Genomic DNA, 144,179 nt, shown 5'->3' with positions numbered 1-144,179 from the left:
TCGATCCGATGGAATATCACAAATCTAACATGGGAAACCCAACATATAGGGTTTAGTTGGCTAAAGTAGCTTCTCCTACCCTAAATTCATATACGATATGTCGAAAAATAATTCTAGTTTACGAGATAGGACTATTTAAAGGTTTTGACGATCCTAATCACTTTTGCCTCCAATCGGGCCTTCTCTGGTCCAACTTGGCCATGAAAGTGTCCGCGACCTGCTCTAAATCAAGGGTTTTAATGTTTCTAGAGATAATATGGAAAGATTGTTGGGTTGAGGTAAGGATCACTTTCCCGTGGGGGAGATTGGCAATCTTACATGTTTTGCATGGAAAACTTTTAGGGAAAATGTCCTTTTACCTATATTGTCTTTATCTCTAAGTTACAGAATGGTATAAAAGGTAATGATTGTCGTTTCTCTTTGGAATCTACAGGGGTGTTCTCTTGTGCTAGTCATACTAGCACTAGTGCATGAAATCCCATCCAAACTTTGCCATTAAACATGCTCTGGATGAAAGTAGTACTAGGATGGGTGACCTCCTAAAAAGTCATTGTGTTGCATTCCTTCCTTATGCAAGGAAGACAAAGAGGAAAGAGAGGAGGTTTCTTTTAAGGGGAGAGTTTTCTCCAATAATGTATTCTCATGCGTTAGTGAGGTGAAGAGAATAGGTGGATTTTCTTAGTGCATGATAAGAAGAGCCAAAAATATTTATTATTTTGTTCATTGTAGGTAAGCAATAATTTTCTTGTATGTCGCACTCCCCTTCGCTAGCAATGATTTTTCAGTGCTTTACTATGGAGTCACAATGTTACGAGCCATATAATTCTTATCTTCTTCTATTCATTTTATGTATGCTAAATGCATCAAGATATTTTATATCGTCCTCGCATTATACACTACATAGCCGAGGCGGTCCCAAAAGTGGGAGCCCCATACATATTCCAATTTGACAGTGGAAAGTTTATAGTTTCTACTACAACTATAGTCAAATGGGCCACTCTTGTGCTAAAAGACCTGAAGAGTGCATAAATTGAAAATGTTAAAGGAACTTATGTACATAACTTTCTCTAAGATAGGGAAATAGGGAAAATGACTTCATATGAATGGATAAATCTTGTCCATCCAATGCACCACCTAGGGGTGTCAATGGGCCAGGCTCGGGCCTACTAAAATTAGAATTTGGAATAGGCCTAGCCCAATGGCCCTGCCCGAAACAGTTCAAAATTCAGGCCGACGCTAACCCTAGCCCGGCCTGTTTGCAGCCCTAGAATCACCCACTATGCCAAAATTGCAATTTTGTGATTGCAAAAAATGCTTGCTTTAACGAAAACCCTACACATTGTGGCGGATTATGTTTGCTTTTACGACGGATCATGTCCGTCGTAAATTGACTTTTCTACACAAACTTTTATTTTGTGCATTATGGTGGAAATTTGTGTCTTATTGTAGTCTAAGAAGTGTTTTTAAATTGTATTTATTTGTATCTAAGATTATTATTTTTTGTATCAATTGATTAAATGCAGCGATTTTTATTTTTTATTTTTGTTTTTGTTTTTATATCAATTGATGGAAATTATTATTACTTTTTTTTCTTTAAAACTGATATTTAAATGCTTTGCAATATCACATGAAAAATCCCACTATACATCCTTCGTATTTTATTAAAAATCGAGATTTTAGGAAATGAAGTTTGATAATAAAAAAAAAACCAAGAGATTAAAAACATTGAGATTTTGATGTATAATTAACATTTGAAAGAGAAAATTGAGAAGTTAAAAAATAAAAATTATCATTTTGAAAAAAAAAAAAAATAGTTGAGAAGTTTAGAAAAACAATTAACAATGTTTGAGAAAAATTGAGATTTTGAAAAAAAAAAAAGAAAGAAAGTGATTTAAAAAAAATCTAGATTCTAAAAAAAATTAAGAACTTTGCATAAAGTTCATAATTTTGGAAAAAAAAAAAAATCGATTTTGAAAAAGAAAAATTGAAAGATTAAAAAAAAAATTGTGAAAAATTTGACAACTTTGAAAAAAAAAAATTCAAAAAGAAATTGAGATTTTGTATTTTGAAAAGTTTGATGAAAAAAAGTGAAATTTTGATAAAAAAAAAAAAAAAAGTATTTGTATAAAGAATTAACAAGTTCAAAAAAAAAAAACATTTTAAAAAGGAAAATGTAGAAGTTCAAAAGAATAGAAATTTTGATTTTTAAAAAATTAGATTAAAAAATTGAGATTTTGAAAAAACAAAATTGACATTTTGAAAAGGAAAATTGAGAAGTTAAAACAAAATTGTGATTTTGAAACAAAAAATTCAAAATGTTCGAGAAAAATTGAGATTTTGAAAAAAAAAAATGGTGATTTAAAAAACACCGAGATGTTGACAAAAAATTTGTCATTTGAAAAAGAAAATTGAAAAGTTGAAAAAAACAAAAATTGGTTTATTTCAAAAATAAAATAAAATTTAGCATCTTGAAATTTTTGAGAAGTTCGAATAAATTGTTAAGTTTGAAAAAAACAAAAAAGGTTTTGGAAAATAATTGAGATTGAAAAAAAAAAATAGAACTTATATTTTGAAAAAAAATTGAAAAGTTTGATAACAAAAATGAGATTTTGTTAAAAAAAATTTTAAAAAGAAAAAAAAGAGATTAAAAAATGGACATTTTGACAGAAAATTGACATGTTGAAAAAGAAAATTAAGTAAAAAAATTTGACAACGATTAAAAATGAGATTTAAAAAACACTGAGATTTTGACAAAAATTTAACATTTTGAAAAAGAAAATTGATAAGTTTAAAAAATAATTGGGATTTTGAAAAAACCAAAAAAAAAAAGTTTAAAAGTTTGGAAAAAAATCACAATGTTTGAGAAATTTTGTGATTTTGAAAAACAAAGTTATAAAGTTTGAAAAAAAAAAAAAGAAAAAAAAAAAGAAGAAATGTTTGAGAAAAATTGAGATTTACAACAAAAAACTAAGATGTCAAAAAATAGACATTATAGCCCAAGTATAGTAGAAGTTTAACTACAAAAATAACTTATAATGATGAGATAGATAAAATTTTATGATCAGGCCATCCTAAAGTTGATTTGAACAGCCAGATATGTTTGGAATGTTCTAATTAGGATAGAGAACAAAATTGAGCCCAATCTAACATGAAACCAATCTGATCCATCCAAAACACTTTAAATGGATATATTAGTTTGTCTAGATATAAACGGATTTCATGAACAAATGAACAGGATTGATATACATAAAATATATCAATTTGGCTCACACAGTTATTTACCATTATTTCTATTACACTACAAAATCGTAGAATTGGAATGGTTGGGACTTTTGGTTTAAAAACGGATTTAAGTCGTTCCTAATTTGGAACGGTTATAAACTGTTTTAAATTTTGTTGTTGTTTTAACCCGAGCCAGACGGATATCATTCAACTTTAGGCGAAGTTGGCATTGGGTCATTTGTTGCATGGCATCACTACTTTACTGAGTTCACCGATTAGGGTCCATTGTGCTGTCTACTGGAGTTAGACAATTCACCTTTATATTATGATTTTGATGTGTGTGTGTGTGTGTGTGTGTGTGTGTGTGTATTATGAGTTTTTACAATCCACGCATTTGAATGTTTATTGCTGGATAGGTCCGAGTTAGTTCTGTTCAAGTCACTTGGGAATCTGCACTCTTGGAAAGGTCTTACTCTCATTTCTCTTATACAATCACCCTTTTTCTGGAGATGTAAAAATCTGACCTGATCCACTTCTTTCATTGCATGTGCTAACTGCAAAACCTGTTCTCCCACTTACCACTGACTACCAATAACATAATATATGTACCTTACTCTGCCACACATTTGTACTTTTCATGTTAATACACTGTGTTGTAAAATCCCAAATGAGAGGATGGTTGAACCACCACAAAATTGGTAGAGGTCTGGTATAATACGTAAATGAGTTCTTTTTATTTATCAAACAAAATTGGAAGCTTTCACTCTCATTCCTCTGTTGCATTTCAGATGTAAGTCATTTATGGTGGGAGTTACAATTACAGCCCTTGGTATCTATTGGACTGCCAGACTGATTGGCCATGAACATGGTAAGGTGGGCCCACAACTTCCCAACCTTAATGTTTGTTCTTTATCTGGTTTTCTCTTCTTGTTTTATCACTTTATTTATGCTATTGTTCTCCAGCATTTGTGCTATTTTCTCTGCATGTATCCCAAGTCAGATGTTACATTTACACATTTGTGAATCTGAATGGTAATTACAGAATAGAAAAGCGAGTAAAAAAACTTTTTACGGGTGATATCCGAAGCATGACATCTGCCCCTCCATCATCCTCATCCCCATTTAAAATGAGCTAGGGTGAACATACAGGTTAGGATATCAGGTCAATGGCCTGGATCAACTAATTATGGGCCCCACTTGTAGAGTAAGAACATCAGGATACCATTCACTGCCAGAAACTTTTTTTTAATTTTTGGGCTAATGAAAAAAGGAAATTGGTGCAGAGTATGAGGAAACCAAAGCTATTCTGGATATCAGCAGCAGTGCCATTAACTTCTGTAGTCCTCTCCACCCTTGTAGTCTTCATATTCAAAGCTCATAATCATGGCATTCAAAATGTAAGTTAGAGTAAATATCCATTTTCTGTCTTCTTCTTCTTTTTTTCTTTTTTCTTTTTTTACTTCTAATTTTTTAATTTTTTAAAATTTTTTTGTTATAGTTGGATGAATAAACAGATAGGGCATTTACCAGAAGGTCGAAACCCTCCATCAGCAAACATGCTTTATTTCCATGCCCCATACTTGGGTCTTGCTGTTAAGATGAAGCATTAGCTTGCGGTCCAGTTAGAAAAGAAAGAGGTGAATACTCAACCAGCTTGGTCTTTTTAATTTTTTGTGTTTTTGTTTAAAAGGGACTAGATTTCAATCCAAGGGCTCTTATCTCTTTGGCCACTTCAGCTTGAGAATAAAGATGGTCCCAGGAGATTCAGCTGGAACAGTAACTGCATTCTATGAAAGTAAAATTAACATGGTTAAAAAGATTAAAATCAGGATTAGTAGGGTTGTTTAGTAACTGATGTGGACCATTTTTTATATATATATTTTTTTATACAGCTTTCTTCTCAAAACTCAGAGCATGATGAGATAGATTTTGAGTTCTTGGCTTCTTTCTTGTTGGTTGCAATCTAATCCAGCCAAGTTCCTGCAACTTTGGCATGGCTGTGAAGGCATCATCAGGTTGGGCCTGGCCCATGACTCGTAAACTACAGGGCTGCATGGTAATTAGATTGACTATCCGTGTAAAAGAAAAAGAAAAAATAAAAATAAAAATGTTCCCCTATAACTTTAACCTCCGGACCAAATCAAGTTGACTCCTCTAATCTTTTGAGAACTATATAGTTATAGAAACTTCTTTTTGTAGTTGATCCACTAACTATGGAAGCATACATAGGTTGCAAGCTGGGGTGCATACTTGTTGAAAAGGAATGTACTAGCGATGTCCTTTGCACCGAAGGCAATCATGTGGCTCAGGTTCAGTTCGCTTTGGAAAGAGGTGTGCCTGCAGTTATTGGCGTGCTTGGAAAGATACAGCTCTTGTACCCATCTAGAGCCTTTGATATGGCTCACTGTTCACAGTGCCTAATCCCATGGCTATTAAACGGTGAGGACTAATTACCCACAACTGTTTGATTTTGCACTGACTACAAGTAAATCAGGCAATGCAGGGTCTAAATTAAAAGAAGTACTTTTAATCTAGTTAGTTGGCATCTTTGGATGTGATCTCGCGTTTTGTGTTATTAACAGACTCTTACAGCATGGAAGAGGAGTAGCTTGGAAGACCATCACCGCCACAGTGGGCAGTCTAAGCTTTGTGCCAGAGGCCATTGGAGGCCTGCAGAAGACACCAAGCTCAAGGAACACGTTGCTCTTTATGGCCCTCAGAACTGGACTCTTATAGCAGAGAAGCTGGAAGGAAGATCAGGTAACTGGGCAGTCTTTAAGGATTTTATTTTATTTTATTATTTAAAAAAAAAAAAAAAAAATTAATGTAAGTTTCATGGTTTGAACATTGATGTCTAAAACTCTAATATTTTTCTTCTCGTCTTATATTTGAAGGTAAGAGCTGTAGATTGAGGTGGTTTAACCAGTTAGATCCCAGGATCAACAGAAGAGCTTTTAGTGAAGAAGAAGAAGACAGGCTAACAGTTATAGGAGGAAGCTGAGTCAAGCTGTTCAGAGAAGGTTGGAAGAGGCTAACAGCTTTGCCTGCAAAGATACAGCCATAAGAACAGAACCCATTTGCCTCAATCTCTCCAGTTTCAGCAACCCATCTTTCTTTCTTTTTTTTTTCAATGGTGGGCGTCATCATCCCCACAACTTTTTTTTTTGTCTAATTTTCCTGCAACACATGATTTTTTCTTTTCGTTCTTTTTCTTTTCTTTTCTTTTCTTCTTCTTCTTCTGCTGGTTTTTTTTTTTTTTTGAAATGGCAGCAGCAGTTTTATCAGAAACCAAGCTAAAGAGTGCTACTATCTCCTCTTTACTACACCCAACTTGAGAAGCATAGGCATGACAAATGAAGCTTATAAGATAAGAATATGAATTTGGTTATAATGGAGGAAATTGAGCTTTTAAGTGAAAGGAAAATGATTGCGTAAAAAAGATATGGAGGATGTTTAGAAGAAAAGCTAAGCAGAAAAAGAAAGAAAGAAAGAAAAAACCGCCAGGATGATACTGGTAGGCTGCGTGATTGGAGATTGACAGATTGTGACTTCTAGAGGATGGAGGGGATTGGATTGGTGGTGCTGCATGAATGAAGTAGAGATACCATGAAAAGAATCCTAAGTACACGGTTGTTGTTTTGGGTATTGAATTAATAAGAATGAATATAAAGGTTTTTTATTCACAGTCTTCTCAAATCTCTCTAGAAAGATTCTTGAAATCTTCTCAAGCTTATCTAGAGAGATCCTAATCCTCCCAAGCCTATCTGAAAGACAAGGATACTTCATAGTACATCAAAATTACAAGAATACCCTTGCAGAAAGTACAATATTTCTTAATAACAACTATTGTTCGTTCACTTTGATTATAGATTGGTGGTTTCACTGAATTCAAGCCCTGTTTCTGAGCATCTTTAAGCCTATAATCATTTTATAATTTTTCTTCCTTGAATTTGTTTCCTGATTAAAGTCATCTTTGTTCTAGGGTGGCACTACAATTCATACAAGAGATGCAATGCAAGAGACAGAAGAATTTCTATGCAAGTAGAGACAGATCATTACCAGTCTTTGGTGTTGGAGCTTCTTTTGTTGATGAGAGTGCTATTTCTGACGTCCCCAACCTTCTCTTAAAGTTGACAAAGCAATTAAAGAAATTAAATTGATAGTGTCGAGTTTAGCTCCCCCGGCCAAAGAGTTACATACTCACCCATTGAAAGCATCTGTTCTCTGGATTCCATTGAAAGGAGAAGCAGATTGAATGAGTTATTACATACTTTTGATGATGTCACTGGGAAAGAAGACCTTTTGCAGCATCTCCGTATGCCTTGTTTACAGAAGGTTCTGTTTTACTAGATCATTTTATTTTATTGGACAAGGAAAGGTGGTTAGAGTTTTCTCAATTTTCTGTTGTTTTTATTTGATGCAGATTGCTTTTGAAAATGGATATAGTAAACTGGTGTTAGGGACATGCACATCAAGGATTGCTTGCCATGTTATTTCAGCAACTGTGAAGGTTTTTCATGTTATAGACTTAATTAAGCAAATGATCAGGTAGCTGCTCTCTCTTTGTTAGATTAAAACTTCTCCTGATAATGTATGTTTTCTGAATCTTCTGACACCATTGAACAAATTCAAACACAAAGCAACTCAACAACTGAAAATTTAGTACTAAAATGTATAGTAGAAGGACATGGTTTACAGCAACTGGCTGCAGATAAATTATGAAATATCAAAAATTGATGGGGAGAATACTTATGATTCAAAAGAATAGCCTTGCTTCCAATAAAGAAGAGATTTATTAAATTAAGAATAATATATATATATATATATATATATATAAAGGAGATTTCTTATAAAAAATTAAAAAAAAAAAAAAAAAAAAAAAAAAAAAAAAAAAATAAGCCCAAAAGCAGATGATGGTCATTAGCTTATGTGCAAAGCAATCCCTGCACAGATAATAGGACGTTGAAGGATTATTCACTTGGGCGGAGATTCAAATCTACTAGCCAGTCTGCTTGGACTTTTGGATAACTGCACCCGTCAAACTCTAACAAGATAATATGTTTGACTTGCTCCTTAATGTGTTTCCTGATTATGAGAAAGCTTAGATGATTAAAGGCGACCCGTTGCTTGATTAACTTCTTAATATGTTTGTTCTCTTAAACTTGCAGATGGATACCAATGCTGCTTGGTTGAAATGATGTGTGGATAAAGAATGATGGAGATGGCTAGTTGGTCAAGTTAGGAGTGGACGACATGGAGGATATTTTTATTTATTTTTCATGTGTTCAGACTATTGTAAACTTATGGTTGTAAATATTATATATAGTTTTATTATAAAGTTAGTACAATATTTGTTTAATATTAATTTTTAATTGTACCCAATATTCTTTGAGTTTCAAATATATATATATATATATATATATATATATATATATATAGGTTCCAATCGAAAAAAAGAAAAATTTATTGACAAAAGCCAGTGGTTATATACTTTTATCGGCCATTCCTAAATAAGGGTGGGTTCAAAACCGTTACTACACGAGGAAAAAATATCGTTTGGAAACATTAAGAGCAGTTTAAAACCGTTCCTAAAATTTTGTTTCTAAAATCTGAAATGGTCCCCAAAACTGTTTTCAGCCGTTCATATTTTTTTGCGACGCCTCATTTAGGAATGGTTTAAAAGTGTTCCTAAAGGACGATTTTGTAGTTTTAGCATGGCCCTCGTGATTTGGAGCTTTGCAATTTTTGGGATCACTTCCTAAAATAAGATGGTAAAACATGTGGACGGTGTGGCTTTACAAAAATTACATCAAGGTGGGCTCTACACAGTTATGTAACACCCACTTAAGGAGAGTGGATTAGGTGTGGCCCTGACCTCTCCCAACATAGTGTGGTCTTGACTGTGGGGCCCACCTTGATGATGTGTTGTATATCCATGCCATCCATCTGTTTCTTCAACCCATTTTTGGGCAGGGTATTAAAAATTATGAAGATTTAAATCTTAGATGGACCACACCACCGAAAAGATTGGTAATATAGTGCCTCACCATTAAAATTTATAAAGAGCCCGTCGTAAGGTTTTAGTAGTGTTTATTTGCAATCCAACTTGTTGATAATGTAAAGATATGGATGAAGGGAAATTACAAAGATCAAGTTGATCCAAAACTTTTGTGGCCTTTAAAAGGTTTTTAATGGTTATTCATCATTATTTTGATTGATATGGCCCACCTAAGATTTGGATCTTCTTATGATTTGGAATCACATCCTAAAATATGATGGAAAAACATTTGGACGGTGTCGATAAATAGAAAATATATCAAGGTGGGCCCTACACGGTTAGGGTAACACCCACAGAGTTACCTAAATAGGAAATGGTACTATAATGTCCAACTCATGGGAACTTCTTGTGAGGTCAAGCTATGTGGGCCCCACCATGATGTGCATAGAACATCAACACCGTGCATTTGACATTCCCTTTAGATTATGGGATATCCCAAAAATCAGACATACACGAAACTCATGTGGACCATAGCATCTAAAACTATGTTAAGACATCCCTAAAACATATAAAAGCACTTGGTCAGGCCCACATGAGTTTTGGATGCGGCTGAAACTTGGTCTGACCCCTCATCCAAGTGTGACACACATAATGAATGGGCCGGGTCCAATAAATGATTATGATTGTTTTAATGGGAGGGTAACCCCTCTCAACTATAGTATGTTGTGTGGCCTACCCAAGTCATGGATTGGCTTTATTTTTAAAACCGTGGCCCACCCAAGTAATTTTCACGAATGCAAATAGATACAACAATTTAAAGTTGTATTCAGATACAACAATTATTAGTTACATTCCTTGGATCAATTGAACAGTTTGCACTTTGCAATTTAATGACTCATTACATGGGCTAATAGTTTGTAGTCTCCCTTATGTAAATGTAGCTACTAATGGCTTGATGTATGTGTTGTACCCGGGCAACACAGTACTGTGTGTTACGCCCACCTTGATATATGTGTTGTATATCCACTGCCCATCAAATTTTCCACCTCATTTTAGGGAATGGTCACAAAAAAGAAGTAGATTCAAATCTCACGGTACCACACAGTAGGGATTGAATAGCTGCCATTATAAATTTCCTGTGGGCCACAAGTTTTCTATCAAGCTGACATTTGTGTTTTCCCTTCATCCAAGTATAGATGCAACATTCTCTGTAATGCCCTGCTGCTCACTGGACACCAGATGAGAGGGCACCCCTCTACCAAAATTAGTAAATGAGTTCTCCAACTACTTAGTGTTACTTGTGGAACCTATGCTAATGTTGTGTGACAGTTTGATGTAGTAAGGTACATTTGTAGTTTGTTTTGAAAACTTTAAACTATATTGCTTGTTGCATGAAACTTGTAGTGGAATGGGTTCCAGCTGCCGACCTTGAAGTCACGACTGCAAAAGAGGTATATTGACATTGACTTCAAGCCATACATTTCTGTCCATGCTCTCTTCTTTCTCTTGAAATTACAATGCGCGCATTCAACTTTCCACTTGCAGTCGCCTGATGTTTATAAGGCTGCATGGAATCTGTTGAAGGTGAGCCTATTTCTGGAGGACTTGCAGAATCATTCTTGCTTGGGGTTTCTCAGTGGCACCTATTTTCATTCCTCAAGTATGGGTGTGTTATACAGCTCTCTGGTAGTCTTTAATATATATATATATATATATATATATATATATATCAGGGTACAGATGGTGTTCTAGTTCCAGGGGGTTTTAGAGATAAGAGGGGTGCAAGGAAAAATTCTCGCTGCGAAATATGCTCGAGAAAATAGAATGCTATTTTTTGGCATTTGTCTAGGGCTGCAAATTGCTTTCATTGAGTATGCACGACTTGTTCTTGGGCTGCACGATGCAGACAGTACAGAGTTCAATCCAAACACAAAAAACCCTATGTTGTTTTTATACCAGAGGTGGCTTTGTTTTTTACGCTCGCCTTTTTTCCTTTCATATTTGTGTATGTGGATCTTTCTAATTACCAAATTATATATATATATATATATATATATATATATATATATATATATATATATATATATATATAAAAACTCGAGAGTCATATATACAGGTTCAAAAACTCATATGGGAGCCACCATGCTTCTCGAATTAAGGAGAACATACTATCAGGAGCTTGAACTCTTCAGTCTTGAGTCGAAGATGAGAGATTCTTCTCCGTAGTTTGAGAATGCATGTATCATATTTTTGAGAATTGAACTTGAACATCAATGCAAAATACAATGTAGATTTTGGAAAATATTTGCATTTCACTAATGAGAATGTGGTGTGGTCAATAGCCATTATTTCTTGTAGCGTGGTCCATCTGAAATTTTTATCTTCTTTATTTTTGGGATCTAAGATAGAAAAATTGATGGACTGCGTGGATATAGAATGCATAGATAGAGGTGGGCCCTACAGTTAGGGTCCCACCCAAATTGTTAGTTCCGGGTCGCAGCCAACTGCGCTCTAAGCAATGTACATATGGGGATTTTGGTCATGATGACCCCACATTGTGACATGATCATTGTAGGAGCCCTTGCGGACCAAAGTTAAGGATTTGTAGTCCTGATTTCACTTTTTTATTTTTTGGAGGACAAAAATATTTCTCTAACACAACTGCACATTGTACCATGGGCTCTTGTCTTAAAAAATGGAAAGCATTTCAAAAAGCTACATAGGCCCCACTAAAAAATGAAATTCGGTCCACCCCTTAGACCAATTCGAATCATTAATTTTAATCGGACAATTGTGAACTCAAAGTAGGCTTCTTCTTCTTCTTCTTCTTCTTTTTTTTTTTTTTTTTTTCAGCTTTCTATTTGAAGTTCTCTATGGTTCACAACTACACCAATGTTCTATATTAATTCTGAATTATTTTCTGTTGTTTGGTCCATCTATGATGAGTTTTGCCTTCAAACTTTGGCCGACGACATGAAATTAAAACCACTTATATGTGAAAGGGATGGATTTGCTTCAAGACAACCTAGTGGGCCCCACAACAACCTTGGAGCACCTTTTTCATCTTTTTGAAGATGAAAATGTGCATTTGCGACAGCTGCTCCTCGAATGGCATTACTTGTCTCGAAAGGAGATAAGGAGTTTGGAAGTGGTATTTTCAGTCCCAGAAAAAACAAGAAAAATGTTCGCTTCTTGATCGATTTAATCCGTTCATGTTATTCTGGGCTCCCCGGGTCATTGAAGGGCATTGATTTCAATTTCATCTGAGATCATTCTTGCCAATAAAAGAGATAATGATGATCTTTGCTTTTGGATTTATTTCCTCTAGTGTGGTCCGCCCTTGATGTCTTCTTCCCTCATTTTTAGGGTCATGCCCTAAAATTCTTTCCCCAACTAAAAGTCATACCAGATTTCAAAGGAGATGCACCATGAATCCCAAAGAAATGGTCCAAAAAGATACATGGACTCCAAAAATGCCAATTTTGGTGGCATTTGAATTTATTTATGATAGTTATGTTGGAGAGGGGGGAACACCAACCATGAAGGTAGTTAAGATTGTTGTGTCACCCCATGGGAGTCACTTTGGTGAGCATCCAACATCATTTCGTTTGTTCCATTGAGTTTTTTGTAGCTTGTTCAATTTATATTTTCACGAGAAAGGGTGTACTCTCCCATGACAATTGTCCCTTCCATGGGTCTCATCTTCATAATATCCTTCCTTAGGCAATATCAACAGAAAGGTGGGTGTAATATCTATTGTACATGTTTCTTATCAACTAAAATTAATCCATTCCAATGGGGATCTCATCAGAGAAGCAAAATAGAGATCCATATGAACTAAGTTCAACGATTATCTTGAAAAAAATGCACAACGGAGATAAATACATGGACTGGAAATGACGGATATTCACTGAGAACCTCCGTTATTAACTATGGATATCTGTATTCATAATTGTCTACTAATATTCATTGTGGATCGTTGATATTCGCCTTAAACCACTGATATACACTATGGATCGCTGATATTCAACTTTGACTGTCGATATTCGCTATGCTCCGCTAATATTGGCTATGGATCACCGATATGCACAGTAAACATCAGCGATCCAACACCAATATTAGCGAAACACAGTGAATATTGGTGGTCCAAGCTGAATATTAGCAATCCACGGTGTATAAGAGCAGTTCCCTGTTAATATCAGTGATCCATAGTGAAATTTTTAAGTGAATATTGGTGATCCACCGTGGTGATCCTAGTGGAAATACAAAACTTTATATCCTTCAAAATAACAACTGATATCTATTTTAGGTTGTTCTGTTGTTATTTTAAGTCTACTAACATGCTGATATCAGTGATCCATAGTAAATTCCATTGATATTCACTATGGACTACGAATACTAACAGTGGCCTGCTGATATAATCTGCAGTCCACAGTGAATATCAATGTTTGCTGTTAATATTCGCAATCCACAATGTCCACATTGAATATCAGCGGTTCGCTATTAATATCCGCAGTCCACAGTGAATAACACTGGTTTGTAGTCAATATTCATGATCCATGTGGTCCAACTATTCGTACAACAAAAAAGGGGACCCCCACACTCTCCTCTCTTTCACAAACTCCCACCATTCATGTTATGGGGAAAAATGGACTGACTTATAAAAGCAGGTCAGGTCGAGACCTGACATGTCCCGATAGCTAAAAGAGGCAAGAAACCTGACACATGTTTAAGGAGAAAGGTCGAGAAGACCAAGGTTGTCCCAAAGGTTAGCATGAGCAAGGTCGTCCCAAAGGTCGGCACGACACAGAATGGATTCTCCGGGGAAGACAATGAAGAAATTAAAGGCTACAAAAATTAAACATTATAAAGACATTCTATAACACCCCAGGTTTTCAGGGGCCATGTAGGAACTCGGCTCCCGAATTCCCAGGTGTCATGGGTACCCTAATGGGCTTCAGATTTTAATTACACTTGGATGATCTCATAAATAATGGAGAGTTTACAAGGGCATGAAGCATAAGCATGTCATAAAGTAGCATCAAGTGCCGCTAAATATAAAAATATCCAAACCACAAATCCAAAATCATCTAAATAGGGAACTATTCCCACTCATACATGACCCAAAGTAACTAGAGCCCTGTTTCATACCCCGCGGTAGCCCGAATTCAGACTAGAAGGATCCGCCGAAAGTCTGGAAGCAAGGAAGCTCCTCTACCTCATCCATGCTCACCCCGCTTAGCTCGTTGAGCTCCGCCTCACCTGCATCTAATGACGTGTTTAGTTGGTATTTTAAAACACCATCCCAGATTGGGAATGAGTAGCTAACTTAGTGGGTGCCATTAGCCATAAGTTACATCAAATAACAATTTCATGATAAATTTAATGAAAAGCATAAATTCACACATTTCTAACTAATTTTGTTAAATCTGTATGCTTGAATTATGGTATGATGCATAACTTCACCCATAACACTCCCTCGAGCGACTTCATCTCACGGTCGCGCATGACCAACACTCCCTCATTGCGACCTTATCGTCAAATCCTATCTAATGCGATGCATGAATAATGTTAGCCGAGTATTTAGCTAATTCCGTACATCCAGCAGATTGGAAAAACTGGTACACCCTGACAATATTAATGCCCTCATCCATTTGCAAGGCCAAGACCCCTTAACGTGTGAGGCCAAGACCCTACGATCCTTGATCCCATCAGAGTCCCCACCCCCGATTGCAAGCACGTGGGGAGTACTGGGAAGCGAGATCGCTCGCGGTCACTACGGGGAGGCTCGTCACCCCAGCATAGGCCGACAGCTCGTACATAATGTCTCATTCCACCATGCCTGGGCTCACGAGACTGTGGATCAATTTCTAGCTGTTGTCAATGGGCGTCAGTGGGCGAGGGGTGTTCCAGGTTCCAAACAGGCGTGAGCAAACATAGTTAACAAACATGGTTGATCAGTTGGTGGACCCAACCGCCCAAATTTAGGCGAGCACATATCGCATGACATTGGGTGAAAGCAACTCATATAGTCCCACTACTGTCATACATACCAATTTGCCCAAATTGGTCAATCTAGTCTCAGGACGGCCCAACTGACGGGGCTACCCTCATCATTTATAGGTTCTTGACCAACCCAGACAAAAGGGCTTCAATTCTTAACATATAAAGATAGTCATGATTTCTTATCAAATATTCATAGAATATAACACACACACAGTCAAGACATTATTTTCAAAATATCAAAATGAATGCAAACTACCCCTAGCAGCAAAAATTAGACATGCATGTACATGGAATTGGATTTTTTTTTCTAAGAGACAAAAATTTCATATCTCGTTCACAATGCAAGAAATGCAGACATGCAAAAGTATATAAAATCATGCTAGAAATTAAATGTAAGGGTGAACATGCAGCAAAATTCCTAGGCCTAAACACCATTTCAGATTGATTAAACATCAATTTATCTTTGCATGCATGTTAGGCATACACATTAGACAGGTTCCTAGATAAAATCTCCTAAAATCTACACATACATATCAATCTAGCATCCAAAATCATTAAATTCATCCTAGAATTGGTAATTTGTCACCTAAGGATAATAGTCCGCACCTTTTTAATGATTTGCCTGACTCAAAGTGCTCCTATGATTATGGTTAGAGGGAAAATTCACCAAAGCCTAAATAATCATACGAACCATTGTAAGGATTAGAAAACCTAACCTAATATACTAGATTAGAAAGTATAATCTATTTCTTACCTCCAATTACCGCCGAGAGAACTCCACAAAGGATCTATTAGTAGTAAGGTGGCTATAAAGGGGGATGTGAGGGTGAAGGTACACATATCATCATACTTCCAAGCTCTCCCTCTCTCTTTCTCCTATGTTTTCTTCTCTTTCTCTCTTTCTCTCTTTCATTCTTCTAGGGTAAATACGTATGAGGAGAGGGGTGCCCAGATGAAGCCCTTATATGGGGCCAAATTTGGTGTAAATGGCCCCAAGGGCTAGGTTTTTACTATACTAGCCCTATAGGAGGGTCTTTCTAACCTCTAGGGCCTATTATGGGTTGTACATATTGATATACACCATAAGATAGTTAGCTTTAATGATGATCTACGTATGGACATGATTGGCCCACCATTTGGATGCGTCAATCGACAGATATGATTAGAAGTCTATTCAACGGTCACCGATGGTCGATCGGGGCCGTGGCTATACTGATATGAGTAGGGAATATCCTTACTTTATGTGTGAAGTTTGGTTGTTAACCGACGGTCTAAAATTCTTAACTTCGCATAAGAGCAGATGACCCAATTCACTTAAGTTTCAGTTTCTTCCTTTATGGTATTTGCACTTCTCATGCACTCGTCCTTCGGCTCAAGTTGAGCAGTTTTGGATATTGGCCAAGTCCAACTCCCGCGATGGACATTGAGCCCAGTAAGACGGACATTATTTTATAATTTTGGAACTAGTGGCCCACTAATGAGCGGTCCAATGCTTGTTCGGAAAATCGGGGCATTTTTTAAATGAATTAGGTATTAAGATTTCTCGTGGGCAATGATTAGAGTTTGGATTAATTATGTTCATAGAGTGACCTATTTATAACTAATGAAAGTGGAGATTTGGTCATAATTACTCTAAACCATCGGTTTTAGACTAAAAGAGTAATGGGGTTGATTTGGTCTATTAGTAAAGATCCGAGCCTTATCTGACTCGGCTTCGGTTAGATCTTTAATTTAGTTATAATTGTCTTAATTAGTTAGTGATGGGTTGGTTAAATTTGGGCCCTACGTGAGTAAATCATGGGGCTAAACTTGATGTTCAAGTGATCGGGTGAATTCGTTGGCTTCCTATGGCTGATTAATCGGACTTGTGCAGTTATTTACTGGTACCACCCGTGTATAAACTAATATTGAGTGCTAATGGTCAGTAAGTGATAATATAAGTTAATTACATAAAAAAATTCAAGGATTTTTTAAAAATCCAAAACAGTGAAAATCTAAGACGTTACAATCTACCCCTCCCCCCCTTAAAAATAATTCGGTCCCCGAAATTGCCTAAGGGCAATAAATAAAGATTTTATTATTTCATTTGCTTAAGTTTTATTGATTTCAAGTTTTTATGCATGGTAGGGTGTATACTATCTATGCTAGTCTGGCTCATTTTAGTCTAACCCCCTAAAAACTTTTTCACCCTGATGGTTTACTACAATTTATTTATTTATCTATTTATTTTTAAAATATTTACATTCATGACAATGATTTCCCTCTATTTAGAGTAAAAATATTTGTTTTCAATATTCGACCAACACAGAGAGACGATTGTAGTGGGCTTGAACTCGATACATCGATCATCTACCTGACCAGGGTAGAAAGCTCATTGTATCCCTTCTTCGTTCTGGTGGATCTTGGTCTTCTGCTTGGTTAAAGCAGTGAGTCCATTGGTAGTCGCCCAGGATTGAGAATTGGGTCAAGCTGCGAATGTTTCGTAGGTGTATACTTCCGTAATTTCGTAGTCCGATCAACCTAAATGTTTAAGGAAAAATCATACATCATTAAAAAGTTAAAATCTCATATTCATAAAGTTGCCATTGGGGTCTTGTACAAAGAGAGTTTTCATCTTAATTAATGTCCAAATTAGTGATTAATAAATCTTTCACTATGCCTATGGTCAAACAATTATCCTAAAAAGGTTTCTAATGGACTAAGATTGTATCCTTATGTTATTGTCTCGATCCTATGGCTAGTGGGTTATAAGCAAACCGTGCTTCGGTTTTGTTAATTTCGAGAGAGAATAAAGAATTAAAAGTTCTACGATCTTTCCTTCAAACCTTTGAAATATCTTATAACTTTCATGATGGGATGGGTGAGAGGTGATGTGTACTTGATAAGTACTTGACATGATGGGATTGATTGATTGATTGATGCGATAAGTCGTAGAGATTCTCTCAGAATTTGCATGCGCGGCATTTTTCTCGCACCGAACGTGGACCTACATCTCCTGACCAGGGTATCGGCTTGGCGCGCGAGTCGCGGCATCAAAACTGCGGCAATGGCGCGGTCACTAGGGTACAAGTCTCGGGTTGAGTCAACTCGAGTTGACGGCATGTGATTCAGGGTTGCTCACAAATACCGATTAAGGATCAAAAGTTGCCGGAATTCGATCGGGAAGACCGCGAAAGTATACGGGACGGTAGGATCTAAGATACAGGGCTTACAGCTCTCCCCTCCTAATAAAAGTTTCATCCTCGAAATTTACACAATCATCGCAACTTAGAATAACTCATGAGGGATAAGAAACATAATCATCATTATATAACATCAAAGATCATATAAAAAATACAACACATAATCAATCATCAAAGAGATGGGGATAGCACTCTCGAATCTCAGCCTCGCGCTCCCAAGAAGCCTCCTCGACAGAATGGTGACCCCACTGAACCTTCACTAATGGAATGACCTTAGTCCGTAGGACCTGCTCCTTCCTATCAAGGATACGAACTGGCTGCTCAATATAGGAAGCATCCTCACGAACCTCTAACGGCTGTTAATCAATAACAGGAACAACATCTGACCTACACTTTCTCAACATGGAGACATGAAAAACGTTATGGACGCCAGACAACTGAGATGGCAATGCAAGCCGATAAGACACAGTGCCAATGCACCTAGTAATCTCAAAAGGTCCTATGAATCTCGGGACAAGCTTGCCCTTCGCTCCAAATCAAAATACGCCCTTCATGGGCGAGACCTTGAGATACACATGGTCCCCTACATCAAACTCCAAGGGACGACGCTGGCGATCAACAAAACTCTTCTGTCGGCTCTGAGCTATGTGCATTCTCTACCTGATGATATTAATAGACTCTGACGTCTCCTGCACAAGCTCGAGACCTAGGAAACGACGCTCTCCAACCTCGGTCCAACAACTCGGTGATCTGCATGGTCTGTCATATAGTGCCTCAAAAGGAGCCATGTCGATGGTCGCCTGATAGCTGTTATTGTATGAGAACTCAGCAATCGCAGATGCTCATCCCAACTACTCTCGAAATCAATCGCGCAGGCCCAAAGCATATCCTCAAGGATCTGGTTAACCCTCTCGGTCTGGCCATTAGTATGCGGATGGTACATAATGCTGAGCTGCAAATCAGTCCCCACCGCTCTCTGGAAGCGCCCCCAAAACTAAGACGTGAACCTCGGGTCTCAGTCAGAAACGATCGAGACTGGAACACCATGCAGTCTCACAATATCCTCGATGAATAATCTCGCAAGCAGGTCCAAAGGCCAAGTCACACGAATCGCAATAAAATATGGCGACTTCGTCAGACGATCCACAACAACCCAGATGGCGTCATAACCGCGCTAAGTCCTCAGCAAGCCCATAATGAAATCTGTCGACACGTGCTCCCACTTCCACATCGGGACACTCAACGGCTGCAATAAACCAAGGGGTCTCTGATGATCGGCCTTGACAAGCTAGCACGTGTCACACTCAGTCACAAAACTGGCGATCTAGCGCTTCATCCCCGACCAAAAATACTGTCGCCTCATGTCACGGTACATCTTCGTCGAGCGAGGATGGATAGAAAACTATGATCGATGCGCCTCGGTCATAAGATCTCTGCGTAACTCAGGAATATTCAGGACATATAATCAGCCTCTGAAGTGAAATCTACCATCTGTACCAATCTGTCAATCTGACTGACTCTTAGATGCCACCTCAGCCATATAACTCTGCAACGACTCATTAGCCTGCTGAGCCTCGATCACCCTTACGACAAGAGAGGGTTGAATCGACAGGCTCAATAACTGCACGATAGAAGACTGCTGGCCGAACTCAAAATCATATTCTGTTATATCTTCAAGCATTCGTCACTCCTGAATCATCATATGCACCAGCAGGATGCATGGCTGACGGCTGAGGGCATCTGTCACCACGTTCGCCTTACCCGGATGGTACTTAAGATCGAAATCATAGTCCTTTAGGAGCTCCATCTAACGCCTCTGTCTCATGTTCAACTCAGACTGCGAGAAGAGGTACTTCAAGCTCTTGTGGTTGGAGAAGAGCTCGAACCTGACCCCATAGAGATAGTGTCTCCACACCTTCAGTGCGAAAACAACTTCAGCTAGATCTAGATCATGCGTGGGGTAGTTCAGCTCATAGACCTTGAGTTAACGAGATGCGAAGGCCACTGGTCTCCCGTACTGCATCAGGACAACACCCAAACTAATATGTGAGGCATCGGTGAATACAATAAATCCATCAATCCCAGAGGGAAGAGTGAAGATAGGAGCGGACGTGAGGCGGTCCTTCAACTCCATAAATGCTTGCTCGTAGGCGTCACTCCAAATAAACTCTGCGCCCTTCCGAGTCAACCTGGTCAGTGGGGCTGTAATACGAGAGAAACTCTCAATGAAACGCCTGTAATAGCCTGCCAAGCCAAGGAAACTACAGAACTAACCGATCCAAGAATAAACCCCTCAAATCATACAAAAATCCTAGCTTTGATCTCCCTTTACTCACAAAAGCCTTAAGCATATGTTCCTTACCCTAATCCCCGATAACGAACCCTTAAATATGATTAAAATTGAAATAGAAAACAAGACTTACAATTCCGCAAAACTGTGTAAGTTAGTTGATGAAAGTTTCGATTAGATCGAATGCCATCGATGACCCATCGATAGGATCGAAGCCATCTTCAATCAAATCGATTTGGACCCAAATACTGTTCAGCGAATAAAGGCCAAAAAATGAGATTTTCTTAATGGTATTGAGTTGGCTGTCGATGGGATCGGGTGGTCTGTCAACGCCATCAACAGACCCAATTACAAATAAATTAATGACATCTGACAACATGGGAGCAGATACTTGTTCTTGATCGTGACATTGTTGAGCTCGCGGTAGTCTACGCAGAGCTTCAACGAACCATCCTTCTTCTTCACGAAGAGTACCGGCGCTCCCCACGGCGAACTGCTCAGACGAATAAAACCCAACGCGCAACTCGTCCAACTACTTCTGCAGTTCCCGTAACTCTAACGGTGCCATACAGTACGGTGAAATGGCCAAGCTATATGTCCTAGAGGGGGGTGAATAGGACTATGCCAAATTAAAAATAAATACAGCGGAATATGAAATAAAGAATAGATAGCAATCACAAAATAGGAATGGAAAGCAACCTAAAATAGAGAAATAGAAACACATTGTTCTAAGGACAACCTTACACCAAAAACCAAAGTTTATGGTAGGACAACCTTATTTCTAGAACAAATAGAGGAACAGAAGCACAACGTAATAAAGAGATAGCAAAAATATAATATTGTAATGTAAATCTAAATTATTACAACATTCCCCACTATGCTTGAAATGTAAAATTTACAACATTCACATCCACACATACATTCCACAATTCTGAATGATAAAAGATAGGAAATATAAATCACACATCCACAACACAAAGAATTATAGTGGTTTGCCTGTGTGTTCACCAACTGTTAAACAACAGCCACACAGAATGCTACTCTACTCCTAATATCCTCACACAGGAGATATTAGTGTTCACAATCAAATAGGTTTTCACAGGTTCACCCAAAACCTTTACAATTGTGTCTTTTTCAAAGGGCTTACACAATTCAAAAACCCTCACTTCTGAGTTTTCTAGCTCTCCTCAGATAACCAACAACTTTGAGATTTTTCTGGCTTAACCTCAAACAAAACCAAACAATGTAAATAACATAAATTGTAAAATATCTGATTTTCTCCTTCGTTGTAGCAGCCCAAAAGAACCAAGTCGGAGTAGAGATTTAAATGTCAAAGTTCAATGTCCAATACTCACTTTATAATGGTTTTAGGTTCTAATAGATTTTAAATTAAAACAAAAGGGCTAGCTCTAATTGATTTTGATTCCAGAAAAAGGAAAACAACAATTCCTTTTTTCAGATTAGATTGGAATGCAAGTAACAAAATCAATTAAGAAAACTAAAGAAAGAGAATATTAAATATGCACACTTAGCTTATATGGAGCACCGACTTATCTCTCAGAAAACCGACTTAATTTAACTTAAAGTTCATGTTTTGTTCTGAGATTCGTGCTTTATTTATAACTGAGCAAATCACACCTTCGACTGGTCTAAGGACCTCTACGACTGATCGTAGAACCAACAGATATTTGAAAAATTCAGGCGCGATAATTGGCAGTTTTACGACTGGTCGTAGGTGGTCTACAACTGGTCGTGGGTCTCCTACGACTGGTTGTAGATTCACATGACTAGTCGAAGCAGGTCAATTTTCAGCGTTGTACATTGAGTGGTAGCTCTACGACAGATCAAAGATGCAGTCAACACTGTTCCTACAACTGGTCGAACAGTCCCCAGGACTAGCCGAAGCCTAACAGAAAATTTCTAATTTTTGTAACAAACTTACGACTAATCTAGGAATTTCTTAGACAGGTCGAAGCAGTGTTAGGACTAGTCGAACAAAGTCCAAGACTAGTCTTAGAACAGACCAAACACACTTATAGAAAACATATGAATTATGTATCCAAAATGACCTACTCTAAAGGTCAACCTAAGGTCAGTCATACCTCAGGAGTGAAGTAAGGACATTGAACATAGGAGACATGTGACCTTTAAAGTCTTGATGGAGCTCAAACTTGAAAGCTTCTTGAGATCTTGAGGTAGAACTTGAATGCATCTTGAGATCTTGATAACAATCTCACTTTCTTGAGTCTTGACTTGTGAACAGTGATTGTTAATCAAAATTGATCTTGAGTATAGCATTGTTCTTCATATATGCAAGCTTCATAGTAGTGTCTTTGGCACCATAAATTTGACAATACACAGGGCTATAAACTATGGTGTGGTACTCGGCAAGCCAATCCATGCCTAAGATGACGTCGAAATCTGACATCGGTAGCACGTACAAGTCGGCGGGCAAGAAAATCTCTCCCACTAGCACAGCGCAAGACGAACAGAAGCGGCCTAATAATGTAGTCTTCCCCAAGGGTGTCGATATGGTCAACCCCCCTCAAGCAGACTCTGTCGGCAATTCAGTCGAATGGCAGAATCTCTCGGATACAAACGAGTGTGAAGTAGCAGAATCAAATAAAACCCAAGCGATGCATGCAGAGACTGAAAGTATACCCTCAACGACTCCTCCAGATGACTGAGGATCCTGCTGAGCCACATAGAATCTAACTTGAGCCAGCTAGGGAGGTGCCTGTCCCCTCTGAACGTGTTGCTATTGCTGTTGTGGCTAAGGCGGTCGAAGTTGCTGCCTCTGCTGCTGCGATCTCAGAGGCTGGTGCTGCTACTGAGGTGGCCTCGGTGGTGGAGGTTGTTGCCGTTGCTGCGATGGGGGTCTCTGCTGTAGCTGTGGTGGAGGCTATTGTGGACCTCTCTGCTACTGCTGCTGGGGGCGAGGACACTCCCATACACGGTGCCCCGTCGCACGGCACCCAAAACAGGTGCCGGTGAACTGCCTCGGAGGTGGTGTTGGAGGTGGTGCTGGCGCTCGAAAGGCTGGACGACCTGTGCGCCTTTGCTGTTGTGGTCGACGCTGTTGGAGTCAACAGAAGGAGCCTACCTCTTTCGGTCTCTCCTCTTACCGCGATCAGACTGAGAACCGGCCCACTCAGCCTCAAAAATCTGAGCCTTCCGTACCATCCCCTCGAAAGTCGAAAGCTTATGCCCAATAACACGGCTTCGAAGGCCGTAACTCAAGCCGTCCTCGAAATGGTGGGCTCTCCGCTCCTCATCATTTACCAAATATGGTGCAAATCTAGACAGTGCTATAAAACGAGTCGCATACTGAGCCACTGTCATATCACCCTGCACCAAGGCCTCGAACTCCAACACCCGCTTTCGTCGGATGTGATCAGGAAAATACTGTCGGTCAAATTGATCCACAAAATCCTCCCAGATCCACACAAAATCGGCGCCTGCTGCTCGGGAGACTGATGTCCACTAGTGCTCAGCCTCACCATGGAGGAAAAATATTGCTAATTGGACTCGCCGCTCAGTCGTGCACCCCATCGTATCAAATATCTTCTCCACATCGGTGCGCCATCTTTCAGCTGTCGTCGGGTCTGGCTCGCCCTGGAAACTCGAAGGATCGAGCCGTTGAAACTCTCGAAGGAGGGCACTCGCGCCCTCTTGCTCTGCCTAGGCTGGTGAAATAAAGGAGTGTCTGCTCTGCCCCTGAACTGTGTCCGTCACAGCCTGCAACATCTGCTTAACTGGGAGGCACCCATAGATATGGTCGGATCTGCACCGGTCTCTGGTGGAGGAGCAGCATCCTTAGGATGGGCGGTAGGAACCTCTAGTGGTGGAGTGAGGATCGTAAGTGGTAGGGCGGGAGCCGCGGGTGGTGGAGCGGGAGGCTCAAGTGGTGGTACGGGAGTCGATCGGGTCACTCTCCTGTACGGCATGTCCTACAGGAAAGAGCGAAGGCACCTATCAACTTTAAAAACTCTCGAAGGCATGCTCGTTAAGGGCCAATAACGGAAGATCGCTAAGCTATCTGAACTTCGGGACTTAGTCATTTTAAACTCATAGTAGATATGTAGTTCTTGGTTATTCCTGAGTTATGCTCTGATGGCGTGTGGCATAGGGTTACTCGCAAATGCCGGTTAAGGGTCGAAGGTTGTCGAAATTCGATCGGAAAGACCGCGAAAGTATACGGGATGGTACAATCTAGGATACGGAGCTTACAAGACCCATGTGTAGGGCCCACTTATTGTGTATTCAAGGCCCATTGGTTGTGGCCAATTGTGATGTATTTGAGGCCCATAGGCGAGGCCCGATGTGATGTATGTGTGGCCGTTACATTACATATGAATCCCTTATGTGGGCCACTCCTTAGGAGCAATGTTGGTTAGATGTCCACATTGATAGGCAATGATGGTTAGATGTCTTCATTGTGACCTTCCCTTAGGCCTTGTTAAGTCCATTCTTACCGATTTCGATTGTCGTGACCAATTACCGATTCTGATTGACGTGACCAATTTACCAATTCTGATTATCGATCGATTCTGATTGTCGTGACCGATTGTCGATTTCGATTTCAATTGACGTGACAGATTTGTCAATTCTGGTTATCGATCGATTTCGATTGTCATGACCGATTGTCGATTCCGATTGACGTGACCGATTTGTCGATTCTGATTATTGATCGATTCTGATTGTCATAACCGATTGCCGATTCCGATTGACGTGACTGATTTGTCGATTCTGATTATCAATCGATTCTGATTGTCATGACCGATTGCCAATTCCGATTGACGTTATCGATTGATTCCGATTGTCGTGACCGATTGCTGATTCTAATTGATGTGACTGATTTACCGATTCTAATTATCAATTGATTTCGATTGTTATGACTAATTGTCATTTCTGATTGACGTGACCGATTTGCTGATTTCAATTATCGATCGATTCTGATTATCGTGGCCGATTGCTGATTAGCGATCGAGGCCGATTATTATGACTAATTGCCGATTTCAGTTGACATGACCGATTTGTCGATTCCGATTATCGATCGATTCCGCTAATCAAGGCTGATTCTGATTGTCGAGGCCAATTCTAATTGTCGATACAAATTTTGATTATCAAGGCCGAATATCAGGGCCAAATTCGATTGTCAATTCCGATTGTATAGGCCGATTCCGATTGTCGAGGCCGATTATCGAGGCCGATTCTGATTTGTCGAGGCTGATTGTATAGGCCAATTTCGATTGTCGAGGTTGAGTATCAAAGTCGATTCTGATTTGTCTAAGCCGATTGTATAGGCTGATTTCGATTGTCGAGACCGAGTGTCGAGGCCGATTCCGAGTGTCGATTCTGATTATTGAGGCCAATTTCGTTTGTCGAGGCTGATTTTGATTGTCAAGGCGTATGTGATGAGGCCCATTGTGATGCATTTGAGGGCCAGGTGATGGAGTCCATTGTGATATATGTTAGGCCCATGTGAAAGAACCATCATGATGTGTATTAAGCTCTTGAGTGAGGCCCATGGTGTTGTATATCAGGCCCTTTGTGAGGCCATAGGTCCACTATATATTAAGCTCTATGTGGGCCACTCCTTGGGGGTAATGTTGGTTAAATGTCCACATGGTCAAGGCCAATTGTTGATGCTGATTGTCGATGTCGATTGTCGATGCCAGTTATTAATACCGATTATGAGTATGTGACAACATAGCATCACGATACATGCCCATATGCATCATATGCATGTTTATTATGAGATGTGGTTGACCATTACATATGACATTAGGCATGCTATTATGAGACTCCCTGATAGGCGTAGATTGTCTCATAAGAGTACACGGTATGCGCAGGATTGATGCATGACTGGATTGTATGACTCATGTATCTTGCATTGTGTATTGTGATTACTGTACGCCCTAGAGACATCAGGGTCGTAGCCTCTACAGGCATTTCGTGAATGACCAGATGGGATACCAAAAATCTGTTCTACATGGGCTGGTGGTGCGCAACTAATTACTATGTACCTTCGCATGGCCAGGATTTCAATTGGGCACGCTACTAACCCGAGATCAGGAGTTTACCACGTTAAGTTTGACTATCCAAATTTAAGTACGAGACTAGTTTGGATAGAAGCCCCTTGTGATGGACCCCATAGCCTGCGATACTACGTACTATCATCCCAACTTCACACTCTAGCTTGGTCATTTCATCCGCATCGCATATTGTATTGCATCCTCAGCACATAGTATTTGGCTTACTATCTTCGCATTGCATAGCTGATCTACATTGCTTCCTCAGTATATGATATTGGTTATTATATTTATACATCGCATAGCTTGGATAAGGCTGATGGTATTTATGGGTCTGTCAACATGTTTTCGCATTATTCTGATATTGTATGGTTTATGGCCCTGTCAGTATTTCTGCTTACTCTGATTACTCTGATATTGCTTACTTGGCACTTACCTTGTGCACATACTTTCACCACCCACTAAGCTTTCTATAAGCTTATGCACGATAGATGCATGCAGGTGGTGTTAGGTTGGAGCAGCATTGAGCTTGGAGCATGCAGCGAACTTATGGAGCTTTGATTTTTGACATATGTATTTCCCTTTCAACACTGTATTCAACTGTTTATATTAGTAGATATATGATGATGATGTTGCCTTTATGAATTGGGTATACTTATGGTTATGCTTATTACAAGATAAATGTACATTGAAAAATCCTCCTTGTAGGATCTCAACATCGGAATCTGGCGTATATGCACTGGGAGCCGAGAATAGGGTACTACGGAGGTTATCGGTACCGGATTCGGTGATCGAGGTTCTTGTGAGTCCGATCTCCGGGTTTGGGGTGTGACACCATATTACAGAAAAACAGTGGGTTTGAACGTCCACCATTAAACCCTTGGGCTTCAAAGTTTGGACCAGTACGATATTTGTTTTTCCTCTAAATCCAGGTCCTTGTGACCTTATGAATAGGCTGGATGGGAAATAAACCCTATGATGGGGCCCACTGGAATTTAACCATGGAAATCATTATCAACACGGTTAAATATGGTATGGTCCAGTTGATCTTTTGATATGGTTCATTTTTATACAATATTGTACATTGATATCTAAAAATAAATGAATTGTGCTCGGCCCATTCGCCTTGGCCCATTTAAATTCGGCCCATTTGATTAGGCCCGATGTGATATATGAGGCTCATTGTTGAGGCCCACCTTGATGTGATGTATGAGACCCGTTGTCGAGGCCCACCTTGATGTGATGTATGAGGCCCGTTGTTGAGGCCCACCTTGATGTGTATAGGGCTCATTTGATGTATCTGAGGCCCATGGGTCAAGGCCCAATGGGATGTATATAAGGTCCATTGCAATGTGTGATTCCACCATGGTTTATGTAATGATGTTTATAATAGGCCATGCCTTGGGAGCAACGATGGTTTGATGTCCACATTGTAAGAATAATGTTGGTTAAATGTCGAGCCCATTGATAGGCCCATACTTGTTATATGTAGGTTGTCTAGGTCCATCTTCGTTGGAAGGATAGTTCATCACCATATAACATGCTTAGTATAACTCTATGATTCATGTCCATATGCATCATATGTATGCTTGATATGAGGAATGTTTGATCATAGCATAAACCGTTGGGCTGAGACATTTACGGGACTCCTTATGAGACGGAGTGCCTCACATGATCTCGTGGTACGCATAGGATTACTGTATGACTAGTCGATGTGACTCTGCATCTCGCATATATGTGACATGATCATTGTATGCCATTGCGACATCAGGGTCGTGACCTCCACAAGCACATCGTGGATGGCCGGATTGGATACTGGAAATATTGGCTTTACATTGTGGGCAAGTAAGATGTCCTTGGGTGAAAATCTCATAACCTTTTTGGTACCAAGAGATGCTCTAACGTCTAGACCGAGTGGATACACGAGCGCCCGAGTGCCGAATACCAGTAGGCCGCGTCTTCCACTATGTTGTGGTCAGTTGGAAGGGGGTATAGCCTTATCCGCCCAAGTGAGGGGGTTATAAACTATGTTGAGTTTGACCAGCTCGCAAATGAGTCCGCTATCGATGAGCCGGGTAGGTATTGGCAGACTACTAGTCAGGCGGATAGTGTGGTCTATTTCGCTCGCTGGGCTATGCGGCTAGGGAGGCGGCAGTCAGTGTGGAGTGTACTAGACCCCAATGATATCTCAGAGAGAAACTGTACTAATATATGTACTTGATGAGGACTGGCATGCTTATATTGCATCTCGCAGATGACATTTAGCTAGGTAAGCCTCGCATCGCATGGCCTTGGTATAGCCGATAGCATTCATACCTTGCATCGCATAGCCTTAGTATGGCTCATAGTATTCATGGACTTACCAGTATATTTTCGCATTACTTTGATACTGCATACTTGGCATTTGCCCTGCACACACACTTACACCACCCTCTAAGCTTTTGTAAGCTTATGCACGACCGTTGCATGTAGGTGACGTTGGATCGCAGCAGTGCTGAGGCAGGAGCGCGCATCAGATTATTTTGGAGCATTTTTTATCACCTTGTATTTCCCTTTCCGCATTGTACTTAAAGTTTTTGATATAGTGGATATGTGATGATGTTGTTTTGTGACTTGGTAATGCTTGTGGTTATGCTCCATTAAAATAATTTTATACTAAAAATCCTCCTTGTAGGATCTCAAGATCAGAATCTGACATGTGAGTACTGAGGATGAGAATGGGGCACTATAAAGGCTGTCGACGCCGGATTCGGCGATTGTGAATTTTGTGAGCCCGTTTTTCGATTTTGAGGCATGACATTTAGCCCCATGATTTACTCACGTAGGGTGCAAATCTAACTGACCGGTCGCTAATTAATCAAGACAATCATAACTAAATTAAAGATCTAACCGAAGCTGAGTCAGATAAGGCCCGGATCTTGACTAATAGACCAAATCAACCCTGTTACTCTTTTAGCCTAAAACCGACAGTTTAAAGTAATCATGACCAAATCTCCACTTTTACTAGTTATAAATAGGCCAGACCATGAACATAATTAATCTAAACTCTAATCATTGCCCACGAGAAATCTCAATACCTAATTCATTCCAGAAATGTCCCAATTTTTTGAACAAGCTCTAGACCGCTCGTTAGTGGGCCACTAGTTCCAAAACTATAGAATAATGTCCGTCTTACTGGGCTCGACGTCTATCATGGGAGTCAGACCTGGGTAATGTCCATAACCGCTCAACTTGAGCCAAAAGACGAGTGCATGAGAAGTGTAAATATCCTAAAGGAAGAAGCTGAAACTTAAGTGAATTGGGTCATCCACTCTTATGCAAAGTTGAGAATTTTAGACCATCGGTTTACAACCAAACTTTACACGTAGAGTAAGAATATTTCTCTACTCATATCCGTATAGCTGCGGCCCCGATCGACCATCGGTGACCATTAAATAGACTTCTAATCATATCCGTCGATCGGCGCATCCAAATGGTGGGCCGATCATGTCCATACGTAGATCATCATTAGAGCTAACTATTCTACGGTATATATCAATATGTAGGCCCCATAATGGGCCCTAGAGGTTAGAAAGACCCTCTCATAGGGCTAGTATAGTAAAAACCTAGTCCTTGAGGCCATTTACACCAAATCTGGCCCTATATAAGGACTTCATTTAGGCACCCCTCTCCCCATACGAATTTACCCTAGAAGAAAGAAAGAGAGAAAGAGAGAAAGAGAAGAAAAAAGAGGAGAAAGAGAGGGAGAGCTTGGAAGTATGATGATATGTGTACCTTCACCCTCACATCCCCCTCTATAGCCACCTTGCTACTAATGGATCCTTTGTGGAGTTCTCTCGGCAATAATTGGAGGTAAGAAACAGATTATACTTTCTAATCTAGTATTTTGGGTTAGGTTTTCTAATCCTTACAACGGTTCGTATGATTATTTAGGCTTTGGTAAATTTTTCCTATAATCATAACGTAGGAGCGCTTTGAGTCAGGTGAATTATTACAAAGGTGTAGACTATTATCCTTAGGTGACAAATTACCAATTCTAGGATGAACTTAATGATTTTGGATGCTATATTGATATGCGTGTGTAGATTTCAGGAGATTCTATCTAGGAACTTGTTTGATGTGTATGTCTAACATGCATGTAAAGATAAATTGATGTTTGATCAATCTGAAATGGTGTTTAGGCCTGAAAATTTTGCTGCATGTTCACCCTTGCATTTAATTTCCAGCATGATTTTCCATACTTTTGTATGTCTGCATTTCATGCTTATGAACGACATATGAAATTTTTGTCGCTTAGAAAAAATTTTAATTCCATGTACATGCATGTCTAATTTTTGCTGCTAGGGGTAGTTTACATTCATTTTGATATTCTGAAAATTATGTCTTGACTGCGTGTGTGTTATATTCTATGAATATTTGATGAGCAATCATGACTATCTTAATATGTTAAGAATTGAAGCCCTTTTTGTTAAGGATGGTCAGGAACCTATAAATTATGAGGGCAGCTCCGTCAGTTGGGCCGTCCCGAGACTAAACTAACCAATTTGGGCGAACTCGTATGTATGACGGTAATGGGACTACATGGGTTGCTTTCACCCATTGTCGTGCGATACGTGCTCGCCTAAGTTTGGGCGTTGGGTCCACCAACTGACCAACCGTGTTTGTTAATCATGTTTGCTCACACCTGTTTGAAACCTAAAACACCCCTCGCCCACTAATGCCCACTGACAACAGCTAGAAATTGATCCACAGTCTCATGAGCCCAGGCATGGTGGAATGGGACACTATGTCCAAGCTGTCAGCCTACACTGGGGTGACGAGCCTCCCCGCAGTGACCGCGAGCGATCCCGCTTCCCAGCACTCCCCACGTGCTTGCAATCGGGGGTGGGGACTCCAATGGGATCAAGGATCGCGAGGTCTTGGCCTAGTACGTTGAGGGGTCTTGGCCTCATAAATGGATGAGGGCATTGATATCGTCGGGGTGTACCAGTTTTTCCAACTTGCTAGATGAACGGAATTAACTAAATACTCGGCTAACATTATCCATGCATCTCATTAATTAGGATTTGGCGACTCGGCAGTTGAGGTCACAATGAAGGATTGTTGGTCATGAGCGACCGTGAGACGAAGTCGCTCGAGGGAGTGTTATGGGTGAGGTCATGCCTCATACCATAATTCAAGCATATGCATTTAACAAGATTAGTTAGAGATGTGTGAATTTATGTTTTTCATTAAATTCATCATGTAATTGTTATTTGATGTAACTTATGGCTAATGGCACCTACTATGTTACCTATTCACTCCCACTCTGGGATGGTGTTTTAAAACACCAACCAGACACGTCATTAGATGTAGGTGAGGCAGAGTGTAACGCCCTGAAAATCGAGGGTTGAGCAGATGCTCAGCTCCCGAGATCCAACGCATCACTTATGCAACATAGATAATAATGATTAAATGTTGTCCATATTAGTGCATTTAACATGAGTGGGATTATACCAAATCAACATATCATACTCAAGAGGCAGTTAAATTATACAAGCGGAAGGCTGTGACAAATATATAAAGCATATAAGTTATTGTAAGTCCTCAGACTATGAACGTCACCAGGTTAAATAATTGCATGTATAACTCCCAAATTTACAAAATGATAAGGTGTAATGTTTAACTAGTCCGTATCTCTGCGATCCTTATGACCCAACTCTAGGTCTACATACACCCGCCAGAGAGTTGCATGTAGGAGAACTCCTCCTCGTCATCATAGAAGTCAGGTTCTGCCTCATAAGCATTGTCGTCACCTGAAGCTACAACAGAGTTTGGTTGGTGTTTTAAAACACCGTCCCAGAGTGGGAGTGAGTGATTAACTCAGTGGAGCTATAAGAAAAATGTTAACATATTATCAATTCAGTCAAACAGTAATGATAAAACAGTACAACAATCATGTCCCAAGTACTCTTGTTAATGCAGGAATGATATGCTGAAATGATGCATGCCCTCGCCTGCACTCCCTCAGCGACATCATCTCACGATCACGCATAACAAACTCCCTAAATGTGTGCTTCCTCGTTAAAGCATATGCAATGTGGTGCATGATCATGTTAGCCAATATTTAATTAGGTTTATTCATACAACAAATTCGGAAAGTTAAGGTACTTCCCTTTTTATCATGTACCCAAACGATGATCCATATAGGGTCGTCAATCCTAGTTAATCACATACGATAGGTAAGCTATAGGGCAACGTCACCCCTAATTTTAAAAAAGTGGACAGGCAAGTTTAGGTTGCTATGGGAGGCTCGTCACCTCTGTGTAGGCCTAATTTATACTCAAGGTCATTATGGGAAAGGCTCGTTACCTTAGTGTAGGCCAACAACTCAAATATAGTGTCTCATACCACCAATTCAGCTCATGAGTTTGGATTGCTCACTGGTCACTATGGGGAGGCTCGTCACCTAGGGTAGGCCGATAGCTCGACTATGGTGTCCCATACCACCATGCCCGGCTCATGAGTCTTAGCAGATCGTGGTACCAAGGTTAAACGGGCTTTTCAATGGTAAGTGGTACCTTAGATACAAACAGTAGCGTCCATACATGGTGAACATACATGAGGCCAATCGAGTTACTTGACAAGCTTGATTGGTATGAGCGCACATTGAATTAATCGACATGGAGCGCATACGCACTCCTCGTGGCCTAACCACTGTTGATAATCACCTTACGACTCGGATTCATTGAACGTATCCGTTGTGGCGAACTAGTTCAGCCACTGATCGTAAACCGTTACCGATTGCCTTAACTACGTATTAGTCTCAATCATACTCAAACACAATAGGCATTCATATATGATAGTCAAAACAGCATGTAGCAACCAATTCAATTTAAATCTCATTTGAGCATTTTAACAAACACAGTGCACATGTTAACCTACATAAGCATTTCACCCATAAATCACACAGTAGAAGAATGGTTACATGAAGGAGACTGTAACTATAGATAAGGTAATTGAGAATCTTATCTTAACACTCTCATTAAATACATTTCAACAAGCTTTTTCTCATTCAGGCATTTTATCAAACACTTAGACTACACATCAATATACATATAATAAATTAGTTATAATGTATATTATAGCAAACCCTTTCACAAGGGAGTTGCCACACATACAACAATCATGTATTCTAAATAAATTATCATGGCAAGCACAAATCATAATTTTATGTTCATTCAAACATTTCAATAAACACATGAAATGCATTATATTCAACGTAGTTCATATATGTATGTGTAATACACGAAAAACATCGCATCTAGGCACATGTGACAGCAATCAAGTCAGTCATAAATCATTAACTGACATTGAAAGCCTTGAAAACCATAACCTAAACATTTTTAGTCTGCACCTTCCATCGGTAAACTCATATCGAACTCAGTTCGAACACTATGCATTTGTCTACGGCATGACGGCTACCTAAATCAATGAAATAGGTTAACTATTTCACCAATTCCTCTATTTGAATCCCTAAAACAGATTAGGGTTAGGATTCTTTATCCAAAAGTAGAGTCAAAATCACCGGTATAACGACATAGAAGAGGTGATTCAGCACGTGGAGTGGCGGGAATGAATCTCAGCAACAATCTTGCACACACTCTCTCTTTTCCTCACTCTTTCCTTCTCTTTTCTCTCTTCTCTCTCTTAGGGTTAGGAAATTCGTATGGAATGAGAGAGGGGTGGGTTAAGGCCCTTATATAAGCCCAAAATTGATGTCAATGGCCCCAGGGCCATGGTACACTTAAGTTATAGCCAAAAGTTGTCTGTTTCGGGCCAACCGAGATCATCTGGAGGTCTATTGCTCGCGTACAGTCTGAAGAAAGTTCTCTGATAATAGATCTACGCCAGGTTAAGATTTCAGTCCGATTGGATTTATGGATCGACCGTGGAGGACCAGTTTCAGTTCAACGGCTATCGTCACTCGATCGGGGCCACAAGTACACTGACCTGTGTTGGAAAACTTCCCTAATCCAAGGGTGTAGTTAGGTTAGAATCTGACGGTTTGAAACCTTATATTTGGCCTGCAAGCGAATGGCCCAATTCACTTAAGTTCGAGTTCATTTTCTAAAAATATTCACGTTTCTTACACACTTCGCTCCGGGCTCAAGTTGTGCATTTCTGGATACTATTTGGACTTGATTCCCAAGATGATTGTCAAGCCTAGTAAGGCGGTTATAACCATATAGTTTCGCGTTAATCGGATTTTCGACGGGTGGTCCAGGTCCGATACGGAGTTTTAAGATGCTTCCGAGAGCAACTGGGTTTTGAGATTGATCATAAGTTTTTAGAAAATGTAGAGTTAGCGATTTTGTTGGTTTTGGGTCTTACGGTTTGTATAGAAAGTGATTTGAGCTAATTCGACGAGTAATTTAGTTTAGTACTTAATAAATTTTCGTCTAATTTCTACATGATTCGATCCTTAGCAATTTCGACCCGAGGTGGTATTGAGTCTTTGTACGGATTTTTTTGAGACGTTACACAGAGCTCGACGAGCTGAGCGGGGTGAGCATGGATGAAGTAGAGGAGCTTCCCTTCTTCCAGACTTTCGGCGGATCCTTCTAATCTAAGTTCAGGCTACCGCGGGGTATGGGTCAGGGCTCTAGTCACTTTGGGTCATGTATGGGTGGGACTAGTTCCCTATTTAGATAATTTTGAATTTGTGGTTTGGATATTTTTATACTTAGTGGCACTTGATACTGCTTTATGACTTACTTATGCTTCATACCCTGCTAAACTCTCCATTGTTTATGAGATCATCCAAATGTAATTAAAATCTGAAGCCCATTAGGGCACCCATGGCACCTAGGAATTCGGGAGCCGAGTTCCTACATGGCCCTTGAAAACCCGGAGTGTTACACCTTCTTTATGAAAGGTCTGCTCAGCAATAGAGGCTAAGCTCCCTTATAGCTCAACCAGTATATCTTTAAGGCGCCACTACTCCTATCGTCCGACCTTATCCGAAGGTCGGACAAGTCTATCTCAACTCCTGACTTGCATCCGACCTTATCTACGGGAACAGTCTGAAGTTCCCTCCGTGGATCCCGGAGGTTAATCCGAGATATGCTCAGCATCCCGAGATCTTAACCGAGGATCTGGGGAAGCTCCCGATCTATTAGGAATTCTAATCTAACTACAATACGTACCTACTAAATAGGGAGGATCCCTTTATGATACGATCTCCCCTCTACTATAAATAGGGAGACCCCTAATGGTAAAAGGTACACGCACACCATCTCTACCCCTATATAACTTCTACAATGGGGCAAGAAGTTGCATATGTACTAGCATGCCTAGTATGTCACTGTAAGATTGAGTCAATGGTGTGAACTTCCTAAGTTTATGAACTATACCCATTTGTGATTCTGATTGCAGTATTGTTGGTTCCACCTTTGTTGTTGTTGCTATTGATGTTGTTGTCCCTGCTGATGGGTAAATGGTGCCCCTTGGGTAAAGGGGACAAGATAGTCATTTTTTGTTAGATAGGGGGCGTGGATATCGTCATCATTACTCACATATTCAATAGGTCTGTATTCGATGGGTTCTTTATCCACCTAATCCCACTTTTTCTCTTGGGCGGTGGGGGAGTTGTCTCAGCCCTTATTGCATTTTCAACTTGTACGTTGGTGCAGATCAGTTGGGTAAAGTTAACATACGGATATAAGAAGAGGTATCCAGATATACTCAGGTTTGTCGAGTGGACAATCATGGAGATATGTTATTCCTCATTGATGGGTGTTTTCATCTTAGCGGCCTTAGCCGGCCACCATCCAACATAAACTGACAAAGACTAGTTATCCATTTTTCTTAAAACAGCAAGATCCATCATAACGGGTGTTACGCTTTAGATTGTATGCAAAGCGATCAATGAATACTTGGGATAGCTCTTTCCAAGTCTTGATTTTGTGATGATCAAGCGATGTATACCAACTAAGCGCGTCACCTATCAAGGACTTTTGCAATAGTCGAATCAAAATTCTGTAATGCCCTGCCACGACATTAAGTTCACCGTAAAATTCTTTCAAGTGGGCGGTGGAACTTCCCATACCTTCATATTGTTAAAACTTTGGGACTTCAAAATTTACGGGTATCCTGACATTAGGGAGGGACGAGAATTTCATCCTACGTTGCTTCTGGAGGTCATTTTTCACGGCCTTCAGTTTCTCCTCGAAATGTTCCTAGAGCCGATCAAGTTAAGAGGGCCTTGAGTGGAAAGGGTTTACCTCTATAATGTCTATATCATTTCCCCCTCCCTCGGAGGAGAGACCTGGTTGTTGCTCCTATTACAGGGAGTGTCTTGAATTAGAATTGGGAGGAGAGATGGTAGATTAAAAAAAAAAATCTCAACCACGAGATGATAGTGATTACCAGAATGTACCTATTGTGGTTGACTGGAATGAGTTTGGATCCTGTAAGGGGGAGAATGTTGGAATTGATTAGTTGTATACAAACCCAGGCTTTGAATCGACTCACTAATTGGAGCAATCGACAGTTGTGCCGGCATGGTTTGGTTTGACGAGGTGTCTTCGCTTTGAATAAAGTAAGTCATGAGGTTTTCTAGCCTATTCATGCTAAGGGCTAGGTCGGCTATTGAAGGATAGCTACAGGTTAAGGGGTTTGCCACCTGAGAGATTATAGGAGAGATCCTGGACTTTCTCCTTAGATTGACATGGTTGTCGGTGCACAAGTTCGGGTAAAGTTTCGGTACATATATGATGGGTGACAGACCCGTAAGTGATTTTTTATTTTTATTTTTTGTAAGTACAATAGAAAGTAAAATGCAGTATGTACAAGCAAAAACGTAAATAGGACTATTATGTACTATAATGAATAATGCCTGCGAGAAAGTAAAAGGGACCAGTTTACACTGGAATGCGTGATGTAAGAGAGAAGGTAAATGGACAAGTATTCACTAGAGAGCTGAAAAGTAAATGGACCAGTATGCAATTGGAATGCTAAATGATTGTTAGAAATTAAATGGACTAGTATGGAACATAGGAATGTTATAACACTAGTAAAGACGGAAAGTTAGAAGAATCCCTTAAAAGTGTATAACCCTACATTTCATGTCAGGCATTAGATAATGGTTAGTCTTTCCCCAATAGAGTCGTCATTCTGTGGACATTGGCCAGTGATTTTCCCTTCGGGCTACCCACTAGGTGTCTGAAGTCGGACCGTCTGATGGTTACATGAGTCGAACGGTGGATGTGTGTGTGTGTGTGTGTGTGTGATAAATATAAAACTAGAGTTTACTCATATTTCTGATGTTATAGGATCTGAATGCCCGACAAGTCATAAAGCATACATCTTACGTAAACCTAGCATACTATATACTTGGTTGATACGGGCAATAACATATAAAGACCTAGATCCAAAGTCTATCCAGATCTGATGAAACTCATACCTGAACCTCGCACTGGGCTTAAGAAGAGAATATATGATTTCTTACATGCTTGGTTGATACGGGCAATAACATATGAAGGCCCATATCCAAAGTCTATCCAGATCTAGGAAACTCATAACTAAGACCTCCTTACCTGAACCACGCAAAGGGGTTGAGAAGGGAAGCTAATAATTATACTTCTACCATTCATAATACTTTATGCAACCTCGTCATGTCCATGTTTTGAACAGATTTGTCACTAGACAAAATGAAGGCTCCAGAATCCATAATTGACTAGAATCCGTAGAATCGCCTAAAGGTTGGGAAAATCGAAGAATTCCTAACTCGGGTAACTCTTAGATAGATCTGCGCCGTGGATTCCAAGTAAGGGTCTCGATTATGAAAAATGAAAAGGTTAGGCACCGTTTTACCGCTCGTGTCAAATAGAGTCTCTACTTTGGCAAGTAGTATGCTTTCAAATGGGATTCAAAGAACTTCTAGTAAAATACTAAAATTTAGATGTCTAAATTATAAAAGATAAATTGAAAACAAAATGAAAATGGTAGAAAATGGTTTTTTTCATAAAAGTAAGGTAAAGAAAAAGAACACGGAGTTTTCAATCACTCCTTACAAAATATCTACAAAAGAGACAACTGTAGATAATACTTTAGGTGATGTCAGTACAGAGCCTACTAACTTAAGTGTTCAAAGCATGCGGGTTAGAATGTATGGATTGAAAAAGGATAGATTGAAAATAAGACCTTGGCTCTAAAGTTGAAATAAAATAGAGGAAGATTGAAAGATTAGAAGAGAACAAAGAATCATAGTCTCTATCTCTGTCTATCTGTATTTGTCGCTGGCTCTCTTTCGATCACTCCTTTAAGTCACGTTTTTTAAGGCTTGGGCATGCCATCCCCTCCTCATCAAAATTCCGTTCGGAAATTATTAAATGGGTACGGCTAGCGAGAGGCTGAGTCAAATTGAATGTGGACGGGTCGGTGTAGGGTAATCCGGGCTTGTCTGGAGGGGGAGGTGTCTGCAGGGGGGATAACAGCAACCTCATCTTTGCTTTCACGTCAGGATATGGGACGAGCACAAGCAACAGAGCCGAGATTTTGGCAATCTTTGATAGTCTCAGATTGTGTTTGGATAAAGGGCTGGACAGGATTGAGGTCGAGTCTGATTCCATTGTTGCTATTGACCAACTCATGGGGAAGGCCAGCACCTCATGGCAGTGGAGATCTTGGCTCTCGCGCATCAACAGGTTGAGTCAGGGAGCAACTGTTTCCTTCAGGAAAATACAGAGAAAAGGTAATAGCCCGACAGATGGGATGGCTCAGGAATGTAGCATTACTCAGATTGACTCAGTTTTTTATCGTCAGGATTCCCTCCCTTTTGAGGTGCACGGATTCCTCTTTTTACACACAGTTGGGTTAGGTGCTATTAGATCAGTGCGTGTGGATTGGTAGAGTTGTTTGTTTTCACCAGTGTAAAGATAGTGGCTATACGATTGGTGCAGTCCGAACCCTTTTTGTTGGGGCCCACTCGACAGGTTGTAAAGTTTTCACGTTTAAGGAAATTTGAGTGGCAAGAGCACACTTTTCCAAAAAAAAAGAAAAAAGAAAAAGGAAGACGCTCTACCTATGAAAGCCCTCTTGGCTTTTTCCTCCATTAGCCTTCTCTAGAGTCTCATCCGCCTTTATCTTCCTTCGCTCCTAAGGCGAGCACCCTTTTTGGAGGCATGTGGAGATGGCTGGGTTGAGCTCACATAGGTTTGGACGTAGGGTTAGGCTCCTGTCAACCACGCCATCTCATGAGTCATGAATGGACATATATGATACCGTGAATCATCGTGCATGGGTGATGACATGGGTATTGAATAACATATATATCCTCGGCCACTTGCGCCGGGCTCATCTAAGCCAGAACCCACATGTATCATTCATCCCTCTACGTGGGACCTCTCGGTGTTTTTTTTTTTTTTTTTCATGAAAAAATGACATGGGTGCATTGGCATGCGCACAAGAGCGTATAATTATAGCGGCCACGATCAGATAGTGATGGGACTATTAGATCCATTACGTGGACATGGACCCGATATGCACACGTATCACGTGTCAGAACTATATTTCACTTTTGAGGAATGGGAAGCATGGACATGTACGATTGATTCAGGCCATCCATCAAGTGGGCCCCTTATTGTACAAGAATTGAGATTGGTCCATTCATTACGCCCACCACAATTTAATGAGAATAATTGATAGAAAGAAAACGACACGCTCCATGTACAATGACGTGTCCCCCAACTGATGAGGTGAACATATCAACTACCCTAATGGCACACGTGCCAGCATGACGTACATGTGCATGATTCAAATCACTCATCAAGAACAGCCACCGTGAAATCCCCTGGCCAAGAAATAGAGAAGAAAAAGAGGGCGGGCTGATCAAGTCCGGTACATTAAACATCCATCAATTTCTGGGCGTCCATTTCTCTCATACACGTAGCGACGAGGATTTCCGGGGAAAGCTTTGGCAGGAGGTTCCTGTGCAAGGATGCTTGGTGTGGCACACCGAGTTGTTTTTGGGAAATCCACCCCGTTCATTCGTTTTAGGATATCATTTTAGTTGTGCAACAAAAAATGAGGTATATTTATATATATACAACACTCGCGTGGGTTATACAAGAGAAAACAGTGAGCATTCAGTGAGCACCGTTGAAGCATTCTTATTCTTATGGTCATAAAAGTTTCGTATCAGGCTATATTTTATGTGCTTTCACTTTATCCAATTGGAAATGACCTTGTAAAAGGTTTGAATAGCATATAAACATCAAAGTGGAGCCTAGGAAGGTTTCAACGGTAGAAATTTTTTTCTCCAATTTTCCCTCTCGTGTGACTCACTTAAGTGTTTTATCTACCTTATTTTTCGTTACATGTAGTAAAATGATCTCTTAAAACGGATGGATGAGGTGGATTTCTCAAAAACATCTCGGTGGGCCCCAACCAGCATCCTTGGGCAGAAACTCGGTGCTAAAGGCTTTTGCAGGAAATCCGCGTCCTTGATGAGTGGATTCTCTTATGCACTACAGCTGTGCCATGTTAGTATTAGTACGCGTCACGAGACAATCATCAATTAAATAAGGTGCAATCCAGACTGTCTACTAGGGAATCAGATTGTGTACTGAGTTACTCAGTACCTTAAGGGATACTGAGTAAACGTGGAAAGAGGCTATTGGCTATAAGATGTGGGCCCGATCTCTCCTCCAAACGGCAACAGAAACGCCGTTACCCTCTCTCTCTTTTTCTCTCTCTTCCGTTAAAGGAAACAGAGACGTAAATGCTCATCTCTCTCTAGTGGAAAAAAAAAAAAACCATCGTCGATCCTCTCCGCCTCCTCTCGCTCGGCATCTCTCTCGCCAACTCTCTCCATTAGCGCGAAAAAGAAAAAAAAAAGTGAGGGAGCTCGATTCACTCTCGTTCTCTATGCCCCCTCTCTTTATTTCTCTCTCTAAGAAAAACCCATGCCTCCCATCTCTAACGCCGTCTCCGCTTCAACCGGGCCATGGGCGGCAATTACAACAGGTCTTTCTCTACAAAAATTAATCATATATAATTTAAATGCTTAAGATCAAAAATTAGTCACATATAAAGTTCAAATGGACCACACAACAGGAAACAGTGAGAATTAAATGTCTACCGTTGTACAATTCTTTGGGCCATGGAAGTTTTGGATAAGTTTATATTTGTGTTTTTCCTTCATCCATGTCTTTATGATATTATGAACAGGTTGGATGACAAATAAAAATCACTGTAGGGCCTAGCGGGGCCTAGAAAGGTTTCAACGGTGGAAATCATTACTCAAAATGTTTTCCTATGGTATGATTCACTTGATCTTTGGATATGCTTAAATTTTGAGCTCAACGCCTTAAATTTGCAGTAAAAACGGATGGACGGTGTGGATATATCACATACATTCAAGGTGGGCACAACTAAGTTTACACAGTATGATAAGTAAGCACCAGCGCAATCCGATTTCCACCGGAGAGACAGATGATCATTTACGTCGCTGTTTCCTTTTACGGAAGAGGGAGAAAAAGAGCGAAAGAGGGTAACGGCGTTTCTGTCGCCGTTTGGAGGAGGGATCGGGCCACACATCTTACAGCCAATAGCCTCTTTCCACGTTTACTCAGTACCCCTTAAGGTACTGAGTAACTCAGTACACAATCCGATTCCGTCTACTAGAGGCACCTGATTTCTTAGACTAAGGGACCAAAAATCAGGCTACTCCATGATTAAGGTGGGCCACAACATGCGAAAACAGTTGTCAAGGTACACCATCCTTACAGTGGAAACCTCCAAGCAGTAAAATGACCTCATTTTTGGATTGATCCTTCGTCCCAGCCAGAGGAGTTGGATGAATGAATTGGATTCCATATATACACCATGGTGTGTACGAGAGATGGAACAAGGCTAGGACCTTCTATTGGAGGAAAGCCTTTCAAGGAATAAATTGCTTTGAGCTGTTTTCATGCATCCAAACAACGTACGGCAACACCTTTACATAGAAATAATTGAAATCCAAACGTATCTTTACTAAATAGACAGATCACATATAAATAATACTTCCTCAATTGAAATCCAAACATGTCTTTACTAAATAGATAGATTCACATTCCAAATATTAAAATCCACTCATTTACACCATCACAGTAAAATCTAAACCATATACCTGCTATAGAAACGGACTTGGCTTGGTGGTGTTGGGATGTGGTGGAGGTGGGATTTGATTGGTTTGATAGATATGACCATACAAAGCACGTTTGAGATTAGTTTGGTTGAATACCTATTTAATTTCTCTGACAGCGGCACATAGCCTAATCAAATTATGACACAACTCAGCATAACTGAGTTGGGTGTTATTGGGTCATCCACTTCTTCAATAGAGAAACCACAGCCACTATGGCCCCCGCACCCACATTGGCAATTACCCTGGGGTCCGTGTGAAAGGAAATAGCCCCCACACCCACATTAGCAATTACCCTGGGGTCCATATGGTGGGGAATGGCCTCATACCCACATTGACAATTACCTTGGGATCCATGTGAATTGGAATGAGAACTTGATAATAAAAGCCCCCACATTGGCAATTATCATTGGATCCATTGCAATGACAAGTTGGGTTTGGCAGTCTGCAATTGCAATGCATTGGAGGTAAGCCAGTAATTGGAACAGCCAACAGAAGCACACTGGTCCGATTGAACCAATTACTATATTCACCGGTCCAGGTACTTGTGGCACAGGCATTGACAGAGGTTTCTCGGGTTTGGGTGAAGGTGGGGGTGAGGTCGTTTTAGGTGGTTCCAACTTGTAACCTTGCTATAGATCTTCTTGATGAGCTTCTCCGGTTCGAACGGACCAGATATGGTCACCTTCTTTTTCTCCTCGTCAAGATTAAGGCTCCCGATTTCTTGTTAAAGTAAAAAAGAAAAAAAAGAAACACGCATCAGTAACTTACTTTATTATCGTGTGGCACACGTGTGAAGGATCAGAAGGATGATGGCCTGGCCCATAAATGAAGGATGGTCCATTCATTAGGTGGGCCAAAGTCGTTCAGGTTTTGAGCTGAGTGATCAAGAAGGCAAGAAGCGGGCTTTGAACGCAAGTCGCTATTTTAAAATTGTGCAAGTCATTTATATTTCATCATATATATGAAACATTTATAAATAAAAATATTTAAATTAGCTATCAGATACAGTCAGGTCAGGACAGGCTGAGTCAAGTAAACACTCATCTCAGTCTTTCTAGTCAACGAGACTCAGTTGAGCATAAATCCAGTTTTCCAAGTTTTTGAACTGTAGACCCTCCCTGATGTTTTTAATGTCATCCCACAAGGGTGGCTCCCTTGTGAAATTTGGACACCCCCAAAATTAGGCCAAGCCAACCATGATGTGACCTGCCCTTCCAATGGAGAAATTTTTTTTTCTTTTCTTTTCTTTTGAGTTGTTTTTCGTTTGCTAATGGTGTGGCCCACCATCTTTAAAATAATAATAATAATAATAATAATAAACAAGTATATATATGATGCACGGAAGGACGTGAATTCGAGCACTGTCTTCCTCAATGGGGGGATAACTATTCTGAATCCACGAAACTTCTCTAGACTCTTCATGGAGATGTCTCGAATCCATGAGGAAAAATAAGATAATAGAATAATTTTAGAATATTCATGATAAATTAATTGATTGTGAAAAACAAGATTACAAGCTCTTAAATAATAACATAAATCATATGAAGAATTTTTGAACTCATACTATAACTAAAACTTCTAGAAATTGTGACTTACTATAAATAGTAAACTTACTATTTAGAGACTGATGGTCATGATTTCCACTAGACCTCATGGTTTTTGGCCAAAAATAATAAGTGTCCTATTTGGCTCAACCATGCTATTCTCCTAATTATTCTAAGCACTTTTCATGTTGTGTGCAACTCCGCCCAATGGATCAAGAGTTATACTCAAACTAAAACTTACTATAAATAGTAAAAACGAAAATAAAACAGGAATTCAACCATCGATCTAATGGTATTTCATAAATTCAGCATGTGAAACCCAGTGTAAAGGGGTTTGGTGGCTAAAGTAGCTCCTCCTACCCCAAAATGATATATGTTACATTCGATAGCTCATTCCGGTTTGTGAGATACGTCTGTTTTTAAGTTCTGACGGTCCGATCGATTTTGTCGTCGACCGAGCCTTTTCTGATCCATCTTGACTATGAAAGTGTTCATGACCCACTCTACATTAATATATAATCATCACATGGGTGCACTATCGAAGCACTAAGAGAACTATCCAAATACCTCCAAATTTAGTGTGGTGGCCCACATCTCAAGCGATCCCCACAATGACGGTTGCATTAGTCTAATTTTTTTCCAGTGCTACTTTCTATATTGGACAGCTCTTGGTTAGGTTCACCCTATATATACAAAACACATGGCAGTGGACCCAACTCATAGTGTTTCTAAAATAAGTTTATTTTACAAGCAAATCTCTATTTCACAAGCCAATTTATGATCTCTATTTCCCCCACCAATCTCAGCCAATCTCTATGGTTTGGGTCATAGTCCACATGATGGTTGGAATTGTTTTGATTTTTTTAGCATGCCACTTTCAAGGTTGGGCGACCCTTGCAGATGCTTCCACACTATAGTACACATACAACAGTATAAAGCATACTTCATGCAGGCAAGAAGTGAACCCATATGTTGTTGTTGTTTTTTATTTTTATTTTTATTTTTATTTTTATTTTTTTTATATTATTATTAAGTGTGTTATAGGTAAAATTGGACTGACCTGAGGACCAATAATAAAACAAAAGGATCATAGGAAACCTCATAAAAGGGCGGAGAATTAACTCGACCTCAAGTACCTCGGATACTGAACTTAGCCTCAAGGGACAACCTCGACCATCATAGACCTCGACCTCGGAGGTCAGCCTCAGATACTGACCTTGGCCTCGGGTACCATCCTCGACCTTGGATGCCGACCTCAGCCTTAGAATAGAAAGAAAAATCATGTCCATATACAGATGGGATTACCTCATGAGATCTTCGTCAAAAATCTTATTGATCGAAGTAAAGTCAAATATATTCTTGGAATTAGAGTCCGCCTCCAATACAGGCTCTTCAAATCAACTTAGATACATAGACCGCCTAGAAAGCCTATAAATACACTCATGTTTAGAGTTGGGCATATCAAGCTCGATCCAGTGGGTCCGACCCGATCAGACCCGATCTGACCCGTTCCGAACCGAACTGACGGCCTAGATCGGTGCGGATCGGGTATAGCCATTCAGATCCGATATTTTTCGGATCCAGATCGGGTCGTGGTCAGTCCGGACCGACCCGATCTGAAAACCCAATCCGAATGGATCCGGACCGACCCTATTCGAAGTGGTTCTTATCAATGATTTTAGTTTTTCCTGTGATATGGTCCACTTGAGCTTTGGATATGCATCAATTTTGGGTTCAACGACAAAAACGATCTGTAAAAATGAATGGACGGCATGGATAAATCACGTGCATTCACGGTGGGCCTCAATAGAGTTTAATGTGTATAATAAGAAAGGATTCCCTAGTGTACCATACACAGCTATATAGCCTTTGTAGGCTTTTGTAGCTATAAGAACGTGTCGTGCCAAGACGAGCACTGACGCTCCTCGAGCTCTAATTTGTATGAATGGTTCAAAGGTGATCAAAGTTATATGGGCCCATAGTGATGTATTTATTATATCTACATCGTTCATATATTTATAAAGATCTTTGTAGAGCATTGTCCAAAAAATGAATCATATTCAAAGATTATCTGGACCACACCATAAATAGCAGTTGAGAATGATTTTCATTGTCAAACAATTTGTAGGGCCCACCATAACGTTTATTTTCCATCCAATCTGTTCATAAGGTCACAAAAACATAAATTAAGAGGCAAAACAAATTTCAAATTAATCCCAAAATTCTATGAGACTGTGACCCCAAAAAGGGTTTGAATGGTAGACGTTCAATCCCCACTACTTTTTTCAGTGTGGTCCACTTTATAGTTAGATCTATCTTATTTTTCGTCTCAAGCCTTAAAACGAGCTCGCCAAATGGATGGATGGTTTGGATATAACACATACCCTATGATCGGACCCACAGAACTTGCCGACGTCAATGGCAGCTCTTTCGTGCACAGCACGTTACAGCTACTACACATCAACGCAGCTAGCGCCTCGAGCTCCGAGTTGTACGAACGGCTCAAATAAGATCAATGTTACATGGGCCCCACAATGATGTATTTATTATATCCACACTGTTTATCCATTTTTTGGTGATTATTTTAGGTATTAGGAAAAAATTTGAATCATATCTAAAGCTCAAATGGACCACACTGAAAATAGTAGTGAGGATAATGATTTTCACTGTTAAAAAGATCTGAATCCTACCCAACCCGATCCGACTCGGTTTCCCTGACCGAGTCGGACTCGGTTCGGGTTAGGTCAATTGCGTGTCGGATCGGTTCAGGTTAGCCGTTCCGGACTCGGCCCCAAATCGGATCAGGTTTGGATTAGGCTGTCTAGTTTTCGGACCAAACCGAGTTGGACCCAATTCGATCTGACTCGGTCCGATGCCCAGCTCTACCCATGTCATGGGTAAAGATATACACAATTCTACCACGCATACTGTGAGTCGATACGCTTGAGTTAAGCATCAGAGGATCCTCGGTCTTAACCGACATCCCCAGTATACTCTCTTGTACCTCCATTAAATTGCAGTTACTTAGCTGCGTGCATGAGGTGAAGCAGGACTTTTCTTGTCCACTATTAAATTGCAGGTGGAAGTTGGGCTAATAAAGATCGATCATATTTCAGCATCAACAAAGTGTTGTCCATTGTCTTCTCAGGGGATGTAAACCATGTTGATTTTATATGATTCAACCTTAGTAAAAAGTAAGCCCTACCAAGAAGATGATGATATGGGATTTATAATAATAATAATAATAATAATAATAATAATAATAATAATAATAATAATAGGCCGACAAAATTATTAAGTGGGCCACCCCATAGAAAACAATGTATCGCCCTGAGAGCTTCCAAATTCACAAATTCACGTGGGCCAACGTGATGGCTGCATTGATCTAATGTTTGGGCATCCTGAATCATGGTTGGGAGACCCTTATGGAAGACTTTGATACCATACACAGATGCGGGCCCCACTTGATATTAGAGTGTATTTCTGTAGGGTTCTTTAGTAAGTAATTCCTTTTGGAGTGGAAGAGTGGAAGAGACCGGAAAACCTTGTGACGAAAAGAATAAAAAATTAAAAAGCTGTTTGACGGTCTCATGTACAGCCATGCATCTTTGTGCCTCATCTCTTGGGATTTTTTATTTTTTATTTTTTAATTTTTTATTATTATTATTATTATTATTATTTTAAGTGTGGGGTTCAGTTACTATTATTTTGAGTTTCAACGGTATGTAAGTGAATTTAAACAACTCCCACTCCCAAGTTACTGTACACCCAGCAGGAAACCTCTGACCTTTCATGTGCGTGAGATACAAGCCGTCCAACCTACTGGCCCTTCATGCCCATCAGTGATGGCCCTGCAAATATCCATGCAGTACATGGAGGAGAACGTGCTTCATATCCACCCCGTCCATCAAGTGTGTCATCAAATTTTCACCATAAATCCTAAAAATCCTTCCAATCCAAGACTTATGTTGGCCACACCATAGGTACGTTGTTAAAACCATCCTTAAATCATGCCTAAATTCACGTGCCTGAGTCTTGAAATTCTTTATTTATTTATTTGTTTATTTTTAAAGCTTATCCATTCTCCTGTTTTAGTACATCAGGTGAGTGTATGGGATGGCATAGACACACTACCGTGCACTCCACGCACTGTTTGAACGATTTTCATGGCCGCGACTTTCAATCTCAGCTGTCCCTCTTGATATAGCCTACCTAACTTTGGATTGTGCCTGTTTTTATTTCGCGGGTTCAAAACATAGGGTGGCGTACCTGATGAACGGGTGGATCACGTCCACATAAAGTCTTCTATCCACGTCAGCGAATAGTTCTGCCCCGGCATGACCACGTGATGTCATGCAAGCCTCTTCAAACTTTTCAAAACGAGTGAAAATAAAGGGTATTCGCTAACCTATGCATTCAAGGGGACGGGAGAGTGTTACCCTAACCGTGTGGGGCCTACCCTAATTTATATTTGGGGCGTGTTTGGCCGGGCGCTGGATATGGGATTAAGACGGATCCCATGGGTTATACTGTTGACATCCCATCTCATTTTCTGTTCGGGACGGCGGGATAAAAACCATTCCACACACCCTCGTAAACAGCCCCGGATGCTGCCAATCCCGAGATATAAGTTTTCACCCCATGTAGGGGCCCACCAAGATATCAATGAGATATCTACTCTATCATTTTCGCCTGCCTTCATTTAGCCATGAAGTTGTTTTGAGGCAGCTATAAAGCAGTGAGTGAGTGGGGCACACCATGAGAAGCAGTGGAGATGCAAACCCATCCATTTGTGACCACCCAAACATCCTGTGGGATATTTCATGGACTATCCCAAACCCATGGGATCAACAGACAAACACTGACACCACCATCATTACCTTAAAAACCATTCCATCCCACCAAATCCCATGGAATCGGTCCGGCCAAACACGCCCTAAATATATCTACGCAGTCCATCTGTTTTTACATTTTATTTTAGGACGTCATCCCAAACCTTATGCAGATATAAATCTCAACTGGACCGTACCACTAGAAATAGTAATGAATGATATTTAAAAACGTTTTATGCGTTACAAAAGTTTTCAATCAATCTGATCTTTGTATTTTCCCTTTATCCAGATCTTCTTGACATTATCAACCGTTTGGATGGAAAATAAACATTATGAAAAACTTCTCATGGGGGCTTTGAAAATTTTAATGGTGAAGCACTTAATCACCACTGTTTTCTGTGGTGTGATCCACCTGAGATTTTTATCTACTTAAAAAAATTTTAATGATATTATAAAATAGGATATAGAAACGGATGAACGGCATGGATATACAACACATCATCAATATGGGCTCTGCACAGAGATGGGGAGATCAAATGACCACTTTCGCGAGTAGATAATGCGCGTGTATCTCGTTGAGAGAGAGAGAGAACTCACTGGGCATTTTTGCAGAGAGCTTTTCTCATCTTCTCGTAGTAGGAATGGCAATAGAGCTGGGCATATCAGGTCTGATCCAATGGATCTGACCCGATCAGAACCGAACTGACGGCCTGGATCGGTGCGGATCGGGTAGGGCCATGCAAATCCGATGTTTTTTCGGATTGAAATCGAGTTGTGGTCAATCCGGACCGATCCGATCTGAAAACCCGATCTGAATGGATCTGGACCGACCCTATCCGACCTGATTCAGGTGGTTCTTATCAGTAATTTTACTTTTTCCAGTGGTATGGTACACTTAGAGCTTTGGATATGCATCAATTTTGGATTCAACCACTGAAATGATCTGGAAAATCGAATGGACGGTGTGGATAAACCATATGCATTCACGATGGGCCCCAATAGAGTTTACTTAGTAGGATAAGAAGAGGTTTGCTGGAGTACCATTACCATACACAGCTATATAGCATAGGATAGTTGATGTAGCCATGTAGGCTATAAGTTACAGCGGAGGTGAGTGTCGTGCGAAGACGAGCACTGACGCTCCCTCGAGCTCTGAGTTATACGAACGGTTTAAAGGAGATCAAAGTTATATGGGCCCCATAGTGATGTATTTATTATATCTAGACCGTTCATCTGTTTTTAGAGATCATTTTAGAACATTATCCAAAAAATGAATTATATCCAAATATCATGTGGACCACACTACAAATAGCAGCAGAGATAATGATTTTCACTGCTAAACAATTCGTAGGGCCCACCATAACGTTTATTTTCCATCCAATCTGTTCATAAGGTCATAAAGACCTGAATTAAGAGGCAAAACAAATTTCAAATTGATCCAAAACTTATGTGAGGTGTGATCCCAAAAAGGCTTTCAATGGTAGACGTTCAATCCCCACTGCTTTTTTCATTGTGGTCCACCTAATAGTTAGATCTACCTTATTTTTCATCTCATGCCTTAAAACAAGCTCGCCAAATGGATGGACGGTTTGGATATAACAGATGTCCCATGATAAGTTGCTAACATAAACGCAGCAGCAATACAGGTTTCGTGCACGGCACATTGCATGCCGTGTACAGCATGCAACGCAGCTGCCTCGCTATACCGCCTCGAGCTTCGAGTTGTACGAACGGCTCAAATGGGAACGGAGTGGTCGGTGGTCTGTGGGCCCCAAAATGATGTAATGTGTTTCATCCATGCCGTCCATCTATTTTTCTAGGTCATTTTATGGTGACAGACAAAAATTGAGGTTTATCCAAATCTCAAGTGGAACATATTACAGGAAACAACGTTGAATGAGCGTTAACCATTAAAAAAATTTTGGGTGCCATAAAAGTTTTGGATCAATCTATTCTTTATCTTTTCCATTCATCTGGATGTTTATGACCTAATCAACAGATTGGATTTCAAATAAACAGTACATTGGGCCTCAGGAGGATTTTAATTGTGGATATCCAATCACTATTGTTTTCCTGTGGTGTGGTCCACCTGAGATTTATATCTCTCTCATATTTTGGGTCAAGTGCTAAAATGTTCTTTAAAAATGGATGAATTGAATAGATTAAGAACAAACATCATGGTGGGTCCCACAGAGCACCGACCACAGCCACCGGGCGAGTGGCAGGGGGAGTAGCCAATCCGTTTCCGCTCATTTCAATTGAGATTAGCATCGCATGGGCCCCACAATGAAGTATTTATTATATCCATACCGTTTATCTATTTTTCGTGATCATTTTAGAGTATTTGGAAAAAAAAAAAACCGAATATATCTAAAGCTCAAATGGACCACACCGAATATAGCAGCGAGGATAATGATTTTCACCGTTTAAAAAGTCGAACCGAATAATATCCAATATGATCCGACTCAGTTCCCTTGACCAAGTTGGACTCAGTTTGGGGTAGGCCAACTGTATGTCGGATCAATTCGGGTCCTGTGTCCCAGACTCGGTCCCGAATTTACACTTCGGATCGAATCGAGTTGGACCGAATCCGATCTGACTCGGTCCGATGCCCAGCTCTAAATGGCAGTCAAGATCAACGTTCAATGCGAACGTTGATATTTATATATAAATCAGAAAAACAAAATCCAAGTTAGAGAGAGAAATTTGTAGTTGTAAAATGGAAACCCAATTTGTAAAATGAGGAAATTTGTAGTTGTAGAATGGAGAAATTTGTAGTTTTATAAGACGAACACAGAGAAAATAATCAATAACCAAGTTAGAGAGAGAGAGAGAAAGAGAGAGAAGAGGGACCCAGCTGTAAAATGGATATAATTGTGGTTTTAAATAAAACCAAAGGAAAAATAATAAAAACCCAAATTAGAGAGAGAGAGAGAGAGAGAGAGATGGTCTTTTAGGTGGGGCCCGTGGGGGGAGGGACCCAAGCTGTAAAATGGATATGGGGAGGGACTCAAGCTGTAAAATGGATATAATTGTATAAAAGAGTAAAGAAAACTAAGTTGTAAAGGGAATTTTACAAAAACTACCCCATTAATATAGAATTATTTACATTTCAATCCTTTCTCCAAAAAAATTTAAAAAGCTGCCTCATTTATCTATACAATTATTATTCCACAACCTTCCCTTACATTTTTTATGGATAGGTTTAGTGGGCGTGCTAGGAAATGGTCGGCTGCTTGAGTGCGCCCCACTATAATGTTCATGTAAAATCCACCCCAACTGCGAAGTGCCTCACCTCATGTTTAAACTAACGAAATCGGATTGCGTACTGAGTAACTCAGTACGCTTTATCGTACTGAGTAAACTCTGTTGGGGCCACTGTGAATGTATCTGGTCTATCCACGCCGTCCATCCATTTTTCCATTTTATTTTAGTGGTTGAGACAAAAATTTAAGCATACCCAAAGATCAAGTGGACCATACCACAGGAAACAGTTGGAATAATGATTTACACCGTTGAAACCTTTATAGGGACCACAGTGATGTTTATTTCTCATATAACCTGTTCATAAGATCACAAAAACATGGATGAAGGGAAATCACAAATACAAGCTTGATCCAAAACTTCTGTGGCCCCCAAGAAATTTTCAATGGTAGATGTTCAATTCACACTGTTTCCTGTGGTGTGATCCAATTGAGGTTTGGATATACTTCATTTTTTGGTTCAAGCCCTAAAATTATCAGGTAAAATGGATGGATGGAGTGGATAAAATATATAAATCAAGGTGGACCCCACAGAGTTTACTCAGTACGCTTAGCGTACTGAGTTACTGAGCACGCAATCCGCTTTCTAGACTAACGGCCCAAAAATCACCCCCCTTCTTGATTAAGGTATGCTATTAGATTGAAAACAATGCATAAGGCAACAATCACCCAACAAGCTACTTCTCTTAGTATGGCCCACTTAAATCATGGATGGGGATGAATTTTAGGCCCTGGGCCTAAATTTTTGTGGAATTGAATAGTTGGAGTGGATTTCGTATAATCATCACAGTGAACCTTGTAAAAATCAAGGGTGGATATTTATCTCTCAATTGTTTTCTTTGGTGTGACCCACCAGAATCCCTAGTTAGCGTGATTTATTGCGCTTTGGGCCTAAATTAGGATTATGCATCTAATGCTTGGAGTTGATTTCTTACGCACATTATGCTGGGTCTGCCAAAAATCATGTCCACACGTCCCACTACCATGCAGAGAGATTATTTAGAATAAACAAATTGCATGGACGCCACTCTTGATTTTCATAGGGCCCACCATGATGTTTATGTAAGATCCACTCTAACCATTGGGCATTTAGTCTCATCTTAGGCCGGAGGGAAAAAAATTAGGCTGACCCATTATTTTAGCGGCCACACTAAAGGAAACAGTTGGCAGGGAAATGTCCACCTTTGATATTTATAGGGCCCACTGTGATAATTATAATAATTCAACTTTGAAACAATCATTAAATTCCACACAAACATTAGGCATGTGGCCTTAAAATCATACTCAACTATGATTCATGTGGGCCACGTAATGGGAATAGTTTGGAGGGTGAGAGTTCCGGTGTACGTTGTTTCGATTCATGTTGTCCACTTGAATTAAAGATGGAGCTGCTTTTTAGGCAATTTGCCTAAGAGAAATTTACCACTGTACGACCCATTTATGGCCCATTTACCCGCTTTAGCCCACCCCATTTTACCGGACCAGAATAAGCCCCAACTGTACGGATAACTTGCCAAAGGTTGAAACTGCCCCTGCTTTTTTCCGTCAAGCAGATCGGCTGGTGCTTGAAGAGGAGCGCTGACGCTGGTCAAACTTTGAGTTGTACAAACGGTTCAAAAGAGATCAAAGTTACATGGCCCTACAGTTATATATTTATTATATCCACCACATTCATCCATATTTCAAGATCATTTTGGAGCATTATCAAAAAAAAAAAAAAAAATCATATCCAAAGATCAGTTGGATGACACCACAAATAGCAGCGGAAAATTGATTTTCACCGTGGAAACTTTTGTAGGGCCCATCATAACATTTATTTTCCATCCATTCTATTCATAAGGTCACAAAGACCTGGATGAAGAGGACAAACAAATTTCATAATGATCCAAAACTTCTATGACCCCTAAAAGGGTTTCCACGGTAGACATTCAAAGTAGAAGGGTAACGTCGTATGCTATGATCAGACCTATCGCTACAGATTATAACCGTAGCCATAGATGCATAAATCTGTAGCCATTTATGAGTGTCGGGGTGGGTTCACCAAACTAGAGCCCCCACCCAGTTGTTGGCCTGTCAGGCAGGGCCGGGCCATCTGGCGGTTCCTATGGCTACGGATTATAACCGTAGTCATAGATGGACTGCCGCCACAACAATATATATTCTTAACTCTTTTTTTTCTTTTACTTTTTTTACATGGAGAACTTTATTCTACCTACAATTTTCTATAACACATATTTACATAAATATGCATATATAAGCATATAAATTTCTTTTTTCTCTCTTTTATTCATTTCTTTCTTTATTCATTTAACAGAACATCTTCTAAACCAAAATTAGTTACTTGACGTACCCTATATGATTTTGGGGTAGGAGAGGCTACTTTAGCCAACCAACCTTGTTTTTTTCCAAGATTCCATTAGCTCGATGGTTGAAAATCTATTTTATTCACTTCGCGGTAAATTTCATTCATTTCATTTACTTCACGATTAATTCCATGCATTTCACAGTCAATACTGGCGATTCCCCTTCACTTCACGGTCAATTCTATGCATTTCACGGTTAATTCCCTTCACTTCACGGTCAATTCCGTGCATTTCACGGTCAATTCCATGCATTTCATGGTCAATTCCGGTGATTCCCCTTCATTTCACGTTCAATTCCATACATTTTATGGTCAATTCCCTTTACTTCACGGTCAATTCAATGCATTTCATGGTCAATTCCCTTCATTTCACAGTCAATTACATGCATTTCACGGTCAATTTCAACGATTCCACTTCACTTCATGGTCAATTTCATGCATTTCACGAACAATTCCCTTCACTTCACGGTCTATTCAATGCATTTCACGGTCAATTCCCTTCACTTCATGGTCATTTCAATGCATTTCACGGTCAATTCCGGCGATTCCCCTTACTTCACGGTCAATTTCATGCATTTCACGGTCAATTCCCTTTATTTTACAGTCAATTCAATGGATTTCACGGTCAATTCCCATCATTTCACGGTCAATTCCATGCATTTCATGGTCAATTCTAGCGATTTCCCTTCACTTCATGGTCAATTCCATGCATTTCATGGTCAATTTCCTTCACTTCATGGTCAATTCAATGCATTTCATAGTCAATTCCCTTCACTTCATGGTCAATTCAATGCATTTCACGGTCAATTCTGGTGATTCCCCTTCACTTCACGGTCAATTCAATGCATTTCACGGTCAATTCCCTTGACTTCACGGTCAATTCAATGCATTTCACGGTCAATTCCCTTCATTTCATGGTCAATTCCATGCATTTCATGGTCAATTCCGGTGATTCCCCTTCACTGCACGGTCAATTCCCTTCACTTCACGGTCAATTCCATGCATTTCACGGTCAATTCCCTTCACTTCATGGCCAATTCAATACATTTCACAGTCAATTCTTGTGATTCCCCTTCACTTCATGGTCAATTCAATGCATTTCACGGTCAATTCCGTTTACTTCATGGTCAATTCAATGCATTTCACAGTCAGTTCCCTTCATTTCACAGTCAATTCCATGCATTTCACGGTCAATTTCGGCAATTCCCTTTCACTCCACGGTCAATTCCATGCATTTCACAGTCAATTCCATGCATTTCACAGTCAGTTCCCATCACTTCACGGTCAATTCCATGCATTTCACGGTCAATTCCCTTCATTTCATAGTCGATTCCATGCATTTCATGGTCAATTCCGGCGATTCCCCTTCATTTCACGGTCCATTTCAAGCATTTCACAGTCAATTCCCTTTACTTCATGGTCAATTCAATGCCTTTCATGGTCATTTCAATGCATTTCACGGTCAATTCGCTTCACTTCACGGTCAATTCCATGCATTTCACAGGGTCGACTGGGTTTAATTAGATGGGGTCGACCCCGTTCAGCTGAAAGCTGTTTGGGCTTCACTTCTTCGTTATATTGGGACCCATTGAAAGCAATTGGCGTGAAGGTCAATGTAGAAGATGTATATGAGATAATTTCGGAGGGTCTAATGTTAATTTCTTTGAATCGCTGTATATTAACAATCTATAATTTCGGACCGTGAAATGCATGAAATTGACCATGAAATGCATGTAATTGCCTGTGAAATGAAGGGAATTGACTGTGAAATGCATTCAATTAACCGTGAAGTAAAGAGAATTGACCGTGAAACGCATGGAATTGACTGTGAAGTGAAGGGGAATTGTCGGAATTGACCGTGAAATGAAGGGAATTGACTGTGAAATGTATGGAATTGACTGTGAAGTGAAGGGGAATCGTCGGAATTGACCGTGAAATGAAGGGAATTGACCGTGAAATGCATTGAATTGACCATGAAATGCATGGAATTGACCATGAAGTGAAGGGGAATCTCCAGAATTGACCGTGAAATGCATGGAAAAGACCGTGAAGTGAAGGGAATTGAATGTGAAATGCATTGAATTGAGCGTGAAGTGAAGGGAATTGAATGTGAAATGCATGGAATTGACCGTGAAGTGAAGAGGAAACGCCGGAATTGACTGTTAAATGCATGGAATTGACTGTGAAATGAGGGGAATTGACCGTGAAGTAAAGGGAATTGACCGTGAAATGCATGGAATTGACTGTGAAGTGAAGGGGAATCGCCGAAATTGACCGTGAAATGAAATGGAATTGCCGGAATTGACAGTGAAATGCATGGAAATGACCGTGAAGTGAAGGGAATTGACCGTGAAATGCATGGAAATGACTGTGAAATGAAACAGAATCGCCGGAATTGACCGTGAAATGCATAGAAATGACCGTGAAGTGAAGGGAATTGACTGTGAAATGCATGGAAATGACCGTGAAATGAAACGGAATCCCCAGAATTTACCGTGAAATGCATTGTAATGACCGTGAAGTGAAGCGAATTGACCGTGAAATGCATGGAAATGACCGTGAAGTGAAGGGAATTAGTCGTGAAATGCATTAAAATGGCCGTGAAATGAAACAGAATTGCCGAAATTAATCGTGAAATGCATGGAAATGGCCGTGAAGTGAATGGAATTGACCGTGAAATGCATGGAAATGACAGTGAAATGAAACGGAATCCCTAGAATTGACCATGAAGTGAAGCAAATTGACCGTGAAATGCATGGAAATGACCGTGAAATAAAACGGAATCCCCGAATTGATCGTGAAATGCTTGGTAATGACTGTGAAGTGAAGCGAATTGACCGTGAATTGCGTGGAAATGACCGTGGAGTGAAGGGAATTGACCGTGAATGAATGGAAATGACCATGAAGTGAAGCGAGTTGATCGTGAAATGCATGGAAATGACCATGAAATGAAACGGGATCGCCGGAATTGATCGTGAAATGCATGGTAATGACCGTGAAGTGAAGCGAATTGACTGTGAAATGCATGGAAATGACCGTGAAGTGAAGGTAATTGACCATGAAATGCATGGAAATGACCGTGGAGTGAAGGGAATTGATCGTGAAATGCACGGAAATGACTGTGAAATGAAACGGAATCCCCAGAATTGGCTGTGAAATGCATGGTAATGACTGTGAAGTGAAGAGAATTGACCGTGAAATGCATGGAAATGACCGTGAAATGAAACGGAATCCCTGGAATTGACCATGAAATGTAACAGCCCACACCCACACTGTCTAATATTGTCCGCTCTGGGCACAGCCCGCACGGTTTTGTTCTTGGGAAACTCCCCCAAAAGGCCTCATGTGGGGGAAGGATATTGGTAGCTCGCCCAGACCCGGTGCTCCTGTGGTCCCACCCACATCAATACCTATTCCACAGATATTGTCCAACCTAACTGACAACCCATCGGAGTACGCAACGGTGGTTTTGTTCCCCGTAGGGAGGCCTCATGTATGGAAAGTATATTGGTAGCTCGCTCAAATCCGGTGCTCCTGTAGTCTTGCCCACATGTACCCGCCCACATATGACCACACTGATGGGGCATCACAGAGACTGAGAGAATAGAGAATCAGAGTCTCTGTTGTGGCTCTCTAGCTCGACGCCCTATGCAAACGCTCTGCCTCTGAAGGCCCTCTTTGTTTTTTCTTCCGTCAGACCTCTATGGAATCTCACTCTTGCTCTGAAGGCGAACATCCTTTTTACAAGTATATATGTGGAGAAGGGAATTCACAGCTCGCATAGGTTTGGATGTAATGTTACGTTCATGTTAACAATGCTATTCTATGAGTTATGGATGGGCATAGAAGATGGCATGATCATGCATGGATGATACTAAGGAAAATGGCATGGGTCATTGACAAACGAAGCTTCGGCTACTTGCACGAGGCTATTGTTAGCCAAGCTAATGTGTCAGAGAGTGATTGGCCTGCTGGAACCGACCATCTTTACGTGAAGCGACTGGGCTACAGCTGTCTTCGTGTAAAGACAATGGCACCTTTACCATTTTGGTGGCTACACCGGATGTGGTAGAGACGACATATAAACCTCAAGTGTCTGCACATTTCTTTTCATATATCATTCAACCCTTTACATGGGACCTCTTAGTGGATTTTAAAATTTTAAAAAAAAAAAAAAAAAAAAAAAAAAGAAATTTATCATGAAAACGTGACATGCGTGCGGCTTGCCCATTGCAATATGGGCAAAGAGCTTACCATCAAGGCGGCAATCAGAGAGTGATGGGACTATTAATTAGATCCATTACATAGACATGGACCCGATTAAGCACACGTATCACGTGTCAGAACTATATTTCACTTTGAGGAATGCAAATCATAGACATGTGTGATTGATTCAGGCCATCCATCAAGTGGGGTACCCTATTATGCAAGAATTGAAATTGGTCGATTCACTAGCGTCCATTTCTCTCATACACATGTGGGTCCCTTGATGAGTGGATGGTGTTAACTATTTACTTTAAAGGTTGCATCCAACCTATTTCGGCCCCACCATGATGCTTACGTGCAATCCAATCTGTCCATCAGAGGTACCTGGTTCCCTAGACTAAGGATAAAAACCAGGCTACCCTATGATTCAAGTGGGCCACAACACAGGAAAACAGGAGTTGGTTGAATGAATTGGATTCCATATATACACCGTGGTGTACACGACAGAGAGAAAAGGGCTAGGAAAGCCTTTCAAGGAAGAAATTGATTTGAGGTGTTTTCATGCATCCAAACAATGGAAACACCATTTACATAGAACTAATTGAAATCCAAACGTATCCTTACTAAATAGACGGATCACATGTGAAATCCAAACTTATCCTTAGTAAATAGACAGTTCACATAGAAATAATACTTCCTCAATTTAAATCCAAACATGTCCTTACTAAATAGATAGATCCACTTTCCAAATATTAAACTCCACTCATTTAGCAACATTACAGTAAAATCTACACTATATACCTGCTATAGAAACGGACTCTGATTGCTGCTGACCCAACAGCACTTGGCTTAGGAGTGTTAGGGAGTGGTGGTGAGATTTGATTGGGTTGTAGAGATGGTCATATAAAGCATGTTTGAAACTAGTTACATTGAATGCCTACTTAATTCAACATATTTCTAATAGCGACACATAGTCCAATCAAATAATGACAGGTTCCAACATGACTAAGTGATGTGTTGTTGGGTCAGCATGGAATTTATGTCCCATAGAAACCCAAAAAAAAAAAAAAAACAAAAAAAGCCCAGCATTTTTACATGATAGTGCAACCTTCCTCTTCAATCAAGAAACGACAGCTGCTGTGGCCCCCACAGCCACATTGGCAAATAACCTGGGATATAATTGAATTGGAATTGCCCCCCCCCCCCCACATTGGCAATTAACTCAAGATCCATTGCAATGACAAGTTGGGTTTTTCACACTGCAATAGCAATCCATTAGAATCGGGCAATCAGGTAATTGAAACGGCCTACAGTAGCATACTGGTCCGATTGGCCCAATCACTATGTTCACTGGTCCAGGTACTAGTGGCTCAGGTTTTGACGGAGGTTGCTCGTTTGGGGGTTTAGTTGTAGTTGAGGATGGAACAGTCTGTTTGTCTTTGGATTTGGCCGGTTCTAGGATCTCGTAGCCAGTGATGATTTTGCATCCGACCTTGCAATAGAGCTTCTTGATGAGCTTCTCCGGGTCGAACGGACCAGATATGATCACCTTCTTTTGCTCCTCGTAAAAAATCTGGCTCTTGATTTCTTGTCATAAAAATAAAAATAAAATGAAACACATATCAGTAACTTACTCTATTATCGTGTGGCATACGTGTGAAGGATCAGGGATGATGGCCTGACCTAAAATTGAAGGATAGTCAATTCATCAGGTGGGCCATGCCAGTGCACTTTATAGACAATTGTTCATGTTTCGAGCTGAGTGATCCAGAAGGCAAGAAGGGAGGTTTGAACGGAAGTAGCTGTTTTTAAAATTTTGTAACTCATTTATATTTCATCATCATCATCATCATCGTCATCACACAGACACACACACACACAGCGGTTGGGTTAGGCCAGGCCGAGTCAAGTAAAAACTCATCCCATATCTTTCAACTCAACCAGACTCGGTTGAGCATTAATAAAGTTTTCCAAGTTTTTGAACTGTAAACCCTCCATGATGTCTTTAATGTCATTCCACGAGAGCGGCTCCCCTGTGAAATTTGGACGCTCCAAAATTAGGTCAAGCCAACCATGCCATAGAAATTTTATCTTTTCTTTTCTTTTGGGTTGTCCATAGTTTTCTAATGGTGTGGCCCACCATCTTTTTTAAAAAAATTGGTATACATGTGATGTAGAGTGAGTCGTAGACACTTTCATGGTCAAGATGGACTAAAGAAGGCCCAATCAGAAGCAGAAGTGATTAGGATTATCATAACCGTAAAACAATTATATCTCACAAAATGGAATGAGTTTTTCAATGTACCATATATAATTTGGGGTAGGAGAAGCTACTTTAACTTATTAACCCAGCTATATTGGGTTGTCTGTGCTGAATTTGTGAGATTCCATCTGATCGATTGTCGAAAGTCTTTTTTAATTTCATTTTTACTATTTATAATAAGTTTAATTAGACGATAACTTTTGATCATTTAAACTCTAGGAGTCATGCCCAGGCCAAATTGGACACTTACTATTTCTGGCAGAAAACCATGAAGTCTAATAGAATCCAGGATGTCTATAAGTAATAAATTTATTATTTATATTAAGTCATGTTTTTTTAGATAGTCTGAGTTGAGTTTGATTAATACTTCTTCCCAAGTTTAATATCATTATTTAAATGATTGTAAATTCATTTTTTTTAATTATTATTCAATTTATTTTAAATTATGAGAAATTATTTTCTTTTTCTCCCCCATAGCCTGAGGTGTTTCTGTGAGGAGTTAAGAGAAACTCCGTGTATTTGGAGTGCTATTCCCGAGGAAGGCGGTGATGGATCACGTCTATCCGTTCCTCATGATATAGCCCACCTGACTTTGGATTGTGCCGGATGTTTTTTCACGGGTCCAAATCATAGGGTGGCGTACCTGATTCGGAGTGGTTCACGTCCACATAAAGTCTTCTATCCACGTCAGCGACTAGTTCTGCCCCGGCATAACCACGTGAAGTCATGAAACCCTTTTCAAACTTTTCAAAAAAAATGAAAATAAAGGCTATTATTGGCTACCCTATTCGTTCAAGAGTACGGGAGAATGTTACCCTAACCGTGTGGGGCCCACCGTAATGTATATTTCATATATCTACACCGTTCATCTGTTTTTACATCTTATTTTAGGACGTCATTCCAAACCTTAGACAGATTCAAATCTCAGCTGGAACATACCACTAGAAACAGTGATGAATGACCTTTAAAAAAGTTTTATGCACCACAAAAGTTTTCAATCAATCTGATCTTTTATTTTCCCTTCATCCATATCTTCTTGACATTATCAACAACTTGGATGGAAAATACACATTATGAAAAGCTTCTGATTGGCCCTTTCAAAATTTTAATGGTGAGTCACTAAATCACCACTGTTTTCTGTGGTGTAGTCTACCTGAGATTTGGATCTACTTTACTTTTTGAACTACACCCTTAAATCGGCTAGAGAAACCGACGGACGGCGTGGATTAGAAACACATAATCTAAGTGGGCGCCGAGGTAAGGGTGCCCCCCCGCTAAGCTGTTTCCCAAAGAGGAAGTTGGCGGGAATACATCCCATCGTATGGTCATAAGATGCTTCCAAACTTTTGCTTTTGAAGAATCTGAGTATCTACCAATTATCGGGGCCGTTTATATACGGTGGAAAGACAACGAATCAAATCCCTTAATTGGATAATTTTCATTCCTTCCATAAGGGCTCTTCTTTGCTTTGAACATGTACAGTCTGTATATAGTCTGAAATATTCAATCTGACATTTCTTTTGGGCATCCCCATCCAAATGAAGCTCTCTCTAATAAAATGGTTGGGTATTTGACCATACTAACCTCAGAAGTTTGGTCAAATTACCTAGAGAGGTTCTACTTTCCACATATCCCAAGGGTGGCCTTTCGACAACTTTTTGAAATTCTTTCAAACGTAAATGCCCCTGTCCTTTGTTTATAAGTCGTACGGTCGAGTGAATAAGAAGTTACCTTTTATTGCAACCCGAGAAGAAAACGGTTTGGCTACTCCCCCTGCCACCAGCCAATGGATGGTGGTTGGTGCTCTGTGGGCCCCACCATGATGTATGTGTTTCATCCACGCCATCATATATTTTTCCATATCATTTTATGGTATGAGACCAAAAATGAGGTATATCCCAATATCAAGTGAACCACATTACAGGAAACAGTGTTGAGTAAGCATAGACCATTAAAAAAAAAATTGGGGCCATAAAAGTTTTGAATCAAGTTGATCTTTGTTTTTACCCTTCATCTGTGTCTGTATGACCTAATCAACAGATTGGATGTCAAATACATACTACAGTGGGCCTTAAGAGGATTTTAACGGTAGATATCCAATCACTATTTTTTTCCTATGGTGTGGTCCACCGGAGATTTATATCTCTCTTATAATGATATGTAAAAATGGATGAACGGAATGGATGAAATACATACATCATGGTTGGGCCCACATAGCACCGGACACCAGCCTCATGGCTGGTGGCAGGGGGAGTAGCCAATCTGTTTCCCCCCGAGAATGTGTGACGTGGACGGAAGCATTTATGAACTTGAGAAGGGCCAAATGTCACCTTTATTCACTTTTACAAACCCTCTTCTTCTTCTTCTTTCGTTTTCCTAGAAAAGTGAAGATCCAAAGACCAACTGCCAGAGATGGACGTTTTTTCTCCTTGTCATTTCTCTCGTCGAAAAGCCTCTTCCAATACAGGGTTGGTATTTTCCCTTTATTTTATTATAAGCATTTGTTAAGGTAAAGGAAAATTAAAGTGGAGAAGGTAAGGGTTCTGGTTGTCACGTGATGGGAGCCTACTGTAGGGTACACCTTGATCAAACCTCCACCATTGATAGTAGAAAACCACGACTTCATGTTTTCAAACCTTCCACCCTCCAAGAAACTAAACCTTGACCATTGAAAGTGACAACCACGACCTTTCACATTATCAAACCATTTGTTATGGATCGTGGTTGTTACAATATATGGATCGTGCCTTCTAGTTGTTATGGATCGCGATTGTCATGTTATATGGTTCGTGGTTTACATGTTACACGGGTCTTGGTTGTCAGTTGTCATGGGTCATGGTTGTCATGTTATATGGGTCGTTGTTGTCACGATGTATAGATCGTGGTTGTCATGTTATAAGGATCGTGCCTTTCACTGCCTTGTGCAACTCGTTTGGCCCATAACCTTGTATCGTGGTTGCCAAGTTATATGGGTCGTTGTTTTCATGGGATATGGATTGTGTCTTCTAGTTGTTCTAGATCATGGTTGTCATGTTATATGGGTCGTGGTTTTCATATTACACGGGTCGTGATTGTCAGCCGTTATGGGTCATGGTTGTCACGGAATATGGATCGTGGTTGACAACCACGATCCACGCTGGATACAACAATGATTCATTGTTCATCATTACCACGACCTAACATGTATGACAACCACGATCCATTGTGCATTTGAACCACGACCCATTGTCCACGACAACTAGGACCATTTGCTCTTCATAACCACGACCCTTCGTACTGGCCTCGATGCATGGTCCTACCTCTCAAATATTCCGAGGGTGTCCTTCTAACAACCCCTATAAAATGTTTTGGACGAAAATGTCACTTGTCGTTGGATCAGTAGTTGTACGGTTTCAGAGTACAGAAGTTACCTATTTTGAACAATCCTGAGAATGTGACGTGGACCGAAGCCTTTTTGAACAATGGATCGTAGTTTCATGTAGACTAGGTCACTGAAAACCACGATTCATTGTGGCTGAAAACCCCGATCTAATGTGCATGTGAACCATGATCTGACGACCGGTTCGTTGTTGTCATATAGAGTGGGTGGTGGTTCCCAACCACGATCCAATGTGGATGACAACTACGACTCATTGTTCATAACAACCACGACCCTTCTCATGGGTCGTGTTGTCATTCACATAGGTACCACGACCCATTGTTGATGACAACCACGACCCATTGTTCGTCGTAACTACGACCCTTCAAGTGGATCATAGTTGTCATCTACAGTGGTCTTGGTTATGAAGAACAATTAGTCCTTGTTGCCTTGTTGTCATCCATAATGGCTCGTGGTTCACCAACCACAATCCATTGTGGTTGACAACCACGATCCATAGTGGATGATAACCACAACTCTTCGATTGAATCATGGTTGTCGTGCATAGTGGGTCGTGGTCGTCAACCACGACCTAATGTGGATGACAACCACGATCCATACTGGATGATAACCACGACCCTTTACAGATGACAACCAGGATCCTTCATTTCTAACAAGCCGTACCCATTCAATTTTTTTATAGATTAACCAATATTAAAAGAGTATGGGTCGTTGGCCTATATTATGTTATTATGATAGGGAGAGTGTATATGACAAGGGAATGTTTACTTACAATGGTGGAGACTCAAAAGGATTTGTTGTGAGTGATGATATTACATTTCGGCAGCTTCTAGATAAAATGCATCAAATTACGAAGACTACATCGGATGAATTTGATTTGATAATTAAAGTTATGTACAGTGATGCACTACATGGATTCCTCCATCCACATAGAATCAAAGACGATGAAGATCTCGAAGCATATATGTTATTCTGTGGATAGATTCCTCCAACACAAATACCATTGTATGTAGAGAAAATGAGGCGTTGTCCTCTCGTTAAAGATAATAGCATACATTATACTTTACATTCGAACCTATCGTTTCTTAATTTGTAGCCTTCTAGCAATGATTGGATAGTCGATGATTCCAATATACCTGGCCCTTCAAGTAATGACGGATATCATGATTGAGGACTCGACGATTGCGATACACGCGGCCCTTCATGTAACGATACACATCATGATCTAGGGAATGATGACTGTGATATACTTGGCCCATCAAGTAATGATAGATATCATGATTGAGGACTTGACAATTGCGATATATGCGGCCCTTTAAGTAACAATCAATTTCAAAGAACAACTAACCACTGCAATCTCCAAATCTTATCCATCAATAATGTGTCTTTTGATCCATTCGTGCATGTCAATCCACAGCATATAAACTTAAATTTACCCATACCGGTGTATGAAGAAAATGGAGATGTAAGGCCCGTATCCTAGACCGTACCATTCCGTATACTCATACGGTTCTCCCAGTCGAATTTCGGCAACTCGCGACCTATAACCAACATTTGCGCGCGATCCTAAGCCAAGTCCTGCATATCTGAGTCGACTCGACCCGAGACTTATACCAGTGCGACCGCACCATTGCTGCGGTTGTGATGTCACGTCTCGCGCGCCGAGGTAATACCCTGGCTAAGAGATGTGGGCCCGCGTTCAGATCGAGGAAAACGTCGCATGTTGCAAACCCCAAGAAAATGTCCCATCAAATATCAAGTACACACCCCATCACTCCCATCACTTACCTCCATCCCCAAGTGCAACTACCCTCCCCAAAGTCAACTCTCCCCATCACCCATCACACACTCTCTCTCTTTACATCACATCTCCCATCTCTCTCATCTCTCTTACCTCTCATTTCTCCCAAGCAACTCACGTCCCAACCTCCATGAGAGAGAGTTTGGTGTGGCCCACCTTCCTATCTCCCATCCCCACCATCCAAAGCCCATCTCAACCGTTAAAAACGTCCCCTTGGAAGCTTTAGAGGTTATAGGCGAAAGAAGGAAGAGGAGATCTTAAGGTGGGTGCTTCTCTCTCTCTTTCTCATTTTTGTGTGAAGTGTGGCCCACTCGGATGGACCCCACCTTGATGTATGTCTTATCCAAACCGTCCAAGTCATGTGGACCTTACCTTACGGTGGTGGAAAAACACAAGTATCTGATGGATTCAAATCAAGTGGGCCACGTTGATGTGGGACCCACCTTGATGAAATGTGGGCCACGTCCATGTGGGATCCACTATGATGCCCGTGTATATCCATGCCATCCAGCGTCCCTGGATGCTAGACGTACAGCAGGGAGCGGCTAACATGGAGTGCGTGTACTAACATGGGCGGGTACTAACAACTAACAAAAAACATTGTATAGATATAAAGGTTTTGGAGAGGGCCACTTATACAGGCCCGACCTTGATGCATGTTGTTAATCCACGTCGTCCATTCCATGCTCCAGATCATTAAGCCGTTGAGCCGAAAAATGAAGCTGATTCGAGTATCTGGTGGGCCATAGCATAGAAAACTGTGGTTTTCACCATTAAAAAGCCACCTGATATTTCATCAAGGTTGGGTCGGATCCACCTGATGCGGGCCCTACATGGAAAAATCCCCAAGAAAACTCCATTCATAAAAAAAAAATTTAAGGGTGCAGCGCCTGCTGTTGCTGACGCTGCAGTAGGACGCTGCTGGCGGACGGGCAGGGCCACGGGTCCCCTTCCATGGGCCCCACTGTGATGTATGTGGAATATCCACACCATCCATCTTGTTGGCCCCCCATCAAAAATCAGTTGTATACACGGCTCGGGTGGCCCACATCATAGGAAACAGTGAGATTGAACAGCTACCATTGAAACCCTTTTTGGGTTGACAACAGTTTTGGATCATTATGAAATTTGTTTTTCCCCTACAACCAGGTCTGCGTGACCTTATGAATGGGTTGGATTGCAAATAAGCTTTATGGTGGGCCCCACGTGGAACCCATAGTGATGCATGTGTTTTAGTCACACCGTCCACAGTCGTGGACGATGGAGCCCTCCATGGTTTATGTATTTTATCCACACCGTCCACACCTGGACGGTGGGACCCACCATGATGCATGTGTTGCATCCAAACCGTCCAACCAATTTGAAAGCTCATTTTATGACAGGGGCTAAAGAATGAGTCAGATCCATGGTTCAAGCGGATCCCCACCACTATTATTTGAAGTGAGGATTGGTTGATCTTTTGACATGATTCATATATATATATATATGTATGTATGTATGTATGTATGTATGTATGTATGTACGTATGTATGTATGTATGTACTTGTGGCCATCCGCTGAGGCTCACCTTGATATTTACAAGGCCCATGTGATGGGGCCCATATTGATGTATTTGTGGCAGTTGTTGAGGCCCATTATGAAGCCCATGAGTGAGGTCCATTGCAATGTATTCGAGACCCAGGGGCAAGGCCTGACATGATCTGATTATGGCCCATATGATGTATATTCGTACCATCCATCCCCAATAAATGTGACCCACCTTAGTGTATATATTCTATATCCACCGTTCGTCTAGTTTGTCGGACGGTGGACTCCACTTTGATGTATGTGTCTTATACTATCCGTCCATCTACCCCAGAACGGTGGTAACCCACCTCATGTATATTCCTGCCTCCCATATGTTTTCTGGGGTGGGATCCAACTTAATGTATGTATTGTATTCCAACACCGTCTATCTGGACGTGCCGTGGGGCCAACTACGATGTATATGTTAACCTGCACCATCCAACTTGCTGGACGATAAGCCCACCTACTGCGTATTCGCAGGGCCCACTATGTTGTATGCATTTCATCTATGCCGTCCACTTATGTGGCTCACCTCGATATGTGTATAGCAGGCACACTGTCCATCTGTTGGGGCCCATTTGATATGTGCAAGGCCCACCATGATGTGTTGGATACGAGGCCCATTGGCACGACCCACTTGGTAAGGCCCAATGAGATGTATTTTCTGGCCCATGTATTGTGGCCTAACTGACATACAGGTGACACCATGTATTGCGACCCATTGTGATATACATGAGGTCCATTGGTACGACCCATTGATGCAGACCACTTGATGTATATGAAGTTAATTGGCATGGCCCATTGGTGTGGCCCACTTGATGTATTTGAGACCCATGTGCAAGGCCCACCTCCCATTTAGCGAGGCCCATTGTAATGTAATTCCAGCCCATATGTCGTGGCCCATTGTGACGTATTCCCAGCCCATATGCCATGGCCATTGTGATGTGTTCCCAACCCATATGTCATGGCCCATTGTGATGCATTTCTGACCCATTTGGCAAAGCCCATTATGATGTATTCAAAGCACATGGTTGAGGCCCAGTGCGATGTATGTATGGCCCGTTAAGTTGTGTATAAATCCCTTGTATGGGCCACTCCTTGGGAGCAATGTTGGTTAAATGTCCACGTTGATGGGCAATAATGATTAAATATCCACATTGTGACCTTCCCTTAGGCCTTGTTAGGCCGATTATCGTGATCGATTTATCACGCTCCAAACTCGAAAATCAGATTCACAGGAATCCCGATCGCCGAATTCGGTGCCGATAGCCTCCGTAGTACCCCTTTCTCGGCTCTTAGCGTCCATTCTCGGCTCTTAGCGTCCAGACGCCAGATTCCGATCTTGGGATCCTACAAGGAGGATTTTTTTTGAACATTTAACTCATAATAAGCATAACCACAAGATTACCCATTTCACAAAGGCAACATCATCATCACATATCAACTAATATAATCATTTGAGTACAATGTTGAAAGGGAAATACATAAATCAAAAATCAAGCTCCAGAAGACTGTTGCACGCTCCAAGCTCAACACTGCTGCAACCTAACATCACCTGCACGCATTTATCGTGCATAAGCTTATAGAAAGCTTAGAAGGTGGTGTAAGTGTGTGCACAAGGTACGTGCCAAGTATTCAACATAATGTCATAATTATACAATGTCGAAATAGGCGCTAGGTCATAAATCATACGTTATCAGAGTAAGCGAAAATACAAGTCCATGAGTCAAACAATATCAGAATACGCAATACAGATCAACTATTTAAAGGAGGAACAATATCAGAATACGTGATACAAATCAACTATATAAATGAGGAGTCATAAAGAGTCAAATATCAGATGCCTTATTTAAACCATATAAATGCAGAAACATAGGTAACCCAAAATGCCATAAGCCACAAATGTAATGTAATATGCGGTGCGAATGGAATGACCATGCTGGAGTATAAAGTCGGGATGATAGTACGTAGTATCGCAGGCTACTATGGGGTCCATCACAAGGGACTTCTATCCAAACCAGTCTCATACCTAAATTTAGATAGTCAGACTCAATGTGGTAGACTCCTGATCTCAGGTTAGTCGAGCGCCCAACCAAAATCCTGACCATATGAAGGTACACAATAATTAGTTGCGCACCACCAGCCTGAGTAGATAATGAATGAATGAGTATACAACTCCTACTCAATAAGTCAACATATCAGTACGGTTCCTCTCTGGTATCATCACTGGGGTTTAGTACACTCCAAATGGCATTGCCGTATAGTCCAAGTGAGCATAAGAAACCTCACTATCCGCCTGGCCAATAGTCTGCCAATACCTATCCAGCACGTCGATAGCGGACCCATTCACGAGCTGGTCAAACTCAGCCTAACAATGTCCCCTGCTCTCAGGCGGGTAAGGCCACACCCCCTCCCAACCGACCATGACACAGTGAGAGACGCGTCATCCTAGTATTCGGCACTCGGGCGCTCATGTATTCACTCGGTCTCGACATTGGGGCATCCTTTAGTACCAAGAGGGTTTATGAATTTTCACCCAGGGCCATCTATGGCAACTCGATGCTAGAAAAAATTTTCGGTGTCCCGTTTGTCCAACCACAATATGCCTGTGGAGGCTACGGCCCTGATGTCGCTAGGGCGTACGGTAATCATAATGCAAGATGCATGAGTCATACGAACCAGACATTCATCAATCCTATGCATACCATGCGCTCATGTGAGATAACATCCTCCTATCAGGGAGTCTCATAACAACATGCTCAATGACATATGTAATAATCAACCACATCTCATAACAAGCATGCAAATGATGTGTATGGGCATGTATCATGATGTTATGTTGTACATACTCATAATCGATATCAATAACTGGCATCGACAATCGACCTCGACAATGTGGACATTTAACCAACATTGCCCCCGAGGAATAACCCTCATAGATCCTAACATATAGTGGGCTCATAACCTCACACAAGAGAAAATAAACAACACCATGGGCCTCACTCAAGAGCTTAGTACACATCACGATGGGCCTAACATACATCACAATAGGCCTCAACTATGAGTTACATATACACCATATAGGTCCCGACAATCGGCCTCGACAATCAGGATCGATCGATAATCAGAATCGACAAATCGTTCATGACAATCGAGATCGATTGATAATCAGAATTGGTAAATCGGTCACGACAATCGGGATCAATCGATAATCAGAGTCGGTAAATCGGTCACGACAATTGAGATTGATCAATAACCAGAGTCAGCAAATCGGTCACGACAATTGGGATCGATCGATAATTAGAGTCGACAAATCGGTCACGATAATCAGGATCGATCGTTAATCAGAGTCGACAAATTGGTCACGACAATCAGGATCGATCGATAATCAAGTCGACAAATCGATCATGACAATCGGGATCGATCGATAATCAGAATTGGCAAATCGGTCACGACAATCGGGATCAATCGATAATCAGAGTCGGCAAATCGGTCACGACAATTGGGATCGATCGATAATCAGAGTCGACAAATTGGTCATGACAATCGGGATCGATCGATAATCCGAGTCGGCAAATCGGTTCACGACAATTGGGATCGATCGATAATCAGAATCAGCAAATTGGTCACGACAATCGGGATCGATCGATAATCAGAGTCAGCAAATCAGTCACAACAATTGGGATCGATCAATAATTAGAGTCGACAAATCAGTCACGACAATCGGGATCGATCGATAATTAGAGTCGGCAAATCGGTCACGACAATCGAGATATCGAGATCGATTGATAATCAGAGTCGACAAATTGGTCATATCAATTGGGATCGATCGATAATCAGGGTCGACAAATCGGTTACGACAATCGAGATCGATCGATAATCGAGTCGACAAATCGGTCACGACAATCAGGATCGATCGATAATCGATCTTGACGCAAGGCGAGGTCCATAGATGGATGACATGTGATGGACCAAGCAATATCAATGGGGCCCATTCGTTTGGGTTAACCCACTAGAGAATGATGAAAATGAGCCTAACCAGGCATAAGGAAAAGTCACAATGTGGACATTTAACCAACATTGTTCCTAAGGAGTGGCCCACATAGGGCCAAACGTATCGTAGGCCCATGGCCTCATACAAGGACCTAATACACATCACTATGGGTCTCACTCATGGGTCAAATACTCATCATAGTAGGCCTCGGCACATGGGCCATGATTACATCACATCGGGCCCGCCATGCGAGCCTCACATACATTACATTGGGTCACAGTAAATGGATCTCATATACATCAAATGGGCCGCACCAATGGGCCTAACACCTCGCAATGGGCCACAATACATGGGCCACACATACATCTCATGGGCCTCATCGTATGGGCCGTAAACACATCACATGGCCTTGCCCATGAGCCTCGAATACATCATAATGGGCCGTATTACATGGGCCTATATACACATCAAGTAGGCCACATCCCATGGGCCATACATATGTCACATTGGGCCCCACATATCACATCGGGTCCTATACAAATCAGATTGGGTTGTTCGGATCAAACACATACATCACGTGAGGCCCACGTTCGACGGACGGCATGGAATGAAACACATCCATCAAGGTGGTTCCCACCTATCAAACAGATGGACAACATGGCAGACCCGCTGTCCTATGCCGGATGGTGCGGCAGATACATCACCAAGGTGAGCCCCACGTCCAAGGATGGATGATGTGGATACAATAAATACATCAAGGTGTGCCTAACGGATGGGCCACAAAAAAATACATCAAGATGCGCCTCACAGATGGGAGCTTAGATTACATCTAAGATCATTTCAATGGTTGCAGGTGCAGCATGTGTATCACTATACACATCACTTCATGGGGCACATGTCCCACTAATGATGATTAACACTGTCCAAACTTTGTCCATCACCGTCCAGATGGTCTGGACGGTGTGGATGAAGCAAACACATCACATTGGCCCCACGTCCCATGTGGACGGCTCGGATCAGATATGAACATCATGATGGGCCCACATTCAGCCAATTTGGTCGGACAGGATGGATAAAACCCATACATCAAGGGGGTCCCATGGAGGGACGGTGTGTGTTCAACACATACATATAAGGTGGGCTCTACACAAGCAGCAAGTGGGCCCTGCACCTAACAAATGGCCACACAGATGGACGGCCGAGATAAAACACAACAAAGGTGGGCCCCACATCACTGTACCAGACGTACGGAGTGGATATGACACATGGGCCTCACAAGGCACACCGTCCAGAGGTGGACGGTGTGAATACAACATATATGTTAAGGTGTGGTCCACTGTCTAGATAGGTGGACAGATGGTGGATATGGAAGACATACTTCAAGGTGGGTCCCATCTGCCATGGATGGGGGATATACACATCATAATCAGGGTCCCACAGACCTACTGATGTCAATACACAGCTATCTAGCTAGTGCGTGGTGGACCAGCCAATCCATTAGACAGAGGTGGGTCCCACGTAGGGCCCACCATAAGGTTTAATTTCCATCCAATCAGTTCATAAGGTCATAAAGACCTGAATTAAGAGGAAAAATAAATTTCATATAGATCCCAAACTTATGTGACCTAAAAAAAGCTTCAATGGTAGATGTTCAATCCCCTACTGCTAGGTTGTGTGGACCACCTGAGTTCTCATTTACGGCTGATTTTGGGGATATCCCCATAGTTAAAGGGGATCCATCAAATGAACGGTGTTGATGTTCAACACGCCTCAAGGTGGGGCCTGTGATGGGGGCCACTGACCCAGCGCCCAAACTAAGCAGCGGACGCTGCTGGCTGCAGCGTCCTCTGGACGCTGGCAGCAGCAACGTCAATTATCAATTTTTTTTTAATTGTTTTTGTGTATAGTATTTCTTAGATGGGGCCCACATCAAGAAGATCCACACCGGCTATTGGTCTCCCCAGCTCGTTACAGGTATAACGAGTCCACTATGCAATATTTTCGGTATATAGAAACATCACAGTGGGCTTTATCAGTTTAAATCGCCCAAAACCACTGTTTTCTATATTATGGCCCGTCAGAAATTCGGATTGGCTTCATTTTTCTGCTCAATGCCTAAAATGAGCTATGAAGAAGGGTAGATGGTGCGGATCAGATGCAAACACCAAGGTATGGCCCACACGAGTGAGACACACGCGCTTTTAGAATTAAGCTGATATTTACATTTTGCCTCCAGTAGCAGGCGCTACTGGGTGGTGAACATACAATGCAGCTATCACGTGGGCTTCACTGTCCCTGGCCAATGGACGGCTGGATTGAACCATGCATCATGGTGGGGTACACACCTACTGGGACTCACATATGGATGGACGGTGTGGAAACACCACGTACATTAAGATGGGTCCAAACCTGTGAGACCCACCAGCTTGTAAAACCAAGCTGATATTTGTATTTTCTTTTCACCCAGGGTGCGATCAAGGATGGGCAGCAAGTACTGCTGCTGGATGGTGGTGGCCCTATTTGGTGGACAACGTGGATGCGAAACATACATCGAGGTGGGCCATAAAATTAGAGATAGAGAGAGAGAGAGAGATGTGAGAAGGGGAGGAATCCCGCCACTATGGGCCCTCCCTATACAATGCAGACATCAAGATGGGTTCCACCATATGTGGGACCTCAAATCATCAAAATTTGAGATGATGTACACCCACCTTACTTGCTTCTTCTTGGATCAATGGCATGCTAAGCTCCTCAGCTACCACTTTAATGGAGGATGATGGTGATTGGACGGTGGAGATGGAAGATAGGGAGGTGGGCCACACCAATCTCCCCTCTCTTGGAGATAGCTTGGTCGTCTCTCATGGTGGGGTTGCTTGGGAGAATGAAGAGAGAGAATGAGAGAGAGGAGTGGTGATGGATGGGGTGATGGGATGAGGGAGCATGGTGCATGTTGACTTTTGGGTGAAAAAGGAATGGGTGTCATGCCTTGTTGATGAAAAAGGGATGGCTAAGTAAGGTTGTGTACTTAGACTTGATTAATGGATTGATTTGACGTTTAGGGTAGAGATTCTCTTAAAAATTGCAATGCGCGGTGTTTTTCTCGAACTGAACGTGGGCCCACATCTCCTGGCCCGAGTATCGCTTCGGCGCGTGAGATGCGGCATCAGAATCACGGCGACGATGCGGTCGCTCTGGTACAAGTCTTGGGTCAAGCCAACTCAGATCGAAAGGATGTGACTCAGGGTCACGTGCAAATACTGATTACAGATCACGGGTCACCGAAATTAGACCGGGAGGACCATGGAGGCATAAGGAACGGTACGGTCTAAGATAACCCGTTAAGTTGTATATGACTCCCTTGTATGGGCCACTCCTTGGGAACAATGTTGGTTAAATGTCCATGTTGATGGGCAATAATAGTTAAATATTCACATTGTGACCTTCCCTTAGGCCTTGTTAGGCCGATTATCGTGATCGATTGCCAATTCCGACTGTCGAGGCCAAGTATCGAGGCTAAGTACCAAGGCCGATTCTGATTTTTCGAGGCCGATTGTATAGGCCAATTTTGATTGGCGAGACTGAGTATCGGGGCCGATTGTCGAGGCCCAATGTGATGTGTGTGAGGCCTATGTGATGAGACCCATTATAATGCATTCGAGGGCCAGGTGATATAGCCCATTGTAATGAATGTTAGGCCCATGTGAAAGTCTCATCGTGATGTGTATTAAGCCCTTGAGTGAGGCCCATGGTGTTGTATATTTGGCCTTTGTGTGAGGTCATGGGTCCACTATATGTTAGGATCTATAAGGACCATTCCTCGGGGTAATGTTGGTTAAATGTCCATATTGTTGAGGTCGATTGTCAATACCGATTATAAGTATGTGACGGCATAGCATCATGATACATGCCCATACGCATCATCTGAATATTTGTTATGAGATGTGGTTGATCAATGCATATGTCATTGAGCGTGTTGTTATAAGACTCCTTGATAGGCAGAGGTTATCTTACATGAGCACACAGTATGCGCAGGATTGATGCATGACTAGATTATATGACTCATGCATCTTGCATTATGATTATTGTACGCCCTAGCGACATCAGGGCCGTAGCCTCCACAGGCATATCGTGGATGGCCAGACTGGACACCAAAAATTTGTTCTAGCATCGGGCTGCCATAGATGGCCCTGGGTGAAAATTCCTAAACCCTCTTGGTACCGGAGGATGCCCCAACGTCGAGACCGAGTGGATATATGAGCGCCTGAGTGCCGAATACCAGTAGGCCGCATCTCCCTCTATATCGTGGTCTGTTGGGAGGGGTGTGGCCTTACCCACCTGAGAGCAGGGGGCATTGCTAGGCTGATTTTGACCAGCTCGTGAATGGGTCTGCTATCGACGTGCCGGATAGGTATTGGTAGACTATTGGCCAGGTGAATAGTGAGGTTTCTTACGCTCACTTGGACTGTGCGGCTAGGAGAGCGACAGTGCCATTTGGAGTGTACTAAACCCCAGTGATGATCCCAGAGACGAACCGTACTGATATATGGACTTAGTGAGTAGGAGTTACATACTCATTCATTCATTCGTCATTCACTATCCACTCAGGTTGGTGGTGCGCAACCAATTGTTATGTGTACCTTTGCAATGGTTAGGATTTCGGTTGGGGTGCGCGACTAACCTGAGATTAGGAGTTTACTACATTGAGTCTGACTATCCAAATTATGTATGAGACTAGTTTGGATAGAAGTTCATTGTGATGGATCCCATAGTCTGTGATACTATGTACTACTATCCCGACTTCACACTCCAGCATGGTCATTCCATTCGCACCACATATTGCATTACATCCACAGCATATGGCAATTTGGGTTATTGTATTTCTGCATTTATATAGTCTAGGGACGGCTGACGCTATTCGTGAACTCATCAGGAATTCCATATTGCATCGCATCCTCGGCATCTGATATTTAGCTCTTTATGACTCCTCATTTGCATAGCTATTTTATATTGCGTATTCTGATATTGATTGACTCATGAACTTGTCCATATTTCTACTTACTCTGTTATCATACGATTTATGATCTTGTCAGTATTTCTGTTTACTCTGATAATTCCTGCTCTTGTCAGTATTTCTGCTTACTCTGATAATTCATGATTTTGTCAGTATTTCTACTTATTCTGATATTGTACGATTTATAGATTACCAGTATTTTCGGTATTGTATGATAATGACATTGTATTGATTACTTGGCACTAACCTTATGCACACACTTACACCACCCTCTAAGCTTTCTATAAGCTTATGCACGATAAATGCGTGCAGATGATGTTAAGTTGCAGCAGTGTTGAGCTTGGGGCGTGCAGTGGTCTTCTGGAGCTTAATTTTTGATTTATGTACTTCCCTTTCAGCATTATACTCAAATGATGATATTAGTAGATATATGATGATGATGTTGCCTTTGTGAATTGGGTAATCTTGTGGTTATGCTTATTACGAGTTAAATGTACACAAAAAAAATCCTCCTTGTAGGATCCCAAGATCGAAATCTGGCATATGGACGCTAGGAGCTGAGAATGGGGTATTACGGAGGCTGTCGGCACCGGATTCGGCAATCGACTTTCCTGTGAATCCGATTTTCGGGTTTGGGGCGTGACACCTAAATCATTGTATACTGTCTTCGCTCCATCTGATGAAGCTTTTGTTAATTCAGATCATCAAGGATATTCGAAATTGATGGAAGATCCAATCGAAATATCTGTCGGACAAGTGTTCAAGGACAAAGGCCAATTACAACATTTTTTATATAAAAATGCGATGCGCCACAACTTCCAGTATAAGGTTTTGAAGTCTAAAAACCTGAGATATATGATTAGGTGCGTTATAGAAAATTATAGTTGGAGAATGCATGCTTCTAAAATGGATAGCGCGGGAATTTTCAAGATAAAGACTTACAACTTGAAGTACACATGTAGCATGTCATTTGAGGCGATACGCTGCTCTGAGTCAACGATCGTGGAGGACGGATGTGATATAGTAACCTCAAAGAGGAAGGGAAGAGATCATCATAATGCCACCAGTTTGATAAGTAGTGAATTTGGCGTTAGTCGTATGAGTTCGAGATGACTTGCACGCCAAAAGAAATTCAATATCGAATGAGTGAGATGTGTGAGGTTGAGATCAGATACAAGAAAACATGGAAAGGTAAAGAGATTGTAACGGAACAAGTCTTGGGATCTCACGAGGGTTCTTATAATGAGCTTCTAGCCTATCTTCACAAGTTGAGAAATGTCAATTTAGGGACTGTGACAGAGTTACAGGTGAATGAAGAAACAAATATTTTTGAAAGATGCTTTATTGTAATTGGACAGTGCATTAGAAGCCTACATTTACATATTCGGAGGGTTTTGTTGATGCGGCACATTTGACAGGAAGGTACAAGGGTGTTCTTTTCATGGCTACTCAAAAGAAATATATTATAAAACATACCAAGAGTCAGTTTACCCAGTTCTTGACAAGACATAATGGAACATTCCAGACAAAGTGAAGGTTTTATGTGAGAATATGAAGCCTCCAGAAATGTGAAGATCTACTGGAAGACCGAAAAATGTTCGAATTACATCCTAATAAAAAGATAGGCCAACACCAAGATGCAATCGAATAGGTTACAATCGGCGTCGACGCACTTTTGTCTCTACAGGATGAAGCTAATGATGACTTATTACTTTGGTTTTTTTTTATTTTTTTTATTTTTTTGTGATAATGTAATGTAATCACACCAATGAGAATTTTGGCCTTATGAATTGTAATATACTTGTTGATTCACAAACCGTTGTGCATGTTAACCACAACCCAATGTGGATGATAATTGTAAACTGTTGTGCATTTGAACCACGACCCAATGAGGATATTGTGTATTTAACAATGGGTCGTGGTTGTCATGTTATATAGATCGTGGTTGTCATGTTTTATGGGTCATGCTTTCACATAAGGGTCGTGGTTGTCAACCACGATCTAATATGGTTGACAACCACAATCCATAGTGGATGATAACCACGATCTAAAGTGGGAATGTTCACCTACGATGGTGCAGACTCAAAATGATTTGTTGTGAGTGATGGTTTAGGATTTGTTTACCTACTTGGTGAGTGGATAATAACCATGATCCACAGTGGGAATGTTTACCTACAGGGAAATGATAACCACGATCCATAGTTAGAATGTTTACTGGCCACAACGTTGTTTCGTGGTTGTCATTTTACATGGGACATGGTTTTCATGCTATATGGTCCTGGTTGTCAGTTGTTATGGGTCATGGTTTTCATGTTATGTAGATTGTTGTTGTCATGTTATATGGATCGTGGTTATCAAGTTATATGGATCATGGTTTTCACTGGCCCTATGCAAGTCCCAAATCGTTTGATCCATATATTTGTATCGTGGTTGTCATGTTACATGGATCATGTCATAACCACAACCCAATGTGGATGACAACCACGTTCTACTAGTTGTCAAAACAATGACCCTTCCAATGGATCGTGGTTGTCATCCATAGTGGGTCCTGGTTGTCAACCACGACCCAATGTGGATATCAAACATGAACCATAGTAGATAAGAACCACGATCCCTATGGAGAGAGTGTATATGACAAGGGAATGTTTACGACGGTGGAGACTCAAAAGGGTTTGTTGTGAGTGATGATACTATGAATATGATTTGATAATTAAAGTTTTGTACGATGATGCACCATAAGGATTCCTCCGTCCACATATAATCAAAGACGATGAAGATGTCGAACCACTACAACTGAGAACCACGATCAATGCAACACGACAACCACGACCTGTACAACATGACAACCATGAACCATATTAACTGACAACCATGATCAATGCTTCATGACAACCACAACCCATATAACATGACAACCACGACCCATATATCATTACATTCAGGGACCATGCATCATGACAACCACGACTCATACAACATTACAACCACGACCCATATATAATGACAATCACAACCCATGTAACATGTCAACCACAACCCATGGGCTGAAGTTGGCAGTTATGCTGAGATCATGCGCCGGATATCGCTTTATACATGCATTACTGGAATTAAGTCTCGAGCGTGATTGTAGGGCTTGTCTCTGTCCGAGCCGACCTAATAATTTGAGTCCTTCCTGTGACAGTTTAGCCGTATTGTCGATGAGCACCTACTCGGGGTCATGGGATGAGGTGTGTAATGGCTTCTTCTGAGTTCCATGCTGATGTCAAAGCTCAATAGAAGAACTTGGACAAAGTCCTATGGCTCGAGCTGATGAAAGACATTTTCTCATGACATTTTAACCGTGTTGTGATTGAGCACCTACTCGGAGTCGACGGACGAGGTGTGTAATGGCTTCTTCTGGGTTCCAAGCTGACATGAAAGATTTAAAAAAGAATTTGGACATTTTGTAATATGACAACAAAGATCCATATAACATGACAACCACGATCCATATAACATGACAATAACGACCCATGACAACTGACACTACAACCCATGTAACGTGAAAACCACGACCCGTATGACATGAAAACCACGACCCATAACAACTGCCAATAACGAACGTTCATCTGGGTCGTGGTTTGACAATGTGAGGGATCGTGGTTTTCAACTACGAAGGGTCGTGGTTGTCACTATAAATGGTAGAGATTTGATTTCTTGGAGGGTGGAAGGTTTGAAAACGTGAAGTCGTGGTTTTCAACTATCAATGGTGGAGGTTTGATCAAGGTGTGCCCTACAGTAAGCTCCCTTCACTTGACAACGAAAACCCTCACCTTCTCAACTTTGATCTTTCCTTACCGTAGCAAATGCCTAGAAGAAGATCCGATAAATAGATACATCCCCCTATGGGGAAACGGTCGTTTCCATTGGAAAATCCGTTAGATACATTCCTCTTATAGGGAAACAAACATTTTCCATTAGGAAATCCATTTCCCAATACATTCCCCGTAAGGGGAAACTGTCATTTTCCATTAAGAAACCCTCACCTACTTGAATTGCATTTTGTCTAATCCGATCCGTCCATTCTCTTAGAATTAAGTCAAATGTCCAAAGAATGATCAAATTATTCATATCTGATGGACCACAATGGTTCAAAACTGTAGGTATAATATCATAAAAAAATTTGTCCTTTTTTCCTTAGTGTGGGACACTGATGGCTTGATATGGTGCTAAGATTATACAATTGCAGGGAATTCATTAGCCCTAAATAATATTAATGGATTAGATCTGATTTATGATGGACGACCCATATAACATGACAGTAAAGGATCGTGATTATCATCCATAGTGGGTCGTGGTTGTCATCCACATTAGGTCATGATTAACGACCACGACCCACTGTGGATGACAACCATGATCTACTCGATGGGTCATGGTTATCACGAAGAATGGGTCGTGGTTGTCATCCATAATGGAACCAACACCCGCTGTGTATGACAACCATGACCCGGATGTCGAGTCGTGGTTCATATGCACATTGGATCATGGTTTTCATCCACATTAGATCGTGGTTGTTAACCATGACCCAGTTTAAATGAAATCACGAGCCACTGATCAAAAAGTTTTCAGTCCATGTCACATTCTCAAGATTGTTTAAAATATGCAACTCTTCTTCCGCACTCTGAAACCGTACAACTACTGATTCAAGGACGAGACATTTTCGTCTGAAACATTTTACAAAAGTTATCAGAAGGAACCATCGGAATATTTGAAAGGTAAGACCATGCATCAAGGCTAGTACGAAGGGTCGTGGTTATGAAGAACAATTCGTCCTAGTTGTCATGGACAATGGATCGTGGTTTACATGCACAATAGATCGTGGTTGTGATACACGTTAGGTCATGGTTATGATGAATAATGGATCTTTGTTGTAAAATGACAACCATGATTCATATGTCGTGACAACAACGACCCATATAACATGACAACCATAACCCATGACAACTGACAACCACGACCCGTGTAACATGAAAACCATGACCCATGTAGCATGATAACAACGATCTATAACAACTGGAAGCCACGAACCATATTCCATGACAGTCACGAACCATATTCCGTGACAACCATGACCCATGTTCAACGGGCCATGTTCAAGGCCCAATTCTTTAGCCTACAACTTTGTATTGTGGTTGTTATGTTATATGGGTCGTAGTTTTAATGTACAATAGGTCCTAGTTGTCAGTTGTTATGGGTCGTAGTTTTCATGTTATGTGGATAGTTGTTATCATGTTATATGGATCGTGGCTATCAAGTTATATGGATCTTGATTGTTATTATGTTATATGGATCTTGATTGTTGTCATGTTATATGGATCTTGGTTGTTCGTCGTAACGGATCGTGGTTGACATGTTATACGGGTCATGCTTTCAATGGGTCGTGTTCAAGACCCAACTCTGTGGCCCACAACTTTGTATCGTGGTTGTTATGTTATATGGGTCGTGGTTTTAATGTACAATGGGTCCTAGTTGTCAGTTGTTATGAGTCATGGTTTTCATGTTATGCGGATCATTTTTGTCATGTTATATGAATCGTTGTTGTCATATTATATGGATCTTGGTTATCATCCATACTAGATCGTGGTTTTGCATGCTGGATGGATCGTGGTTGACATGTTATATGGGTCATGCTTTCAACAGGCCGTGTTTAAGGCCCAACTCTTTGGCCCACAACTTTGTATCGTAGTTGTTATGTTATATGGGTCATGGTTTTAATGTACGATGGGTCCTAGTTGTCAGTTTCTATGGGTCGTGGTTTTCATGTTATATGGATCATTTTTGTCATGTTATATGGATCGTGGTTTTCAATTTTTTTTCGAACCAATATGCCCTTTACACATAAAAAGAGGCAATGATGAAAAGGAGAGGTCGATGCAGGAGTTCTCGTGTTATGCTTGTATGTCTCGTATGGCATTGATTATCTCTCGGTTGTGAGCTAAATGTGATGTAAATTTCGAATCTACACTAATCATTAGTTGTTTGATTATGTCATAATCTTTATCCAAAAATATGAACGTTACTTACAGATGAAGTTGACCACACCCAAATAAATAGTTATATAGCGCTGAGAACTATGTAGGCTATACACCCTTCTGATAAACATTATTATTTTTTTATGTTATGCCTTTATATATGTACATTACATACGATGAGTGGGTTAGATGACATTTATAAATCACTTTAGGCCCCACATATCTTACTTTGTACTGAAAGTATATGTTGCACGTAGGTACAGTAAAAATGGTATATAAAAAAAAGGCAGAAAGTTTTGCTTGCGATTCCCAATGCATAAACCCAAGCATCGATCATCTTGTTCTAGTCTATGGGCCCATCATAAATTGGATCTAATCTGTTAGAATTATTCGAGACTAATGAATTCCCTATTAATGTTTAATACTGACACCGTATCAAGCCATCAGTGGCCCACACTGAGTAAAAATGACAAATTATTTGCTTATACGGAACCTATTATTTTGAACTATTGTGGTTCACCAGATTTGAATATTTTGATTATTCTTTAGATAGTTGCGTTCCTTGATTTTACAAATAGAATGGACCGAGCAGATCAGACAAAATGCAAATTGATGTGACTTAGAAACGTCGTAGGTTGGAATGTATATAATGGAAAGCAACCGTTTGTCCCAGTACAGAACACCGACCTTACATTTGAAGCTTCTTCTCTGGGACCCCCTTCCCTTTACATTTTTCTGTATTTGAACCTTCTTCACTGGGACCCTTCATCGCCACTTAGAGAGTACATCTACAACTTTAGTCCAGTTCAATCCATATAAATGGCAAAGTAAGGTATGTGTTCAGCCAAACTCCATTCTTAGTATTTTGTGAGGGGTCATTGTTTACATGAAAATATGGTCGTGATTTACATTCACAATGGTACGTGGTTGATATGCACAACGAAACGCGGTTAATACGTACAATTGATTGAGGTTATCAAAAAATGGTTGTGGTTGACAGCTTATTCAGAACGGTCCTGGTTACTTGACCAATGGGTCACGGTTACTTGAACAATGGGCCATGGTTTCTTGAACACAAGGATTGTGGTAGATAAGCACAACAGATCGTGGTTCACATGTACAATGGATCATTTTTTTCAACCACAACCAAGTGTTAACCACGACCCTTCAGTGTCTACTAGCAACCACGACCCATATACGTACAATGGATCGTGGTTAACATTAAAATAGGGTCATGGTTTACATTAACAATGGGTCGTAATTGATAGGCACAAAGGTTCACATGTTCAATGGATCTTGGCTATCAACCACGACCTAGTGTGGATCGTGGTTCACATGTACAAAGGATCGTGGTTCACATGCACAATGTATCGTGGTTATCAACCACGATCCAGTGCTGATCGCGGTCCACATGTACAATGGGTCGTGGTTCACATGTACAATGGATCATTGTTCGCATGTACAATGGTTCATATGTAAGAAAACCACGACCCATCTTTGTCTGCTATCAACCACAACCCATATAACATGACAACCACGATCGTGGTTGTGTTCGTTGTTAATTCGCCCAGTGGATCATGGTTGACAAGCACAGAGGATCATGGATCACATGTTATGTGGGTTGTGACTGTCAACCACAACCCAACATAGATGACAACAATGATCCATACTGCCTGTCAACCACGATCCTCTATAAACTCCTGTCAACAACGACCCGTCATGTATTACAACCACGATCCACTATGTACTACAATTATGACCCATGCTAAATTTCAAGTCCTAAATTTGCAAGATGATCTTATTATTGATTAACAATCCACGGCTATACTGGAATGCAGGTCGAAACAAGCCTATGATGACCACATGCTTAGACTTAAAAAATGCACAGGTCTCTCCGAAGTGCTCCATCAGTTTTTTGAAGGAGTACATGATTGAAGATATGGAGAAGAATCCTGTTAGAAAGAAATTATTTAGAGACAACTATTTTGGATTTCTACTTGACTTTCCACTAATTGGGTGAATGGCACACTCTCGGATCATGCACTGGCTAATGCAGAGGCATGTTAGTAATCTAACATTTGATGTTCAAGGCACCATGATAAAGTTTATTGAGCTCGATTTTGCATTAATAATGGGTCTTAAATTTTGACCAGTTAGGATAGATGATGGCGGTTATGATAAGAGTGGAGGAGTAGAGACAGGAAAAGGTATTAAGGAGAAATAGCTGAGAGCAGTTAGTGTGAGTAGGAAAGAATTGAAAGAAGCTTATATGTCACTTACCGAGAAAGAGGAACATATGGACACGGTGAAGCTGGCTCTAATAATTTGCGTTGAGAATCTAATAGTTGGATCTCTGCAAAAGAACTACTGTGTTGATAAGTCTATTAACATGGTTGATGACTTAGAATATTTAATAACTACCACTTGAGAAATGTAGGGTATGAATATTTGTTGGATGGGGCTAACACTGCAATTAGTAGTGTTCAGGCAAATGGTCAGTACCCCAAATCATACAACATATGCGAATGCGTGTATACAATACAAGTAAGTTATTATTGTCCTCATTCATACTTTGAGTTTGAATTTTGACTCCATACATGTTAACCAATATGTAATGCATAATAATTGATTTTAAATGGATTTGGGCATATGAACATTTCCCAAAACTCACTAGTGAAGTGGGTGGGCCGCTAGAAGAGTACCTACAAGGATTCCTTGAATACTAAATTGGGATCTTTATAAAGTAGGCAGATATCATCCCATCTCCTCCATCTTCATAGTTGTACCGGTAAGAGTTATTTAATTATTAGTGTAATCTAATTATGCAATATGTTTATAATTAATAAATCAATTTTGCTCTTGTAGGTGGTGATAGCTCCAGAGCTTCAACCAACGGTCAAAGAAATAAAGACCGAGGTTGTAAGGAGTGTAATTGATGACACCTATAAGAAGGACATGGCTCTGCGGGCAGCGCCCATAACAGTGAAAATTGTTGAGGACATGGTGCTCAAACATGTCGCTAGCAGAAAGGAGAAAAAAGGAAGTTATATGTATAGAGTGGATGAATTGGAGGAAATAAGAAGTAAACTTGAGGCTGATCTTAAAGCCTCCCTCGAGACCCTTGCTAGCAAGATATTTAAAGAAAATTAAAAAATCAAGATCCGCAATAATGAAATTTAATCAGCAGATTGAGATCATTGCCGATGAAGTGGAAGGAATAAAGGAGGAAGTGAAGCGAATTAATGGGTTTGGAGAAGAAATAAAGCATCTCAAGGAAGAGAATTCTTCTTTATGAGAAGAAGAGAAGTTGATGAGAGAGGATATTCATACAAAATACATACGTGATTTTGCTTTGGTTTATTTATTAACAGGTCACTATGAATGTAATGTCATCTAATATATGATTTTAATACATTTCGACAGCACAACAACAACAACAACTGTTGATGATGGGATTAGCCATCTCAAATATTTTGAAGATGGGATGAGACATCTTAAAGATAACAATGCTTCACTGTGAGAGCAGATGAAGTAGCTAATAGATGAGTTTCAGGCAATGAAGGTATATAAAATTAAAGTTATCTTCATTCTTATTTAGTCGTAGCTGTGTTCCTTTTTGGTTTGTAGTTATTGTAAGTGCTATAAAGTATAAAGTACTCTTGTTTGTCAAATTTCGTTGGGACAAAACAACTTATGGATAGCCTGCCTTCAAGTGAATCAAGATGGAAAGTCCACCTTCAAGCGAATCAAGATGGAAAGTTCACCTTCAAGTACTAACCATGAAGTTGGAAAGTGCAAGCACAAGTACAAGTCATGAAGATGGATAGTTCAAGCTAAAGTGAATTCAAATTCTACTACACTTCTAGTAGAAGATCAAGCTCCACTTTCAACTACACTTCAAGTAGAAGATCAACTGAGCACTATTGAAGATTCAAGTAGAAGATTTAAGCTTTACACTTTAATGTCTAGTTTTCTTAAGTATAATTGATCCTAGAAAGACCTTAGACTTAAGTGCTTTCAAACGATAAACATATATGGGTTTTTATACTTTGATTAGGCTTTAATTCGACTAGTCTAAGCCTTGGTTCGACTAATCTAAGCTGTAGCTCAACCAGTCTAAGATTGTCTTTGACTAGTCCAAGTTTAAAACTCAAAAAACAGATATTTCTGGTGATTTCTCAACTAGTCGAGCAGACTGCTCGGCCAGTCGAAGAGGCACCTTCAACTAGTCAAGGGGTGCTCGACTCGAAGTCCAGCAACTATTTTTTAGCACGCTCAACCAGTCGAAGCCCGTGCTCGACCAGTCGAAGAGGGCCCTCAACACCTAAACACATACATCTCATAGGCCTCATATACATCACATTAAGGAGGATTTAGAATATATACATTTAGGTGGGGTCCACGTCCAGTGGACTAGACGGTGTGGACTGCCACACATGCAGTAAGCCCCACCATCCAGCATCACATAGACGGCGAAGATATAACACATATATCAGGATGGGCCACAAAACTGCTGAGTACAACAACTATATGCTGGCCACACGTCCAACCAAAATGGACAGACGGTGTGGATAATTACAACAAGGTGGGTTCCCATCACAAATGGACAGATGGTGTGAATATAGTACATACATCATGGTGAAGTCCATCATATGGATAGTCCATCAAGGCAGGACCCACACGGCACATACAACATGGTGGGTTCCACACGTGTGTGGGGCCCACGCTGTAAGGCAGCATGAATGAAACACAAATATCATGGTGGCGTCCCATACCAACTGTCCAAATGGACTGTGTGGATAAAACAGATACACCAAGGCGTGGGTCTCACCGTCCAGCCATCTGGATGGTGTGTATGAAACCCATACATCAACACTGGGCCCCACAGAATTTTTGCTAACATTAACAGGTGGGACCCATAGAACTGTCGCTAGTACAACAGTAATGCTGCTGGGATCCACCATCCCTCCAACGGGCAGCGTGGATACAGAATGCATACATCAATGTGGCCCCCACCTCCACACGTGCAACACGTGTGGAGTGGGTCCCATGGGTACCAAAAATGGATGGATGGTATAGATATGACATATGCATCATGGTGGGGTCCACACATGTGGCCCACCAACTAAATGGACGATGTGGAGTCACACCGTCAGGATGGACGGTTAGCATGGATGAAACCCACACATCTGATGGGTCCCGCGGAATTTGCTGACCTCACTGCGTGAATTATATAGTTGGTGTGATGTACACCCGCCAATCCTCTTCTCATTAAGGTAGGCCCCACGTGTGGGGGTGGGTCTTCCTCCAGGCCGACTCCAGTTAGGCTTAGAACCCTAAGAACTCCCGAAGAAGATTCGGAATATGTTAGGGATCTTCGCAATCGGGAAATTATCATAGAGAAGATAGTTAACGTTGATCATATTGCTTCATTCCATCTCCTTATCCTTACCACTATCGGTTGGGAAAACATTCTTAATTGGGGCGGAACGACATACCGCTCTATTGAACAAGGGATGTATGCTTCGATTAGTGAAGTGTCCCTAGATAATCTAACATTCTCTATTAATTTTAGAGAAGGGACATTCCCTATTGATAGGCATCTTATTTCAGGGTTAATGGACATTAATTTCAATGATAAAAGTATTCCCATGCCTACCCTTAATGAAAGAATGAATGAAATTGAACGTCAGAAAATTATCCGTAAATTGTGTCGGTTTAATGCCGAATGGAGTTTTGGTAATCAGATGTTGCCCAAATAGAGAGTTCTTCATCGTATTTTCACTTCCAATGTCTATCCTAAGTTTGGGAATAAGTCTGAACTTACGCCCTTTATGTCCCGTGTTCTTCATGTTGTTGTGTCCAGCATTCCTATCTATCCTCCTTCACTGATTTGCCACATAATTATTCAATTTCATATTCATCCTGGCCATGGGTCTGTTCCTTTTACTTATCTTATGATAAGCCTTATCATTCATTATAATGTTGTCATTCCTCCTACTGAGGCACCTGAGGCAGTCCTTCCATTTGATGACACGAACATTCACAAGATGAATTTAGACTACCTGCCTAGCCAATGAGATGAGGATGAAGTAGGAGAAGAGGAAGCTCCTTTGCCTGAGGACACATCCATGGATGGCATTTTTGCTAAGCTAGAATCGGACGATGAAGCTGATCCTAATTATCAGCCTTCTCATGTTGATGATTGGTTTAAATCTTTAGAGGAGAAATTTGTTGAGTTGAAGGTATCTCAGGATACTTTGGCTGAAAGTCACAAAGCTTTAATGAAATACATGTACAAATATTTTTATCGCATTACCAAAGGACTTCACCAAATTGATCCTTCTATACCTCCTCCATCTTTCTCTGGGTCTAATTAGTTTGCTTGTTATGCATCTTCCTAGCTGACTTATGTTGTATTAATTTTCATTATGTGGTTGGTCGACTTGTTAACTTTTGGATTATACTCTCTCTTTATGATGCTTTCACTACTCCTTTTCTGGACTGAATTATAATGTTCATCTCATGATTTAGTTATGCATTTTTTAGTTCTTATTGTTCAATTATATTATGTTCACATGCTCTTTCCTTTGTTAATTTGTGACAAAAGGGGGGAGAGATTACCTAGAATATGATTGGATTGATGAATATGGATTGTTGAATTTGATAAATGAATATGATTGATATGATGAATGTATGGAATAGAAAATGTTGTTGGAGTTGTGTATTGGAAGTATATGTTATAATACAGGTATTGTACAAGGCACCGAGAAGCTCACATTGTGGGGGAATAGCATTGAGGGGGGCTAGTAGAAATATTGTACTAAGTGTTTTCTCACGAATTTGACAAAGAGAGAGATTGTACATGCTATAAAGTATAAAGCACTCTTGTTTGTCAAATTTCGATGGGACAAAACAACTTATGGATAGTCCACCTTCAAGTGAATCAATATGGAAAGTCCACCTTCAAGTGAATCAAGATGGAAAGTTCACCTTCAAGTACTAACCATGAAGTTGGAAAGTGCAAGCACAAGTACAAGTCATGAAGATGGAGAGTTCAAGCTAAAGTGAATTCAAATTCTACTACACTTCCAGTAGAAGATCAAGCTCCACTTTCGACTACACTTCAAGTAGAAGATCAACTAAGCACTATTGAAGATTCAAGTAGAATATTCAAGCTTTACACTTCAATGTCCAGTTTTCTCAAGTATAATTAACCCTAGAAAGACTTTAGAGATAGGTGCTCTCAAGTGATAAACCTATATGGATTTTTATACCTTGATTAGGCTTTACTTCAACTAGTCTAAGCCTTGGTTCGACTAGTCTAAGCTGTGGCTTGACCAATCTAAGATTGTCTTCGACCAGTTCAAGTTCAAAACTCAAAAAATGCATCTTTCTTGCGACTCGAAGTACAGCAATTATTTTTTAACACCCTCAACCAGTCAAAGCCCATGCTCGACTAGTCGAAGAGAGCCCTTGACCAATCGACAAACTGTTTTATCTGATCGTGCCCAAAATTTGAAATTTGGTTAGATCTTAGACGAGTTGAAGCAACAACATATTAGCCTATAAATAGAGGCCTTCTCTAACTCTGAAATTACTCATCCAAGTTAAGAAAATCCTTCACTTAGAAAGAGAGAAGTCCCCACTATCATTAAGCTATTGTACGGTATTTTATATTTTTATTTATATAACTTTTGCTTTTATTCCTTGATCTCTTTCATGAATCTTATGTTTAAAGAGAGTAATCACTTTTCTTTTGAGATCTAAGGAATTTGAACAAGTAGCCTGCGGTTTAAATTAATTTAAAATTAATCTAGAACCTAGAACCCTTATTTATGTTACTGGACATTGAACATTCTACTTCAAGCGAAACGATTCTACTGTCTACATCAAGAACGACTTTAAAGAGAAGTTAAGTATCATTATATATCTTTGTATTTTGGTTTCTTTGAGATATCCAGAAAATCTCTTGTATTGGTTTTACTAAGATAGCCAGAAAATCTCAATGTGGGGTTTTGTTTGTAATAGCCCTTCTAAAATCACAACTATATAGGTTTTATGGTGAACCTGTAAAAACCTTGTTTATTAGTAAATGCCAATATCACATGGGTACTGATTATTTGGAGTAGAGGTGTGGCTGTTTGAGAACAATTGGTGTACACACCGAACCACTATAACTCATGGTGTTTGTGGTGAATGTTTAATTTGTATATCTGTAATGAATGATTGTAATTTAATTTATGCAAATGTGGTAAATGTTTGTAATAGATAGCTCTCTTGTCTCTTGCTTAGTTTGAGATCTTGATCCTTATAAACGTTCGTGAAATCAGGTTGTCCTACCTAAAACTTTATTTTTGGTGTAAGGTTATCGTACGAACTAAGTTTAAATCAATTTTTCAATACTAGTGTTATTAAGATCTGTAATTTATTCTGATTTATTTATTATTTCAGTCTTACCCCCCCCCCTCCTCTCATTTAGGACTGTTAACTCGCCTTTTTCAATTATCATCCATAATGGATCGTTGTTATCATCCAGACCAAGGTCGTAGTTACTGTGAAAAAAAAAAGTCGTGGTTTGTATGAACTGTGGATCGTGATTATCATCCATAGTGGATTGTGATTTTCATCCACGATTCATGGGTGTGTTGAACTACAACTCAATATGGACGACAACCACATTCCATTGGTCGTAATAACCACGACCCTTTTCTTGATCGTAGTTGTCATCCACAGTTGGTCATGGTTCACAACCAGGAAGGGTTGTAGTTGAGTTCCTTAAAAAAACATATTGAAATACATAAATAATATATGATTTTGTTGCAGGACAAAGTCCCTTCGATGAGCCCTCTAAGAGGAGAGAATGCTTCATTGCAGGAGCAGATGAAGCAGCTTCGAAAGGAGATCTAAGCAATGAAGTTATATAAAATTAAATTTATCTTGAATCTTATCTGGTCTTTGTTGTTTTCCTTTTTGGGTCGTGGTTATCATCCAAAGATGGATCATTGTTATCATCCACCAGGGGTCATAGTTGTCATACACATTGGGTCATGGCTGATGCACGACCCAATATTGATGACAAGCACGATCTAGACTAGGGTCATGGTTACTGTGAAAAAAAGTCGTGGTTTTTATGAACTGTGGATCGTGGTTATCATCATAGTGGATCATGATTTTCATCCACGAAGATTCATGGGTGTGTTGAACCACGACCCAATATGGATGACAACCACGATCCATTGGTCATAATAACTACAACCCTTGTCTTGATGGTAGTTGTCATCTACAGTTGGTCATGGTTCATAGCCAGGAAGGTTCGTGGTTGAGTTCCTTAAAAAAGATATATTGAAATACATAAATAATATATGATTTTGTTAAAGGATAAAGTCCTTTCGATGAGCCCTCTAAGAGGAGAGAATGCTTCATTGCAAGAGCAGATGAAGCAGCTTGGAGAGGAGAGAATGCTTCATTGAGAGGAGATCCAAGCGATGAAGGTATATGAAATTGAATTTATCTTGAATCTTATCTAGTCGTTGTTGTGTTCCTTTTGGGTCATGGTTATTATTCAAAGATGGATCGTTATTATCATCCACCAGGGGTCGTGGTTGTCATACACATTGGGTCGTGGCTGATACACGACCCAATATTGATGACAACCACGATCCAAACCAGGGTCGTGGTTACTGTGGAAAAATGGTCGTGGTTTGTATAAACCGTGGATCATGGTTATTATCCATAGTGGATTGTGATTTTCATCCACGATAGTTCATAGGAGTGAACCACGACCTAATGTGGATGACAACCATGATTCATATGGAGGGTCGTGGTTCATATTCCCAATGGAACGTGGTTTCCGTTCATAGTGGGTCATGCTTGAACCATAACCCAATATAGATGAAAACAACAATTCATTATTCATAATAACCACGACCCTTTCCTTAATCGTAGTTGTCATCCACAGTGGGTCGTGGTTCACAACCAGGAAGGGTCGTGGTTGAATTTATTGAAAAGGATATTGAAATAAATAAATAATATATGATTTTGTTACAGTATAAAGTCCCTTCGAAGAGCCCTCTGAGAGGAGAGAATGCTTCACTACAAGAGCAGAAGAAGCAGCATAGAGAGGAGATCTAAGCAATGAAGGTATATGAATTAAATCTATCTTGAATCTTATCTAGTCATTGTTGTGTTCCTTTTTAGGTCGTGGTTATCATCTAAATATGGAACATTGTTATCATCCACCAGGGGTTGTGGTCATCATACACATTGGGTCGTGGCTGATGCACGACCCAATATTGATGACAACCACAATCCAGACCAGGGTTGTGGTTACTGTGAAAAAATGGTCGTAGTTTGTACGAACTATGGATCGTAGTTATCATCCATAGAGGATCGTGATTTTCATCCACGATGGTTCGTGGGAGTGAACCAAGACCCAATGTGGATGACAACCACGATCCAAATGGAGGGTCGTGGTTCATATTCCCAATGGAACTTAGTTTCCATCTATAGTGGGTCGCGGTTGAACCACGACCCAATATGGACGACAAGAACGATTCATTGTTCATAATAACCACAACCCTTTTCTTGATCATAGTTGTCATCCACAGTGGGTTGTGGTTCACAACCAGGAAGGGTCGTGGTTGAATTCATTGAAAAAGATATTTAATTACATAAATAATATATGATTTTATTATAAGATAAAGTCCCTTCGATGAGCCCTCTAAGAGGAGATAATGATTCACTGCAGGAGTAGATAAAGCAACTTGGAGAGGAGATCCGAGCAATGAAGGTATATGAAATTGAATTTATCTTGAATCTTATCTAGTCATTGTTGTGTTCTTTTTTGGGTCTTGGTTATCATCCAAAGATGGATCGTTATTATCATCCACCAGGGGTCGTGGCTGATACACAACCCAATATTGATGACAACCACGATCCAGACCATGGTCGTGGTTACTATGAAAAAGGGTCATGGTTTGTATGAACTGTGGATCATGGTTATCATCCATAGTGGATCATGATTTTCATCCACAATGGTTCATGGAAGTGAACCATGACCCAATGTGGATGACAACCACGATTCAAATGAAGGGTCATGGTTCATATTCCCAATGGAACATGGTTTCCGTCCGAAGTGGGTTGTGGTTGAACCATCACTCAATATGGACGACAACAACGATCCATTGTTCATAATAAGCACGACCATTTTCTTGATCGTAGTTATCATCCATAGTGGGTTATGGTTTACAACCAGGAAGGGTAGTCGTTGAATTCATTGAAAAAGACATTGAAATACATAAATAATATTTGATTTTATTACAGGATAATGTCCCTTCGATGAGCCCTCTCAGGTGAGAGAATGCTTCATTGCATGAGCAAATGAAGCAGCTTAAAGAGGATATTCAAGTAGTGAAGGTATATGAAATTGAATTTATCCAGAATCTTATTTGGTCATAGCTGTGTTCCTTTTTGGAGAGGAGATACAAGTCACTATGAATGTAATGTCCTCTAATATACGATCATAGCACAAGTCAACAGCTCAACAACAACTACAACTGTTGAGGATGGGATGAGCCATCTTAAAGATGACAATGCTTTACTACGGGTGTAGATGAAGCATCTAATAGAGGAATTCCAACCTACGAAGGTATATGAATTTTAATTTATCTTGATCCTTATTTGGTCATAGTTGTCTTCTTTTATGGGTCATGGTTATCTTCTACAGTGGATCATGATTATTATCCACAATGGATTGTATTAGTCATGCTATATGGGTCGTGGTTATGAAAGACGACCCAATGTGGTTGATATGCCCAGTCCAGACAAGGATCATGATTATTGTTCATAATGGGTCGTAGTTGATGCACGACCCAATGTGGATGACAACCACGATCCAATCTGAGTGATAGATGACAACCACGACCATCATCTGGGTGATACATAAATAATATATGATTTTATTACAGGACAAAATCCCTTCAACAAGCCCTCTCAGATGTGAGAATGCACAACTGCTGGAGAGAATTAAGTAGCTGAGAGAGGAGTTCCAAGCATCGAAGGTAAATGGAATTGAATTTATCTTAATCCTTACTTAGTCGTAGTTGTGTCCCTTTATGGGTCGTGATTATCCACAATGGATTGTGGTTGCCATCCACAATGGGTCGTGGTTTTCATACACATTAGGTCATAGTTGATGCACGACCCAGTTTGGATGACAACCACGATCCAGGTGAGGATCGTGGTCACTATCAATATTAAATCATTGTTATCATGTATAATTGGTCATGGTTATCACTCAAAGTAGATCATAGATGTGAACCATGACCCACTATCGTTGACAACCTCGATCCTTCGACTGTGTCGTTGTTACTAGGTACCATGGATCGTGATTATCATCCATAGTGGATCATGGTTTTCATCCACATTAGGTCGTGGTTCACCCACGATGGTTCATGGTTGTCAACCACGACCCAATGTGGATGACAACAACATTCCATTTGAAGGGTCGTAGTTCACATTCCGAACGGATCGTGGTTTCCGTCCATATTAAACCACAACCCTATATGGATGACAACCACGATCCACGACCCTAGCCAAATGTGAATCACAACCACGATCCAGTTCAAGGGTCACAGCTCAAATTCTCAATGAATCGTGGTATCTGTCCATAGTGGATCATGGTTCTATCATAATGGATCGTGGTTCATCCTCTTCTCATTTCCCTACATGACATGTTGAAATACATAAATATTATGTTATTGTATTATAGGAAAAAATCTCTTTGATGCAAATAGTCGAAGTAGAAATGAAGCAGCTGAAAGAGTACAATGCTTCATTAAGGCAGGAGATGAACCTGCTAAAGGATGAAGTTAATAAGAAAAATGTATATGAAATTGTATTTGTTTTAATTTTTAAATAGACATTATGTTATGAATTGCATAATAATATGTAATTTTATTATAGCTCAATATCAGTACTTCACAAATGAGTGAGGAAGGGAGAGGACAATCAATGGGTACAACAGTTGCAACTATGGTGGATGCTACTCCTACTGCGGATGTACCTAGGCCACAACACAATAAATTGGCCTCGAAATTTTTGTCTTCTCCATACACGGCTTCAACTTCTTCTCCTGTAAAGGAGAGTCGTTAGGGGTACGTGGATCCCCACCGAGCTCTAACTTATGCCAAAGATAACAAGTTGAGACAAATTAGATAATTAGGTTCACAACAGTGGTTGAAAAGCATCTATGACTTGAATTCATGGGTTAACTTTGAGGTAAGTTTTTATCCTTTCTCTTTCTTTATTTAATATCAATGTATGAATATTATATGACACATTTTCCTCATTACATAGGTCATCGATATATACTTAAACTACCTATCAGCACGTTAAGAAAATAGATCGAGCCATAGACAGGACTGTGCATTCGTCCCGTCACTATTTACGGTAATGTGAATTTAAGGGCCATAGTTTTCATTAAAATATCATTAATTATTAATGTTTCTAACACTGCAATATCTCAATAGAAAATCATGAAAATTCAACTTGACTTGGTGTGCACTTATGGAACTGGGAACCATAAGGATCAACAAGTCATGAAGTCTGAAAAATTGAATGAAAATCTTATAGCTATAGTCGACGGTGAAGGTAAAGTAAAGCCTCTATGGAAATATAAAGTGGTAGGATCTTAGTTACTTACATATGTACTTGGACTTAAATGATATTATTCATCTTAGAAAGGCATGAGTTTAACTATTGTCGTATTTATTATGCTTAACAGTTATACGTCCCTTTCAATGCCAGGGGACAACACTAGTTAATGGGTGTTGTTTCTCTGAAGAAGAGAGATGTCACTTTATATGACAACATGAGTACTGATCGGAAAGAGAAAAATGAGCTGGTCGTCGCACAGATAACGGACGGTCTGAGGTGGTTATGACATGACAACCACGAACCATAACAACTGATAACCACAATCCATGTAACACGACAACCACAATCCATATAATATGACAACCACGAACCATAACAACTGATAAACACGATCCATGCAACATGACAACCACGACCCATATAATATGACAACCACGACCCATATATCGTCACAACCATGACCCACATATCATGACAACCACGACCCATATAATGACAACCACGACCCATATAACATGACAACCACAACCAATATATCATCACATTCAGGAACCATGCATCATGACAACCCTAAGATGACATAACAGGAAGGATAGACGGCATGGATTATACCCATGCATCAGTGTGGGACCCACAAATTGGGGGATGCCCATCTTGGATAACAGCCATGATAGATATAATATGACAACCATGACCCATGTAACAGGAAAACCTCGACCCATGATAACCACGACCCATATAACATGACAACCATGACTCTTACCATGTTACATAGGGTCGTGGTTGTCATGCTACATGCGTCGTGGTTATCTTTTTACGTGAATCGTGGTTGTCATCCACGGTGGAATGGATCTTGGTCCATATCCAAACTGGATTAACAAAGACCATTTATGGATGGCAAAAATGATCCATTCATTAATTATGTTTCAGATGGAAAATGGATCGTGGTTGTCATCCGCAAAGTGTCGTGAACTCTGCAAGATGACTAGAAAATCAACAAGTAAATTTTGGTTGATTACAAGAAGTTTGCAGATGAAGAAGAAGAAGAACATGACAAGGAAGAAGAAGAGTGGGCCGATTTAAGTCTTCAAATCTTTTAATGGCCTCAGCTTTCACTTCCTTTGCCGCGTTGCACCTCTCGATCCAGTGCAGCCTTTTTTTGTTAAAGTCCTACTCGTGAGTACAGTGCAGCCTGTTCTTCCCAGCTGCTTCAGAGCAGGCTGGCAGAGCCCTGCAATTAACACTAAGGGCCGACAGGGGAGACAGAACAAAAGAATACTGCTCAATTTCTCTGTCTGCCTTGGAGAAATTATCTCCGAGCTGCCGGGGTTCTGAAATGATCTTCGAAATTTCCTGTGGAGGCCGTTAATCTTCAGGAATATTAACAATATCCCTAAGGAAAGGAAAGGGATCACCCATAAAGGAAGAACATAAGAAGGACTCAATGCCTTCTTCGAATATCTCCTCCATTATTTTGATTGAAAGAGTAAAGAAATCCATGAATGTTTAAGGTGTTGCGATAGGGATTCTAGTTCAGATTGGCTTGTGAAAATAATTTAAAATCCAAATACCACTTGTATAGGCTGGTGATCTAGTGGTTAATGTGATTAGGATGCGGTGCAATTATTGATTTTTTTATGTTAGTTGAGCCCTTTTTCAGGATTACGGGGAAGTAGTGAAATGAATGCGATTTCATGGAAAAAAATGTGGCGCTATTACCATGGTCAAGGTATGGTGCATCGCGACCTATATAACATGACAACCATGACCCACATAACATGTCAACCACGACCCACGACAACCATGACCCATATAACATGACAACCATGGTCCATATGACATGATAACCACAATTCAAATAACATGACAACCACGATGTAACAGTTTGGGGCCCAACGAGTTGGGCCTTGCACATGGTAATGAAAAGAACGACCCATATAACATAACAACCACGACCCATATAACATGTCAACCATGACCCACAACAACCACGACCCATATAACAAGTCAATCATGACCCACGACAACCACGACCCATATAACATGTCAACCACGACCCATATAACAGGAGAACTACGACCCATATAACATGAGAACCATGATCCATATGACATGACAACCACGATCCATATAACATGTCAACCACGACCCATATAACAGGAGAACCACGATCCATATGATATGACAACCATAATTCATATAACATGACAACCACGATGCAACAATTTAGAGCCCAATGAATTGGGTCTTGCACATAGCCATGAACAGAAAGATCCATATAACATGATAACCATGACCCATATAACATGACAATCACGACCCATATAACATGACAACCACGATGCAACAGCTTGGGGCCTAACAAGTCGGGCCTTACACATGGCTATTAAAAGCACGAACCATATAACATGACAACCACGACCCATATAACATTATATAATAATGTTATTACTATTAGGGCTAGGGCACATAACATAATATCAGATTGAATCCTAATATTATAACAATGCTATTAATTACATGACAATAACGATCCATTGAGCTGATACTTATCGGAGGCCACTAACAGATGAATACAAGGTAGCAGAAATGAAGGATCGTGGTTCACATGCACATTAGATCATGGTTCACATGCACATTGGATCGTGGTTTTCATCCACGTTGGATTGTGTTGTCAACCACAACCCACTCTAGATGAAACCACGATCCATTGCTCAAAAAGGCTTCCGTCCACATGACATTCTTAAGATTGTTCTGTAAGTACTATGATGTATATCAAGCACCCTGAGTTGTCAAATTTCGTAGTGACAAACCACTTTTGTATGATGGACTTTTTCAAAGATGGAAAGTTCACCTTTATAAAAAGATGTGCTACAAAACTCAAGTCATGAAGATTGTTCTACTTCAAGTGCTACTTCAACTTCAAGTGTAACTTCAACTTCAAGTGCTACTTCTAGTTCAAGTTTAAGGTCAATTTCAAAGTTCAAGTTAAAGTGCATGTTCAAGTTCAAGTATAAGACCAAGTTCAAGTGCTACTTCAAATGCAAGATCAAGTCCAAGTGCACTACATGGTCAAGATCAAGTTAAAGCTTCAAGTACATCAAGTAGAAGATCAATCAGAAGCAACTGAAACTACAAGTTCGATGTTCAATATTTCAGGTATAAATGACCCTAGAAAGACCTTAGGTTTAGGTCATTCATATTGCACATTTAGTATGGGTTATTATCCTTTTTATAAGCTCTATTTTGACTAGTCCTAGTCTATGTTCGACTAGTCCAGGTTCTGGCTTGACTAGTTCAGGATTTTTCTCGACCAATCTAGGATTTGTTGCAAAATTTCAAAATTTTCTGGTAGGGTCACGACCAGTCGAGCACCCTATTCGACCAGTCATGGACACTGGCTCAACCAATCGAGCAGGGCTCGACTCAAACTCCAACAAGTATTTTGGGCTCCACTCGAGTAGTCGAGTGCTATGCTCGACCAGTTGAGAGTCGGTTTTATCCGATCGCACTAGAATTTTTAAATTTTGGTTGTTCCTTGGACCAGTCGAAGCTGACCTTAGACCAATCGAGGGAACCATTTTTCAACCTATAAATAGAGGACTTTTCTCAGCTTTTTTCATTCATTCAAATCCAAATCAAGCCTTCATTCTGAGAGAAAGGTCCTCATGATTGTCAAGCTATTGTCCGGTAAATTAAGGTTTTTTTTATAACTTTTTAATTTCTAATTTCTTAATCTCTTTTTGCTTCAATCTGATTTTATAAAAAAGGGTGTTCTTCTCTACCCCTTTTGAGATCCAAGGAATTAAATCTAAGTAGCCCAAAGTTGGATTAATTTAAAATTCATTTAGACCTGGAACCATTCTATATGTGTGATTGAACATTGGACATCTACATCTTCAAAAGAAGCGGTTCTACCAGGCTATATTAAGCAGAATCTTCAGATAAGTATTTTATTTAAATTGCTTTTGGTTTGTAAGATTACCAGAAAATCTCTATTGTGGTTTTGACTGAGATAGCCAGAAAATCTCAGCGTGAGATTTTTAATTATGGTAGCACATTGAAAACGCAATTGTAAAGGTTTTAAGGTGAACCTTGGAAAACCTTCTTTCATAGTGAAAGCCAATATCACCTGGGTTGTGATTATTGGGAGTGGAGTAGGTGTGGCTGTTTGAGAACAGTTGGTATACACGCCGAACTGCTATAATTTTTGGAGTTTAGTGGATGATGTTGTATGTGTGGTGAATGCTTGTATCTATTTCATGTACAAGTGGTGGATGTTGTAATAGCTAGATTTCTTTCTATTGCTTCTTGTTTTAGTTTAGGTTTTTTATCCTTATCGAGTTCAAGACATCAGGTTGTCCTACCATAAACTTTGGTTTTTGGTGTAAGGTTGTCCTTTGAACGACGTTTGAATCAACTTCTCAATACTATTGCAATTAAGATTGTTATTTAATTTAGCTATCTCCATTTATATTCCACATTTATTTTTTATTTGGCATAGTCCTATTCATCCCCCCACCCCCGCTAGGACTGAGAGCTCGCCCTTTTCATGCTTAAAACAAGTAACTTTTTCTTCTTCCGTACTCTGAAACCATATAACTTTTGATGCATCGAGGCCAGTATGAAAGGTCGTGGTTATGAAGAGAAAATGGTCCTGGTTGTCATGGACAATGGGTCATGGCTCACATGCACAATGGATCGTGGTTGACAACCACGACCCATATAGCGTGACAACCACGACCCATAATAGCTGACAACCATGACCCATGTAACATGAAAACCATGACTCATATAACATGAAAACTATGATCCATGACAACTAGAAGCCACGATCTATATACTGTGACAACCACGACCCATATAACATGACAATCATGATAGAAGTTTTTGGGCCTAACGAGTTGGGCCTTACACAGGGCAGTGAAAGGCATGATCCGTATAACATGACAACCACGACCCATATAGCATGACAATCGGGACCCATACAGCATGACAACCACGACCCATATAATTGCCAACCACGACACACGACCCATGTAACGTGACAAATATGATACAACGTTGTGGGCCAAACGAGTTAGGCCTTGCACAGGGCAATGAAAGACATAATCCTTATAACATGATGACCACGATCCATATACTGTGACAACCACGACCTGTGTAACATGTAAACCACGACCCATATAACGTGACAACCACAATCCATATAGCTTGACAAACATGACCCATGTAACACGACAACCATGATACAAAGTTATGAGCCAAACGAGGTGTGCCTTGCACAGGGCGGTGAAAGGAACGATCCTTATAACGTGACAACCATGACCCATAACATCTGTCAACCACAACCCATGTAACATGTTAACCAGGACTCATGTGCATGTGAAAAGCACAATCCTTATAACATAACAACTATGATCCAATGTGCATGTGAACCACGACTCTTCATCTGGGTCATAGTTTGACAACGTGAAGGGTTGTGGTTGTCACTGTCAGTGGTCAAGGTTTGATTTCTTGAAGGGTGGAAGGTTTGAAAACATGAAGTCGTGGTTTTCTACTATCAATGGTGGAGGTTTGATCAAGGTGTGCCCTACAATAAGCTCACTTCACGTGACAAGGAGAAACGGCGTCCCTCTTTGGCAGTTGGTCCCTGGATCTTCACTTTTCTAGTAAAACGAAAAAAGAAGAAGAAACTCTGTAACAGGTGAATAAAGGCGACATTTGGCCCTTCCCAAGCTCATAAATGCTTCCTTCCATGTCACACTTTCTCAAGGTTGCGACAAAAGATAACTTCTTATTCACTCGAGGACTGTACGACTTCTGAACCAAGGATAAGGGCCTTTTCGTTCGAAAGAATTTCAAAAAGTTATCAGAAGGCCACCCATGGGATATCTGGAAGTAGTACCTCTCTAAGTAATTTGACCAAATTCGAGGTCAGTACGGTCAAATTCCCTAAATGGTTTGTATTGCTAGAATAAGGTACAAATCTGACTACTTTAGTATAATAATCTTATAGCTATTAGACTAAAGTAATCCCATGCAAAGGGGATGTAAAATAATGGCTGGGAAGTGTGATGTTGGTAGCATTTGTGGAGGGGGCATTGTGACAGTTGTCATGCATGCAGGAGATCCGAGCTATTCATGTTGGGGATGTCTCACTTGTTCATTCCCCTACTATAAAATCAGCCCCCACATACTATAAAAGATTGGTGACGAGTGAAGCTAGAACTCGAGTTAGTTTTCCCCATTTATGGGTGCGCATATGTATCTAGTTGAGAGAGAGAGAGAGAGAGAGAGAGAGAGAGAGAGAGAGCTCACCAAGGAATTTCCGAAGAACTTTTCTCATCTTCGTCTTGCAGGGATGGTAGTCAAGATCAACATTCAACACCAATGTTGATGTCTATATTTAAATAAGAAAAACAAAATCCAAGTTAGAGAGAAAGAGGAATTTGTAGTTGTAAAATGGAAACCCAACTTGTGAAATGGAGAAATTTGTAGTTTTATAAGAGCGAACACAAGGAAAATAATCAATAACCAAGTTAGAGAGAGAGAGAGAGAGAGGAAATTGGGAAACCCAGGCTGCAAAATGGATATAATTGTGGTTTTAAATCAAACAAAAGGAAAAATAATCATAACCCCAATGAGAGAGAGAGATGGGGGGGCGGGGGGGGGAGAGGGAGTAAAGAGAACTAAGTTATAAAATCAAGGGAATTTTACAAAAACAACCTAATTAATAGAATTATTTATATTTGGGTCCTTTCTAAAAAGGTTTTTAAAAAGCTACCTCATTTATCTGTATAATTATCATTAGACCTTTCTTTACATTTTTTATGGATAGGTTGAGTAGGTGCTATAAAATGGGTTGGCTGCTTGAGTGGGCCCCACCATAATGTTCATGTAAAATCCACCCCAATCACCAAGTGCCTCACCTCATGTTTAGGCCAAGGGCCCAAGTCACCCCCATTTGTGATTAAGGTAAGTCATCAGGTTGGAAACAATGTATAGAGTAATAATGAGCCTTTTTTTTTTCTTCTTCTTCTTTTTTTGCTTTTTTTCTTTTTGTTTTTGGTTCGAATGCTACTGCTACTGAGATTTGTGTAGATGGAAACTCGGAATTCCATGAAATTTGACATCCGACAGATGTTGGGTGATTTAAAAATTAAATAAATAAATGTATAAAACAACAATCACCCTACAAACTACTTCTCTAGCATGGCCAATTTAGACCCAGGCCTAAAATTTTGTAGAATCAAATATTTAGAGTGGATTTCGTATAATCATCACATTGAGCCCTCTAAAAATCAAGGGTGGACGTTGATCTCTCAACTGTGTTTTCTTTGGTGTGCCCCACCAAAATCCCAAATTTTCTGAATTGTTGGTCTTTGGACCTAAACTAGCTAGGATTATGCATCTGACGCTTGGAGTGGATCTCTCTCTCTCTCTCTCTCTCTCTCTCTCTCTCTCTCTCTCACACGCACACACGCACGCACCATGCTGGCCTGCTAAAAATCAAATCCACACGTCCCACCTATTATGCGGAGAGATTATTTAGAATAAAAAAATTGCCAGGACGCGGCTCACCATGATGTTTATGTAACATCCACTCCGACTATTAGGTATTTAGTCCCATCTTAGGCCTAAGGGGGAAAAAAGGAGTTGGGCCTGACCCTTGATTTTAATGGCCACACCAAAGAAAACAGTTGGCAGGAAATGTCCACCTTTGATATTTATAGGCCCATTATGATAATTATACTAATTCAACTCCGAACCAATCATTAAATTCCACACAAACATTTAGGCTTTTGGCCTGAAAATCTTACTCAACCATGATTCACGTGGGCAATGTAATGGGAATAGTTTGGAGGGTGGCTGAGAGAAGCCCCGACATTTTTTTTTAATAAAGTGGTCCACTTGAATCATAGATGGGGCTGCTTTTTGGGCTATTTGCTTAGCATGGGCAATGTAATGGGAATAGTTTGGAGGGTGAGAGGAGCCCCGTACAATTTTTTTTAATAAAGTGGTCCACTTGAATCATAGATGGAGCTGCTTTTTGGGTTATTTGCTTAGCATGGGTTGACGCACTTAGTAGTTGGGGTGGATTATAGGGCCCAATTTTTATTTTTTTTTACGATGGGTCTCACAAGCTTTGATAAAGAGCAAATAACCTTTTTAATAGGCTTCAAAAACATGATTATATGCATGAGATCTGATAAGGATTGTGTTTGAATAAATCTACGAGGCTTACTATGATGTATGTGTTTGATCCACACGATTCATCCATTTTCCAACTCATTTTAGACATGAAGCAAAAATTGAGGTTGATTATAAACTCAAGTGGACCACACCATAGAAAACAAGGGGATAATATTGTCCACCATTGAAAGCTGAAATGTGGATCATGGCTCACAGAAATGTGTATCTGCCATCCAACCTATTCAAAAGGTCAAGGAGTCATAGATGAAGGGTAAACACAAATATCAGCTAACTTCTATGGCAAATTTGAGCTTTGGTTCTGCCTATTTTTTAGCTCATGCACTAAAATGAACGAGTAGAATGGATGAGCAGCATAGATCAAATATATACATAGGCATCACCATGTAATTAATATAAATAAATAAATAAATAAAAACTATATACGCAACAAACATCATGACGGAGGCATAGAGCCATCTAAGCCACTGATCCTTTTGCTAGCATAGTGGCCGTGATGAAGGTAGTGGAATTATAATTATACCAACTATGAAGTAGCTTTTTGAATTGTTTTTTAAAAAGGATATCAGAATGAAATTCTCATATTAATTAAGTAGTTTTTTATAAAATAATTTAAAATCAATGTAATTTGCATTTCGATAACAAGAAAAGATCTCCAAATCTCAAAGATAATTATAACAATTTCAATAAATCATCTTACAACATCAACTGTCACTTTATCTAACTTGGTCAAAAAAAAATATAGAAAAATTAATAATAATAATAATAAGAAATTTAAAAATAAAAAAAAAAAGGTTCATCTTATATATGCATGCATGTGTAATGACATTAGAAAGTAAAGGGAGGAGAGATTTCACAAACCTCGTCCGCCATTGGTTTCTTTCTTTATTTAAGGAATAGAACTAGATATTATTTGGAATTTCTACAGGAAGAAAGATGGGGGAGATAGGAGAATGAGTATTAACACGTCCATGGCTTTCATTAAATAGGCCGTTGATCCTTAGGAAATGTAGATTGATGAGCTAACTGATGATGACAAGTGTCCCACACCCAACCAAAATAGAATGGGTGGCTTAGGTGTTACCCTTTGCGTGGGACTCATCATGATGAATGTATTGCAAATTCATAACGTCTGTCCATTTTTTCAGCTCATTTTAGAACGTAATCCAAAAAAATTAAGAAAATCCAAAGTCACACTATTGGGAACATTGGTAAATGATCATTAAAAAATTTCATGGGCCAGATGACACTACAAAAGTTTTGGATCAAGCTGATCTTTGTATTTTTCCATTCATAGAGATTTGGTTGACATTATCAACAAGCTAGATGGAAAATATTTATTATGATGGCTTTTAGAAAGTTTTTAATGGTGAGCATTCAATCACCACTTTTTTTCTGTGGTGAGGTCTACTTGAGGTTTGGATCTGTTTAATTTTTGAAATCCATCCTAAAATGGGCTTGAAAAAAAATTATGGACGGCGTGGATATACTATAGATCATTAATGTGGGCCCCACGGTATAACATCCTATCCACTCCCAAAAAGCATAGCCGCCTCTGACTCGGCAACAACGGGAACGTGACGTCGGCATCCCACGTCACAACAGGCTGGAGTCGGATTGCAAAGTGTAGAACACAGCACTGAGATGGGTACTTCATTGACGTGGCAAAGTTGTGTCCACATAGTGTATATCTAATATTATATGGTTCATTTATTTTTCTGAATTATTTCAGGGAATCATTCCTGTAACGAGTCAGATCCAGGACTCAAATTGGACCACACCACAAAAGGATGTGTAAATTGAACACCTACTATTAAAAACTTGCAAAAGTGTTGAATGAAGCTGATATTTGTGTTTTCCTTCCATCAGGGTCCATGTGACCTTATGAACACGTCGGATGGCAATAAACAACATGGTGGGCATTTAGGACGATGTCAACGGTGAATATATTATCATCACTCCTTGTAGCGTGTCCCATTTGAGCTTTGGATCTGCTTCCTTTCTGGACTTACGTGATACAGGGAAGGACGTGTTGAAGTCGAGCACCCTCTTCTTCGGAGGGGTAATTACTCTAATTTGACGGAGTTTCTCAGGGCTCGGAGAGATGCCCCCATTTTATGAAGAAAAGAAAATAGAAATAATTCTTCACAAAAACTCTGAAATAATTTGCTTGATAATTAAAAATGAGTTTACAACTCTCTAAATAATGTTATAAACCTTAGGAAAAAATTTCGGAATCAAACTATAACTTAAATTTCCCTAAAATCGTGACTTACTACAAATAGTAATTTTACTATCTATAGACAATCATGATTTCTACTAGAACTCATCGTTTTTAGCTAAAAATAATAAGTATCCTATTTGGCTAAACCATGTCATTCTCCTAAATTTTCAAAGCACTTTATGTTAGATACAACTCCTAAAGATAAATTGATGAAGAGTTACCATCAAACTAAAATTTACTAAAAATAGTAAAAACAAAAGTAAACTAGAATTTTGATCGTCGATATAATGGAATCTAACAAATTTGGTGTAGGCAACCCGGCAAAGCGGAATTGGTTGGCTAAAATAGCTTCTCCTACCCCAAAATTATATATGACATGTCTGATGGAGTATGCTACAAGTCTTTTAAGACCTCACAAAGGCTATACAAGGACTTGAGACTAAAAGTGTGACTGGGAATAAAGAAAGCCTTCCAGTGCAACCTCTTCCCAATCCAAAACCGCAACATGAAGTTAGCGACCCAAGCTCTTCAAATAAGATGGAGTAAGTTAAATCTATCACCAATCTTAGGAGTGGGAAGACCATTGACAAAACCATTCCGGTTAGAGTTGAAAAGCCTAAAGACCCGGAAAAGGATAACAATGATAGATCTAGCCATGCCCCACAAGAGTTAGAACCGAAACCTCAAGGGAAGCCGATTGCCCCATTTCCCTAACAGTTAATAGCACCAAAATCTCTTTCTAACTCTCAGGACATCTAGAGGTGTTGAAACAAGTGAAGGTCAATATTCCTTTATTGGATGTTGTAAAACATATACCTTCATATGCCAAATTCTGAAAGACTTATGCACGACCAAAAGACGGTAAAATATTCAAAAGCAGATCTTTTTAACTGAAAAAGTGAGTGTCATCCTGAAGAAAGATGTGTCACAAAAGTACAAGGATCCTGGTAGCCCAACCATCGCTTGCGTAATTGGGAACTACCAGATTGAGCACACACTTCTTGACTTAGGAGCGAGCGTGAATCTAATCCCGTACTCGATCTATGAGCAATTGGATCTAGGTGAATTAAAATTAACCCGGACCACATTACAACTTACCGATCGCTCAGTTCATATACCGAGAGGGATAATCAAGGATGTGTTGGTTCAGGTTGATAAACTCTATTATCTGGTAGATTCTATCATCTTGGATACTCAACCCATCGTAGACATAAGCACTCAAATTCTCCTCATTCTTGGTCACCCATTCCTGGCCACTTTAAATGCAATCATTAATTGCAGGAATGGAATCATGAGTATGTCTTTCGAGAATATGACATTGGAGTTAAATATATTTTTCAATACAGGTAAACAGTCAGAGGATGATGACGATTCTCACGATATTAACCCGATTGACTCTTTCGCGGAAGATAGAACACTCTTGACCTTATCCTCTGACTTTTTAGAGACGTGCCCGGCCCACTCCCATGATTTTGATGATGACATGATTAGTTAGATGGGGGCCATACTTGATGCCGTGCAGGTACTTGAAGTTAACCGATGGAGGCCACAATTTGAAGAATTGCTCCAAACTGATTTAGTGCTTCTACCATCTAACCTTAAGGCACCGAAGCTTGACCTAAAACTTTTGCCCTCTGATTTGAAATATGTCTACTTAGGTCAAGATGAGACATACCCAGTGGTAATTTCTTCTTACCTTGAGCAAGAACAAGAGAGTATGCTTATTTCTACTCTCATTGAGCATAAGGGAGTCCTTGGATGGTCGATTGCAGATTTCAAGGGAATTGACCCTTTAATTTGTACTCACTACATTTATCTAGAGGATAATGTGAAGACCTCCCAGCAACCACAACGTAAATTAAATCCAAACATGAAGGAAGTGGTTAAAGCTGAGGTTCTTAAGCTATTGGATGTGCGTATCATATACCCTATATCAAATAGTTAATGGGTGAGTCCAACTCAAGTGGTTCCTAAGAAGTCTAGAATCACCATCATAGCCAATGCCAATAAAGAACTCGTGCCAACTAGATTTACTACTGGTTGGAGAATGTGCATTGACTACAGGAAGTTGAATACCATCACAACAAAGGACCACTTTCCTTTACCTTTTATTGATCAAATCTTGGAAAAGCTAGCTGGTCATTCCTATTATTGCTTCCTTGATAGGTATTCGGGCTACAACCAGATAGAGATAGCCCTTGAAGATCAAGAAAAGACCACGTTCACATGTTCTTTTGGCACATTTACTTACCGAAGGATACCATTTGGACTGTGTAATGCCCCCGCCACCTTCCAGCGATGCATGATGAGTATTTTTCTGACATGATGGGGTAATATTTAGAGATCTTTATGGATGACTTCTCGGTCTTTGGTCCATCCTTCAGCGAATGTTTGGAAATTTTGAAAAATGTGCTGAAGCAATACAAGGAAAAGAACTTGGTACTGAATTGAAAAAAGTGTTCGTAAGGGAATTATCCTAAGACACATCATCTCGTCCAAGGGAAATGAGGTAGATAAGGTTAAAATTGATCTTATCTCTAACCTACTTCCACCCAAGAACATACGAGACATGCGATCCTTCCTAGGGCACGCCGATTTTTACAGAAGATTCATAAAGGACTTTACTCACCTCTCTCATCCTCTATGTAATCTACTTTAAAAGGATGCACCATACAAGTGGACTGAGCAATACCAGGAAGTTTTTACTATGCTCAAGGGCATGTTAACCATTACGCCTATCTTACAGCCACTCGACTGGTGCCTTCCTTTTGAATTTATGTGCGACGTGTCTAACTATTCTCTTAGGGCGGTTTTAGGCCAGACAAAAGAAAAGAAGTCTTATGATATTCATTACACAAGTAGAACTCTAAATCCTGCCCATGTGAACTACTCTACTACAAAAAAGAAACTCTAAGCCGTAGTGTTCGCTTTGGACAAATTTAGGTCCTACTTGATCGGATCCAAGATCGTGATTTACACAGATTATGCAGCGCTCAAGTATCTTCTTTCTAAGAATGATGCTAAGCCCATTTTGATAAAATAGATCCTCCTACTTCAAGAATTTGATTTGGAGATAAAAGATAAAAGTGGAGTAGATAACGTAGTGGCTGACCATTTTTCTCACCTTGATCTCTCTAATTCCCTTGAGACAACACTTATAAATGACATGTTCCCTGACGAACAATTGTTCAAAGTCTCTCATTTACCTTGGTTTGCTGATATTGCTAATTATCTTGCCACAGGTTTCACGGCGACACATTGGACTACGTAAGATAAGAAAAAATTCTTTGTTGAGTTTCATAAGTTCTTGTAGGATGATTCGTATTTGTTTAAATATTGCCCAGACCAAATCTTAAGGAGATGTGTGGCAAATAATGAACACTAAGGTGTCATCTCCTTCTGTTACTCTCAAGCCTGTAGTGGCACTTTTCTACCAAAAAAACCACAGCTAAAATTCTGCAGTGCGGCTTTTATTGACCCACTATGTTTAAGGATGCTCATGAGTTTTGCAAAGCTTGTGAGCGTTGTCAGAAATTGGAAATATTTTTCCATCGAAACATAATGCCTTTGAACCCCATTCTGAACATTGAAGCATTTAATTGTTAAGGCATTGATTTCATGGGACCATTCCCCCAATCTTTTAAAAATTTATATATTTTGTTCGCTGTAAACTATGTCACTAAATGGGTCGAAGCAATCCCATGCCAGAACAATGATCATCAAACGGACATTAAATTCTTAAAAGAGAACATCCTTTTCCGATTCTGAACACCTCGAGCCATCAGTAGTGATGGAGGTTCACATTTTTGTAATACATCATTTGCAAACTTAATGAAGAAATATGACATCTCTCATAAGGCGAGCACTCCATACTACCAACAAACAAGTGGACAAGCCAAGATTTTCAATAGGGAGATCAACCACATTTTGGAGAAAACGGTTAATCCTGATCGAAAGGATTGGTCAATCCAATTAACCGATGCTTTATGAGCTTACCGTATTGTATTTAAAACTCCTATTGGAATGTATCTCTTTAGACTTGTCTATGGGAAGGCTTGCCACTTACCTGTGGAGTTGGAACATAGGACTTATTGGGTGATTAAAAATTTAAACTTCAATTTAGACAACACTAGCTCACTGCGCAAACTCCAGTTAAATGAACTCGAAGAAATCTGGAATGACGCATATGAGAATTCGAGAATTTATAAGGATAGAATGAAGGTAATTCATGACCAACACATTCTCAGACAATTATTCACACTAGGTCAGAAGGTCCTTTTTGTATAATTCTCGGTTGCATCTCTTTCCAAGAAAACTCTGATGTCATTGGAACGGTCTTTTCACTGTTACTAATGTTTATCCTCATGGGGCCATTGAGATAAAGAATCTGAACAATAGCAATACTTTTAAAGTAAATGGACATCGGTTGAAGCCATTTGTGGAGAAATTTGATTTAGAGGACATGTGTATACTTCTGAATGATCCTGTTTACCAGGATTGATCTCATAGTCTGACGGAGGTGTTGTTCGGTTTACTTCTTTTCGCCGTTTAGGATATTTTATTTTCCGTCATTCTAGGATAGTTTGCTTCCGCTGTTTTAGGATAGCTTGCTTTTCGGTTGTTTAATTCTTGTACTAACCCTTCTTCACACTGAGATCATTGGAAGAGCCTTAAAATGTCTTCTTCAGGTATTATCTTTCCATGACTTCCCTTTTTCTTTTCATTACCTCTTTTGCATTATATGCTTATTTCTTTTACATTGAGGATAATGTAGATTTTAAGTTGGGGATGGGAGATTAGGTAAACTAATTAGTGTTTTCTTAGTTTTGAGCAAATTTTGCAAAATTTTTTTTAAAAATTTAATGTTTCAAGATGAAATCTATTTGGGAAGCGATGAATTGTGTACCTAAGAATGCTTTGACTATGATAAGATAGAGATTGAATCTTGAAGTACTGAAATCTAATCATCTAAGTAATTTATCACCTAAGTACTTGTACTCAATTGATTAAGAGGAAGTTTAAATATCATGTTAAATCACAAAATGCATTCAATATGTCTTGTAAAAGATATACTAAAAGTTCTGATTATTAGTATGTGAATCATTGATAGATAACGAGAATCAGGTCTGGAGAATTTTATCCATCTTAAAAGAAAAAAGAAAAGAAAAAAAACTAGTTAAAAAGCAGGAGATCGATAGAGAGGTCATGAAAAAGAATGTAAAGAATGAAAAATGTGGAAAAAAATGTAAACATAAAAAGATTGATTAAAATTGACTGTCGATATAAAATCAAAAATTGGAAAAAGAAGGAAAAGGGGATAGGTTCAGAATCAGTACTTGAGTTTTCAACCTTCAAGTGGTGAGCATGGCTAACATTATGAAAAGATAGTATTTTTATGAGAAGTAAATTGATTTTCATTGAGCACGTTGAAAAACTTGATATGCGAACTATGCTCTAACTTAATAGATAAAGAACTTATTTGATTGATTGCTTATGTGATTCGGCTCAAGGTTTTCAAAATCTTACTTTCTCATCTTAAGTCTACTCATTCATACTTGTTTACACAAAAGATTATTTTCTAAAAAAGGTTTGAACATTGCACATTGAAGTTCATTTTTCACATATTTTGCTCGGGACTAACAAAATGTTGGATGGGAGTGTGTTGAGGGTCAAATATTACATATTATCCCTCATTTATTACTTGTTTTTATGAATATGATAATGTTGAATGTCCTATTTTAATCATGTTTGTGTTGCAATGTGAATTTAAGAGCTTAGATTGAAAAGGATACTAAAAGCATGGATTTAATGCTCATGAATTAACAAAGCCAAGGATGGATCTTATGAGACCAAGAATGAAGAATTCACATGCCAAAGATACAAGAAAACCATGTGAGGAATGAAGAGCATTGAAGACTTAAAGTGAATAAAATGAACCCTAAAAATCTACCTTCTTCGACTAGTCCCTCAACTAGTTGAAGAATCCTCGACTCGAACTCTAGCAATAAAATTCTTTAATTTCCCATTATCCTTGACCAGTCAAAGGATTTGCTCAACTCATCTCAGGTTACGCAGACAGTACACGGACTATGTAAATTTGAGGCGGTTTCCGAATTTTTTCAACTCGATACGAAAATTGGAGTTGAAAAACTATAAATAGGAGTCCCTAGGATGTTCTTAGGCATCTTCTAGGGTTTGAGGAGTAGAGAAAAAGCGTGGAGAAGCCGTCGCCAAGAGTTTTTCTTCCTTTTCATCAGTTGTTTTTATGCTTTTCTTAAGAGATTTTAGTTCAATCATGTCTATGGTTGGCTAAACCTCTTAGTTAGGGATAAGAGGTGAGGCTTATAGCGTGATGGAATGTTTCTTTACTTTGATTCATGTTTATGTTGAATCTTCTCTGATTTTAGTTTGATTTTCAAAGAATACTTTCAGTTCTTAATGGTTTATTGTGACTCAAATTACAGTAGATCTGCAATAGCTTTGAGTATCTTCTTTTCTTGATTTTGAGATTATGGGATTGGTAAATCCTGTTGTTAGCCATCGTCTCATGGGTATGGCTTGGTGATGGAATCTCTTTTAATTATCACAATTCTCCTCCATTGAGAATTAGGTCAAGGAAAGTTCAGATTGATCTTAATTGTATATCTTCCAATTGGATAGGATAGGACTCCAATTCCAATCATGTGACTTGAATCAAGTAAGAGGGCTCCTTGATCTCTACAAATGGATCCTTGAAAACCCTAATTACCACCTTTGAATTTGTTAGTTTTAATCACTTTAATCACAATTATTCTCTCAATTAATTCAGATTTAGATTCACATCTTGTTCTAGTTCTAGTTCTAGTTACTTTCATAATACACACGAGATTAGTTGCTATAGATTTGACCTCGGTCTCACTGAGATTATTACTACATTGCGACCCTACACTTGGGGTTGTGAACACCTTTATACTGTTTAACGCAAATTAAATGTGCGAAAGAAGGCATTTTTTACGGAACAAGTTAGCGCAATTATCAAGAAGAACACTCCCCCTAAAATAAAAATAAAAAACCTAGATTACCCTACAATTTCATGTACCATAGGAAAATCCTAATTGAACAAGCCTTACTAGATTTGGGGGCAAGCGTTAATCTCATACCCTACTCAATATACAAACAATTGGGGCTTGGTGAATTAAAACCCACCAAGATCACCATACAACTTCCTGACCGATCTATTTGTATACCAAGAGGAGTAGTAAAAGATATGTAAGTCCAGGTTGATAAGTTATACTACCGAGTAGACTTTATCATCTTAGATGCAGTCGGTTATAAATGCTAGCAATTAGATTTTGGTCATCCAATGATGCATATTTCTAACTACTTCAAATGCAATCATCAATTACCGGAATAGAGTGATGAAACTGTCCTTTGGGATGATGACATTGGAAGTGAACGTCTTTACTCTCTATAAATAACCTTAGGATGTAGATGAGGTCCATGAGGTAAATATGATTGACACACTCGTGAAGAATGAGCTCATATTGAATATAATCTTCAACCTCTTAAAAGCCTGGATTGCTCACTTTATGGATTTTGACGATCACATGATATTAGATATAATGAGCACTTTATAAAATTTTAAACTAGTACTTGAAACAAATCGGTGGATGCCAAGCTTTAAAATTTTGTAACACGCTAAACTTTTTAATACTCGAGTATTGAAAGTTCTCGAGTTTTACCATGAAATTTAATCTAGTATATACATATGTATTTCACCAATTTAGCCTATCCTAACCTTACATTTATTCTCTAAACTTGAATCTGACTGTTAGGAATAACCATCATTCATAAATCAAATCATTCGACCGTTGATTTTTAAGACAAAAGAAAAGATCCAGTGCAAATAACCAATTGAAATGGCAAAACATCCCGCCAAAACATTGAAGCATATTCACATATGTTGTCTATGCAGGAAACTCCCGTACGCTGTGTATCTCCAGCCGACCTTCCTCATGCAAGAAACTATATATAAATCCCTACCTGTTGCAGACGTTCCAGCAACAAGAAAACAAAGAGAGAGAGAGAGAGCACAACGACAAAACTGTGAAAAAAGGACGGTCCAAAACTGTCTCAAATGACCAAAAAGGACGATCATGGACTGTCGCATGGGCCGTCAAATTTTGATGTGTCGTATTACTTAAAGGACGGTTGAAAACCGTCATTCTTATTGACGAAAAAAGAACGGTCATGGACCATCTCTTATGAGCCTTTAAAGGACAGCCATCAACCGTCCTTAAAAAGGACTGTCATAAATTGTCTCTGATGAGCCTTCAAAAGGACAGTCATAGACCGTCCTTAAAAAGGACTGTCATAGACCGTCTCTTATGGCCCTTCAAAGACGGCTTTGGATCGTCCTTTAAAAGGACGGTCATGGACCGTCTTTAAAAAGGACTGTCATAAACCGTCTCTGATGAGCCTTCAAAAGGGCGGTCATAGACCGTCCTTAAAAAGGACTGTCATGGGCCATCCCTTATGAGCCTTCAAAACACCTGTTACAATATATTTCATCGTATTCTTCCTGATATACACCTGTTATATAATATATTTCATCATATTCACATTCATATCCATCTAAACCCAAAGTACGTAAATCCAACATAAACTACGTTCATCCAAACATAAACTACATCCATCCAAACACAAACAATCTTATCCACATTACATTTATTCACGCATAAATACATATAAGTTTAACATCATAAATAAAAAAAGGAAAAAAATCAATAACAATTTTTTTTGTCTTTCATCTAAAAAAAATATTAAACCAACAAAACATTATAATTCAGAATAATGAAGAATTGCATAAACTTCTTCCAAAAAAGTGGGCACTCTTTTAAAATAAAACTGATCATTAAAATAAAACTAATGCAAGCAAATAATGCAACAAAATGTTTCAATTCAAGTTAATAGAAACAACAACAAAAATTAAAGCTCTGTAAAAAGGGGTATGTGTTAAAAGGGATACATTCTTGTTTGTTGCCATGTGATTGGGCTACAATTCAAGTTAATAGAAACAACAACAAAAATTAAAGCTTTGTAAAAAGGGGCATTTGTTAAAAGGGATACATTCTTGTTTCTTGCCATGTGATTGGGCTACATTATTGCAGCAATTGGGTTTGGGTTCGGGATCGGGTTTAGGTAAGGGTTTTCATGTTTAGGTTTAGGTTTAGGTTAGGGAGTTGAGATTAGGATTAGGTCTAGGTCTAGGTTTAAGGATTTGAGAATACATTTAGGTTTTAGGTTTAGGTTTAGGTTTTAGGTTGTAGGTTATAAGTTATATAGGTTATAGGTTAAGGTTTAGGTTATAGGTTTTGGTTTAGGTTTAGGTTAAGGTTTAGGTTTAGGTTATAGGTTTAGGTTAAGGTTTAGGTATTAGTTATAGGTTATAGTATAGGTTATAGCTTTAGGGAGTTGAGAATAGGTTAAGGTTAAGGTTTAAGTTTAGGAAATCGGGTCCGGGTTCGGGATCGGGTTTAGGTTTGGGTTTTCAAGTTTAGGTTTAAGTTTAGGTTAGGGAGTTGAGATTAGGATTAGGTGTAGGTTTAGGTTTAAGGATTTGAGAAAACATTTCGATTTTAGGTTTAGGCTTAGGTTTTAGGCTTAGGTTTAGGTTATAGGTTTAGGTTATAAGTGCAGGTAATAGGTTTAGGTTTAGGTTAGGTTATAGGTTAAGGTTTAGGTTTAGGAAATCGGGTTCAGGTTCGGGATCGGATTTAGGTTTGGGTTTTCAAGTTTAGGTTTAGGTTAGGGAGTTGAGATTAGGATTAGGTGTAGGTTTAGGTTTAGGGATTTGAGAATACATTTAGGTTTTAGGTTTTGGTTTAGGTTTAGGTTTAGGTTTAGGTTATAAGCCATAGGTTTAGGGAATTGAGAATAGATTAATATTTAGGTTTAGGAAATCGGGTTCGAGTTCGGGATCGGGTTTAGGTTTGGGTTTTTAAGTTTAGGTTTAGGTTTAGGTTAGGGAGTTGAGATTAGGATTAGGTGTAGGTTTAGGTTTAGGGATTCGAGAATACATTTAGGTTTTACGTTTAGGTTTAGGTTATAGGTTATTGGTTTAGGTTAAGGTTTAGGTTTACGTTTAGGTTTAGGTTATAAGCAATAGGTTTAGGGAATTGAGAATAGGTTAAGGTTTAGGTTTAGGAAATCGGGTTCGGGTTCGGGATCGGGTTTAGGTTTGGGTTTTCAAGTTTAGGTTTAGGTTTAGGTTAGGGAGTTGAGATTAGGATTAGGTGTAGGTTTAGGTTATATGTTATATAGGTTTAGGTTTAGGTTTAGGTTATAAGCTATAGGTTTAGGGAATTGAAAATAGGTTAAGGTTTAGGTTTAGGAAATCGGGTTCGGGTTCGAGATCGGGTTTAAGTTTGGGTTTTCAAGTTTAGGTTTAGGTTTAGGTTAGGGAGTTGAGATTAGGATTAGGTCTAGGTCTAGGTTTAAGGATTTGAGAATACATTTAGGTTTTAGGTTTAGGTTTAGGTTTTAGGTTGTAGGTTATAAGTTTATGTTATAAGCTATATAGGTTATAGGTTAAGGTTTAGGTTATAGGTTTTGGTTTAGGTTTAGGTTAAGGTTTAGGTTTAGGTTATAGGTTTAGGTTAAGGTTTAGGTTTTAGTTATAGGTTATAGTATAGGTTATAGCTTTAGGGAGTTGAGAATAGGTTAAGGTTAAGGTTTAGGTTTAGGAAATCGGGTCCGGGTTCGGGATCGGGTTTGGGTTTGTGTTTTCAAGTTTAGGTTTAAGTTTAGGTTAGGGAGTTGAAATTAGGATTAGGTGTAGGTTTATGTTTAAGGATTTGAGAAAACATTTCAATTTTAGGTTTAGGTTTAGGTTTTAGGCTTAGGTTTAGGTTATAGGTTTAGGTTATAAGTGCAGGTAATAGGTTTAGGTTTAAGTTAGGTTATAGGTTAAGGTTTAGGTTTAAGAAATCGAGTTCAGGTTCGGGATCGGATTTAGGTTTGGGTTTTCAAGTTTAGGTTTAGGTTTAGCTTAGGGAGTTGAGATTAGGATTAGGTGTAGGTTTAGGTTTAGGGATTTGAGAATACATTTAGGTTTTAGGTTTAGGTTTAGGTTATAGGTTACTGGTTTAGGTTTAGGTTTAGGTTATAAGCCATTGGTTTAGGAAATTGAGAATAAGTTAATATTTAGGTTTAGGAAATCGAGTTCGAGTTCGGGATCGGGTTTAGGTTTGGGTTAGGGAGTTGAGATTAGGATTAGGTGTAGGTTTAGGTTTAGGGATTTGAGAATACATTTAGGTTTTAGGTTTAGGTTTAGGTTATAGGTTATTGGTTTAGGTTAAGGTTTAGGTTTAGGTTTAGGTTTAGGTTATAAGCAATAGGTTTAGGGAATTGAGAATAGGTTAAGGTTTAGGTTTAGGGAATCGGGTTCGGGTTCGGGATCGGGTTTAGGTTTGGGTTTTCAAGTTTAGGTTTAGGTTTAGGTTAGGGAGTTGAGATTAAGATTAGGTATAGGTTTATGTTAAGTTAATATGGTTTAGGTTAGTTTAGGTTTAGGTTTAGGTTTAGTTAAAGCAATAAGTTTAGGGAATTGAAGAATAGGTTAAGGTTTAGGTTTAGGAAATCGGGTTCGGGTTCGGATCGGGTTTAAGTTTGGGTTTTCAAGTTATAGAAAAGTTTAGGTTTAGGTTAGGGAGTTGAGATTAGGAAAATTAAGGTCTAAAAGAAGGATTTGAGAAAATATTTAGGTTTTAGGTTTCAGGTTTAGGTTATAAGTTTAGGTTATAAGGTTATAGGTTATAAGGTTATAGGTTAAGGTTTAGGTTATAGGTTTGGTTTGGTTTAAGGTAAGTTTGGTTTGTTCATGGTTTGGTTAAGTTTAGTTTTAGTATAGGTTTGTGGTTGTACGGTTTAGGGAGTGGATAGGTTAAGGTTAAGGTTTAGGTTTAGGAAATGGGTTTCGGGTGGGTTTAGGTTTGGATTTTAAGTTTAGGTTTAAGTTTAGGTTAGGTGATAAGGATTAGGTTAGGTTAGGTTTAGGTTTAAGGTTTGGAAATTTGTTTTAGGTTTAGGTTTAGGTTTTAGGTTAGGTTTAGGTTAAGGTTTAGGTTATAAGTATAATAGGTTTAGGTTTAGGGTTAGAGTTATAGGTTAAGGTTTAGGTTTAAGAAATCGGGATCTGGTTCGGGATCCGGTTTAGGTTTGGGTTTTCAAGTTTAGGATTAGGTTTAGGTTAGGGAGTTGAGATTAGGATTAGGTGTAGGTTTAGGTTTAGGGATTTGAGAAACATTTATGTTTTAGGTTTAGGTTATAGGTTTTAGGTTTAGGTTTAGGTTTAGGTTATAAGCTATAGGTTTAGGGAACGTTTAGGTTTAAGAAATCAGGTTCGGGTTCTGGATCAGGTTTAGGTTTGGGTTTTCAAGTTTAGGTTTTGGTTTAGGTTAGTGAGTTGAGATTAGGATTAGGTATAGGTTTAGGTTTACGGATTTGAGAATACATTTAGGTTTTAGGTTTAGGTTTAGGTTTTCAGTTATAGGCATAGGTTTAGGTTTAGGTTAAGGTTATATGCTATAGGTTTAGGGAACTGAGAATAGGTTAAGTTTAGGTTTAGGAAATCAGGATCGGGTTTAGGTTTGGGTTATCAAGTTTAGGTTTAGGTTTAGGTTAGGTAGTTGAGATTAGGATTAGGTGTAGGTTTAGGTTTAGGTGATTGTTATATGTTATATGGTTTAGGTTAGTTAGTGTTTAGTTGGTTATAAGCATAGGTTTAGGGAATTGAAATAGGTTAAGGTTTAGGTTTAGAAATCGGATTCGGTTCGGATCGGGTTTAGTTTGGGTTTTCAAGTTTAGGTTTAGGTTTAGGTTAGGGTAGTGTGTAGGTGTTAGGATTTGAGATACATTAGTTGTAGGTTTAGTTAGTTGTAGTTTATTGTTAAGTTTAGGTTTAGGTAGGTTGTTAGGTTTGGTTTAGGTTTAGTAGTTAGGTTTGGTAGTCTTATAGGTTTAGGTTTAGTATAGGTTATAGGATGTTATTTTAGGTTATAAGCGTAGGTAGGTTTAGGTTTAGGAATGTGGTTGGTTGGTTTGGTTTAGTTTAGGTTTATTAGTGTAATAGGTTAGGTTAGGTTTAGTTTAGGTTTGAAACATTTCAATTTTAGGTTTAGGTTGTTAGGTAGGTTAGTAGTTTAGGTTATAGTGATAGGTTTAGGTTAGTTAGGTTAAGTTAAGGTTTAGGTTTAGAAATCGAGTTCGAGGGTTTGGTTTGGGTTTTCAAGTTTAGGTTTAAGTTTAGGTTAGGAGTTGAATTAGGATTAGGTGTAGGTTTAGTTTAGGATTTGAGAATACATTTAGTTTTAGGTTTAGGTTTAGGTTGTTGGTTTAGGTTTAGGTTTAGGTTATAAGTCATTGGTTTAGGGAATTGAGAATAGGTTAATATTTAGGTTTAGGAAATCGAGTTCGAGTTCGGGATCGGGTTTAGGTTTGGGTTAGGGAGTTGAGATTAGGATTAGGTGTAGGTTTAGGTTTAGGGATTTGAGAATACATTTAGGTTTTAGGTTTAGGTTTAGGTTATAGGTTATTGGTTTAGGTTAAGGTTTAGGTTTAGGTTTAGGTTTAGGTTATAAGCAATAGGTTTAGGGAATTGAGAATAGGTTAAGGTTTAGGTTTAGGGAATCGGGTTCGGGTTCGGGATCGGGTTTAGGTTTGGGTTTTCAAGTTTAGGTTTAGGTTTAGGTTAGGGAGTTGAGATTAAGATTAGGTGTAGGTTTAGGTTATATGTTATATAGGTTTAGGTTTAGGTTTAGGTTTAGGTTTAGGTTTAGTTTATAAGCTATAAGTTTAGGAAATTGAGAATAGGTTAAGGTTTAGGTTTAGGAAATCGGGTTCGGGTTCGAGATCGGGTTTAGGCTTGGGTTTTCAAGTTTAGATTTAGGTTAGGGAGTTGAGATTAGGATTAGGTGTAGGTTTAGGTTTAGAAATTTGAGAATACATTTAGGTTTTAGGTTTAGGTTTAGGTTATAGGTTACTGGTTTAGGTTTAGGTTTAGGTTTAGGTTATAAGCTATAGGTTTAGGAAATTGAGAATAGGTTAAGGTTTAGGTTTAGGAAATTGGGTTCGGGTTCGGGATCGGGTTTGGGTTTGGGTTTTCAAGTTTAGGCTTAGGTTTAGGTTAGGGAGTTGAGATTAGGATTAGGTGTAGGTTTAGGTTTAAGGATTTGAGAATACATTAAGGTTTAGGTTTAAAAAATCGGGTTCGGGTTTGGGATCGGGTTTAGGTTTGAGTTTTCATGTTTAGGTTTAAATTTAGGTTAGGGAGTTGAGATTAGGATTAGGTGTAGGTTTAGGTTTAGGGATTTGAGAATACATTTAGGTTTTAGGTTTATGTTTAGGTTATAGGTTATAAGTTATAGGTTTAGGTTTAGGTTTAGGTTTAGGTTAAGGTATAGGTTTATGAATTGGTTTCAGTTTAGTTTATAAGCAATAGGTTTAGGGAATTGAGAATAGGTTAGTTTAGGAAATCGGGTTCGGGTTCGGGATTGGGTTTAGGTTTCGGTTTAGGTTAGGGAGTTGATATTAGGATTAGGTGTAGGTTTAGGTTTAGGGATTTGAGAATACATTTAGGTTTTAGGTTTAGGTTTAGGTTATATGTTACAGGTTTAAGTTTAGGTTAAGGTTTAGGTTTAGGCTTAGGTTTAGGTTATAGGCTATAGGTTTAGGAAATTAAAAATAGGTTAAGGTTTAGGTTTAAGAAATCGGGTTCGGGTTCGGCATCGAGTTTAGGTTTGGGTTTTCAAGTTTAGGTTTAGGTTTGGGTTAGGGAGTTAAGATTAGGATTAGTTGTTGGTTTAGGTTTAGGGATTTGAGAATACATTTAGGTTTTGGGTTTAGGTTTAGGTTATAAGTTACAGGTTTAGGTTTAGGTTTAGGTTAAGGTTTAGGTTTAGGCTTACTTTTAGGTTACAAGATATAGTTTTAGGGAATTGAGAATAGGTTAAGGTTTAGGTTTAGGAAATCGGGTTCGGGTTCGGGATCGGGTTTAGGTTTGGGTTTTGAAGTTTAAGTTTAGGTTTAGGTTAGGGAGTTGAGATTAGGATTAGGCATAGGTTTAAGTTTAGGGATTTGAGAATACATTATGGTTTAGGTTTAGGAAATCAGGTTCGGGTTCAGGATCGGGGTTATGTTTGAGTTTTCAAGTTTAGGTTTAGGTTTAGGTTAGGGATTTGAGATTAGGATTAGGTGTAGGTTTAGGTTTAGGGATTTAAGAATACATTTAGGTTTTAGGTTTATGTATAGGTTATAGATTATAGGTTTAGGTTTAGGTTTAGGTTAAGGTATAGGTTTAGGTTTCGGTTTAGGTTATAAGCAATAGGTTTAGGGAATTGAGAATAGGTTAAGGTTTAGGTTTAGGAAATCGGGTTCAGGTTCAGGATCAGGTTTAGGTTTTAATTTTCAAGTTTAGGTTTAGGTTTAGGTTAGGAAGTTGAGATTAGGATTAGGTGTAGGTATAGGTTTTAGGATTTAAGAATACATTTAAGTTTTAGGTTTAGGTTTAGGTTATAGGTTACAGGTTTAGGTTTAGGTTAAGGTTTAGGTTTAGGCTTAGGTTTAGGTTATAAGCTATATGTTTAGGGAATTGAGAATAGGTTATGGTTTAGATTTAGGAAATCGGGTTCGGGTTCAGGATCGGGTTTAGGTTTTGGTTTTCAAGTTTAGGTTTAGGTTTAGGTTAGGGAGTTGAGATTAGGATTAGGTGTAGGTTTAGGTTTAGGGATTTGAGAATACATTAGGTTTTAGGTTTAGGTTTAGGTTATATGTTATAGATTTAGGTTTAGGTTTAGGTTTAGGTTTAGGTTTAGGTTATAAGCTATAGGTTTAGGGAATTGAGAATAGGTTAAGGTTTAGGTTTAGGAAATCAGGTTCGGGTTTGGGATCGTGTTTAGGTTATCATTTTCAAGTTTATGTTAAGGTTTAGGTTAGGGAGTTGATATTAGGATTAGGTGTAGGTTTAGGTTTAGGAATTTGAGAATACATTTAGGTTTTAGGTTTAGGTTTAGGTTATAGGTTACAGGTTTAGGTTTAGGTTTAGGTTAAGGTTTAGGTTTAGGCTTAGGTTTAGGTTATATGATATAGGTTTAGGGAATTGAGAATAGGTTAAGGTTTAGGTTTTGGAAATTGGGTTCGGGTTCGAGATCGGGCTTAGGTTTGGGTTTTCAAGTTTAAGTTTAGGTTTAGGAAATCAGGTTCGGGTTCGGGATCGGGTTTAGGTTTTGGTTTTCAAGTTTAGGTTTAGGTTTAGGATAGGGAGTTGAGATTAGGATTAGGTGTAGGTTTAGGTTTAGGGATTTGAGAATACATTTAGGTTTTAGGTTTAGGTTTAGGTTATAGGTTACAGGATTAGGTTTAGGTTATGGTTATGGTTTAGGTTTAGGTTTAGGTTTAGGTTATAAGATATAGGTCTAGGGAATTAAGAATAGGTTAAGGTTTTGGTTTAGGAAATCGGGATCAGGTTTAGGTTTGGGTTTTCAAGTTTAAGTTTAGGTTTAGGTTAGGGAGTTGAGATTAGGATTAGGTGTAGGTTTAGGCTTAGGGATTTGAGAATACATTAAGGTTTAGGTTTAGGAAATCGGGTTCGGGTTCAGGATTGAGTTTAGGTTTGAGTTTTCAAGTTTAGGTTTAGGTTTAGGTTAGGGATTTGAGATTAGGATTAGGTGTAGGTTTAGGTTAAGGGATTTGAGAATACATTTAGGCTTTAGGTTTATGTTTAGGCTATAGGTTATAGGTTTAGGTTTAGGTTTAGGTTAAGGTTAGGTTTAGGTTTCAGTTTCGATTAAGGTTATAAGCAATAGGTTTAAGGAATTGAGAATAGGTTAAGATTTAGGTTTAGGAAATTGGGTTCAGATTTGGGATCGGGTTTAGGTTTTGGTTTTCAAGTTTACGTTTAGGTTTAGGTTAGGGAGTTGAGATTAGGATTAGGTGTAGGTATATGTTTAGGCATTTGAGAATACATTTAGGTTTTAGGTTTAGTTTTAGGTTATAGGTTACAGGTTTAGGTTTAGGTTTAGGTTTAGGTTTAGGTTAAGGTTTAGGTTTAGGCTTAGGTTTAGGTAATAAGCTATATGTTTAGGGAATTGAGAATAAGTTAAGATTTAGGTTTAGGAACTCGGGTTCTGGTTCGGGATCGGGTTTAGGTTTCCGTTTTCAAGTTTAGGTTTAGGTTTAGGTTAGGGAGTTGAGATTAAGATTAGGTGTAGGTTTAGGTTTAGGGATTTGAGAATACTTTTAAGTTTTAGGTTTAGGTTTAGGTTATAGGTTACAAGTTTAGGTTTAGGTTTTGGTTAAGGTTTAGGTTTAGGCTTAGGTTTAGGTTATAAGATATAGGTTTAGGGAATTGAGAATAGGTCAAGGTTTAGGTTTAGGAAATTAGGATCAGGTTCGGGATCGGGTTTAGGTTTGGGTTTTCAAGTTTAATTTTAGGTTTAGGTTAGGGAGTTGGGATTAGGATTAGGTGTAAGTTTAGGTTTAGGGATTTGAGAATACATTAAGGTTTACGTTTAGAAAATCGGGTTCGGGTTCAGGATTGGGTTTAGGTTTGAGTTTTCAAGTTTAGGTTTAGGTTTAGGTTAGGGATTTAAGATTAGGATTAGGTGTAGGTTTAGATTTAGGGATTTGAGAATACATTTAGGTTTTAGGTTTATGTTTAGGTTATAGGTTATAGGTTTGGGTTAAGGTATAGGTTTAGGTTTCGGTTTCGGTTTAGGTTATAAGCAATAGGTTTAGGGAATTGAGAATAGGTTAAGGTTTAGGTTTAGGAAATCGGGTTCAGGTTCGGGATCGGGTTTAGGTTTTGGTTTTCAAGTTTAGGTTTAGGTTTAGGTTAGGGAGTTGAGATTAGGATTAGGTGTAGGTATATGTTTAGGGATTTCAGAATACATTTAGGTTTTAGGTTTAGGTTTAAGTTATAGGTTACAGGTATAGGTTTAGGTTCTGGTTTAGGTTAAGGTTTAGGTTTAGGCTTAGGTTTAGGTTATAAGCTATATGTTTAGGGAATTGAGAATAGGTTAAGGTTTAAGTTTAGGAAATTTGGTTTGGGTTCGAGATCGGGTTTAGGTTTTGGTTTTCAAGTTTAGGTTAAGGTTTAGTTTAGGGAGTCGAGATTAGGATTAGGTTTTGGTTTTGGTTTTCAAGTTTAGGTTAAGGTTTAGTTTAGGGAGTCGAGATTAGGATTATGTTTAGGTTTAGGTTTAGGGATTTGAGAATACATTAAGGTTTAGGTTTAGGAAATCGGGTTCGGGTTTAGGATCGGGTTTAGGTTTGAGTTTTCAAGTTTAGGTTTAGGTTTAGGTCAGGGATTTGAGATTAGGATTAGGTGTAGGTTTAGGTTTAGGGATTTGAGAATACATTTAGGTTTTAGGTTTATGTTTAGGTTATAGGTTTAGGTTAAGGTATAGGTTTAGGTTTCGGTTTCGGTTTAGGTTATAAGCAATAGGTTTAGGGAATTGAGAATAGGTTAAGGTTTAGGTTTAGGAAATCGGGTTCAGGTTTGGGATCGGGTTTAGGTTTTGGTTTTCAAGTTTAGGTTTAGGTTTAGGTTAGGGAGTTGTGATTAAGATTAGGTGTAGGTTTAAGTTTAGGGATTTGAGAAAACAATTAGGTTTTAGGTTTATGTTTAGGTTATAGGTTATAGGTTTAGGTTTAGGTTTAGTTTTAGGTTAAGGTATAGGTTTAGGTTTCGATTTCGGTTTAGGTTATAAGCAATAGGTTTAGGGAATTGAGAATAGGTTAAGGTTTAGGTTTAGGAAATCGGGTTCAGGTTCGGGATCGGGTTTAGGTTTTAGTTTTCAAGTTTAGGTTTAGGTTTAGGTTAGGGAGTTGAGATTAGGATTAGGTGTAGGTTTAGGTTTAGGGATTTGAGAATACATTTAGGTTTTAGGTTTAGATTTAGGTTAAGGTTTAAGTTATAGTTTATAGGTTTAGGTTATAGGTTTACGTTGTAGTTATAGATTTTGGGATTTGAGAATAAGTTTAGGTAATAGGTTAAGGGTGTGATCCCTGCAAAAATAGATATAAACACACCCTGCTCTAATTGGTCAGGCCCTTCCAATGCTGTCCATCAGAAATGGACAACTTCATCATAGTCATAATTGCAGTTCCCATCTTTCAAGGACCTCCGCTCATCATCCGGATAGCTCCGACGCACATCCGGGTCTACTCCATCAATTTCGAGTAAATACATAAACATGGCCTGTCCAAATGGCCAGGTCACTCCAATGCTGTTCATGGAAAATGGATAGCTTCATCATTGTCATAACAGCGGTTCCCACCTTCCAAGGACCCCCGCTCAACATCCGGATAGCTCCGACGCATATCCGAGTCTGCTCCATCAATTTTGAGCTAATAAATTTAAAAACAACATAATTATATCTAAAAGTATTTAGATACCTGGGGAAGGCCTCCTATATTCATATTGTTGTTTACTCATCCCTTCGTCTATAAGCCACAATCGGCCAACACTTTCTATTGCTACCTGTACTCTGAAACCAACACAAATATAATTAGGAAACAATTTAAAGAATAAGAAAAAATGAATTTACCAGTACACATCATTAAATGTTTCCCTATAAGGAGGTGATATTATATCTTTGATAGCTACAACCTGTATGACACATCATTAAATGTTTCCCTATAATGCAACCTATATATAGATCCATGTGGCTACACCGATATTCTAGTACATTACGAACGGCTGCCTACGTTTCCAAAAAGTCAGATTGGGATCAAGCCACTACGTAGTTCTTTTTAATTAACCAAGTTACTAAAGGTCATAAATTTCATATTTAACAAAGTATCATTGAACCTCGTCTCAAATCGTTTCTGGTTGGTGCATTTAAAGAAATTCAAATACATAATCTATGTATATTCTTGTTACATCTCGTACTACAACAAGAGATAATGTTCTGTCAATACTTCAGTTACATTTGAAATTGAAATCCTTTAGTGACTTGGTTAATAAAAAACAAATGACAACAAGCCATAATTAATAAAAAGGATGTTAAAGATTAAATAAATAAAAAAAGTAACTTGATCAAAAAAGGATTTCAGTGAATAATCAAGTTTTCGTCATACAATATGTCCTAAGTTCAAAAAGTTAAATAAAACTAGTAAATATTCAAATTCTCATCAGGAATTTGGGCCAAACAACAATTTCACCCAATTGAATATCTTCAAATGTCCTGTCATCATTAAACAACTCTGCTATGCGAACATTGATATTATCTATTACAACTCTGATGCATTCTGGATGGATGCCTATAGTATCTGACACCATTCACCCACTAGCAATAGTCCGACCACGGATATCTCTCAATTGGTAAATTTGTTCCATCGATGGAGTTGTTGCAGAGTCTTCTCGAACACTTGAGAGCTCACCAGATCGATGGTGGGCCTATAAATAAAATAATGGTTTCATGTAAATAATAATGCTACTTTTATCTTTAAAAATAATAATTATATCATTTGATCGCGGCAAATGCAGTACCTGAGATGCAGCTATATCAGGGGAGCGGTGAAGTAGTTGGCTTTGATAAGTAATTTGTTACCTAAGTTCAGCAAATTGTTGCTCAACAATCGTACGAAATTCTTGCATTTGATTCATTAATGCTTCAAATTTAGCCTTAATAAACATGCGTGCATTCCTCTCCGACCGAGCTTCTATGATGTAGGGGGTGGCAACCTTCATAATAGTCTTAGAAATACCCAAATCCATGCCCCTAACCCGGCCTCTGCTATCACGACCACAAACCTAAACAATAATTTTTATGTTTAGTGATGTGTGTATATTATTATAAAAAAAACCAACGACGATGTATGTAAAGTGAGTAGAATTGATGGAAAACCTATGAAACTGGGTCGTGGTCTAAATCCTTATGCTTATTGGAAGGATCACTACCAGCTATCGATAATATTCTTTCCTATTAGAAGATAATTGTTACAATAAATCCTTCATTGTACTTAAATTAAAAAAAATGATTAAAAACTAAAAAATTATTCTCACTGCTATTTCAAGATGTGTTTGTGTTGGGTAAGACCCATCAGATCTGCTATGAGTGGCAACAAACAAGTCGGTCCTGGTGATGATAGTATTTGGATTTTCTTTTTGCTGTAATTATATAAGCAAATTAGTCAACAAGAATTTATATTCATCAATTAAATTGTCAAAAAATGTAGTACAAATTACCATTTTCTCTAATGTCCTAGCAGCACCTCGTCTTCCAGTCGTGTGTGGGCATTTCACATGTGCTCTGGAAGTCTTTCCCTTCTTACGAAGATTGATTAATAATTCTATGGATTGTAGATTAATGAAAATGTCCCAATCCTCTTGCTTCACACCAATGGGACAATTTCTTCTTCTTTCTACATCATTATCAAATTTATCATATTCCTTTCGAAGATTGTATTTCCATACCTTCCAAGCTTTACTTACTTTTGAAATGCATATTCTTTTAACTTATCATCGATGTCATACGTGGCCTATTTCATTAAATTAATAATCAAACAATCTTATTGAGTAAGAATTAGAAATAAAATCAAGAACAAACATGCTCACCAAAACCATAGACCAGATATTATCTTTAATTGCACCAGGCACTTTGCGCCAATCAGCAAATGAAATTAGACAATGTGTCCTGCCAAGTTGCCCTAAAAATGTATTGAAAGGTGCTGATATTTCTCCGACTGGTTGTTTATATTCATTTAATTCCAGTCTCTTCCTTGTACTGCTTCCTTGGGCTGAAGCTGATGAACCACCAAAATCCGACATAATTCCTGCAATTTTATAAAATAAAACAATATCTCATTATTATGTAATTGGCATTCTATTAATATTTTGATAGCTAAAAAATTGTAACAATCATTACTAAATAGAATTCAACTCACTTTCAAACTTATTTGAATCTTGTTAGTTTCTTTTCTGTTTCCTATGATGTGAGGTACTCGGCTCACTCTCTACCCATGATTTTTCCTGTACATCTTCATCTTCTTCATTTAAATCATCGATTAATGAAAGTTTTGAAGAACCTACATTCCTTCTGGCCTCAAACTTAAGTGGATCTTCAAATGCATATGCATCTTTCGTCAATCACTTAGGAACATCCAGTACAACATGCCAGTCATCTCTAGTTGGATCCTTACAGTAGAAGACCTGAGCTGCCTGAGATGCAAGAATAAACGGCTCATCGTCTTCCTTTAAGTTCCGTCTAAACCTTCCTAAATTGACAAATATCAAATTTGTTCGGGATCTATGAAACATCCATTCAATTTATCTTCAATATGCACCCAATCATAGTAGAAGAGTGCTACTCTGAAGTCGAAGTAGTTCAATTCAAGAATTTGTCTAATGATGCCATAATAAGTGACTTTTTCTTCTATAGGATTCCTATCCCTGGTGCTTGCCTTGAAGCTAGTTAGCGCTTTCATTAAGACTCCATTGTTCTGTGTTGTTCTGTTCATTTTAGAATTCACAGTGCTAAAAACATATCCATTTACTGAGTAAGTATTATATGATATGCATTTGAAGTCAGGACCATCGGTAATTCTCTTAAATTGAGACATTTCTTGATTATGTAGTTGATGTCTTAACCAAGGAATGTATTCCATTGGTTTTCCTACTGACAGATTACCCTTTCGATTTTGTCTCGTACGTGTTTGGCCCTGGATGTATGTTTGGTACTTCCTACAAATTCCAAATCATAGTAATTAATTACATATGTATATATATACAATGTTTATTACCATAAGCCATTTAAAAATATAAAAAAAAAAAGAATAATATACTTCATTAACTTGCTCCTCCCATTGATGATTTTCAACGTGATGTTGTAAAACCCATCTACGTGCTTGTTGGTATTGCACTGTAGTATGATCATAAACTTTTCCTTTCTTATCATTCTGCGAATCACCAGCATTTTCATCATCATTGAATATTTTTAGTCCTTGCTTATGACCTCCTATTGTATTATTAGGATAATATTTTATGCAGTATATCATAGATTCCTCTATAATGTAGCGTTCCGCAATACAGCCATCTAGGTAAGCTTGATTCATCACATACTTCTTGTATGTTCTCATCATCCTACTAAATATTAAAATCAGGTATTGATAAAAAAATATAAGCTATTTTGAAAAAGTTAATAAATTAAAATAGTTAAAGTTACCCCTCAAAAGGATACATCCATCGATATCTGACAGGTCCACAAACTTGTGCCTCCTCCGCCAAGTGCACAACAAGGTGTGTCATAGAAGTGAAAAACAATGGTGGAAAATACTTTTCGAAAATACATAATGTTTCTACTATTTTATTTTTCATTTCTTGAAGCTCCATACGATGAATTTCTTTAGAACATATATATGACGTTAAAGAATCTTGACAATTGTATAATGGTGGCATGCAATGACTTTTCTTTCTTAAATGAATGCATCAATAATACAGGTAGTAATGCATTAGAATGTGATAATCATGTGACTTAAGGCCCTTGAGATGATAGTCATCCATACTGATATGATGTTTTCAGTTTGCACTATACCCTCTCAGAACTTTCAAATCACTCAAGGTTCGACAAATGAGTTCTCTTTCAGATTTGGATAATGTGAAAGGAGCCTTAGGCATTAACAACTTACCATTTTTTTCCTCTGGCCAATATTTTGATCTTATATTCATAGTCATAAGATCCTAATGGACTTGTAAACCATCCTTAGACTTGTCCTTCATGTCCATGATTGTTGCAATAAGGTTCTTAGTAACATTTTTCTCGACATGCATCACATCCAAATTATGACGAATGGGCATATGCTCCCAATATGACAATGTAAAGAAGATTGATCTCTTCAACTAAGCAATAAGGTTAAACTCCTCATCCGTGGTCTTCTTCCTCTTATTTCTTATATACTTTTCAAACTTGGTTTGTATATTATTCATTTTAACCAATACCAGTTCTCCAGACAAATGCTTTGGAGCCTGCCAATTTTCATCATTCCTCCTAAAGATATAAGCTCTTGGGAGGAATCTTCTGTGCCCCATATAAGCAAACTTCTTTCCATTTTTTAGCCAAACAGAGTTAGTCTCCTCACTACAAATAGGACATGCATACTTTCCTCCTATCCTGCACCCAGAAAGATGTCCATAGGCTGAAAAATCATGTATTGCCCATAATAAAATCGCCCTCATTGTAAACCTGTTCTTCCCGAACGAGTCATATGTTATCAACCATTTCCACAATTCATTTAATTCTTCAATTAATGGTTGTAAATATATGTCGATGTCATGCCTTAGACCATTTTTTCCGAGAATTAAAAGTGTTCACATAATAAATTCCTTCCGCATGCATAAATGAGGTGGAAGATTGTATGGAACAACCATAACAGACCAGCAACTATATGAGATGCTCATATGCCCAAAGGGGTTGAATCCGTCTGTTGTAAGTCCCAACCGAACGTTACGTGGATCCGCAGCAAAATCACTAAATTTTCTATCTACAATCTTCCACATAGAAGAATCCACAGGATGACGTATGTACGAGTCATTTTTAGCCCCCTTTGAATGCCATAACATATTCTCTGCAATCCATGATATGTTATAAAGTCTTCTTAACCTTGGTGTTAATGGGAAGTATCTTAATACCTTCCATGGTACATGCGAGACTCTTGATCTTACAACACTATTCACTTTCCATCTGCTTGCTTTACATGTAGGACAACTTTCCTTATTAGCATGCTCCTTCCAATACAGAATACAAACATTACAACATGCATGTATCACCTCATAGTTCATACCCAACGAACTGATCAATCTCTTTGCATTATAGGTACTATCTGGCAAAGAGTTCTCGCTTGGCAAAATCTTGTTAAGCAGTTGCAGCAAACTCGTAAAGCGATTATCTAACCACTGATATCTAGCCTTCATGCTTATCAACTCAACTGTCACTGACAACTTTGTATACTCACATTTACATGATGGATATAGGGGTTGTACCACATCCTCCCTTAATTTATTGTACCGAGTATCATTGTCTATGTCATCTTGAGGCTGACTACCATGTTCCTCATTGACCTCATTCATACATGCATCTAAGTCATCGGGTTGAACATGACCAAAAGTATCATTAACCAAATCAACCATTCTGGGCAACAACTCTTCATTACAATCAGTGGCAGATGTACTAGGAGCCTTGGCATTGACACCCATATTGGGAAGTTGTTCTCCATGAAAAAACCAAGTTGTGTATGTCTTATCTATACCATTCATAATCAAATGCTCAGAAACTGTACTTAGTATTTTCTTCCCACGCACATTACGACATCTAACACAAGGACAACTATACCAATCAACACCTCTCGAATTCCTTTTCGCAAAAATAATAAACAATTCAACGCCTTTAATGTATTCATCATTCAATATATCTTTCGTCATCCAATTCTTGCTCGGGGGCGTCAAATCCATTTCTGATATCACGTGCATGTAGCATATAAAAAGTGAGATACAATAAAAAAGAAGCTTTTCATAAACTGTCAAAACATGCCACACATGTGGTCACCAATCACAAAAAAATATAGGTATATATATATATATATATATATATATATATATATATATATATATATATATATATATATATATATATATCTGCAAATATATGCACATGATTAGGTGTAGGTTTTAGGTTATAAGTTATAGGTTATAGGTTATAGCTTTAGGGAATTAAGAATAAGTTAAGGTTTAGGTTTAGGAAATCGGGTTCGGGTTTGGGATCGGGTTTAGGTTTGGGATCACGCATACATACATACATGCATACAAACATGCATGATGATACATCCATCCATGCATGCATGCATACATACATAAACACATGCATGATGATCCATCCATCCATGATCTAACAATCCATCCATCTATCTATGCATGCATACACACATACACACACATGCGTGATGATCCATCCATCCAGTCTGCCATCTATGCATGCATACGTACATACATATACACACATATAAATCCATCCATGCATGTATGCATGCATACACACATGCATAATCTGTCCATCCATGCATGCATGCATACGTTTCATCTATCCATGTGTGCATGCATACATATACACACATACATACATGTGTTTTATCATAAAACCAAGCATGATGCATTCATACAAAAAAAAATCAAATGAAATTATTATTTTTACAAACAGATTTTTTTTAATATTATTATAAACAAAAACAGATTTTTTTCATATTATTATAAACAACTATAAATGATTTACAGTTAACCCCAACAAAGAGTTTGAATTTCATTTGATAATACAATTGATAGTAAAGATGTAAATGATTTATAAAATGATCTGTAAAAATGTTTAAGATGCAATAAATTACAGTCCAACTGGTTGGACTTGAGACTTCTTAATTCTAAATATTTAAGATGCATTAGATACTTTAGTATCTTTGGTTTTTCTCAATCCTTCTGTCATCCTCTGTCTCTGCAACTTGAAAGTATTTGGCCCATTCATCAGGTGTAACCTGCTGAGAACATGCCTTGGAAAAAAAAAAAAAAAGAAGAACGCTGGTCTACTATCAGGTGGGACCCACATGTATGAGAAAAATAGACGTGAGCAAGATGGTTCATTGAGTGTTGTCCTTTCTAAAGTGGGCCACATGCATACTTTGCTTACTTTGGCGGGAAAGGAAATTTCACGATTCAAGCCCCACATGTGTTCTTTGGGTGCCTTCTTTTATTATCCTCGATGAAGCAATCTTTTTGTGGGGCACATTTGGATGAACCACAAATTTCAATCCTTTGGCCTTATCGTGGGAATGGTTTTTTTTTTTACCAATGTGCTTTTGGAGCGACGTGGAGTATAAACCAAATTCCATGGATTATGATTTTCTATCAATTTTGATCAAAAACGACTATAAAACGTAAATAACCCAGCAGTTGTACTTTTGATTTTTTCTAAATGCTATCATCTTGTTTAGCATCTTAGATTTGGTAGTAAATGGGTATATTTCAAATGCAAGTAACTATTTTTTTTATTTTTTTTTTTAAAGGATAGGAAAGTCATATGTGTAACAAAAGTGACTCTATGCTTCTAATATATTAGACATATAACATGCTAATGATACTTCAATTCTATCCAATTATTTAAGCTCTTTGTTGGGGTTAAATGTAAATCATTTATAACTTAAAGCCAAACAAGACAGGCTGTAAAGATGTAAATCATTTATAACTTAAACCATTAACATGCATCCAAAGCTCAGCAATCTCATGTGTCATAGCAATAAATTATTGGTCATTGTATTATTGGTTAAAATAAAATTGTTCATCTCCATTCTTTGTTCATATGGTTTCCCCGGTGGTTCAAAAGAATTTATTTTATACCATCTAACAAGAATTTTCTTGAATTAGTTCACCCTAATCATAACTAGCGAAAGGAATATACCTAATTCACATTCGACATTGGCAAGCTCAACAAAAAGAATTTATTTTGTACAGACCAACAGAGACCAGCAATCCTCATTTTATCCAAAGCTCAGCTGGACCGCACATAGGAAAGAGTGGGGATTATGGCATCCACCGTTGAGACTTTCGTAGGGCCCACAGCGATGTTTATTTGTCACCCAACTTGTTCATAGGCTGACACAGACATAGGGAAAACACAAATATCAGCTTGATTCAAAACTTCTGCTACCCTAAGAAGTTTTTAGCAGTGGGTCTTCGATTCCCACTATTTCCTATGGTGGGCCCACTTGAGCACTGGATATGCTTCCATTTGGGCTCATGCCATAAAATGAGTTGAAAAATAGATGGCCTGCATGGATAAGACACACACATCGCAGTGGCCCTATAGAGTTTACTCGCATGCTTGAGTTACAAAGTATGCAATTCACCTTCTTTAACAGAGACATTTCATCAAACACAAGTTGTGCACACCTTAAACATTCACAACAAATGATGAATGGCAAGACTATTCTATGTCTGCATCCATTGTATACATGGTATACATCTATTGCAACCCAGGCCATCTAGATCATTGGTCCCATTGTTTACCAGACATGGCCAACGAACCCCCACTGCGGATTTATAGATCTAAAAATTAAAAACCTAAATAGAGAAATGAGTACCTGGCCGGGGAAGAGATGAAGGGCAGGGGCTGCTGGCCGCACCAGATCTGGAGATGATGCAAGTGAGGAAGAGAGAGAGAGAGAGAGAGAGAGAGTCGGGGTGGGAAGAAGCTGGGACCGAGACGGAGAGAGAGAGAGTGGCGCGGGTCTGGGAGAGAGACCGGGACGGCGAGAGAGAGAGCGTGGCCGTTGTTTGGGGTGGGGGGGACCGTGGCTGGTGGTCGATGCTCTATGGACCCCACCATGATGTACATGTTTCATCCATTCAGTTCATCCATTTTTACAGATCATTTTAGTGCTTGATGCAAAAAACGATAGGGATATAAATCCTAGGTAGGCCACACCATAAGATAAAATTAATGAATAGATATTCACAATTAAAATCCTCCTAAGGCCCACTATACTGTTTATTTGGTCATAAAGACCCAGATGAAGGGAAAAAAAATATCAGCTTGATCCAAAACTTTTATGGCCCCCAAAACATTTTTAATAGTCAAAATTCATTCAACACTATTTCCTGTAATGTGGTCCACTTGAGATTGAGATATAACTCATTTTTTTATCATCTCATAAAATGATATATAAAAATAGATGGACGGCATAGATGATACACATACATCATGGTGGGCCCCACAAAGCACCGACCACCAGCCATTGGCCGGTGTCAAGGGGAGTAGCCAATCTGTTCCCCACCATAGCAAATATATGTGATTTAATCTCCATGTTTCCTACTGTATGGTCCACTTTAGCCTTCGATCTAGATGATTTTTGGTTTCATGCCCTATAATAATATTTTAAAATATATAGATGGTTTAGATAAGACATATTTTTAGGCCCTATAGGGCCCCTTATACCCTAAGCATCCTGTGGGGCCCACTATGATTTATTCAATTTATCCACTCCATCCATCCATTTTAACATATAATTTTATTACCCAAGGTCAAAATTGAAGCCTATAAAAATCTGAAGTGAACCACATCATAGGAAACAGTATAAATTGAACGTCTACCATTGAAAATTTTTGGGAGGCCACTGAAGTTTTGGATCAAGTTGATATTTTAGTTTTCCCTTCATCCATGTATTTGTGATCTATTGAACAGGTTGGATGACAAATCAAAATCACTATAGGCCATAGGAAGATTTCAACGGTGGAAATCATTATTCCCACTGTTTCTATGGTATGGTCTACTTGAGCTTTAGATATACTTTAATTGTGGACTCAACCCACTAAGGGCCTGTTTGGATGGGTGGATTGGAAGGGATTGAATGGTTTTAGGGTGGATGGCATGGATTTCAAGGTAATGATGGCGTTGTCAATGGATTGTCTTAAGATCCATGGAATTGCTATATTCCCCCGGATTGCTATATCAAGTCTGTTTGGCACACTCGGCCAATCCCGGGATTAAACCTTCCCTTCCCTTCCAATCCCTCGAACCAAACATGTCCCAGGAAAATTTAACCGAATTAGGGTGGATTGGATGGGATTTAAAGGTAATGATGGTGTTGTTAGTGGATTGTCTTAAGATCCATGGGATTGCTATATATCCCAGGATCAGATCACCCAGTTTATTTGGCATGCCCAGCCAATCTAGGGATTTAACTTCCAATCCCTTCCAATCTACCTGTCCAAACGAGCCCTAAAATGATCTGGAAAAATGGATTGACGATGTGGATATCATAAACCGTGACTTTGGGCCACGAGCTTAAAAATAAAGTCAATCCATGACTTGGGTGGGCCACACCACATACTATAGTTGAGAGGGTTACCCTCCCATTAAAACATTCATAATCATTTATTGGGCCCACCTAGATGTGGTTCATAGATCCAGCCCATTCCCAAGTTTCACACACATCCAAAACTCATGTGGGCCCCACCAATTAAATGCTTTTATATGTTTTAGGGATGTCTTCACATAGTTTTAGATGCTATGGCTCACCTGAGTTTTGTATACGACTATTTTTTGGACTTAAATGGGACACATCAAATGCATGGTGTTGATGTTCCACATACATCATGGTGGGGCACACACAGATTAACCTCATGGGAAGTTCCCATGAGGTGACCTTATATTACCATTTCACTATTTAGGTAACTCCTTCGTGGGTTTTACGCTAACCGTGTATTGCCCACCTTGATATATTTTATGTATATCGACACCGTCCATATATTTTTCCATCCTATATTTAGGATGTGATTTCGAATCATAAGAACTCAATAATCTCAGGTGGGTCATGAAATCGCTCTTATGATGATTTTTTCACCTTTGGATTTTGTTGTTTTGATGAGGCTGTATGTTGAATTCTAGGGGTTGTAGGGTTTGATTTTGTTTTCTTGTTAAAGATTGTTCGATTCTACAAGTGGTGTTTGGAAACTAACCTCTGATATTAATTTGATTCCATTTGGGGAAATTTTTGTCTGTGTCAATGTCTTGTGTTTCTGCAAGTTCTAGGGTTTTTAGTGAGACTTATGTGTTGTGTTTTACTGTTTTGGAGTCCTTAGAGCTAATATATGGGGGCCGACCTTGGATGGGTGGAGAGCTGGGAATGCGTTTCATGGAACAATCTCTGCCGCCTGATTGGTGGACTTAATACAATTGGATGGATGTCAGTCATCTTCTTTTTTTTTTGAGATTCCATTTGGCTATAAACTATATTTCAGTTCCTTATTAATTAACAAGCAGTTTAAACTATATCTAAGCTGTGTAAGTTTACATCTCATTGCTTTGGAGATGAGTTAATAGCCGAAAAATGATAACATGAGAATGGCCTATACTAATGTATGCATTTGGTACTAATTCTTAATGTTGGCAACTCACCCACCTTACACCTGGCATACCTGTACCTCTCTAAAGGTCACACTGATTGGATGATCTTAACTATCTGAAATTGCCGTTTGGACCATTTTCTTTTTGACTATCCTGAGGAACATTGAATTGTACTATTCTTTTTAAACATCTATACGCTTCAATCTCCTTTGGTCTGCACTCCTATTGTGTTGAAGGGCACATCTATTCTGTTGGGTAGAACACTTATTTTAATATCACAATGATTGGACAATCTCAACCATCTGATATTACCGTTGAATTTAGACCATTTTCTTTTTTATCAAGGTATTGAGGAACTTTGATTTGCACTCTTCTTTAAACGTGTATATTTTTTTCTTAACCTCGAGTTAACACTCTTCTTCGTCTTCTTCTTCTTTTTCTTTTTTCTTTTTACGTTTACATGTTTTTAATCCCACCTTTTATATTGTAGGCCACATCCATTCAATTTGGTATAGATCCCTTTTTTTTTCAATTTTTCTTGTCAAAATACAAAATCCAGTTTTCTTTTTTAAAATATATAATTTTTTACAATTTTTCAATTTTTTCACAATTTTGTTTAATTTCTTTTTTTTTTTTTCAAAATATCATTTTTTAATCTCACTTTTGTTATATAACTTTTTAATTTTTGTTGTCAAAATACAAAATCTAGTTTTCTTTTTTAAAAAATATATATATATTTTTTACAATTTGTCAATTTTTTCACAATTTTGTTTAATTTTTTAAATTTTCTTTTTCAAAATATCATTTTTTTTATCGAAATCTTATTATATTACTTTTTAATTTTTCTTTTTAAAATATAAAATCTAGTTTCCTTTTTTAAAATATATATATTATTTACAATTTGTCAATTTTTTCACAATTTCATGTTTAATTTTTTAAATTTTCTTTTTCAAAATATCACTTTTTAAATTCACTTTTGTTATATAACTTTTTAATTTTTCTTGTCAAAATACAAAATCTAGTTTTCTTTTTTAAAATATTTTTTTTTTTACAATTGGTCAATTTTTTCACAATTTTGTTTAATTTTTTAAATTTTCTTTTTCAAAATATCATTTCTTAAATATCACTTTTGTTATATAACTTTTTAATTTTTCTTTTCAAAATACAAAATCTAGTTTTCTTTTTTAAAATATATATTCTTTTACAATTTGTCAATTTTTTCACAATTTTGTTTAATTTTTTAAATTTTCTTTTTCAAAATATCATTTTTTAAATATCACTTTTGTGATACAACTTTTTAATTTTTCTTTTCAAAATACAAAATCTAGTTTTCTTTTTTAAAATATATTTTTTTTTTATAATTTGTCAATTTTTTCACAATTTTGTTTAATTTTTAAAATTTTCTTTTTCAAAATATCATTTTCTTATCGAAATTTTTTTTTCTAAATTATCAACATTATTAAAAGTTCTTAATTTTTATTTTAAAATTATCAACATTATTAAAAGTTCTTAATTTTTATTTCAAAATCTAGATTTTTATAAAATTACATTTTTTTTTAAATCTAAAATTTTTTCTTAAACATTGTTAGTTATTTTTCTAAGCTTTTTAACCTTTTTTTTTTTTCAAAATTCATAATTTTTTTTGTTCTTAATTTTTAACTTGAGCATTAAAGACGATTTAGGACCGTCTTTAATGCAGACGGTCTTTGACAGTTTCAAATGACCACTATAAGACGGCTAAGGACCATCTCTAATAGAGACGGTCTTTGACAATCTCAAATAGAGACTGCTAAGGACCGTCCCTAATACAGACTATTTTGGAGTGTCTGATAAAACCAGTAAAAGATGGCCGATTACCGTCTATAATTGAGACGGTCCATCACAGTCTCAGATTACCAATAAAAGATGGCCAATGACCGTCTCTAATACGAAAGGTCTTTGACCGTCTCAAATGACCGCATATGAGACGGTCAAAGACCGTCTCGAATAGAGACAATCCTTGACAGTCTCAAATGGAGACAGCTCAGAACCGTCCCTAATACAGTCTATTTTTGACAGTCACAGATTACAGGAAAAGACGGCCAATGACCATTTCTAATTGAGACGATCCTTGACAGTCTCAAATTACCAGTTAGAGATGGCCAATGACCGTCTCTAATATGGACGGTCTTTGACCGCCTCAAATGGTGGCATATAAGATGGTCAGAGACCGTCTCTTATTCCAGACGGTCAATGGCCGTCTTTTATCTGCAGTTAACGACGGTTTTTTACCGTCTTAAATGATTTGTGGACGTTCAAATTTTTAAGACAATATTAAGTGTAAGTGCTATAGTTTATATCCCTGTCTGTTGTCAAATTTGTGGTGCCAAATCACTGTTATATATAACTTGCATAAGTGAAGCTCTCTCAAGGATCAACATTCATAAACAAGCTAAGCTCACAACAAGCAAAGCATCTTGAATGCAAGAACTGCTCACAAGACAAGACTCAAGCTGCAAGACTTCAAGAAGAGTACAAGGCAGTTTGTAAAGAACTCAATACTTCAAGACTCATACTTCAAGGTCACTAGTTCCTAATGTTTCAATGTCCTTTCTTCATGGTTGAGGTTTGACTGACCTTAGAAGTAGGTCACTTTGGATACATAAATCGAATGTTTATTTTATATAAGTTTGGTCTGTTCTTCGACTAGTCCTAGGCCTTCTTCGACTAGTCCTAGAGTTGCTTCGACCAGTCTAAGAAATTCCTCGATCAGTCGTGAGTTTGTTACAAATTTCGGATAAAATCTGTTAGGCTTCGACTAGTCCAGGAATCTGTTCGACCAGTCGAAGGAACAGTGTCGACTGCATCTTCGACCAGTCGAAAAACTTCGACTCAAAATCCAGCGATGTTTTTCAGGTTCTTCGACCAGTCGAAGGTGACCTACGACCAGTCGAAGGAGACCTTTGACCAGTCGTAGAACGGTCAAAGCTTATCGCGCCTGATTTTTCAAATATCTGTTATTGCTTCGACTAGTCGAAGAGCTCCCTAGACCAGTCGAAGACGCGATCTGCTCACCTATAAATAGTGCACGAATCTCAGAAGAAATTATCGAATTAATTAATCCATTCAAGCCAATCTTCGTCGAACTTCTGAGAGATAATTCTATGCTCCATCTAAGCTAAGTGTGCTTATTTAATATTCTCTTTCCTTAGCTTTATTTAATTGATTTTGTTTCTGCTATTCCAATCTAATTTGATAAGAGGAATTGTTATTCCCTTTCTTTGGAATCAAAATCAATTAAGGCAAGCCCTATTTGGTTTAATTTAAAATCTATTAGAATTAGAACCATTGTAATTGAGTATTGGACATTGAACTTGGACATTCAATCATCTACTCTGATTTGGTTCTACCGGGCTGCTACAACGAAGGAGATAATCAGGTATTTTACATTTAATTGTAAATTCCTTTCTGTTTTGGTTTCTTTCAAGATTTGCCAGAAAAATCTTGTTGTATTGGTTATCTGAGGAGAGCCAGGAAAACTCAGAAGTGGGGTTTTTTAATTGTGTAAGCCCACAGACAAAGACACAATTGTAAAGGTTTTAGGTGAACCTGGGAAAACCTATTTTGTTAGTGAACGCTAATATCCCCTGTGTGAGGATATTAGGAGTGGAGTAGCATTCTGTGTGGCTGTTGTTTAACAGTTGGTGAACACACAGGCGAACCACTATAATCCCTTGTGTTGTGGTTGAATGATTTATACTTCTGATCTTTAATTATTCTTTTGTGGGATGTATGTATGGTGGTGAATGTTGTCATTGTGAGAATTTTGTAATAGTTTAGAATTTATTTTCTGCTATTCCTTTATCAGCTTGATATTCAATTTCCTTTAAAAGTTGTTCCAGCAAGGTTGCCCTGCCATTTTTATGGTGTATGGCTGTCCCTAGAACAATACATTTGTGATTACAATTTATTTTAATTCAGTTTGTATTTATTTCTGTATTCCTCTTCGGTTTGAGATTTGATACAAAGATCTTTCTAGAAATAAGGTTGTCCTACCATAAACTCTGGTTTTTGGTGTAAGGTTGTCCTTAGAACAACATTTGTATCAACCTCTCAAGATCTGAATTTTGAGGTTATTTTACTACTTTCTTGCATTGTGATTTATTTTGGCTATTATATTCTTTTTAATTCCGCTGTTATAAGTTTTATTTGGCATTGTCCTATTCACCCCCCTCTAGGACATATAGCTAGGCCTTTTCAAGTGGTATCAAAGCCTAATAACTCTTTTTTATTCTTGGATTTAATTCCTGAGCTAACGATTTAAGCTATTTAAGATGTCAAATTTTGATAGCCTTTCAGTCACTAGGCCTCCACCCTTTGATGGCTCCAACTATGCCTATTGGAAAGCCAGAATGAGGATCTTCCTCAAATCAATGGATGAGAGTGTGTGGCAAGCCACAGCAACTGAATGGAAACCTCCTATCATGGAAGTTACTAGGGTTGATGGTTCAAAATCTATGAAAGTCACACCATATTACGAATGGACCATTCTTCAGAAAAGTGAGAGTAGTGCAAATGCTAAAGCACTGAATGCAATTACTTGCGCACTATCACCGGATGAGTTCAAAAGAATCATTTCCTGTGATACTGCAAAGCAAGCTTGGGATATATTAGAAATGACACACGAGGGTACTACAATTGTCAAAAAATCTAAAGTCCAACTCCTCACAACCAGATTTGAAGAAATTCATATGGAGGAAAATGAAATGTTTATGAACTTTTATACTAGATTAAATGACATTGTAAACTCAATGTGGGGTCTTGGCGATAAAATCCCAGAAAGTAAAGTGTGTGCAAAAATATTACGCTCACTTCCTGAACGGTTCAATTCTAAAGTAACCGCGATCCAGGAACTTCGTGATACGGATAATATGAGGGTAGAAGAACTAGTTGGTTCTCTACAAACCTATGAGTTAAACTTTAAAGCTCCTAAAGGTAAATCTATCGCACTAAAATCTTCTAAATGTAATTCATAAGAAAATTCTGATTCAGAAGATGATATGGCTTTTTTACCTAAGAAATTTTACAAGATTTTCAAAAGCAAGAAAATGGTTGATTTTCAAAAATCAAATGATAAAAAGAAGTTTAGACCCAAATCTCGAAAATCTTTGAAAGATAGTTAATGTTACGACTGTCAAGAATATGGGCACTTAGCAAATAGAGGTCCTAAAAGGGACAAACCCAAGAAGAAGGGTATGTTGGCTACATGGGATGAATCATCTGATTCTGAAGGTCTTCTGAATCAGAAGATTCTGAAACTGAGTCGGGCAATGAGGTTAAAGCTCTTATGACTCTAGCCAAATTCACATTTTCAGATAATGACTCAACAAGTAAAGAAAATCTGAGTAGTGAATGTGAAAATGAAGATGATCTTCAAGACGCTTACAATGCCCTATATAAGAAAAGTTGTAAAATTACTGCCAAACTTAAGCTTCAAAAAGAAAAGTTTTCTAAACTCAAAAAATGTTTTGAATCACTTGTCTTAGAAAAATCACAAATTTCAGATTGTTTTGAAAAATCAAAATGCGATTTGGAATTCAAAAACTCCCTAATTATTTATTTAAAATCTGAAATTGAGAAACTTAAAACTGAAGTATCTTCTCTTCTGAGTCTAAAGGACACATGGAAATATGCCCAAGGTGATCCAAAGTTAGAAAAACTGTTATCCGGATCAAGAAAATATGGCGATCGATCCGGGTTGGGCTATGATAAAAATCTACCTCTTAAACAAAAGTATACTCCACCTATGTTTGTTAAAGGAGAGTCCTCAAACTCAAAAGAGAAAAGTACTTATCAAGATTTTTCTAGAAATTCAAAAACTTTTCAAAAACCTAGAAGCAGTCATGTCAACTTTAATCAGAAACGAAATCCACTAGCTGAAAAGATAGTTGATTTACTCAAGGAGCTCTTAAAATCTAACTCTATAGGTCATTCCTACAAATATACACAAAAGAAGACCAATTATGTTCCTAAACCCAAAACAG

At 39.0% G+C, this 144,179-nt stretch overlaps 1 protein-coding gene and 1 long non-coding RNA gene across 2 annotated transcripts; both read right to left on the bottom strand.

Annotated features, from left to right (window-relative positions):
• Window positions 1–59,796: 59,796 nt before the first annotated feature.
• Window positions 59,797–105,965, bottom strand: LOC131229555 (protein PYRICULARIA ORYZAE RESISTANCE 21-like). Its single transcript, XM_058225549.1, has 3 exons — window positions 105,874–105,965; window positions 103,120–103,201; window positions 59,797–60,701 (listed from the first exon to the last, which is right to left on the bottom strand). The coding sequence occupies exons 1-3, from the start codon at window positions 105,883–105,885 to the stop codon at window positions 60,337–60,339; spliced, it is 459 nt and encodes a 152-aa protein (XP_058081532.1). The 5' UTR covers window positions 105,886–105,965; the 3' UTR covers window positions 59,797–60,336.
• A 21,950-nt stretch (window positions 105,966–127,915) lies between these two features.
• LOC131228595 (uncharacterized) lies at window positions 127,916–128,638 on the bottom strand. Its single transcript, XR_009163016.1, has 4 exons — window positions 128,466–128,638; window positions 128,283–128,387; window positions 128,125–128,199; window positions 127,916–128,030 (listed from the first exon to the last, which is right to left on the bottom strand). It is a non-coding gene; the product is annotated as an uncharacterized LOC131228595 (long non-coding RNA).
• Between the last annotated feature and the right edge of the window lie 15,541 nt (window positions 128,639–144,179).

This window comes from Magnolia sinica, chromosome 16, assembly GCF_029962835.1.
Source record: "Magnolia sinica isolate HGM2019 chromosome 16, MsV1, whole genome shotgun sequence".
NCBI lineage: Eukaryota > Viridiplantae > Streptophyta > Magnoliopsida > Magnoliales > Magnoliaceae > Magnolia > Magnolia sinica.
This window is presented reverse-complemented; position numbering and strand designations above follow the sequence as displayed.

What these genes read in the sequence shown, in the direction of transcription:
- LOC131229555 (XM_058225549.1), bottom strand. An exon ending in AGTTCTTCGGAAATTCCTTG is followed by an intron (nt 60,702 to 103,119) that starts GTGAGCTCTCTC and finishes TTTTATGACAAG; the next exon opens with AAATCAAGAGCCAGATTTTT.